Source organism: Podarcis raffonei, chromosome 9, assembly GCF_027172205.1.
Source record: "Podarcis raffonei isolate rPodRaf1 chromosome 9, rPodRaf1.pri, whole genome shotgun sequence".
In the NCBI taxonomy this organism is placed as follows: domain Eukaryota; kingdom Metazoa; phylum Chordata; class Lepidosauria; order Squamata; family Lacertidae; genus Podarcis; species Podarcis raffonei.
In genome coordinates, this window is record NC_070610.1 from 77,409,582 (window position 1) to 77,533,024 (window position 123,443).

Genomic DNA, 123,443 nt, shown 5'->3' on the forward strand with positions numbered 1-123,443 from the left:
ATGCTAGAGAAATGGGAGGGCCCAAAGGCAACCATCAGGTCAAGGGTCAAGTGCAGCTATGGAGAGGAGGAGACATCTACAGCTGTTCTTGGAAGACAAAGAAAACTCAGACAACTAAAGAGGAGGCAAAATATGGGAGGAGGAACGATGGCATTTGCTGCCCTTTCTGGCATTCAAAAGAATATATATATCTGGCACTGGGTTTAAGCAAGCAGCTGTGCCATCCTTTAATAACCTGTCACGGGGAGAAAAAGAAAGACTCTGCAATGCAATTGTATGGCAACCAACCTGCAAATTATATCTGCAGGCTCTTCAGAGACCCATGGTTTCTTTTTGTGTAACCTTTCAATTTGGCTCTGGGGATGCTGAGATTCCTCTTCCTAAGGCCAGCTTCGGAAAGCAAAGCACAAGAAACTTCTGCTCGTGATAATTCCCTCCAGCAGCAGCTCTAAGCACACTTAACAGGGAAATGAATAAAGGCCACTGGACACAACAGGACATGTTGTTGTTTAGTCGTGTCCGACTCTTCACGACCCCATGGACCAGAGCACGCCAGGCACTCCTGTCTTCATTCCTAGGTAAATATGTGCACACTTAGTGTTTTACTCTAGCTCAGTCGATAGAGCATAAGACTTAGTCTCAGGGGTTGGGTTCAAATCCCATGTTGGGCAAAAGATCTCTGCATTGCAGAGGGGTTGGACTAGATCACCCTTGTGGTCCCTTCCAACTCTACAATGCTATGATTCTATGATCAAGTCTCTCTCTCTCTCTCTCTCTCTCTCTCTCTCTCTCTCTCTCTCTCTCTCACACACACACACACACACACAAACATGCTTGATGTACATTTTCAACAAAGCATGTGACCCACCTTCCACCTCAAAATTAGAATGACACAGGTGGGACAGTCAGCATAATCCTGCAGCGTGGAGTTCTTATGGTTACTGTTCCAGCCAGGCAGCTATACTCTCCTTCAAGTTATTCAATTCCACCTCCCACCCCGCTCCAGCCTGTTTTCCCATTGTTACCCTTAATAGCCAGTCAAAATTCAATGATCATTAGTTTGGTGATTTCCCCCTCCTTTGGATTCCTTCCCCTCTTTCTTTTGTGTGTGTGTCTGGTTTTGCAAACCTTGGGGTTTACCCATGACTGCCCATACCTCCTCCTGTGCCTGGAGCAAGGCACCATATTGGCTACATGGGCAATGACCCTCACACCCTGAATGCTAGTAAGAGAGGGAATGGTGATTGATTTGTCCTGTGAAAGCCTACCGGTAATTCATCTTGGCACAGATGATATCTTTAAAGGTAACATGTGAACGATGCACCCTTAAGTCAAGCAGTAAGCTGTGCAAATGAAGATTTGCTTCATAGGGACATCTCAGAGAAGGGGCCACTCATCAGGGCATCCAGCTTCTGAAAAACGTTCACAAACTGGAACACTTACTTCTGAGTTTGCAGCTTTGGGAGATGATTTGTTCGGCTACTTAGCCGTTCGAGAACCAAGGTTCCACTGTATTCATAATAGCAGTGTTGGCAGCACCCTGGCTCTGAATAACAGTTTCTGGGAATCACAAGTGGGGAAGAGTTTTCTTAGAATCATAGAGTTGGAAGGGACCCCCAATGGCCTGTAGGCATCTGGGGGTCAAAAGGCCAGCTGGCTAGCCCCCAGCTGGATCGTCTCCTTCTCAGCTGTGCCGCTGCGAAGATCCATCGACCTCTGGCTCTTACATAAATCAGTGACTCAAGCCTCCCAGACTTGGGCACACTATACGTAGCAGTGTAAACCGCACAAACAGAAGAGGCTGAGGCTTGTGGATACATACTATGAACTACGGATTTATTAAACATAAATCAAGACAAAGAAATATGTCGTCTCTCCTTGCCGTCTCCTCGGAGAGCGAATCAAAACAAAAGCAATACAGTGGAAGTTCCACTTATGCCAGCAAACTGTGCTGGAATGTAAACAGACATGTGACACGTAACAATCCCATGTCTGCAACTAAAGGTGGAATGGAATCTTCCAACACGGCCATCTAATCAAACCCCCTACAATGCAGGAATCTCGACTCAAGCATCCCTGACAGATGACCATCCAACCTCTGCCTAAAAACCTCCAAGGAAGGAGAGTCCACCACCTCCTAAGGGAGTCCATTCCACTGTCCAACAGTCATAAAATTCTTCCTGGTGTTCAGTCAGAATCTCTTATAACTTGAATCCATTGGTTCGGGTTCTACCCTCTCTGAAGCAGGAGAAAACACGCTTCCTCCATCTTCCATGAAACAGCCCTTTAGATACTTGAAAATGGTTATCATATCTCCTCTCTTGCACTCTGGCCCTGTTTTTGGGCTTCCCAGAAGCGTCTTGCTGGCCACTGTAAGAATAAAAAGCTGTACCAGATGAGATGCTGGACTTTTCTGATGTTCTTAAATTTCATTTATTTATTTCTTGCATTTTGTATCTTACCTTTTTCTCCAAGGAGCTCAAGGTGTTGTACATGGTTCTGCCCCTGCTGATTTGAACCCCACAACAACCCTGGAAGGGATTTTGTTTGTTTGTTTAATTAAAGAAAATGTTCTGCTGCAAACAGTCAGCTCAGCCTTTGCTATAACCCATAGGAAGTGATGTAATCAAAGCTGGGTGTGACTTACTTGAAAATTAGAAACGTTGGGCTCAGCTCAGCTTGCAGCACCGCCAGGGAGAGTGTGGGAGAAAGTAGACTCATAGCTTTTCATTACTTTCCTTATTTCTTATTGTTTTTTAAAATGTTTTTATAAAAGATTTTCTTGAATTACAAAAGTATATACAGCGTCTCTGTTTTCCTTTCACAGAATTTTTTCTACAAATCCGTTATATTTGATGTGAGACACTAATGTTATAAACAAGCTCAGGTGGATTCTACCAGATCCAGCTTTTATCCAAAGCCCTTGGGAAAGCAAAGTCTCTCTCTCTCTTTCTCTCCGAGAGAAATTGCTTCACTCACAGCCCGTGTCGGTTCCAGCTGCTTCACCTTTCCAACTTTAACTTCACCACACTGCACAATATTGATACCTGCTAATAGAACTTCTGTGTCTCTCCAGTCTCTGCAAGTTTAGCTTCTAATAAAACACTTCTGGCAGGGGATCTGACAGAGGATGACTAACAGGGGCTGGTCTCCGATATTGATTCAGCACTTTCCCTTGTGTTAGGGTTTCTTTTTTCCTCCAAGGGTTGTCAGATGGCTGCTCCCTGTTCACATAATTTATCCTCATTTGTCACCCTCTGTTTCTTTTATTGTCTTCCAAAGTGGCTCAAATCAATCCACAGGAGGGAGTGAAAGGCCCAGCCTTGCATCAGCCTTACAAAATAAAAAGATGAAGAGGCGTGCAATGAAATGAGAGCAGAGGGAAAAGGTGGAGGTGGAAGATCACTTCTGCTTTTCTTTTGGACCACACCAGCGTGTCGGAGAGGGAGGTCTTATCGTGTAGGCAGCCCAGGATCACTTCGGTGCTGCTAACACAGTGGTTTGACTTCACCCCCCAAGGCATACTCCATTGTCGCTCAAGATGCCAACCACAAACAAGATGGGTGGAGCTGTTGCCTCTCTTTGTCTCACTTTCCATTATCCCTTGGAGGCAGTGGACAGGAGATGATTTTTGCAGATATTGTGCAGCAGGAAGCCATTGAATTCATAAAAGCAGACTCCTCTGGGAATAAAGATTGTACAGACCCATAATTATAATTCAAAGCTTTACAAACCAGAATTTCTTCAAAACAGGTGCAAAAACAATGATACATTAAAATAGTGCCATAAAGCATACGCTTATCCAAACATAGGTTCTTCTTTTTAAATATGTTACATAATTATGATCAGAGCAAAGAAATCAAAGCTCTCTCCCATTAGCCTGCATCCAGCCTAAGGCTATGTAGCTCCTGGAGAAGCTTCATCATCACATCCTTCTCTCACTGTGCCTGGGAACAAATGGCTAAGGCAACTCCCCTACAAAATGGAGATTTGTAATTGAATGCCTTAATCATGTGATCTAAGGTTAAACACTCATGTGACAGAGAATGTCAACAATTATCAACTCAGTTAGAAGCTTACAGAGCTCTCTTCCAACTTAGTATACGCCAATGGAATTTTCCAATGTTAAACCCTTCAGCAACATAAATACAGGTATTCTCCATTTCAGTGTGCAATTAAACAATTATACTCAACAGTGATGCCTTTGAATGGGAGCTAAGCTTGCCACCTGTTCAAAAGCACCAGCACCACCCACTGTTGAGATGCATCAGGGGACCAGCTGGGGAGCAGGTGAATGATGGCGTGGCCTGGCTGAGCCGGTGAAGGGCTCCTCGAAGGTTCTGGGACCACTGTGCCTGTGCCTGACTCAGTGGCGGGGGAACCCTCTCCGGCACCCAGAGCTGAGGGGCAGGGTGAACCGCCTGGTGGCGCATGCGCAATGTCTGTACGGACTGCGCACATGCAGCATCCCATATGGAGTGCACATGTGTGGCAGCCTGTGTGGAGAGCGCACAAGAGCAGCAGCCTGTACAGTCACCGTGCAAGAGGCAGCCCGTATGGACGCCTGTATAGATGCTGCACGAGAGCGGCAGCCTGTATGGTCGCCGCACTAGCGGCACCCATACTGACTGCGCACGCCCTCATCCGCTCTACAGCTGGGGGGAGGCAGGGGCCATCTTGTCACACCCCCCCAGAGTGGCATCCAGGGTAACCCGCCCCCTCCGCCCCCCAATTCTGGCCCGACTTGCTTAACTGCTGGCACCAACCCTGCAACTAGCTTGGAGGCTAATCATTATGACTTGCTTGCGGCATGGTTGTGTGAATATGAGGGTTTCCTTGCTTGCTTCTTTTCCTCTCACACTGCAAGCTGCAACCCGTGCCATCACAGTTCCTGGCCAGCCCAGAGGCAGCACCAATCGATTTTCAACTTCCTGGATTTTTGGGCTGGACATGGTATGGAAGTCTCTTTCCTTAAGCTGGTCCCCTGCCTCACATTGTCTTAGAGGCTGAGCCAGCCTTGACAGCTTGTGCTGTCTAATCATAATTCATTTTGCAACATTCAATCAACGGAATGTTTTTTTTTAAAAAAAAAAGAGTGAAAGAGAGAGGTTTCTGAGCCATTGAATAATTGTCTGCTCCTCTCTCCAGCATAATTTGAATACGAGCATGTGTAGAAGCATGCAAATGCAGGCTGGTTTGAAAGCTTATTTGTGATGGCCTGGGATTTGGACTCAGAGGCTGAACCCGAGGAATCCCAGCCTGCACAGGAATCCCCGCCTCCAGAACCAGCTGAGCCGGGGCTGGGGCCTGAGCCTGAGGGGTCTTCACCTGTGCTGGATCCTCAGGTGCAGGCACCAGCTGAGTCTGCTCTGGCCCCTGAGGTGATGGAGGACCCATTGCCTGCAGGTGCTCCACTCTCAGCCCCGTCAGGGGAAGCTGAGGTTGCCTCTGGGTCCAGTAACCCTCCAGCCTCTCCTGAGCTGCAGAGGCTCAGGGCAGAGAGGCGGAGGGAACTAAGTTCCTGCAGGAGGAGTGCTCGCCTCCAGGCCAGGAGAGGCGAGTCACCTGTAGACCGGGGCTGCCCTATGCCTCGGGGCAGATAAAAGCCATCAGCCCCAGTCCCAGGTTGCGGGAGCAACGTTGTTGCTAGCCTGTTCCTGCCTGCACCCTGTCCTGCTCTTCTGCCAGAGTTCCTGACCCCACCTGACTCCCCGCCTTGGACCCAGCTACAGCTTTGACGGACAGCCTCCATACCGCACCCTCGACCTCGGACTGGACTCGGACCTCGCCTCTCAGTTAGCCCCTGGGACCAGCACAGTATTGCATGCTGCACTTGGTAAAGCGCTGAACCATTGATTGGCAGCAGTGATGCCATGTCCACCTGCCCACCCATTTCCATGTTGTTGCAAAGGAGGCAGCAGTCAGGAGGAAGAGCCCCAAGGAAGGAGGCCAACCAGACACATGTTCAGTAAATGCCATGGCTGAGCTCAAATGTCACAAGCACCCAGGGAGACTCCTGCTGGATTCCTTCCAGCCCACTGGTCTTCAGCCAGTGGGTCCCAAAGTGTGTGGTATCACCCCTTGGGGGGCAGTGGGATAACCTAGCAGGGGCAAATGCTAATTTATATGCATTGCTACACATTTAGAAATGATCATTATCCTATAAATAGAAATACAGTACATAGAATTATAGAATCATAGAATCATAGAGTTGGAAGAGACCACAAGGGCCATCGAGTCCAACCCCCTGCCAAGCAGGAAACACCATCAGAGCACTCCTGACATATGGTTGTCAAGCCTCTGCTTAAAGACCTCCAAAGAAGGAGACTCCACCACACTCCTTGGCAGCAAATTCCACTGTCGAACAGCTCTTACTGTCAGGAAGTTCTTCCTAATGTTTAGGTGGAATCTTCTTTCTTGTAGTTTGGATCCATTGCTCCGTGTCCACTTCTCTGGAGCAGCAGAAAACAACCTTTCTCCCTCCTCTATGTAACATCCTTTTATATATTTGAACATGGCTATCATATCACCCCTTAACCTCCTCTTCTCCAGGCTAAACATGCCCAGCTCCCTTAGCCGTTCCTCATAAGGCATCGTTTCCAGGCCTTTGACCATTTTGGTTGCCCTCCTCTGGACACGTTCCAGTTTGTCAGTGTCCTTCTTGAACTGTGGTGCCCAGAACTGGACACAGTACTCCAGGTGAGGTCTGACCAGAGCCGAATACAGTGGCACTATTACTTCCCTTGATCTAGATGCTATACTCCTATTGATGCAGCCCAGAATTGCATTGGCTTTTTTAGCTGCCGTGTCACACTGTTGGCTCATGTCTAGTCTGTGGTCAACCAAGACTCCTAGATCCTTTTCACATGTAGTGCTCTCAAGCCAGGTGTCACCCATCTTGTATTTGTGCCTTTCATTTTTTTTGCCCAAGTGCAAAACATCTTGCTACAGTGCAGAAGATTGTGACCTAGTGGCTCAGATTGTTGCTTTAGTCATCACTGTCGATGGGGAACCACAGAACTCATCAAATAGAGGACTGTCCTCCACAAAGTCACACACATTAGCCATGATGGCTATCTCTTCTTTTCAGGATTACTCAAGGTGAAAGGGCCTCTAAGTACCAGAAGCTGGGAGAATAACTGCAGAGGCAGGTTTGCCATTGACTTTGTGAGCTCCTTGTGGGCTTCTGGCAGGTATCTGCCTGTCCCCTGTTGGAAACAGGATGCTGGTCTAAATTACAGATGGAAGGATATGATAGTTTTGGTTCCCCCCGTTTCTAACTTTTCCACCCTCAAATCTGACCCTCTACATTTCTGCAGCAATCTGCAAATTTCTCTTAGAAAAACAATTCATCTGCATTTTAGTGCGAACCTCTCGTAATAAACACATTTTTGCGTGCGGGTTTGACTAACGTACACATTTTTGAATGCCCTTTCTCCTAACGTGTACTTTTGTGACTATTGGTTGGAGAATTGCATAGAACATTTCAGGTAACTGCAAGTTTCTAAGGATGCTTGTGCTTTGGATCTCATATTGTTTCAGAAAATGTGAAATTGGTAAATTTATCTTTAAATTAGAACTGAATTTAATTTCTGCCCCATCCTTAGTCTAGAGGTACCCTAATTTGAAGGTCTCTTCTTTCCTCTTATGTGACCTCCCCCCCATTTCTTCTCCTTCCCATCCTCAACTGCCCGTACCTCTGCTAAAAACCAGAATGTACTGAAATGTCCCCAATTCCCAACCAATATGCACAGCCTCCTTTATAACCATGCTCATTAATTTATTCTGTTCTGCAGAGAATTCTCATCTGGGAGCTAGCTGCCAACCCAGTGCTAGAAGCTGAGCTCTCTTCAATATTACTATTGCTGTGTGTTATTACCACATGCTTCCTCAAAGAGGACCGCTTTGCCCTGCTTCTCTGTACCAAGTTTCAGTTTTAACTGCAGCATGCCACGGGTGAAAGCGTGTGGCCCCGGGCAGGTAGCAGTCACAACAAGAGTCCTGCATGTTGCTGAGCAAGGGGCCAGACAGACCCAGAGGAGGAGTCCACCTTTTCCACGCAGCCTTTGCCTGCTTGGGAGGGATCCAGAATGAGAGGCTAGAGGGGAAGGATGGAGCTACTGGTCAGATTCAGCAACATCTTAACTGGATTAAGGCAATCGAGAGGACTCTGCTGTGTTCTCATTTTGTGTTAATAAAGAGCTAATTGCATTCCATGCCTGCTGTGTGTGTGCCTGCCCTGTGGTTGACCTGGCTTGTTGACATCTCCTTGACACAGTGGAAGCACCCCATAATTCCTCCAAGGAAATAATTCCGGCATTGATCCTTTCTTCTTCTTCTTCTTCTTCTTCTTCTTCTTCTTCTTCTTCTTCTTCTTCTTCTTCTTCTTCTTCTTCTTCCTCCTCCTCCTCTTCCTCTTCCTCTTCCTCTTCTTATTCTCCACCCTGGTCTTGTGGGGTAATGTATGTTGAGCAATGATTTGGCCCAAACTCATGCAGGGAGCTTTATGGCTGAGTGGGGATTTGAACCGAGTTCCAAATCTATCCACTGCACCATGCAGACCCTCACTGCTCCTGGACCATTGCTTTATGGCAGGAGTGGAGAACCTATGGTGGTCTGGGTGGACTTCAAAACCCACCACAAAACTCACCTCTCCCTTTTGCCTGCCCTTCCTGGGTGCAGCATCTCAAGAGGGCAGTTTATAGCCTCCCACCTAATAGTCTTCCAATCACCTCCCCAGCATTCAGAACTGCTCTGTCCTGAAATTGCCAGCTCAGCTGGGCCAGTTGGGGCTTTGCTCCAATCCAGCAGGGCTCTTCTTACACCTCTCCCTTCTCCCTGCCTCAGCTGGGTGTTGTTGTTTTTAAAACCTCTGCAGCATGTTTGTTTTGACAGGAGAGCTCCTTTCCTGGCAAAGCCAAAGTCTTGGATGCTTCACTGGATTCCTGACTCTGGCTGTCTTAAAGAGAACGATGTTTACACCTTCACAGAGGAAGGGACATTTTTTCCAGCCTGTGTTTCATGTAGAGAAAGAAGGGGGAGGTTTGGGGTGGGAGAGACAACTGCTTGCATCTTCCCCATTGGTATATATTTTTTTTAAAAACCCAAATGTCTCTTTAAGAAGCTGCAAGTTTAAGTGAAGAATCCCACCCTCCCTCTGCTTAACCCCTTTTCTCACAGTCACTATCTGCCTCTGTATTGCCTCACCTTATTTTTCATAGAGCAGGGGCCCGAAACTACGGTCCATGGGCCAGATCCGGCCTGCCAGGGTCCTGAACCCAACACTCCCAGCAGGGGGGAACGGCAAAGCGGTGGTGAAGCGATCTGACTGAACGCAACAAAAGCATTCGTCAACAACTCCATGCCTGGCCTAATCATACTCTCTGCAGCCACATTGCATGCTGGAATTCGTAGTTTCCTGCTAAGACAGAGGGGTGTCTTGGCGTCTCTCCCTCCCTCCTCCTGCGTTCCAAGCATTCCACAGAACTTTGCTCTTGACCCTTTCGCCTTCCCATAGTTGCCCGCTCCACACTAAGGCAGAGACACCAGTCGGCTATGGTACCCTTTGGCTCCAGACTCTTTGTTCCACCCGCCTTGTCATAGGTGCAGCCCCGCCGCTTAGTCCTCAGAGCCTCCTCGGCCCATGGGCGCCTCCTGTGGAGAGGCAGGGACCGTGTAGTGCCTGGGTCGCCCATGGGCCGAGGAGGCTCTGAGGACTAAGTTGCGCGGCTGCAGGAGGCAGTTCGAGAGTGCTTGCCTCCACGCAGAGTGGGATCCCATGGGCTGGAGGCAAAGGCCCGGGCGAAGCTGCAGAGAATGGGCAGCCTCTCCCGACAAGCAGCTAGCTCTTGCAACAGGAGGAGGAGGAGGTGAAAGAGAAGAAGAAGAAGAGTTTGGATCTGATATCCCGCTTTATCACTACCTGAAGGAGTCTCAAAGCGGCTAATATTCTCCTTTCCCTTCTTCCCCCACAACAAACACTCTGTGAGGTGAGTGGGGCTGAGAGACTTCAGAGAAGTGTGACTGGCCCAAGGTCACCCAGCAGCTGCATGTGGAGGAGCGGAGACGCGAACCCGGTTCACCAGATTGCGAGTCTACCTCTCTTAACCACTACACCACATGGGACCTGCCTTATACCAAGCCAGACCATTGCTCAGTATTGCCTACCCTGGCTGGCAGCAGCACTCCAGTGTTTCATGCAGGGGGCTCTCCCAACGCCATCTGGGGATGCCAGGGGTTGAATTTGGGACTGCCACTGAGTTATTATTATTATTATTATTATTATTATTATTATTATTATTAATTGAATTTATATACCACCCTATACTCGGAGGCCTCAGGGCGGTTCACAGAACAAAATCAAAATCTAAAACCACAATATATATAATCAAAATAAAAAGAACAACCCAATAACATCTCCCCCCCCCCAAAAAAAAAATCAACCAAAAGCTTGGCTATAATGGAACATTTTTGCCTGGCGCCTAAAGGTGAATAATGAAGGTGACCTTTTTTTGAAACTATAGTCCAGCCCCCAGCAGTGTCTGAGGGACAGTGAACTGGCCCCCTGTTTAAAAAGTTTGAGGACGCCCTGCCACAGAGTCATAGAATGGTACAGTTGGAAGGTACCCCAATCCCAATCCCCTGCCATGCCATGCAGGAATGTCAACTAAAGCATCCATGACAGATGGCCATCCACCCTCTGCTTAAACATTTCAAAGGAAGGAGTGTCCACAACCTCCTGATGGTGTTTCCCCACTGTTGTACAGTTCTTACTGCCAGAAAAACCTTCCTGATGTTCAGGAGGAATCTCTTTCCTTGTAACTTGAAGCCATTGGATTGAGTCCCAGCCTCCAGAGCGCTCCCTCCTCCATATGACAGCCCTTAAGATATTTGAAGATGGCTATGATACCTCCTCTCTGTCTCCTCTTTCCCAGGCTAAACATACCCAGCTCTTTCAACCGTTCCTCATAAGGCTTGGTTTCCAGACCCTTGATCATCTTGGTTGTCCTCATCTGCACACGTTCCAGCTTGTCAACATCCTTCTTTCACCTGCAGGGAGGAAATACAGTTATCTCCCAGATGCCTTTGCACTTATGGATAGACTTCCCAAAACTGCTTTTCTACCTGCACAGGAAAGAACATGCACACAGGTGTATTTTCCCCCACAGGGAAGAAAGCTGCTGGAGTGCACAATTTATTTTATTCTTAGAACTTGAGAACATGACAACCCGCTGGAACAGGCCAATGGCCCATCTAGTCCAGCCCATGTTCTCACAGTGGACAACTAGATGCCTGTGGGAAGCCTGCAAGCTGGACATGAACGCAATAGCACCTTGCTCACCTGACAGAGCATAGCCAACATGACTAGTAGTCACTGATAGCCTTGTCCTCCATGATTTTGTCTAATCCTCCTACCTGCCTTTTCTCTTAAAAGTCCCAAATGCTAGACTTCCTTAATAAGTATGGTAAGAATTCACCGCTACACCACCTTGTTTGTTACCAAGGTAACAAACCCAGGTGAGAAACAACCACCTTTTGAATAAACCACAGAACCAAGGAAACTATTTCCAAGTCCAGCATCCAGATTTAAGGACCCAGCATTTATTATTGCGATAGAACAGAGCTGACTCAACTCAATGTGCCAGTTGAGAAGGTCTGCCCCAAGGCACTACAGAATAAAAGCTTATATAGTTTCAAACACCGCAAACAAATAATAATAATAATAATAATAATAATAATAATAATAAATTTTTGTTTATATCCTGCCCTCCCCAGCCAAAGCCGGGCTCAGAGCGGCTAGTAACAGTAAAATGATACAACATTCTAAAATCATTTCATTATAAAATCAGTTCAAATTAGATCAATGGCAACCATTGGGCTAGAGTTCTGTGAAGATTGCCAAAGGAGGGGGTCAGACTGTGCCTTGGCCAAAGGCCTGGTGGAAAAGCTCTGTCTTGCAGGCCCTGCGGAAAGATGTCAATTCCCGCAGGGCCCTAGTCTCTTGTGACAGAACGTTCCACCAAGTCGGGGCCACAGCCGAAAAAGCCCTGGCTCTGGTTGAGGCCAGCCTAACCTCTCTGTGGAAAAAAGTCATCAAACACCTTCACATACGTCAGGAAAGGTTACAGGTCATGAGAAGTAAAACACGCATGGCTCCATACTGGTATCTTTGTCACAGCATCATGTTGGAGTGGCCCCAATTTGCCTAGGCCATTTGACCATTTTAGGTCTCAGATGTCCGGCGTTACCTTGGCAACCTAATTTTCAGTGAGAAGGAGGAACATCATCATAAAAACCCTCTTCCTGGGTCTCAGATAGCTTCAAGGATAGCTAGTTTACACTCTGGTGCTAAAACATCTGGCGATTTGTACCACTTTCAGGGGTAGACAAGGAGAAATGGAATGCAGCGTAGGAGGGTAAAGGTAAAGGGACCCCTGACCATTAGGTCCAGTCGTGACCGACTCTGGGGTTGCGCGCTCATCTCGCTCTATAGGCCGAGGGAGCTGGCGTTTGTCCACAGTCAGCTTCCAGGTCATGTGGCCAGCATGACTACGCCGCTTCTGGCAAACCAGAGCAGCACATGGAAACACCGTTTACTTTCCCGCCGGAGCGGTACCTATTTATCTACTTGCACTTTGACGTGCTTTCGAACTGCTAGGTTGGCAGGAGCAGGGACTGAGCAACGGGAGCTCACCCTGTCGTGGGGATTCAAACCGCCGACCTTCTGATTGGCAAGTCCTAGGCTCTGTGGTTTAACCCACAGCACCACCCGCGTCCCAGCGTAGGAGGGAGAGACTGGCAAATGCAGAGCACACAACAATCAAGCTTAAGTTTCAACGCAATTAAAGCGAAACACTGAAACATTTTTAAAATATAAAATATATACACCTGGGGTCTCTAGTTCTTATATCATAAGAGAATAGCTCCATCCCCTTTGATCATTTGGGCTGTCCTTTTTCTAAACCTTTCTCCAAACTTTTGAAATGCTTTTCTATTTTATTTAGAGAAACAAAACAAACCACAGTCAATGCCAGAACAGGATACAGATTCTTTTGTTCCCTGACAACCTATGGAATATGTACTGTATAGCCCCCTGAACATTTATAGAATATTGCTTCCCTGCCCAAGAATAATGGGAGCTGTATTTTACTCCACACAGGGCTACAATCTATAGTACCCTCAACAAACTACAGTTCCCAGGAGCCTTGGGGGAAGTCATGTATTTACATGCATGGTATGTATGCAGCCTAAGATAAATACAAGATGGGTGGCTGATCACCTGCTCTCGGTGGGGTCACACTTCCTCTGAAGGAGCAGGTTCGTAGCTTGGGGGTCCTCCTGGATCCTTTGCTGTCGCTCGAGACTCAGGTGGCCTGTGGCCCGGAGTGCCTTCCATCAGCTTCGGCGGGTGGCCCAGTTAAGCCCCTATCAGGACAGGGATAGCCTAACTACTGTTGTCTATGCTCTGGTAACCTCAAGGTTAGATTACTGCAATGCGTTATACATAGGGCTGCCTCTTAAGATGGTTCAGAAACTTCAGCTAGTGCAGAATTCAGTGGCCAGGTTGCTCACCAGAGCAAGACAGTTTGAGTATATTACACTGATCCTGGTTCGACTGCACTGGCTACCAATTAGTTTCCAGACCCAATTCATGAAGCCTTAGTTTAGCATTACCCGGAGGTCCAGCGGTCCGCCAACCCCGTGGCCAGAGGGGAAAAACAATTCCAGAGACTTCTTGGTCGGAGAAAAGAGATTTATTGCAATCTGTGCACAGAGGTGGCCAGTGGGATCGTTCCCAAAAGACTGGCCCATAGATACAAATAAACAAGCATCTTTATACCTGAGAGTCTGCCCATCTCTTCCCACCTCTTCAAATTCTCTTCAAATCAGCTGGCAAGGTTAAGCTTATTTCCTTATATGGCATATGGCTATCTGGCTAGCTAAGCCCACCTCCTTCCCTTGTTCGTGTGTTCCTCTCTTGCGTTACTGCAGCAGAGAGCATGTGCAGAAAGCAGTTCCTGGCTTGCAGAGCTCAAGCAATTACAAACAGGAAGCAGCTCCTGGCTTGCAGAGCTAAAGCAATTGTGGGTTTTTTGCTAACTGCTTAACCACAACTGCAGAAATTAACTTGGGCACAGATGATGTTGAGTTTAACCCTTTCATTCAAAGTGCTGGTTTTGACTTATAAAGCCTTAAACGGCTCAGGACGGCAATACCTCAAGGACTGCCTCTTTCCATCTGAACCTAACCGGACCCTGAGATTATCTTCTGAGGCCCTTCTTTGTGTGCCTCCTCCTCAAGAGGTCTGGAGGGTGGCAACACGAGAACAGGGCCTTCTCTGCAGTGACTCCCCATCTATGGAATGCTCTCCCCAGTGAAGTTCGCCTGGCACCTTCATTATACACTTTTATCTGCTAGGCAAAAATGTTCCTTTTTAATCTGGCCTTTGGTTGACCTGATCGACATCCTATAGCCTTTTAAAATGTGGCTCTTTTTTTGGGGGGAGGGTGTTATTGGGTTATTGTTTTCATTTTATATATTATGATCTTTTCTGTGAACCGCCCTGAGACCTCCGGCTATAGGGCAGTATATAAGTTCAGTAAATAAATAAATAAATCAAGGGGCAGGAAAACACCAAACGCGAATAAGTGCGAACATGTTGGGGTGAAAAATCTTAACTGCATAACTGCACGTGGGGTCTGCAGAGGTGGCAAGGGACCAGGATTGGGACCTTGGGATGTGGTGGATAGCTCAATGAAGATGTGCAGAAGCTGGGGGTGGGGAGGTGAATTCCATGCTAGGAATCATTGGGAAAGGAACTGAAAATAAAAGTGACAATAATACAGTGCCATTAAACAAACCTATGGTATTTATTTATTTAGTTATACAAAATTCTATACCGCTTTATATTTCAAAGAAATATATTAATATGCTGTAAACCGCTTTGAATCAATAAAACATAAATAAGTGAGTGTGGGCCCTGCGCCCTAGGCCAGGTGGAAAGGGCCTTGCAGGGAGCGGCCTTCATGCCCCACAGCCGGGCGATGTTCCTCCGGCCTCATGAGGAGCCTCTTCAGTGGGGCTGGTGAGTGTGGGCCTGCCCCATGGCCAGGTGGAAAGGGCCTTGCAGGGAGCGGCCTTCATGCCCCACAGCCGGGCGATGTTCCTCCTGCCTCATGAGGAGCCTCTTCAGTGGGGCTGGTGAGTGTGGGCCTGCCCCATGGCCAGGTGGAAAGGGCCTTGCAGGGAGCGGCCTTCATGCCCCACAGCCGGGCGATGTTCCTCCGGCCTCATGAGGAGCCTCTTCAGTGGGGCTGGTGAGTGTGGGCCTGCCCCATGGCCAGGTGGAAAGGGCCTTGCAGGGAGCGGCCTTCATGCCCCACAGCTGGGCGATGTTCCTCCGGCCTCATGAGGAGCCTCTTCAGTGGGGCTGGTGAGTGTGGGCCTGCCCCATGGCCAGGTGGAAAGGGCCTTGCAGGGAGCGGCCTTCATGCCCCACAGCCGGGCGATGTTCCTCCGGCCTCATGAGGAGCCTCTTCAGTGGGGCTGGTGAGTGTGGGCCTGCCCCATGGCCAGGTGGAAAGGGCCTTGCAGGGAGCGGCCTTCATGCCTCACAGCCGGGCGATGTTCCTCCGGCCTCATGAGGAGCCTCTTCAGTGGGGCTGGTGAGTGTGGGCCTGCCCCATGGCCAGGTGGAAAGGGCCTTGCAGGGAGCGGCCTTCATGCCCCACAGCCGGGCGATGTTCCTCAGGCCTCATGAGGAGCCTCTTCAGTGGGGCTGGTGAGTGTGGGCCTCACCCCCTAGGCCAGGTGGAAAGGGCCTTGCAGGGAGCGGCCTTCATGCCCCACAGCCGGGCGATGTTCCTCCGGCCTCATGAGGAGCCTCTTCAGTGGGGCTGGTGAGTCTCTGCCCTGCCCCATGGCCAGGTGGAAAGGGCCTTGCAGGGAGCGGCCTTCATGCCTCACAGCCGGGTGATATTCCTCTGGCCTCATGAGGAGCCTCTTCAGTGGGGCTGGTGAGTGTGGGCCTCACCCCATAGGCCAGGTGGAAAGGGCCTTGCAGGGAGCGGCCTTCATGCCCCACAGCCGGGCGATGTTCCTCAGGCCTCATGAGGAGCCTCTTCAGTGGGGCTGGTGAATGTGGGCCTCGCCCCCTAGGCCAGGTGGAAAGGGCCTTGCAGGGAGCGGCCTTCATGCCCCACAGCCGGGCGATGTTCCTCCGGCCTCATGAGGAGCCTCTTCAGTGGGGCTGGTGAGTGTGGGCCTCACACCCTAGGCCAGGTGGAAAGGGCCTTGCAGGGAGCGGCCTTCATGCCCCACAGCCGGGCGATGTTCCTCAGGCCTCATGAGGAGCCTCTTCAGTGGGGCTGGTGAGTGTGGGCCCTGCCCCCTAGGCCAGGTGGAAAGGGCCTTGCAGGGAGCGGCCTTCATGCCCCACAGCCGGGCGATGTTCCTCCGGCCTCATGAGGAGCCTCTTCAGTGGGTCTGGTGAGTGTGGGCCCTGCCCCCTAGGCCAGGTGGAAATGGCCTTGCAGGGAGCGGCCTTCATGCCTCATAGCCGGGCAATGTTCCTCCAGCCTCATGAGGAGCCTCTTCAGTGGGGCTGGTGAGTGTGGGCCTCACACCCTAGGCCAGGTGGAAAGGGCCTTGCAGGGAGCGGTCTTCATGCCCCACAGCCAGGTGATGTTCCTCCGGCCTCATGAGGAGCCTCTTCAGTGGGGCTGGTGAGTGTGGGCCCTGCCCCATAGGCCAGGTGGAAAGGGCCTTGCAGGGAGCGGCCTTCATGCCTCATAGCCGGGCAATGTTCCTCCGGCCTCATGAGGAGCCTCTTCAGTGGGGCTGGTGAGTGTGGGCCTCACACCCTAGGCCAGGTGGAAAGGGCCTTGCAGGGAGTGGCCTTCACGCCCCACAGCCAGGTGATGTTCCTCCAGCCTCATGAGGAGCCTCTTCAGTGGGGCTGGTGAGTGTGGGCCCAGCCCCCTAGGCCAGGTGGAAAGGGCCTTGCAGAGGGCAGCCTTCATGCCCCACAGCTGGACAACAGTGGTACCTCGGGTTACGAACGCTTCAACTTATGTTTTTTTCAGGTTACGAACAATTGTAACCCTGAAGTAAGTTGTCTGAGCTCTCAGAGGCCTCGCCGCTGCCTGGAGCCAAACCCGGACATCCGCGGGGCCTACAGAGCTCTCTGAGGCCTCCACGAATTTCCCAGAGCCAAGCCGATTGTGATTGTGGAAGAGGACCCTGAGCCCCCATCCAAACAATGACTATCATCAGTGCAGGTAAGAAAAAAAATCTCATTTTCATTTTGTACTGTTTTATTGATTTCATTTCATGGATCAATGGCCTTGTTAGAAAGTTAAATTCATGTAAAACTGCTGTTTTAGGGGTTGCTTTTCATCGCCTGGTTCCTTTTTGTGTGGCTTTGTCGGTTTTTTGACTGTGACTTGTTCTTCATTTTATGGGACTGACTTGTGACTTTGCTTTTCTGACTGTGGCTTGTGACTTCATGTTTGTGACTTGCTTTTGTGACTGTGTGGAACCCAGTTCAGCTACTGGTTGATTGTGTGACTTCAGAAATGGATAAATGCCCCCAAACCAAACTGTCTATCATCAGTGCACGTAAGAAAAGAAATAAATGTTAATTTTTTTCATCTAAAATATCGTCTTATTTATTTTATAGTGCAGTACATTGATTATTGCCTTCATTTTATGGATCAATGGTCTCGTTAGACAGTAAAATTTGTGTTAAATTGCTGTTTTAGGGAGTATTTTTCATCGTCTGGAATGGATCAATCCACTTTCCATTACTTTCAATGGGAAAGTAAGCTTCAGGTTAAGAACGCTTCAGGTTAGACCAGGTGGAGCGGCCTTCACACTCACAGCCGGAGGATGTTCCTTCAGACTCATGAGGAGCCTCTTTTATAGGGCTGGGTGAGTGTGGGCCCTGCCCCAGGGCCAGGTGGAAATGGCCTTGCAGAGAGTGGCCTTCACGCTCCACAGCTGGACAATGTTCCTCTGGCCTCATGAGGAGCCTCTTCAGCATAGCTGTCAACGTTTCCCTTTTTTAAAGGGAAATTCACTTATTCCAAATAGGATTCCTCGCAAGAAAGGGGGAAAGTTGACAGCTGTGCTCTTCAGTGGGGCTGGTGAGCCCAGCCCCCTAGGCCAGGTGGAAAGGGCCTTGTAGGGATGATGATGATGATGATGATGATGATGATGATAATTTATTATTTATACCCACCCATCTGGCTGGGTTTCCCCAGCCACTCTGGGCGGCTTGCAACAGAACACTAAAATGCAATAACTTATTAAACATTAAAAGCTTCCCTAAAGAGGGCTGCCTTCAGATGTCTTCTAATAGTTTGGTAGTTATTTTTCTCTTTGACATTTGTTGGTGGATGTCAGGGGAGAGTTAGAAGTTTTCAGTTTATCAGAGGGAGAAAGCATTCCCCAAGGGGGGAAGGAGAGCAGTGAATCTAATAGAAGGGAGCAAGAGGAACAACAGGGAGGGACCGGCTGTTCACAGGAAAGGCAAGGGTTCAGTTCTAGCTCAGATTTGGAGGAGGGGAGATACAGGCCAGCTCTAGCCAGGAGGCTAGAAAAAAGAGCGGGAAAACGAAGGGAAAGGCGCCTTCGCCGTTTTGAGGGTGGCTGGTCATGGAGAAGCAGAGCTCAGAAGGTATCTGAAAGAAGTGACTCTGAGGAATAATAGTTAAGAACTGTTTATAAGATTATTTTGTTAATACACAATAAAAAGTTATAAAAGAACAAGAAGCGTTTGTGTGGTGATCTGAAGAGGACAACGACCAGTCCTGACAGGGGGGCGTTCCACAGGGCGGGTACCAACACCGAGAAGGCCCTCTGTCTGGTGGCCTTCACACTAACAGTCGGGCGATGTTCCTCCGGCCTCATGAGGAGCCTCTTCAGTGGGGCTGGTGAGTGTGGGCCCAGCCCCCTAGGCCAGGTGGAAAGGGCCTTGCAGGGAGCGGCCTTCACGCCCCACAGCCAGACTACAGTGGTACCTCGGGTTACAAACGTTTTTTCGGGTTACAAACAATTGTAACCCAGAAATAAGTTGTCTGAGCTCACGGAGGCCTTGCCGCTGCCTGGAGCCAAACCTGGACATCCACAGGGCCTACAGAGCTCTCGGAGGCCTCCGCGAATTTCCCAGAGCCAAGCTGGTTGTGATTGTGGAAGAGGACCCTGAGCCCCCATCCAAACAATGACTATCATCAGCGCAGGTAAGAAAAAAAATCACATTTTCATTTTGTACTGTTTTATTGATTTCATTTTATGGATCAGTGGCCTTGTTAGATAATAAAATTCATGTAAAATTGCTGTCTTAGGGGTCGCTTTTCATTGTCCGGTTCCTTTTTGCGTTTTGGTTTGTGTGGCTTTGTCGGTTTTTTGACTGTGACTTGTTCTTCATTTTATGGGACTGACTTGTGACTTTGCTTTTGTGACTGTGGCTTGTGTCTTCATTTTTGTGACTTGCTTTTGTGACTGCGTGGAACCCAGTTCAGCTACTGGTTGATTGTGTGACTTCAGAAATGGATAAAAGCCCCCCATCCAAACTGACTATCATCAGTGCACGTAAGAAAAGAAATAAATGTTAATTTTTAAAATCTAAAATACTGTCTTATTTATTTTATAGTGCAGTACATTGCTTATTGCCTTCATTTTATGGATCAATGGTCTTGTTAAACAGTAAAATTCGTGTTAAATTGCTGTTTTAGGGAATGTTTTTCATTATCTGGAATGGATCAATCCACTTTCCATTACTTTCAGTGGGAAAGTCCGCTTCAGGTTAAGAATGCTTCATGTTAAGAATGGACTTCCGGAACCAATTAAGTACTTAACCTGAGGTACCACTGTGTGTTCCTCCGGCCTCATGAGGATCCTCTTCAGTGGGGCTGGTGAGTGTGGGCCTCGCCCCCTAGGTCAGATGGAAAGGGCCTTGCAGGGAGCAGCCTTCACACCCCACAGCCAGGCAATGTTCCTCCGGCCTCATGAGGAGCCTCTTCAGTGGGGCTGGTGAGTGTGGGCCCAGCCCCCTAGGCCAGGTGGAAAGCCAACAAAAGGATCCAGGGCATGGAGGCACTCAGTTCTGAACTTCACTGTTCATCACTAGGAAGAAAAGAGAGCAGACAAGCCATATAATTATGCAGGTGCTATTTCAAAGGCAGCAATTTCTCCCATGGTTACGTCCCTCCCACTTTCTCCAGAAGGCTAATTCACAGGTTGAAACCTCAGCTGGACAAGGTTAAAAAATGCCAAGATAAAATGCTCACATCCTCATGACCCCAAATGATTTTCTATATGGTGACAAACTTGTGCTGAGCTGAGGCCACTTCTTTTCCTGCAGGGCTGCTGGCTTTCTCATGTTTAAAATATTGAGTGGAATTAAGAACAATACAATTACACAAATATTACTCTGAACTTTGGCTAATCTTCACCAATTCTTCATCTATTCTGATGAACATGAACTCTTAATTTTTGCAGAGGGTCCTTTTATTTAATTACTCCGCAAAACAGTGGTTCTTTAAATTAAAGCTGTCAGTGTTTGTCATATCACAAATTTGAAAGAGATTTTTTAAAAATTTAATTTTGAGAATTTGTTACTCACCAGAGCGGCTTTCATTGTTGCCATCTGTCTGTCTTGAGGCAATGGAGTGCGCCTCCAAATGGCTGCATTAGAAGCACCAAAGTGACCTCCCTGGGACGTGGGCAATGTGTCTGGAGGCTGGTGCCCAAGCAACAAGACTCCCCTCTCAACCTTGCTGATGTGGTTGAAAGGAATGGAAAGCAATACATTTGGCTCCAACTTGGCCGCAGTAGTTGCCAGATGGAGGTGTGCAAGGCGCCATCCAACTGTCTTAGGGATTCCACTCCAGATTTGTGTAGGGTTTACTCCTGAGCCTTTTCTTTTCCCAAATATATCACTCAAGACAGTGGAGGTTTAGGATCAGAGTTGTCCTTCTCTCAGATGGGCTCCCTTCCCGGGTGTACGAGCCCCATCTGCACCTCACTTCCCTCTACAGCACATGCAGAAACCACCATCTTAATCATAGGACCGACTACTGGTCTGGTCTGCTCAGTCCACCAGAGCCTGTCTTTGCATGCAGAATAAGTGCCTAACTCACCGAGGGTTTGAGACCCATCGGTTAACCTCACCCAGTTTAGGGAGTCAGTCAGACCCATTCCTGGAGTCTGGCTGTTGTTGCATGCCCACAGTTTCTAGAAGCCACAGGTGAAGTGCAGGGTGCAGGGTGGGGACCAAAGGGGGACAAACAGAAGGAGCACAATGTGTCCCCCACCAGAGGTACTACCCTCCCCTAACATCCCATACACCCCAGTGGGTTACATAAAGGTAAGGTAAAGGTACCCCTGCCCGTACGGGCCAGTCTTGACAGACTCTAGGTTTGTGCGCCCATCTCACTCAAGAGGCCGGGGGCCAGCGCTGTCCGGAGACACTTCCGGGTCACGTGGCCATCGTGACATCGCTGCTCTGGCGAGCCAGAGCCGCACACGGAAACGCCGTTTACCTTCCCGCCAGTAAGCGGTCCCTATTTATCTACTTGCACCCGGGGGTGCTTTCGAACTGCTAGGTTGGCAGGCGCTGGGACCGAGCAACGGGAGCGCACCCCGCCGCGGGGATTCGAACCGCCGACCTTTCGATCGGCAAGCCCTAGGCACTGAGGCTTTTACCCACAGCGCCACCCGTGGGCTACATAGAATCAGCCAAAGCAGGACCGTTCCTGCTCACGAGCTTGCTATCTAAATGCAAATCAGCAAATCCACAACACACAAAGGGAAAGGGACTGGGAAGGAAGAGGGGGAAATCAAACTCGGGCACTAATTCTTAAACAATTGTTCTTATAATGACCAGCTGGCACACAGTACAGAGTAAGGAGGTGCCTGACGGAATGAGCTTTGCTTCCTAATTTCTCCAAGAGAGACAGTCTGATAAAATGGCTGATCCCAGGAGACCCAAAGAGAGAATCCATGGAGGCAGGGGGACAAAGCACAACTCTAGAGGGGAAGCCCCCTTACTTGTTGCACCCACACTACAGAGCTGGGAAGCAAGCACTGAAGGGAAAACCTCACGTAGCACTGTGGCAATGTGTGCTGTTGGTGGGAAAGTTAGATGACAGTGAGTTTGGGAGCCATGGGGACTGAGCCCAGACAAGGAAGTGGGTGCCAAGGGAGCTAAATTTCATACACTGAATCAAAAAATAGTCAGGTGTTTGACTGCTATTGCCAATGAACCTCTGCTTGCTTGTTTCTTTCCAATTCTGCCTGATGGTTTCACAACTCTGTTCTTCGATGGAGGAGGAGGCATGGAACTTTGTGGCAGATGAGTGGCAGGAAGGGGGAAGCGGAGACAGCCCTCAGTTCCCCAAAGCTGGCAACAGCCGTCCTCATTATCTATCAGCACCCACCTGCCTTCTCCATAATTACATGCCCTCAGAGAAGCCAGGCAGGGAGACATTTGCATTCTGCAGGTCTCCTTCCAATGTAACTTGACCCATCCATTCTCTGCCTCAAGTCTATGGTGTTTGTATTAATTACAGATTGCACTCCCAATGTTGCATTGGGTAGATCTTTTCTGAGTCGTTTGATTTTGGCATGAAAATTAGTTCCTATATGTTTAGTTCCCGTTATCCCTTTCTACTTTTGTTTTATTTGGCATCTGTTATTACACCTAGCTATCCTATAAGTAAATATATGTAAATTTTTAAAGAAACATTTCCAGGGCGCTAGTAAAGCTTTTAAAGTGTGCTATAAGCAATTAGAATAAGTTATACCTAGTCTTGGTTGAGCTTTGAGGCTCTTAGATGGTTTCCCTGTGTCTTATCATCCTTCAAGGAAAGGGTTGTGGCTCACCAGTGGAGCACAATTGCTTCCCATCTTTTTTTTAAAGAAATAATCAGATAGCAGGAAATCACTGGGGAGAGCTCTCTCTGCCTGGAGAGCCTCTGCCTTAGGGTTCCCCTACTTTCTGGATTTGCTGATCCTGATTTGCTTACACAATCCTGATTTGCTTACACAAAGCTTATGTGTTGTGAATTTTCTACTGGGTTAAGTAGTATATAAAGCCCTTAACAACTTCAGGCACGTGCCTGAAGCTGGTAATACAGTGGTGCCTTGCAAGACGAAATTAATTCGTTCCGCGAGTTTTGTCGTCTCGCGATTTTTTCCGTCTTGCGAAGCACGGTGTCGGGAAAGTTTTGGAAAAGCTTCAAAAATCACCAAAGTCTTTAAAAACCTCAAAAAAGGCTACCAAACTGCGTTCTATGAGTTGCTCCTCGAAGTCAAGTCGCAACTGTATTAACGGTGTTAAGAAAAAGGAAACAAACTTGCAAGACGTTTCCGTCTTGCGAAGCAAGCCCATAGGGAAAATCGTCTTGCGAAGCAGCTCAAAAAACAAAAAACCCTTTCGTCTAGCGAGTTTTTTGTCTTGTGAGGCATTCGTCTTGCGAGGTTCCACTGTACTAGAAATTCAAGTATTTTGCCTGCATAGCTTTTACTGCTAACTGTTGCTGTGAACCAATGCATGAAGTAAGTAAATCTGATTCTTTGGTAAGTGGGATGAGAAAGGGGAAGTCAGCTTACTTTGTTAGCTGGACTTGCTCAAAAGAAAGTTTTGTAGCCTAATTCCTATACTTTTAATTTAGCTGCCAAAGAAGGGATTTTGAAGCTCTGTTAAACAAACACATGGAGGTGCATGGAGGGATAAATCACTCAATTAATATATCCTCTCCTACCTATCAAAATCATCCCACACTAACCCTGTAACCGTTCTTCAGCCAATGTCACTCAGTGACATGATTGGCAAGTGGGCGGGATTGGGGGGAAATGACCTCACGGCTCAAACTGGGGCTCCTAGCCAGAGACTTCGCACCCCTGGCATGGATGATGGCTGGTTCAATGGTCTCATTAGGTATAACTCCTTGGAGTTGCAGGGGTGTGGCATCTGGGTCTACTCTTCAGGGTTTACTGGCTCTGGGTCTTTGCCAGAGGAAAAGTCATTGAGGATTGGATCTGAGCCACTGTGGCATAGTGGTTAATGTATCAGGCTAGGACCTGGGAAACCAGATTTCAAATACCTGCTCAGCCATGGAGGTCATTGGGTGAACTGGGGGCCAGTCACTTACTCTAACCTACCTCACAGGGAAGAGGAAATGGGGGAAGAGCACTATGCTAGCCACCCTCAGCTCCTTAGAGCAAAAGTGAGATACAAATGCAATTAATAATGCATAATACAACAGTTGTGCAGGGGAGCTCATGAGTCTCATATTCTCACTCAGCCCCAAACTAGGTCTGACACACAGTCTTTTCTATCTTTCCCCACTGGAAAAGTATTTTTTTATTTTCAGACTAAGAACAGCCTTGGGAGGATGTGAGTTTATGTGGCTAAATGGTGGGAGCCTGTAATGGCTTTGTAATTGTCCTTCTTGAGATCATTTTTTACTGAAGGTGTGGGGACTCATTGAGAAGAGAGAGGAGGAGGAGGAGGAGGAGGAGGAGGAGGAGGAGGAGGAGGAGGAGGAAGGAGGCAAGGAATTAACCGTCCCCCCCTCCGGCTGCATTCCACTCAATATTGCCCACCCCAGTCACAGTCTCCAAGTTCTCCACTGCTTAGTCCAGTTTCCAGAGTCTTTGAAAGGCCAGTGTTAATGTCAAGTCATGTGGCATTGACTAGATGATATCATGAGCAAAGTAAAGTATGGCTGAATGAGGAGCTATTGTTTTCTGTGAGGGAAGATCTATGTGCTTTTATTTATTTCTTGAATTTATATACTGCTATGTACCCAGAGGTATCGGGGCGGTTCACAGAACAAAATCAAAATATAAAACCACAATGTATATAATCAAAATAAAAACAACAACCCAATAACACCCTCCCAAAAAGAACCACATTTTTAAAAGGCATAGGATGTCAATCAGATCAACCAATCAGATCAAGTCCAACCCCTTGCAATGCAGGAATCTTATTGCCCATGGTGGGGCTTGAACCCATGGCCCTGAGATTAAGAGTCTCATGCTCTACCGACTGAGCTGTTCAATTAATTTACATTCAGGTATTTAGTGAGACATAAGAAAATAGAAAGAGCCTGACTGGATCTTGCTAAGGGCTCAGCCCTCAGTCTAGTATTTTGGTTCCCATGGTAGCCCGTTGGATGCCTCTGGGAAGCCTATTAGAGGAGTGTAAAGACAATAGCCTTCCCCTGTTGTTTTCTTCCACCCCCACCACTCTGATCATGGAGGTTCCATAAAGCCAAACAAGTAGCCATCGATAGACCCAATTCTGCGCCCTCTTCAAAGTTGTCTAAGCCAGTGACAACTTATGATGGCCTTCCTTGGCACGGGCCAACTCAGAGGGAGCGACTCTGATCTGGCAAGAGTCCCCCCTCTAGGCTGATGTGACATGAAGTGTACTCAGTAAATAAGCTGATTTATTTATATATTCATATTTAATTCTATACTCTATTTGTACTCGTTTGTCGTCATGCTGGTGACTTCACATGCTCCAGGATGAGGGAAGCATCAGAGACAGACAGGAAGCAGGGCAAGTGAGCAGAGCATCCAGTGAGCAAGGCGGGCTTGTGACTGTTGGGCAAGGAAGAGGGGTGATGGGGAGAGGTGAGCACCTTACTGTTGTTGTTACTTCCATAAGACTCCAGGCCTAGCCCATGAGTAGGGCTGTAAGAAGGCAGCAATTTCCATCCTAACCTGTGTCCTTCGCAATCAGTACTATTTCCTTTCTGCTGCAGTTCAGCTTCTACCAAATGCTATGTTATTAAACTCACTGTCTGCAATTTAGTTTAAGTTTCTTAACTTATTCAACTTGGAAGACTATTTACATAACTTGTGTTCATTTCAGTATCAAAACAGTGGAAAAGGGTAATTTGTTATGTGTCATTTGAGGGGTAAAACAATAATTATATGAAAGAATGCATATCACGTTCATTTGACCAATTTCCGTTCCCAAATCCTGACCACAGATGAGCATACAAACTTCAGCAATTTCTGCTTTCCCCCCAGTTTTTGCTGGAATTATCCAACATGAGGCACATTTCCCAATGTGGCTCTTTTCATTTCCTTTCTCTCAGATTTTTTGCTTCCATCCCCCAATGATGGGTAGGCAAAACACTGAATTCTGCTGCCACTCTAGAGCTGGTAAAGGCAACTCTCTCTCTCTCTCTCTCTCTCTTCCATCAAATAATTGCAAATCAGAATGACGTTGCCGCTTTCTCCAAAAGAACCTGAGAGCTTAACTGGCTCTTGATCTAGGATGAAAAATCCATCAGTCATATTAAATAGGGAGCTCACGGCCCCTTTTTCCTGGCTGAACATTTGCAGGAGATGAAAACTGCTGTGACCCTCAGGAGAAGGGACTTGGGAAAGCCCATAGAAGACATGGGGAAACTGCTGGGGGAGCTGCCCTGCTTGATGCTGGCCTGTTAGCCTGCTCCTATGTGTGAGGTCATGTGTGGATTCTGAGGCTCTGCCACGCAAGCTTGGAGTTTGGAACGGTTGTGTGCACAAAGCATCTGCCACCTTGACTGTGGGATATTTAAAATGCTGTCAAACCAACAATTCGTCTTTTGGAGATAGGCACATGATAGGAGCTGAAGCTTGCAGAGTTTTCTTGTAAGTTTGCTAGAGAGAACTCTGTGAAAGGCATTCCCACTGGGCCCTGACAGGCAGAGGGCATAGCTATATATATTATCTTCCCTGCCTGGGTGCATCCTCTCTTTTTTCCTCTGTTCTTCATCTCTTCATCACCAAGCCAGAAATGTGAGAACATCTGCTAAGTCTGAACTACATGCTCAGACTACATCTTATGCTAGAATTAAGCATGCCTTAATGGATTGCCATTTTCAGCTTGCCTGAACAAAGCTGCTGTATCTGTTGCTCTTCATCAAGTATTCAAAGTGAGTAAATGTGTGTGTGTTTGTTTGTTTTACATTTTTACAAGACTGTTTGTGTGGTTGTTATTTTAAGAGGGAGAAAAGGGGGAAAACACCAGGAGAATCCATTCTGCCTTAAAGCAGCCTGGATTACTTAAACTAAAAGACTAAAACTAACGTATTTAAGCTTCCCTTTTAAGGAATGACACTCTGCTGAACTCAAAATGTGAGGAAGGAAGGATAATATCTAACAAATATATCCTCTCCTAGCATCTATTCACATCCCAAAGTGGATGACCTTGGCTTCCGTCACTCCTCTATAAAACCCAATTGACAGCAATCTGTCCCACTACAGCACAACCAACAGGGCAGGGCAGGGCATGGCTTTGATGATGGAAGTGGTTGTGTTTCCTCAGTACCTCCCATCAAGAGACAAAGTCAACAGACTACCATCTGAGAGGGAACAAATCTGTTTACAGGCTCTGGTACCATCTTTGTGCCTTCCAACAGAAGTATGAACTGGGACTGATGCAGAAATCATACAAGTTACTTATAAGAGACACATGTTGATTAATGTGTTCTGATACAGATTGCCTTGTTTTACAAAAGAGGTAAAGGGATCAATGCTGTATACATCCCAAAAACATTGCTTTCTCCAACCACAAACCCTTTCCAGGTAATAAAATGTTCTGAGATATTCACCTCACTCATTGTCCTCAGAATGATCAGAGATCGCCTGAGATTTAGTTAATAAAGAAAATGTAGGGAATAAGAGGCAAGCTTAACATGGTCATTAAATGAACTATGGGTGTAACGTTGACATTTTTATATAGGGAGACTATGACACAGAGCCACAGAGCCTAGGACTTGCCGATCAGAAGGTCTGCGGTTCGAATCCCCATGACGGAGTGAGCTCCCGTTGCTCGGTCCCTGCTCCTGCCAACCTAGCAGTTCGAAAGCACATCAAAGTGCAAGTAGATAAATAGGTACCGCTCCGGCGGGAAGGTAAACGGCATTTCCGTGCGCTGTTCTGGTTCGCCAGAAGCAGCTTAGTCATGCTGGCCACATGACCTGGAAAAACTGTCTGCGGACCAACGCCGGCTCCATCGGCCAGTAAAGCGAGATGAGCGCCGCAACCCCAGAGTTGGTCACGACTGGACCTAATGGTCAGGGGTCCCTTTACCTTTACCTTTTTATGACACTCTTGGGACACGGGTGGCGCTGTGGGTTAAACCACAGAGCCTAGGGCTTGCCAATCAGAAAGTTGGCGGTTCGGATCCCCACGATGGGGTGAGCTCCCGTTGCTCGGTCCCAGATCCTGCCAACCTAGCAGTTCAAAAGCATGTCAAAGTGCAAGTAGATAAATAGGTACCGCTCCGGCAGGAAGGTAAACGGCATTTCCGTGTGCTGCTCTGGTTCACCAGAAGCGACTTATTCATGCTGGCCACATGACCCGGAAGCTGTACGCCGGCTCCATCGGACAGTAAAGTGAGATGAGCGCTGCAACCCCAGAGTTGTCCACGACTGGACCTAATGGTCAGGGGTCCCTTTACCTTTACCTTTATGACACTCTTATGACACCAGAGTAGCTTTAGCTGTACCCATGCTGAGTTGTAACAAATAAGCTATGTATCAAAAGGAACATGACATTTTACGGCATTCTCTTTATTGTAACAGTGAAGATGGAGTTAATTAATCCCCCAGGGGGGGATCCTCTGGTAATGATTTCTTTATCATTCCGGGGACTTCCTCGTAAGGCTCACCTTCGAAATCAAGCCTGTAATAGAGAGAAAATTAACTATTGCATCACACTAACCCCAAATTCCATTATTTCCCTGGAATCTGGACATAAACATCTCCTCTTGTATACTATCAATAATTGTACACTTCACCTATCAAATGTAGATGTATTTGCACCTGAACCTCACTGTTTTGCACCCCTTAGCTATGTAACCGGAAATCTATGACATATTTTACCTACCAAACTGAAAGGTATAAAAACTGCACTCACCTGGAGATGGGGTTTTCTTGCTTTGCTATTTCGGAACCCTGTTGCAACTGTAATAAGGGATCATAGCTTACAGCTGCCTTGCTTTTCCTTACCTTTGGTTGCCAGTTTCCCGGTTTTCTGACCACATTCCGAACAGAGCAGATCTTTAGTATGAAAGCTCGATCATTATACAAATGCCCTGATGTAAGTGGGTACAGTAGGCTTGCAACTAATGCTATTGCAGCTTTGCATGGGTGGTGAGAAAATACTGTATTTTTCTGTGTGTAAGATGCCCCCATGTATGAGATGACCCTTATTTTTTTTTTAAACCTGAAATTAAGTTGTTTAGCTTTTTTGGGGCGCAGGGGAAGTCACTTTCATCAATTGCTCACCCGCCTGCCTGCTACTGCTGATTGCTTGCCATAGCCATTGCCAATCTCACACCTTGCTGCAGCCACCAATTGTTTGCCTGCTCACCACCACCAACAGCCCACTTGTTGCAGCTGCCAATTGCCTGCCTGCCTGCCTCGCCACAGCTGCCAATCGCCTGCTCAATTGCTGCAGCCACAGCCAATCGTCAGCAGGCCTTGCTGTAGCCACCAATCACCCGCCCAATTGCCACTGTCAATCTCCTGCTTGCTGCTGCCATTAATCGCATATCCCCCCTCTTCATTCACTATCCGTGTATAAGACGACACCCAATTTTTGCAAAAAGCATTGTCTTATACATGGAAAAATATGGTAAATCAATAAATAAAGGGAGACACGGGGAAATAGATGAAAGGGGCCATCCAAGATCTTACATAACCTCCGCTCTTTGGCGATCAAGTAAGATGGTCTTACATGAATACTGTCAGTATTAGCCAAGTAAGATGGTCTTACATGAATACTGTCTTAATAGTGTGTCTGTAGGTGACTGTGGAAGCCAATTCTGGATCCACACGTCCTTCCACAGTGGGGACATAGGTTTCCAGGAGGGAGTTGATCACAGTGAGGATTTGCCAAGCGTGCCTTCCTCTTAGCACGTTTCTCCCTTTCATCCTGAGTTTGTGTGTCTTCAAAGTCCATGACACCTTTGGTAAAGGCTGTTCTCCGGTTGGAGCACTCGCAGGCCAGTGTTTCCCTGTCCTTATACTGCATTTTTTTAGATTTGCCTTGAGAGTTTCTTCAAACCTCTTTTGTTGTCCACTGGCATTTCACTTTACATTCTTAAGTTGATGATCCTTGTGGTCCCTTCCCACTCTACAATTCTAGGATTCTAAGCTCATTTCACTGCAGTAAGTGTGCTTTGGAATGCAGCCCCCATCCAGCTTACAGTAGAAAAATCTTAGGATCAGACAGTAAAGTGTATTTTCTCCTATGTATAAATTTGGAAATACTGCCATCTAATGGCTCACAGGATTATTGCACTGTCACAACTAGGAAAAAAAAACCCTTTTACTGTATAAGGCCTCTTTGGTGCTTGCAGTGCACTGTCACCCTTCAACGGAGTTGGATTTAGGGCAGTGCAAGGGGTGGGATAGCACTTGACACGGAGCCCAGGAGGCCACCTTCTCAAACCCCAGTAAGTGCTTGCCCTGCTATGGGAAGGAGGTATGAAGACTCTTGACAGGTTCCTAAAGTCCTCCTCACTCACTGGATCCTCACCTTGTCATGGTGAGAGGGCTTGCGTGTTCCCATGAACCTTGTGAGGGAAGCCGTCGGGAATCTTGTACTCCCAGCAGGGTCACCCAAGACAGTAATGTCAAAGGGGAGGAGCTAGACAAAGAATGATCCAAGAAGTCCTCAATGGCAGAACAGGAGGATGATAACAAGCGGTATGTTACAATGGCTGTGAAGGAGAATGAAGGCTGCAGCAGATAAGAATCTACTAGCATCGTGACTACTCATGCCATTGGAACAGGGCCTTACTGCGAAGACGGTGTGTTGGTCAGTGTGCACTGATCTACAAACATAAAACAAATTCACTCACAGGCATCTTCCCAAAACCCCAAAGTCCCATGGCGATCGGCAAATGGTAACGGAAACAGGATCGTGAAATCTGGAAGCTGCTAGTCATGAACCGGCACATGGGCGGTGGATACAGATTCAGTCGTTCTGACTCAAGGAACAAGGCAGTTGAGCAGCTCGGCAGCTGTATCCGTGTCTGAACAGCCCTTTTTAGGATCCACTCTGCTCACCCCAAAAAGGTGGAGGGCTAGAAAAGGTGCCCTGAACATAGTCTGCCTCCCTTTTTCCCTGACTGTATTACCGCACCCAGTGGGGTCACCACCCAGCAGTTGTAAAAGACAATTGAACTTTGGAACATGGAATATACAGACTTCGTCGGATAAGACAGATAACAAGCGTCCTGAACGCAGAACTGCCATCATTGCAAGAGAGCTGCAACGTATTAACATTGATATTGCAGCGCTTCAAGAGACTCGGGCAGGCAAAGGACAACTGAAAGAAGAAAAAGGAGGCTACACATTCTTCTGGAAAAGTCTATCTGAACAAGAACATTGATACATGGGGTAGGATTCACTATCAAAAACGATCTTTTGAAGCTCCTGTCAAAAGTCCCTATTAATGAACGACTCTCAATCCTTCAAATAAAGCTCACCACAAAACCAACAGGCTACTATTATAAGCGCTTATGCACCAACACTGGATGCCAATGAAGACATTAAAGAACATTTTTACTCTCAGCTGGATACCGTCCTATCAGAGACACCTAAGGAAGATAAAATTATCCTCCTGGGTGATTTTAATGCATGAGTTGGGAGAGATTTTGATCTGTGGCCTGGGACTATTGGAAAAGAAGGAATTGGCAACAGCAACCAGAACAGAGTCTTACGTTTGACTAGATGCGCCGCGCATAACCTTGTTATTACCAACACACACTTTCAACAGAAAATAAATTTAAAACATCATGGAGGCATCCTTGGTCAAACCATTGACACCTCTTAGATGTCGGAAATCAAGCCTTTATCAGGAGAAATTGGCAACTCTCCCAGGCACCCGGCTTGGTCTCCTGTTGACCTCCCTGGCTGCATTCCCCAGCAAGATCCAGGCTAGCTTTCGATAGGCGATTCTTCCCAAACGTGAGAAGAACTCACCCACTCCCTCCTGCTCCCCTGGCAGGGAAAGGAGATAGACAGAAACGTATTTACATGCTTTTATTTCTGTCTTTGCAGCATTACAGAAAACATGTCTGCTCACTTCAAACTCCAACAATCAAGTGACAAAGACTTCCTGCACTTCCTGTACATACACAAGAGGAAGAGCTCATATTACACTCTGAGCAAATTCCGGTGCATTGCCCTGTGAACTGACTGTCCCACTGTTTCCCACGACAGTCCCAACATTCCCATCATGTGATGTTTTCAAGCTAGCAGTTTGCAGCTGCATTGCTTCTATATCGTAACATTAGACTATGTTATTGTCTGTGCTAAAGATCGCCGTGATGTGCTCTGTACCAGAGCTATGACGAGTGCTGCCAACTGCTGGACAGATCACCGACTAATACGCTCCACGGTGGCTATCAAGATTATACCTCAACGCAGGCTTCAAAGAAGAAAACCAAGGCGCAAAATGAACACTCAAGCCCTTCAAGATCCCATTAAGTGGGATTGCTTCCAAATGACTCTGAAGGACCATCTCCTTTCAGAATTCCCTGGTAACATTCAGGAACACTGGACCAAGCTAAAAACATCCATTATTGTAGCCTGTGAACAAACTATTGATACCAAACCAAGAAACACCAAGACTGGTTTGATGAGAATGACAGTGAGATTGAGCGCATGATTGACAAGAAAAGGAAGATCTTTCAGATCTGTCAAAGAGATAGAAACTAAGGAAAAAACCTATGCCAACGCTAAGGGTGAGGTTCAAAGAAGAACCAGAGAACTAAAAAACACCTGGTGGATAAAAAAAGCTCAAGAGATCTAGCACTTAGCTGACATTCATGATGCACAAAGTTTCTTTCAAGCCACAAAGATCATCACGGCATATGCCGCCTATGCTCAGCAGACTGTATCACACTTCTAAAAGATAAAGAAGCTATTGCACTGCGCTGGAAAGAACATTACCAACACTCTTTAACCGTAACTCCCCCGTAGCTGCTGAGGTCCTCTGACAAATTCCACAAAAAGAAGTTAGAGATGAACTTGCAGTATCTCCAAATCTGGGAGAGTTGTGTCCAGCTATTAAGCAAATGAAAAACAACAAAGCAAGTGGACCTGATGGGATACCTGCTGAAATCTTCAAAGTGGGCAGAATCGAACTTACACAACAACTTCACAATCTCATCTGGGAAAGAGAAGAGATCCCAGCAGACTTTAGGGTTGCCAAAATTATCAATCTCTTTAAAAAAGGTGGCAGACCTGATTGTGGAAACTATTGAGGCATCTCTATTAGCTGTGGCTGGCAAAATTCTTGCAAGGATCTTAGCAAACCGTGTGTTAACAATATCCGAGGGGACCCTTCCTGAATCCCAAAATGGTATTCGGCCTTCTAGGGTGACAGTGGACGTGATTTTCATCGCTCGACAGCTTCAAGAAAAATGAAGAGAGCAAAACCAACCCCTGCATATGCCGTTTATTGACCTGACTAAGGCTTTCAACACTGTAAATTGTAATGCCCTGCGGACTGTCCTTCTGAAAATTGGCTGCCCAAATAAATTTGTAAACATCATTCGGCTCCTCCATGATAATATGACAGCAACTATCACAGATAACAATGGCTCTCAAAGTGAACTATTCACAGTGGGATCTGGTGTTAAACAGGGTTGTCTTATTGCCCCAACTCTGCTCATTATTTTCATTGCCATGATCCTACACTTTGTGGAAGGGAAACTCCCTACCGGAGTAGAAATCATATATCAAACAGATGGAAAGCTCTTCAATCTGAGCAGGCGGAAAGCAAAGAGTTAGGTTACTGTAAATTCCGTCATAGAGCTTCAGTATGCTGATGACTCCTATTTGCATTGTTTCTCTCCCCCAACATACTATCTCGATTGAACTATACACATTTTCGCACACATAATTTCACCCATACATCTCCACATATGCAATAACACTTTCCCAGTATGTGCATATGCAGCACGCACATACACACACAAAACCCATGTAGAATCTTCACCTATAGTGGTGTGCATAGATGTAACCACTCTTTCTCCCTATATCCATTTGGGTAAAGTGTCATGTGCAAAGCCGCCCTGCATTAAGAAAAAAACATGCCCTTCCTCTCTCTCTTACCGTGACTTACTACACTTTGATCTTCCTTCCTCCTATTTACTCCTATAACTGCATTGTACATTGTGTTGTTGTCGTTTAGTTGTGTCCGACTCTTCATGATCCCCTGGACCAGAGCTCACCAGGCACTCCTCTCTTCCACTGCCTCCCACAGTTTGGTCAAGCTCATGCTGGTAGCTTCGAGAACACTATCCAACCATCTTGTCCTCTGTCGTCCTCTTCTCCTTGTGCCCTCCATCTTTCCCAACATCAGGGTCTTTTCCAGGGAGTCTTCTCTTCTCATGAAGTGGCCGAAGTATTGGAGCCTCAGCTTCATGATCTGTCCTTCCAGCGAGCACTCAGGGCTGATTTCCTTCAGAATGGAGAGGTTTGATCTTCTTGCAGTCCATGGGACTCTCAAGAGTCTCCTCCAGCACCAGAATTCAAAAGCATCCATTCTTCGGCGATCAGCCTTCTTGATGGTCCAGCTCTCACTTCCATACATCACTACTGGGAAAACCATGACTTTAACTATACGGACCTTTGTTGGCAAGGTGATGTCTCTGCTTTTTAAGATGCTGTCTAGGTTTGTCATCGCTTTTCTCCCAAGGAGCAGGCGTCTTTTAATTTCGTGACTGCTGTCACCATCTGCAGTGATCATGGAGCCCAAGAAAGTCAAATCTCTCACTGCCTCCATTTCTTCCCCTTCTATTTGCCAGGAGGTGATGGGCCCAGTGGCCATGATCTTCGTTTTTTTGATGTTGAGCTTCAGACCATATTTGGCGCTCTCCTCTTTCACCCTCATTAAAAGGTTCTTTAATTCCTCCTCACTTTCTGCCAAGGTTGTGTCATCTGCATATCTAAGGTTGTTGATATTTCTTCTGGCAATCTTAATTCCAGCTTGGGATTCATCCAGCCCAGCCTTTCGCATGATGAATTCTGCATATAAGTTAAATAAGCAGGGAGACAATATACAGCCTTGTCGTACTCCTTTCCCAATTCAGCTGGAATATCATCACTTCCACTGGCCTTGTTATTTGCAGCGTTTTCTAAGGCCCATTTGACTTAACTCTCCAGGATGTCTGGCTCAAGGTTAAATAAGTTAAATAAGCAGGGAGACAATATACAGCCTTGTAGTACTCCTTTCCTAATTTTGAACCAATCAGTTGTTCCATATCCAGTTCTAACTGTAGCTTCTTGTCCCACATAGAGATTTCTCAGGAGACAGATGAGGTGATCAGGCACTCCCATTTCTTTAAGAACTTGCCATAGTTTGCTGTGGTCGACACAGTCAAAGGCTTTTGCATCGTCAATGAAGCAGAAGTAGATGTCTTTCTGGAACTCTCTAGCTTTCTCCATAATCCAGTGCGTGTTTACAATTTGGTCTCTGGTTCCTCTGCCTCTTCTAAATCCAGCTTGCACTTCTGGGAGTTCTCGATCCACATACTGCTTGAGCCTTCCTTGTAGAATTTTAAGCATAACCTTGCTAGCGTGTGAAATGAGTGCAATTGTGTGGTAGTTGGAGCATTCTTTGGCACTGCCCTTCTTTGGGACTGGGATGTAGAATGATCTTCTCCAATCTTAGACTGATCTTCTCCAATCTTCTGGCCACTGCTGAGTTTTCCAAATTTGCTGGCATATTGAGTGTAGCACCTTAACAGCATCATCTTTTAAAATTTTAAATAGTTCAGCTGGAATATCATCACTTCCACTGGCCTTGTTATTAGCAGTGCTTTCTAAGGCCCATTTGACTTCACTCTCCAGGATGTCTGGCTCAAGGTTAGCAACCACACTACCTTCTGTTAACCACACTATCTTCTGCTTCTGTTAGGTCCTTACCATTTTTGTCCTTTATTATGGTAATCTTTGTACGAAATGTTCCTTTCAAATCTCCAATTTTCTTGAACAGATCTCTGGTTTTTCCCATTCTATTGTTTTCGTCTATTTCTTTGTATTGCTTGTTTAAGAAGGCCTTCTTGTCTCCTTGCTATTTTTTTGAAATCTGCATGTCACTATCTCCCTTGCATTTTGCTTGCCTTCTCTCCCCCGCTATTTGTAATGCCTCGTTGGACAGCCACTTTGCTTTCTTGCATTTCCTTTTAATTGGGATGGTTTTCGTTGCTGCCTCCTGTACAATGTTACGAGCCTCCATCCATAGTTCTTTAGGCACTCTGTCCACCAAATCTCAATCCTTAAACCTGTTCCTCACTTCCACTGTGTATTCATAAGGGATTTGATTTCGATTGTACCTTACCGGCCCAGTGGTTTTTCCTACTTTCTTCAGTTTAAGCCTGAATTTTGCTATAAGAAGCTGATGATCTGAGCCACAGTCAGCTCCAGGTCTTGTTTTTGCTGACTGTATAGAGCTTTTCCATCTTTGGCTGCAGAGAATATAATCAATCTGATTTCGATGCTGCCCATCTGGTGATGTCCCTGTGTAGAGTCGTCTCTTGCGTTGTTGGAAAAGAGTGTTTGTGATGACCAGCTTGTTCTCTTGGCAGAACTCTATTAGCCTTTGCCCTGCTTCGTTTTGAACTCCAAGGCCAAACTTGCCAGTTGTTCCTTTTATCTCTTGATTCCCTACTTTAGCATTCCAATCCCCTATAATGAGAAGATGGGACGCAGGTGGCGCTGTGGGTAAAACCTCAGCGCCTAGGATTTGCCGATCACATGGTCGGCGGTTCGAATCCCCGCGGCGGGGTGAGCTCCCGTCGTTCGGTCCCAGCGCCTGCCAACCTAGCAGTTCGAAAGCACCCCCGGGTGCAAGTAGATAAATAGGGACCGCTTACCAGCGGGAAGGTAAACGGCATTCCGTGTGCTGCGCTGGCTCGCCAGATGCAGCTTGTCACGCTGGCCACGTGACCCGGAAATGTCTGCGGACAGTGCTGGCTCCCGGCCTCTAGAGTGAGATGAGCGCACAACCCTAGAGTCTGGCAAGACTGGCCCGTACGGGCAGGGGTACCTTTACCTTTTATAATGAGAAGAACATCCTTCTTTGGTGTCATTTCTATAAGGTGTTGTAAATCTTCATGGAATTGGTCAATTTCAGTTTCTTTAGCACCAGTAGTTGGTGCATAAACTTGGATTACTGTGATGTTAAAAGGTCTGCCTTGGATTCGTATCGAGATCATTCTATCATTTTTGAGATTGCATCCCAGTACAGCTTTCGCCACTCTTTTGTTGACTATGAGGGCCACTCCATTTCTTTTACGGGATTCTTGCCCACAGTAGTAGATATGATGGTCATCCGAACTGAATTCACCCATTCCTGTCCATTTTAGTTCACTGATGCCCAGGATGTCAATATTTATTCTTGCCATCTCATTTTAGACCACATCCAATTTACCAAGGTTCATGGTTCTTACATTCCAGGTTCCTATGCAATATTTTTCTTTACAGCATTGGACTTTCCTTTCGCTACCAGGCATATCCGCAACTGAGCGACCTTTCGGCTTTGGCCCAGCCACTTCATCAGCTCTAAATCTATCTGTACTTGTCCTCCGCTCTTCCTCAGTAGCATGTTGGACGCCTTCTGACCTGAGGGGCTCATCTTCCAGTGTCATAAGTTTCATATGCCTGTTGTCTTTGTCCATGGAGTTTTCTTGGCAGGGATACTGGAGTGGCTTGCTGGTTCCTGCTCCAGGTGGATCATGTTTGGTCAAAACTCTCCACTATGACCTGTCCAACTTGGGTTGCCCTGCACAGCATAGCTCATAGATTCTCTGAGTCATTCAAGCCCCTTTGCCACGGCAAGGCAGTGATCCATGAATGGGAGTATATTGTGAGCATTTTCAAAAGAAAAGCTTTGAGTTCATTTGCAAATGGACGTGCTCCTATCCTTCACCTCCTTTTAATGGGAGGAGCTCAAGCTTTCTGAAACATGATTTAAAAGGCAAATACATAAAAACTGCACTCAGTTTGACCTCATTAAGCCTTGTGGCCAGAGAGAACAATTTTAACGCCACAATGAAACAATTCCCTTGGGAATCCTGGTTCCAATACTATCAGTTGTTTGAGACCTATAAAAGTGACAAACGAAAAGGCTTTGCGCCAGAAAGCTCTAAATTTGAATCTGATTTGGTGAATTCTAAATCCAAAACCCTGTCCAAAATGTACCGACTCCTCCTTGGCTGGGAAGTCAAGGAGGAGGAGGTCAAAGCGGCAATGATATATACAGTATATGTGTATATAAGTTATATATATGCATTAATGGGAAAACTTGTGGAAGGTGAACTGGAAATTCACAGCTTGCTATACCCTGAGATAGAACTTCCAGAAAATGTTTCATGTGTGGTATCTGACACCCTGGAAGCTCTCTAAAATGTACAAAAATGTCTCCAGCACGTGGTGGAGATGTAAAGAGGAAATGGGCACAATTTTTCATGTGTGGTAGCGGTGCAGGAAAATAGAGAGGTTCTGAGAGGACATTTATTCAGAGCTTAAAAGAATGCTAAATATAGCTTTTTAAAAAACAACAACAACAACCCGGTAGCCTTCCTACTGGGGATCATAGATCTGGATATTCCCAAAAATGTTAGCGAGATCTTCCTTTATGCCACTGTTGCCGCCAGGATGCTTTTTGCATCAGATTGGAAAAATGACAATGTTCCTTCTAGGACAGAATGGATTCAAAAACAGGTTGAATACTCGGAGTTGAATAATTGGAAAAAATAAAAAATAAACCAAAACATGTATTGATTTCTAAGTGGGAAGTAGTTAAAATATATTTGAAAAATAATTGTTGCAGTCTAAACTCTGTTGTAGGGGATGCGGGTGGCGCTGTGCGTTAAACCACAGAGCCTAGGACTTGGCGATCAGAAGGTCGGCGGTTCGAATTCCCGTGATGGGGTGAGCTCCCGTTGCTCAGTCCCAGCTCCTGCCAACCTAGCAGTTCGAAAGCATGTCGAGTAGTGCAAGGAAGGTAAAAGGTGTTTCCGTGCACTGCTCTGGTTCGCCAGAAGCGGCTTAGTCCTGCCGGCCACATGACCCGGAAGCTGTACACCGGCTCCCACGGACAATAAAACGAGATGAGCACCGCAACCCCAGAGTCGTCCAGGACTGAACCTAATGTTCAGGTGTCCCTTTACCTTTTTAAACTCTGTTGTAGCATTCAAATAAAATCTGTAGTAGTTGGTAGTAAGAATCAAGACCACAGATAATTAAATATTTATTTATACTTTATTTATATTTTTGACAAGTTTTGGCAAGAAGTTAATAATGAATATGTGAAATATGGAGTAGATGGGAAGTTGTATGTAAAGAAAGATGATATTCTTTATTCTGCTTATTAGATTTCCCCCTTTTTTCTATTAGTTGATTTGTTGTGTACTTTTGTATGAATGGATGATGAAGACTGTTTCTTTTGTTTCTTTCAGTTAAGCTAATACAATTTTAAAAAGAAAATAAACATACATGGGCTATTACTGAATTCTTCCACACTTTATTTCACTGCCCAACTAAGCCTTTGCAGGTGTAAAACAATGGCTCTTTTCCAGCCTCGGAATAGCAGGATTGACAAGGTGGTATAGAGTGCAGATTATCAATTATTTCATCCACTTTTTAATAGGTTTCCTTTTGCAGACGCACCGTTTTAGGCCGTGGCACAAAACATCATGCCAACAGTCATAAATATTGTCACAGCCCCTTGTGATGATGACACAGTTGTTCGAATCTGGTTTTGCAGGACCTTTATTTCTTGGACGATGACTATCCCAGTAGCTGAAAAGGAGAGGAGAAACTACTCAGTCTGAATACTTATTTTATTGTGTACCTCTTAGAATCAAATACTTGCCAATCCTCCACACACTTATTCATTATTTTTGCAGTAACCCAGAGGAGTAACATTCAGAGGAGAATTCTCTTTTGGTCTAGAGCACTCCCCTGCCTCTCTGCCCTACCCTGTAGTCAGAGCTTACACACTTTCTGCACTACCACCAACACCAGATGAGTCTCATTTTATTCCCCGTATCAAGAAGTTTTTAATGATTGCTTTTTTATGTTTTGATATATGCTGTGAGCTGCCCAGAGTGGTTGGGGGAAACTAGCAGATGGGTGGGGTATTATTATTATGTCTGATTGGAAGGCAAATCATGTGCTAGCCTGCAGAAACACGTACATCCAGCCAGCACTTATTGCGCTTTCCTCAGGAAAATAAGGGGGGAAATATTCTTGCAGGCAAACCCTATAAATTAATAAATGGTAGGATTTTGATTAATTGGTTCTCTCATCAAAGAGTACTCACCCCACACTTGGGTCTTGGCTTCCAGGATTCCCAACACTCAGAGTGTGGGCTGCCTTTGCACTCTGATTGAAGCAGGGGTGTCCAAACATTTTTCAAAGAGGGCCAGATTTGATGAAATGAACGTGCGTGAGGACCGACCAAAGTTGTTGTCTTTTTTTTGGGATTGAAGTTGTTTACCTTTTTTAAGGATTTTACCCGAGAAAATAAACTGCTGCATGGGCCGTATTAAACTAACCGGCGGGCTGGATTAGGCCCCTGGGCCTGACTTTGGACATGCCTGGTAAAGCACCAGAGAAGCTTGAAAAGCAATTGCTTTGGTGCACCCCAGGTCCCTTCCCTCTGGAGTGCTGGAGGAAGTGGAAGGGTGGTGGCAGCAATGGCCAGAGAGTGAATCCCACTGGTTGCCCTCCAGGGTTGTTGTGTTGCAGCTGGGCAACAAAGCTGGTTTGAGAGGCTCATTTAATCACACCTTTCCTGGCTGTGGATTTTGTTCTCTTCTATTTTAACCATGTGCAATTGTTTTTGTATTTTGTAAACTACTTTGAAGCTCTCTGGAAACGAATTGGTCTATAAATTAAACCATCGTAAAGAACAATATAAACACAGAAACATCTTGGCTCTCTTCAAATACTTATTGGTTATGAAAGTTCCCAGATGAGGAGGAGTTTGGACTTACAGTTTATCCAGGCGAAAGCCCTTTTGATAGCAGCGCCAATCTGAGCCTACCATGTTAATTCCAATAAAATAATCGGTCGGTCTGGGCTTCACTATGGATACAGCAAAGGCCTACATCACAGAACAGAAGAAAGTCTAGATAAGGGGGAAATGAAGGAGCAAAAATGCCTAGGTCTTGGTCTCATTGAGGAGCAGGAAACTTTAGCTGGCAGAAATACAATGGGCAGATTGATCACCAGAACAAGCTGGTTTGCGCATGTACCACCAATCAGGGCACAACTGCACTGGCTGGTGATTAGTAGTCCAAATCGAAGTGCTGGTGTTGACCTATAAAGCTTTACATGGCTCTGGAGCCAATACCTTAAGGATTGCCTCTCCCCTTAGGAACCCACCATACCCCGTGCTTGTCATCTGAGGCCCTCCGCAATGTCCCAGAGAGGTGAGAAGGATTGCAAAAAGAGAAGGGGCCTTTCCTGTGGTGGTTCCCAATTATGGAATGTTCATCCCAGAGAGGCTTCCCTAGCGCCATCATTACATGCCTTTAGGCATCAGGCAAAACCATTCCTCTTTCCCCAGGCTATAAAGTAATCTATAGCCTGTAAAAGTGTGGGGGAGAGGACTGTTATTATGATGATTGTTTTATTATTAACAACCTGTCTGTTAGCATGCTTTTTTATTACCTCATGGCAGAGTGGGGATTCAAATCCCGGTTTCCCAGGTCTCATGTCTGTCCCTTATCAGTCTCTACAACTACGGCAGATGCTGAAATCTATCCCCAAAGTCACACTCCTCCATTGTCCCTGAAGAATTTATTGCATGATCTGCTCACCTGCTCCTCATCACTTTCAACACATAACAATTTTGTTTCGTATTTCATCCTTTCGCAGTATTGTATGCACTGTTTCCAAGTCCTTGGGGTGGCAATGAAGTCAAATATATATAGGGCTCCATGCCAAACAATCCATTCCTCACGTAACCTGTGGTGAATGTCACCTTTGAGCAATGCCCAGAATGTGAGAGGAATAAAATGAGAGACAGGATAAGTGAGGTTGTAGTAGAAGCCAGCTTGTAGGACTCTGCAGAGTTTAAAACACTGATATTAGGGGGAACCTTGGGAGCACCTTGGGTGGGGGAACCACCCCCACTGAAGAAAATCTAGCATTGTCCTCAAGGACCCACTAGGACCCACTGGCTATGCACTTAAAGGATAAAGTTGCTCAACTTCAGAGTGCATTTGTTTCTCCAAATGTTGCATCTCCAGTTGAAGAAGCCAGTGGCTCTATAGAAGATGTTTAGTGGGATCAGTTTCACCTTATGCAATTTGCTGAGATTGCAGCAATGCATCCAACCCCATGGCCCCTCAACTCCAATCACTCCTAGCTTATCAAATCTATCGGAGGGGGCTGACTGGTTGGGTCCAGATTGTGGTTAATGCTTTGCTACATGAGCGGGTGGTCCTTGTGGCATTGAAAGAAGCAGTGGTGTGACCACTCCTAAAGAAAGCAGCTCTGGCCCCTTTGGATTAGAACAGCTATGGGCCGTTGCCAATGTTCCCTTTTGGGGGAAGGTAGAGGAGAGGGCCATGGTAGATGCCCCAATGGCTAGAAGTGGCTTTTACCAGCTGCAGCTGGTTCAACAGGTCTGGTCATTCCTGAACCATGATTCCTTGCCACAACAGTTCATACTTTGCTCAGTTCAAGACTGGATTAATGCAGAATGCTCTATTTGAGGCTTCCCTCGTGCTTGACCTGCAGTTGGTGCTGAATGCTGCAGCATGATTGCTGACAGGAGTGAGGCCTTGTCAGCATATAACTTCTTTGCTCAGGGATCTGCGCATAACTTATTTGGTCTGAGAAGTACCATTCATTTCCTTCCCTCTTTCTCTTTTTGCACCCATTAAAAATTCACTAGCCAGCTTTCTAACAGATTTGGGTCAACAGCCCAAAGTACCAGACACAGACTGAAAGGTGCAAGGGAGCTCCACCAGGTCTCCTGTGAAATTCGACCTTGCTGTAGCCAATTCCTTCTAGACAGTTTTAGAACTGTTTTTGAGTGCAGAACAGTTTTAGAACTGTTTTTGAGTGCTTAGCATGGAAAGGAGGACATGTGGGGACTGGTCATTGAGTCATGAGTCATGAGTCAAGTTCAGTATTTGGCCCTCAGGACAAATGCCTCAACAGACATGCTAATGCACCAGCTTGTTCCTAAAAGTACTATGGGATTAACCAGACATCCGTAATAATAATAATAATAATAATAATAATAATAATAATAATAATAATAATATTATTTATACTCCGCCCATCTGGCTAGGTTTCCACTGTAATGGAGCTGTTGCTCTCATAGGCTCAACAACATGGCCTTTTGACTGTGTCCATACTATTTAAAATCCTGTACCTGATAGAGAACTTGTACATAGTACACAGATAACTTGTGACCTTCCCTATGTTGCTGGTTCACAGCTTGAGACCGTCACCCTGCAATTTCACAGGGAAGAGCCCTAGTGGGCCAGAGCTAGTATGCTCATCCCTACAGCCCTCTGCGCGTGTGCTCACTTAAAACACCTGAAGAGAGCTACCCATTCTCTGTTTCCAGCTGTGCTAATCTGACTGATATTTCAAAACGGGATTGGCACCAGAATTGTGCCATTCTAGCCTCTAATGGAAAAGAGAAGTCCATCCCAATGGTTCTGAAATCGCCTATTGCCTCAAAGGTTCTGGCACCTTGACCTTGACCAATAAAAGTGGTTTCTGAGTAACTTACTAATAGCCTGCTGTAGTTCACTGATTTTCTTTTTCTCTTCGGATATTGCTGCAGATATATTCTCAGCTTTCTTGAATTTTGTGATATCTAAGATTGTGGCAACAATTGAAGTCAGGAGGAATCTCAAACAGCCATGTAAAGATACTGAACAGCCATGTTTCTCAAAATCTAATATTTACTTTTCATATATAGGAACCTAGGAAGTTGCCTTATACAGAATCAGACCATTCATTAATCTAGATGAGAATTGTCTATGCTGACTAGCAATGGCTCTCCAGGACTTCTGAAAGAGGTCATTCCCACCTCTGCCTGGAGATGCTGAAAATTGAACCCGGGGTGTTTTTTAACACAACAACAACAATGGCATTTGCACGTCCACTCAGCTGCAGTCCTTTCCTGGAGCTTCTGGATAGCTCAGTCAGTAGAGCATGAGACTCTTAATCTCAGGGTTGTGGATTTGACCCCCCCCCCATTGGGTGAAAGATTCTTGCACTGCATAGGGTTGAGCTAGAAGACCCTTGTGATCCCTTCCAACTCTGCAACTCCAAAACGTAGGTTAATCAGCCTCGTATAACCAACATGTTTAACTCTAAATAATGCATTAAGGTGTTCAAGCCATAGAGTATGCTGCCCTGCTAGACTCAGCTACATTGGGAAGAAATAGGTAATCAAGCCTATTGTTTTTCCCCAGGCTACTTGAGAAGCTCAGTATGTGATGAGGTTTGATCTGGTTGCTCAAGCTCAAGCTCTTGACTTCCTGTACCAATACTCTAGGAAATTCCTCCACATTGTTGCTAAGCTACGTTTTCCTGGTTTGATCTGATTGCTCAAGCTCAGCCCCATGCTCCTCATGAGCCACTCTTGAGTTCCTGTACCAATACTCTAGGATATTCCTCCACATTGTTGCTAAGCTAAGTTTTCCTGCTGTGCACCTTTTCTGAAGCACATGGCTCTGACCTTTGAAGAGTTTGTAAGCAAAGCATTCTTTAACTTACCAAGTGTGTGTTCTTGTTTGCTGGGGGAAGAGGGAAACTTTGGAAGTCACTTGGAAGAGCCTATTTTAAAGGTCTAGCAGGCTATACTTTCATGCTGACATTTGCTGCATATTTTGTGAGTGTAAATCTCTGCTGGGTTCTCTCACCAATGGGCACTTGCCCCAAACTTGGATCTTGGAATTCAGGAATTTTCTTTCTTATATCAATATATTTTTCCACCAACACGGCACACACACACACATACACACACTCATACACACACACACACACACACCATCCTTATGGAGGAGTTGAGAATAGAATGAGCTTGAGGCAACCCACCCATTCCTCTTCGACTTCCCTGAACTGAGTAATGAGAAGAAATGGTGGGCTGTGGAAGGAGCTCCTGCGCAGACAAAAAGTAACATATGACTTACCATCTGCCTCAAAAAGATCCGGAAAGGTGTCTTCTACCATTTGCAGAATCTTTGTCGTTCCTTCTTCAAATATGGCTCTCCTTTGCACTTCCTTAACATCTAAAGGTGATGATGGGGAAAGTTGTTCAACGCATGTGGGAGAATAGCTTTGCTTCCCCCAGCACCCCTTTGGAAGGGATTAAGTTGCAGTTGGAATGAGACTTCTGTCGTATAAGTTCCAATATGTAATGCACTTCCAAAAATTCGTAAAGGAAGAATTTCTCCTCTAGGAAGGTCCATTTTCAAGCCTCAAGATCTAATTTAGAGTCCTTAGCCCAATATCTTCATAGATAGATAGATAGATAGATAGATAGATAGATAGATAGATATAGGAATGAGTGTGTGTGTGTGTATTCTGAATTGCAAAGGTGCCTGGCCCTTACAGGAGATGGACATGATGGCTACCTCATCTTGACAAGGAGATCGAGACCTAGAATCCCCTCCTCCCTCCACCTGACACTTGACAGAGGTGTTGTCCAGGACGTCTGTGGGTACTCCAGCCTCTCGATACCCTTGGGAGTTGAAGAAAGCATTTCAGCCTTGGGAAGCTCTCCTTCCCCCAGAGGTGAAGCAACCTGCTCTGGTACTCGGAGCGGCACTTGTCCCAGGGGGTGTGGTGTGCCACCCACGGGGGACGTGGTGTGTGTCCCAGAGGTCATGGCACGCGTCCCGGGGGCATGGAATGCCGCCCGTAGGGGTGGCGTGCTTCCTGGGGGGATGCATACCACTGGGGTCAGTGCACAGTGAGTAGGGCGCGCCCCGGGAGACACTGCTGATTGGGGGTCGGCATTTTGCCCCCCCTTTTGAAATGACACCCAGTGCAGCCGCCCCACCACCACCATGGAACGCCCCTGCCTCCCCCTGACAATCTCTTTCAGTAGCAGGATAGCTGCCGCCAGGTGGGCTTGGCTTGGCTGACCAGGGTTGGGTCTACCCCACTCTCACAGTCCAGATTTGTCAAGAAAGTAACAGCTGAACGCACATATTTACGCTGGGCCATGAACATTAGGAAGGTTTTCTACAGGCTCCCAAGAGCAACAGTCTGGCCCCCAACCTGCTTCATCCGTGAGGTAGTGTAGCTGCTTTGGGTACTTCTCAGATTTGAGGACCCTAGGCTGCAACAGATGGTAGAGGTTGCAGTGTGCTCATCCAAGGAAGGGGTTAATCGCCTGAGTACAAAGGAGCAAGGCACATTCCAAAAGAACTCCCAGAAGAACCAGTTGGGAAATGGGTGGTGCTGTGGTCTAAGCCACTGAGCCTAGGGCCTGCTGATTGGAAGGTCGCCGGTTCGAATCCCTGTGACGGGGTGAGCTCCGATTGCTCAGTCCAAGCTCCTGCCAACCTAGCAGTTTGAAAGCATGCAGTGCAAGTCGATAAATAGGGACCACTGCAGCGGAAAGGTAAACAGCGTTTCCGTGCGCTGCTCTGCTTTTGCCAGAAGAGGCTTAATCATGCTGGCCACATGACCAAGAAAAACTGTCTGTGGACAAATGTCGGCTGCCTCAGCCAGTAAAGTGGGATGAGTGCCGCAACCCCAGAGTCGTATGTGACTGGCCTTAACTGTCTGGAGTCCTTTGCCTTTTTTAAACAAACCAGTTAAAAGTCTCTGAGCATTTCTTCAGGGACAACCCTACGGTGCCACTGATTTCAATGGGAGAGAGTACATTAAATGTTTATCTCACCAACTGAAATCAGCAGGTGAAAGGGCTTAGTGGAGACCAGAACCTATCCTTTCCTTTTAAAGGTCTCCGCTGAAATGAAGCAAGCAAGAGTGAATTGTAATTCTGCCCATTACCCTTTTATATTTTCATAGAAGACTGGAACTTACACAGATAGGTCAGCATTATTGCCCCTATAACGGAGCCCATCACAAGCACTGCGCCAACATACAGAGAATATGCAGATTCGAAGAACTTTTTCACTTTTTCCTGCAAAGGTGTTAGTTCTCCTTGATGGACAGGAAGAGAGAAAATTCTGCTTTAGCCATCAACAAACAACATCCCAGTGCCACCCTAGTCAAGAAATTTCCCATAATCTCTGGCAACCCATCTAAATCAACATATGGCAGTCAGCTTCCTAAACCCATGGTGGGGGGTTGCTCCACTGTGAAAAGCCAGGGCCCAGACCCTTGGAAAGTAAAGTGGATGAAGGAATCTGGCATGGAAGTATTGCTTCTTGAAGATACTTTTCTGCCCATGTTCCCAGTCTGGAGGCCTCAGGAACATGAAGAGACATCACCCGGGACCAGACGTACCTTGGTCTGACCCAGCAAGCTCTTGCTATGTTCTCATAGAATAATAGACAAAGGCGGAAGGGACTACGAGGGTCATCTAGTCCAAGCCCCTGCAATGCATGAATCTTTCCCCAATGTGGGTCTCAAACCCATGACCCTGAGATTAAGTGTCCCACTCTGCCCCCTAAGCATAATGTTCTTATAGTGGAAGGTAGAGCTGAGAAGAGACTTCACGTCGAAACCTTTGATCCTCAACTATGTTCTCACAGAATCATAGGTTTGTAGAGGCATAATGGACCACGAGGGTCATCCAGTCCAACACCCTGCAATGCATGAATCTCTTCCCAGTGTGGGGCTCAAACCCATCACCCTGAGATTAAGTGCCCCACTCTAACCACGAAGCTGAATGTTCTTGTAGCAAAAGGTAGAGCTGAGAAGAGACTTCATGTCAAGACCTTTGATCCTCAACTAGCAGAGTGTCTGTTACCCCGGCCTGGAACAAGGACACAGCATACTCATGGGGAGATTGGGGTTGTGGAGTTCCATCTGGCTGCCCTCCATCTAGTAAGTGGAAGGGGCTGCCGCAGTGGATGGGTTGTAGTGAGGGCGAGGGCCTATCAAGGAGAGCTTTCATTTCAAGCTGGGGCTTTCACTGCCAGCAGCAGATGGTGGACACAAGCTCAAGTTCATTGCTCCTCAGTTGGACTTGGTGGATGCCCTGGTCCTATAGAAAATGCTTGTCCTCACTCTGGTCTTCCCCATCATAACTTTCCTTTACTGTTCCTTCTTCCTCCATGTTCTAATGAGCATACAGACCTGGTGTTGCGGCCTTGTCTCCTGCGGGTGGTTCAGCTTTCTCTGGCTTCTTATCTATATAAAGACAGCATGAGTATAGTAATGTTATATGATGAGATGAGATGAGATGATCAACATAAAAATAAACATCAAGCAACAGCCCGAAATAGCTCAGCTAAGTCAAGTGTCTACAGTACAATGTACTGGAGGGAACATATCTAGTCAGCAGATCTCTGTGTTCCTGTGAAGAGAAAATAGTAACCAAAGGGACTTACCTGGTGGCTTTTTAGGAGCCATTGAACTGGTTTCTTATTTTATTCGCAACCTGTGGGAGTATAAAGTAGACAGTGAAGTCAGTGAAGTCAATGCCTTACTTAAAAGCAGAGTCACAATGGGCAATTCATAGGCAGTGTTGCCATGGAGACCCTCTCCCAGTTAATATAATTGTTAGAGGGAGTTACTGTAACAATGCACTTACCTGCATTTCTTAACCCTCTGATCTACCTCTCTACAATCCCACTATAGAACTCTGCAGGCATCTTTTAAAGTGCTGTGTGGTTCACAATAACACAATACATTTGTTAGTCTTTAAGTTGCCAAAATAATAATGTATTGTTTTTGCTGCAGAAAGACTAATAAGGCAACTCTGAAGATGTTCTTATACTGCTAATTCCTTCATACTTGACCTTGATTGTTTAAAGCAGTTAAGCAATCACTGTTTCACTGTGTGTGTGTGTGTGTGTGTGTGTGTGTGTGTGTGTGTGTGTATGAGAGAGAGAGAGAGAGAGAGAGAGAGAGAGAGAGTATATATGTACTTTGCTTGTTGAACTTAATTCATTCCGGGAGTCTGTTCGACTCCAGGAACCATTTGAAAACCAAGGTACGGCTTTCAATTGGCTGCAGGAGCGTCCTATCTGCCATTGGAAGCCACGGAAGCCGTGTCGGAAGTTTGGCATCCCAAAAATGTTCGCAAACTGGAACACTTCCGGGTTTGTGGTGTTTGGGAGCCAATTTGTTTGGGAGCCAAGCTGTTCGACAACCAAGGTACCGCTGTAATGTACATTATAAAGGCTTGAGGAATGTACATTATAAAAAAGCTTGAGGAAATGATTTAGGAGCAGATATAGTATAAATAGTTTTGTTTGAGTAACCTTCCCTCTATCTTAGGGAAAGGTAAAGGGACCCCTGACCATTAGGTCCAGTTATGACCGACTCTGGGGTTTGCTGCACTCATCTCGCTTTATTGGCCGAGAGAGCCAGCGTACAGCTTCCGGGTCATGTGCCAAGCATGACTAAGCCGCTTCTGGCGAACCAGAGCAGCGCACGGAAATGCCGTTTAACTTCCCGCCAGAGCAGTATCTACCGTATTTTTCGCCCCATAGTACGCACCACCCTATAGGACGCACCTTGTTTTTTTTTTGGGGGGGGGAAATAAAGAAAAAAAATTTCCCCAAGGCACGGGGCTGGCGCGGGGGAAGCCCGAGCTTCCCCCGACCCCAGCCCCCAGAACAGCCTGCTATCCGCAAGCCTAGGGAGCCACGCCGGTCTCCCCAGGCTTGCGGAGAGCTGCGCGAAGCCCGGGCGCGCTCTTAAGCGCGCCCGAGGCTTCGGAAAGCAGGCAGCTCTGCGCAACCTTTGGGAGCCTGGCGCTGGGCTCCCTAGGGTTGCGCAGAGCTGCGGGAAGCCCGGTAGGGCAGGCAGCTCTGCGCAACCCTCCGGAGCCCGGCGTGGCTTGGTGCTGAGCTCCTGAGGGTTGCACAGAGCTGCGCGGAGGCCGGGAGCGCAGGCAGCTCTGTGCAACCTTCCGGAGCCCAGCGCGGCTTCCCGCTGGGCTCCCGAGGGTTGCGCATAGCTTCCTGAAGCCTGGAGAGCGAGAGGGGTCGGTGCGCACCGACCCCTCTCGCTCTCCAGGCTTCAGCGAAAGCCTGTATTCGCCCAATAGGACGCACACACATTTCCCCTTCATTTTTGGAGGGGAAAAAGTGCATCCTATAGGGTGAAAAATACAGTATTTATCTGCTTGCACTTTGACATGCTTTTGAACTGCTGGATTGTGTTCAAATGCTATGGCAGCTTCTTCAGTTTTGCCGAAAGTTGTTGAGCTTTTTGAGCAAAAATGCAAAAAAGAAAATAAAAAGAAAAAACAGCTGTTTTGTCTTTTTATTGAGGGGGTAGAAATGGCAAAAACGGCACTTCCAACATAGGCTGCCATACACCCAGATTTCCCTGGACATTTGTCTGATTTTACGCCCGGTCACTTCTGTCAGCTGCAGTATTCCGTATATGTCCGGGTAACCCTATGGCAATCCTAAGCTAACTTCACAGCATGAACTTTGGCTCAACTCTAGATAGCATGAGATAGCTGCATAAGTTTGCATGAGACTTCCTGAAATGGTTTACTTCCAAACTACAAAGGTCAGGTTCATGTGCTTTTCCACAAGCATGGGCATTAAAATACGGGGTTAGTCACAAAGTAGTAAAAGTTCCTGAATTATTGATACCGGAATTCAAGAGTGGCTTGTGAGAACCATGTGGCATGAGCTGGAGCAACCACCTCCAACCTCTTCACACACTGAGCTTCTCAGTAGGCTGGGGTGGGGGGACTGTAGGCTTGATTACCCATTTCATCCCATGGTAAAGTAAGTGGACATAAGTAAGCCTGGCTGGACAAATTAGCTATGGTATTAGCCCATTTATGCATTAGAGTTAAGAACGTTGGTTAAGAATTAAGAGTTAAGAATGTTGGCAGGAGTGCCTGGCGTGCTCTGGTCAATGGGGTCACGAAGAGTCGGACACGACTAAATGACTAAACAACAACAATGCAGAATTCTTTTAAAATTCAAATCTACTAACTTGGGGGACCATCCCGCCATATTCCATGATAAGACCTTCAATGTATTGTTGGCGACAATTGTATTATTGACCTGCAGAATTCCTTATTGGAGTTATAACCTCATAGTCAAACAAGACTTGAACTTCATGTTTTCCCCAGAGGTTTGCATGGCATTGGGTGCTAAAAACTCTATTGAACTGTTCATTAAAGAATCATTATATCAATCCAGTTCTACAGTTTGATTTAATTCCCTACCTTTGTCCACAAACACAGACCTGCCTCCAATTAAAGGGTTAAAAACTCCTTTTAAGTAGTTGGAATTTGGCTTGTTGATTTCAGGTCAGCGAGGCCTAATTCTTCCGGATTAAGAAATTTTCTTTGGAGTCATTCAAGAGAAGTTATAGAATAAAGCCACTTCCGACATCAGGAGGAGGTAGTGTTGAGGGCTTCCAGCCCCCGCGCAATCAGGGGAATCCTCGGGCCACATCATCCCCTGAGCCCATTAACCTAAAACAATGGCGTCATGAGTCTTTATTTATACTGGGGGGAGGCGGGAACTCGGCACGCAACTTGAAGGGACAGTACAGTTATATTCTCTGATAAGAGGGTGTTCCTTACTGATTTGGTTATCTTTATTTATAGAGAGGAGTTTCTCCACCTCATCCCTTTGTTTAGCTGTGATGGTTAGACGTTATTTCCATAAATTGATCCGTGATTGCACAGAGGTACCTCAGGTTACATACACTTCAGGTTACAAACGCTTCAGGTTACAGACTCCGCTAACCCAGAAATAGTACCTTGGGATAAGAACTTTGCTTTGGGATGAGAACAGAAATCGTGCTTACATGGCGCAGCAGCAGCAGGAGGCCCCATTAGCTAAAGTTAAGAACAGTTTCAGGTTGAGAACGGACCTCTGGAATGAATTAAGTACTTAACCCGAGGTACCACTGTATTGGCTTTCTCTGGAGGCCAAAGTTGAATAAGGGTGTCTCGTGAGGAAGTCATTTTGCTAATGATGTCTTCCTGTGACTGGTAAGGGAGGGCTAAAAAAAAGCGTTTGAAGGTCTCTTTTCATCGAAGGCAAGGGAATCGTCAAACTCATTTATTGAATGGTGTACTTCTTGGTTTAGACTGGGCTGTTTCCCTCCGTCATCTATCCACTTGATAGCGGAACATTGTGAGTCGTGTGTAGGTGGTGTCTTCCTTTCTGGTTTTGATGTCTGTTGTTTATAGTAGAGTGGCAAGGATTCTTGGGTCCCAGTCAGATCTATGAGGTTTTCATCACTGTTTGGTTTTTCGGAGAATGTTTGTTTTTGCACTCAACTTCCATATCACCAAGAAGAGAGGCCACTGGCACCTGGTTTTCAAAAAATCTTATAATTTCTTGTTGGAAATCAAGCCTATATCGGGAGAAACTGGCAACTCTCCCAGGCACCCGGCTTGGTCTCCGGTTGACCTCCCTGGCTGCATTCCCCAGCAAGATCCAGGCTAGGTCTCGATAGGCGATTCTTCCCAGCATGGGAAGAGCACACCCCCTCCCTCCTGCTCCCCCGGCAGGGAAAGGAGATAGACAGAAACATATTTACATGCTTTTATTTCTGTCTTTGCAGCATTACAGAAAACGTGTCTGTACTCTTCAGACTCCAGCAATCAAGTGACAAATACTTCCTGTGCATACGCAAGAGGAAGGTCTCAAATTACACTCTGAGCAAATTCCGGTGCATTGCCCTGTGAACTGACTGTCCCACTGTTTCCCACAGACAGTCCCAACATTCCCATCACGTGATGTTTTCAAGCTAGCAGTTTGCAGCTGCGTTGCATCCATATCGTAACATTTCTAGCCTGTCTTTTATGAGAAATTCCCAGATTTTATAAATAGTTGGCTAGATCTGGGCCCCTAAAGGTAATCACTGCCTGTGCCCTAAAGCTGTCATATTATATATATTCTTTAGACAATATCCTCGGACCTCATTGCTCCTGGTAAGGTCTTATTTCAAATAAGCAGGAGATGTGTTATACGTTCTGCCTGGGTGAGGAGGCCTTTTGGTTTTGGATAATTTGCAATAACTAGTTTTTGTGGAATCATCACCCTTTTTCCTGATGAAAATTACGCTGGGTCTCTGAGTAATTAGTTATTAGATTCAATTTTGTGGATAGCGTCCTCTCTGTTTCCTTTGTTCCCAAGCGCTTTCCCTCCTGGAGTCGGGGCAACAACAACTGAGGTGTATCTTTTATTTTCCTCTGTCAGATTTCCTCTGGCATTTGCTGTGGTTTGGCGACATTGGTGCTGTCTTCTTTGTTTCCCCTTTATCCCTATGAGCTTTTAATATAGGCTTATTTGTATCCCGGGTGGAATCCGTTGGTATCAAGTTGTAACTGATTTTTTACTTGCACGGTGCGTTTTCTTCTGCTTCTTTAAATTTTTAATATTTTTAGTTTTCTTCAGTGCTTTAGATTATTTCTTATACAGTCCTTTGGTGACTTCTTTAGCATTTGCCTTTGTCATTTCAGTAATTGCCGGCTGGGTTTGCCTAGATATCCTTTCAATATCTTTTGACTCTGAAGCTCTCTCTTGAATTGGAAAGTTTTCCACAAATGTTGTAAGCGGCGCGTTGCTTACTTTAACGAAGTTTTCAATGAGAGTTAATTCTAGGCAGACCATATGAAGCTGATCCTGGAGTTCAGTGTCTCTCTCCTCTGTTTGTGTACATTTAGAAATGGGTGGGCTTCTACTAAGCTTAAAAGAATGCCTCTGTATAAGCTTGTCGTTTTGCCCCCGTTTATTTCTCAGTTTTGCCTTGTTTATGTTCTCTGCCAAGGCCAATTCTAGGACCAAATTAATCAAAGAACTTGTATTCCCAAGTTCTTGCATGTCCCCTTGCTCGACTCTTTTTTCTGTCCTGAAGGAAAAACTGTGTGATTTTACTTTGTCTTCTCCAAGGTTCAGGAGAGCCACTTGTAAAATTTGGCAGAATTTCCAGAGCTTTACAAGCCCTCCTTTTATACACCACATTGGTCAGCCACTTGGGGAATGGAGCAAAAAGCTGAAATCTTAAGCTTACACAGAGTCCCACAAGAAGTTACATCCATCAAAGCGGAGAGGGGTTAATTGTTCCTTTTCTTCCTCACCTTATCAGTAAAACACTGACTCTCTCTCGGTGTTTTTCTCAGCCCAGCACTACTCCTATCCCAGCAGTCTCCCCAACAGTCTCTCAGCTGGGTTTTCTCATCCGGTAACTTGCAATTACAGTTGTACCTCAGTTTTTGAACAGCTTAGTTCACGAAGAACTTGGAATTCGAACGCCGCAAGCTTGGAAGTAGGTGTTCCAGTTTGCGAACTTTTTTTGTAATCCGAATGGGCTCTGTTCTGAGTGTTGCACTTCCGTTTTGAGTGCCACACTTCCATTGCCCACTTGCTTACCTCCCGGCCCTGCCTTCCCTCACTCAGTGCTGGGGCCGCAGGCAACACCCAGAACCAGAGGAGGAGGTAGATGTTGCTGCTGCAGGAGCAGCAGCAGCAGCAGCAGCAGCGGAGGGACCGGTGTGTGTGTGTGTGTGTGTGTGTGACATCCCTTGCCTGCTCACTTGCCGCCTGGCCCGGCCTTTCTTCACTCAGCGCTGGGGCTGGGGTGGCTGCTGGTGATACCCAGAATCTGAGGAGGGGGTGGTTGATGCTGCAGAGGTGTTGTGGAGGACGGACCCAGCGCCGGGTGGTAGTGGTGGCATCCCTTGTCCACTCGTTTGCCGCCCAGCGCTGGGTCCCTCTGCCACCTTCGTCACCTTATCATACCACAAGCAGGTATGACTTCCGTATTGATTTCCATATCCTTCCACATCTAATCCAATTCCCTTAACCAAATCAGACTGAGAATCCACCTCTTTCTTTAACATCCATTAATTTAAATTTAATCCTCGGTCTTTCCCCCTACCAGATAAATTTTGATAACTCTTTTTGCCATTGTTTGAAGCAGCTCATATTACAGTGGTACCTCAGGTTACATATGCTTCAGGTTACATACGCTTCAGGTTACAGACTCCGCTAACCCAGAAATATTACCTCGGGTTAAGAACTTTGCTTCAGAATGAGAACAGAAGTCGTGCTCTGGCGGCGCGACAACAGCGGGAGGCCCCATTAGCTAAAGTGGTGCTTCAGGTTAAGAACAGTGTGAGGTTAAGTACGGAGCTCTGGAACGAATTAAGTACTTAACCTGAGGTACCACTGTACATTTCACTAGTATTGTCTGAAACAGAAATGACATATTAGGAAAGATATTCATTTTTACCACCAAAATCATTCCCATTAGAGGAAATTTCATTCTACTCCATCTCTCCATATCTTCTTTATTCTTACTCCACATAATGATATAATTGCTTTGGATCAGATTAGCATTGTTATTTGTTATCCCCAAACAGTACCCAGATATTTTACCTGGCGAGAGGCAGTGTGGTGTAGTGGTTAAGAGAAGTGGACTCGTAATCTGGGGAACCGGGTTTGCGTCTCCGCTCCTCCACATGCAGCTGCTGGGTGACCTTGGACTAGTCACACTTCTCAGAAGTCTCTCAGCCCCACTCACCTCACAGAGTGTTTGTTGTGGGGGAGGAAGGGAAAGGAGAATGTTAGCTGCTTTGAGACTCCTTAAGGGGAGTGAAAGGCGGGATATCAAATCCAAACTCCTCCCCTTCTTCTTCTTCTTCTTCTTCTTCTTCTTCTTCTTCTACCTTCTTCTTCATTTTAATACTTTTTTGCAGTTTCTCTTTCCCTTGCCAGTCTATTTTTTTTTGGGTGTCATCTTAGTTTTATTCTTGTATCGCAATACTGCTTCATTATTTCCAATACCTTAACCACAAGGTCCACCAGGTTTTCCAAGAACAACAGCGCATCATCTGCAAATGCCTTCAGTTTATAAGAATGGGAACCCACTTGAAGGCCTTGTATATTACTATTACCTTGTATATTACACAGACCGGAAGATAGCAGTATCCCCAAGGAAGAGCACTATGGACTCCTGTCTCTGCTAATTAGATTTGGGACAACTGGACTCTGTGAGCAAAAAAAAACAAAAAAAAAACACTTCACTTATTGGGAAAATATTTGCTTTGTCATTGTGTACAGCTCATCAGGCCCTGGAGATTTGAATTCATTCAAAGTAGCTACTGTAGGTGTTCCCTTGCCACTTCTTTCCCTTTCTTGGGGCCCAGTTCCTTCCTTCCATTGTTCATTCAATTCTCTCCAGACTAAGCACTGTTTTCCTTTCGTGTGAAGACAGAGGCACAGGAGGTTGCATGCTACAGTGTGTGTGGCAGGAGAGGGTAGGAAGTGTGGCAGGAAGATTCAAGGACAATCAAAGAAACATTTCAGCATTTGAGTGTAGTATAGTCAAGTATTGTATTGTATTCACCTTTCCAGTGTATTCTAACCAATTTTATGCATATATCTTTTTCCTGCTGACACTACTGCAGTGATATTACAACAGGTGTCAAAGATAGGAAGAGGCACCCAGACACACAGCAGCTGCTGCTGACAGCGAACACCTGATGCTCTACACAAAGAAGCGCCTGCTTGATCGTGGCACCCACAGAGATCAGCAGAGCTCTTTCTTGGCATTTCCTGGCAGTTGGCCACTGAGTGTTAGTTTTGTTCTGACTGCTGTGGTGGCTGAAATTTAGATGACTATTTGGATGGTTTAGCTGTTGTTAGTTATTCAGTCTAATGATTTCATCAAATTCATAAATGTATGAATGAACAAAATGTGCATTAATTTTTAAATAAATAAATACATGACAAAAGTTCAACTTCTGTCCCCTGGGTGATAGAAAAGCTTTTCTACCCTAAAAGCTTCAGGAAAGAGGGCTGTGATTCTGTTAGATAAACATTGATCTAATATCAGGGGAGTCTTTTCCTTGTAACATATCAATAATCAAAAGGACAAACTAGAAACCAGATCTATCTGTTCTTACATTGCTAGGGAGATACACACTGTTAATCTATTGAAACATACACAGGGTATGACTGAATTCTTCCACACTTTATTTCAGTACCCAACTAAGCCTTTGCAGGTGTAAAACAATGACTCTTTTCCAGCCTCAGAATAGCAGGATTGACAAGGTGGCAAAGAGTGCAGATTTCCAGTCATTTCATCCACTTTTCAATAGGCTTCCTTTTGCAGATGCACCGTTTTAGGTCGTGGCAATAAACATCACGCCAACAACTATACATATGCTCACAGCCCCTTCTGATGATGACACAGTTGGTTGTATCTGGTTTTGCAGGACCTTTATTTGCTGGAAGATTATAACCCCAGTAGCTGAAAAGGAGAGGAGAAACTACTCAGTCTGAATACTTACTTTATTCTGTACCTACTAAAATGAAGTGCTTGCCTATCCTCCACACACTTATTCATTATTTTTGCAGTAACCCAGAGGAGTAACATTCAGAGGAGAATTCTCTTTTGGTCTAGAGCACTCCCCTACCTCTCTGCCCTACCCTGTAGTCAGAGCTTACATACTTTCTGCTCTACCACCAACACCAGATGAGTCTCATTTTATTCCCCATATTGCAAAGTTTTTAATGATTGAATTTTTTAATGCTTTGATATATGTTGTGAACTGCCCAGAGTGGTTGGGGGAAACTAGCAGATGGGCGGGGTATTATTATTATTATTATTTGATTGGAAGGCAAATCATGTGCTAGCCTGCAGAAACACGTACATCCAGCCAGCACTTATTGTGCTTTCCTTAGGAAAATAAGGGGGGAAATATTCCTATAGGCAAACCCTATACATTAATAAATGGTAGGATTTTGATTATTTGAAGTGTTGAAGGGAAGATTGCAGGCCAGTGGAAAAATACAGGCTAAATGTCCTTTCCAAGGCAGTGCCTCACATGTGACAAAGTTGCACGGTGTGATGGCCTGGGACTCGGGCTCGGACTCGGAACCAGAGGAGTCTCAATCTGCACCGGATCCTTTGCCTCAGGCGGCATCTGAACCTAGTCTGGGGCCTGATTCTGAAGAGCCCCAGTCTGCACAGGTTCCCCTGCAACAAGCACCAGCTGGGTCGAGTCAGGGGCCTGAGCCTGCCCTGGCTCCAGATGCAGGGATGACCTCGTTGCCTTCAGCTGGGCCATCACTCACAGCTGCTCCACTACCAGTTGGGTCAGGGGAGGCTGAGGTGGCCCCTGGGTCTAGTAACCCACCAGTGTCTCCCGAGATGCAGAGACTGAGGACTGAGAGAAGGAGAGGCCTTCGGGCGAGACAGGGAGGTGAGTCACTGGGGGATCAGGACCGGCTGTTACCCTGACAAAGATAAAAGGCTGTTGGACCCCGCCCCAGGTTGTGGGAGCAACATTGCTGTTTGCTAGAACCTGCCTGAGACCCTGTGCCTGACCTTGCCTGGTTTCCTGCCTCGTGTCCTGCCTTGGCCTGTCAGACTGATTCGGGACCGGACCTGGACCGCGTTGCTCGGGTTACCCCCGGGCCCAGCACACACAGCTTACAGAGAGGGCAATCCTAATACACTCCTTTTGCAAGAGGACAGTCCTAATCAGGTCCACCAAGCAATTTGATAGTAACATTTTCCAGTCTTTGTCTTTTGTCCATTCAGAGAACAAAGCAGGAGAAGACAGAGAGGGAACAGGGGTTGTGGGAGGGGTGTCTACCATTGGCAAGTGCCACAGTTCAGTAGCAGAGCATCTGATTTGAAAGCAGAAAGTCATTTTATGACTTACTAAATGTGTGCTCTATGTTTGTGCTAGGGAAGTTGGGAAGAACCTTTGAAAGTGGGATACTCTGGAGTTCACTGGGAAGGGGACATTTTTCAGGGTTTACAGCTGACATTTCCAGTTTTCTTTGTTGCATCTTTTGCTGTCTTAAATCTCTGCTGGGGTTCTCTCATCAAAGAGTACTCACCCCACACTTGGGTCTTGGCTTCCAGGATTCCCAGCACACAGAGTGTGGGCTGCCTTTGCTCTCTGATTAAAGCATCAGAGAAGCTTGAAAAGCAATTGCTTTGGTGCACCCCAGGTCCCTTCCCTCTGGAGTGCTGGAGGAAGTGGAAGGGTGGTGGCAGCAATGGCCAGAGAATAAATTCCACTGGTTGCCCTCCAGGGTTGTTGTGTTGCAGCTGGGCAACAAAGCTGGTTTGAGAGGCTCATTTAATCACACCTTTCCTGCCCGTGCATTTTGTACTTTTTGATTTTAACCATGTGCATTTTTTAAAATGTTTTGTAAACCACTTTGAAGCTCTCTGGAAACTAATTGGAATTTAAATTTATTTATTTTTTAAATATTTATTACTTTTACAACAATTTAAACACTACAAAGAAAAAACAAAAAAGACAAAAAAAATAATACAGTACAGTACAAAAGAAACTAACAAAACACAACAAAAACAATTTAAAAACACATCAAAAAGAAAAAAAAGAGAGAGAAAAAAAGTTTCTATATCTTATCTTCCTTTCACCTATTTCCACGACCTCCTCACACCTCCCCTTTTGTATTCCACTTCTATTAATCATTTCGGCAATTCCTTTCCATCTTCCCCTGTTTTCTATCCTATAATTATCTTAACACATTTTAACCTTATTTTTCCTTTAATATTCTATTAATCTATTTATATTTAATTCCTTATAACATTTCTACTAAAGCCATATCACTTCATTCCAACATTCTTCTAGCATTCATTAATTTTACAATGTTTCTGTAGATAATCTTTAAACTTCTTCCAGTCTTCTTCCACCGACTCTTCTCCCTGATTTTGCCAGTCATTTCGGCTAGTTCCATATAGTCCATCAACTTCATCTGCCATTCTTCCCTGGTGGGTAAATCTTGTGTCTTCCAGTACTTCGCGATGAGTATCCTTGCTGCTGTTGTTGCATACATAAAAAAAGTTCTATCCTTCTTTGGCACCAATTGGCCGACCATGCCCAGAAGAAAGGCCTCTGGTTTCTTCAGGAAGGTATATTTAAATACCTTTTTCATTTCGTTATAAATCATCTCCCAGAATGTCTTTGTGGAGTTTGGAACTGACAGGGTTAAAACTCCGTGGTGTCCTGTATCTGGGAGGAGCTTGACGCAGAGAAGTGCGTCACAGTGTGTGTCTGCATTCAGATTTGCTTTCGCTTCTGACTGAGACACAGCTCAAGCCTCAGAGGCTGCGTGTGTGCTTTTGGAGAAAGCACGGAGAGATGTTGGAAAGTTCTGATGGTTTTATTGCTTTGTAAATAAACGCTCCTAGAGATAAGAACCGAACTGTCTCTGGACTTGATTTATCCCTCATCTCACACGGACGCAGGATCGCTGCTACTCTGCTCTCCTGCCAGGTCAGCTCCCAAGCAGAGCCACGCAGGGAAGCCTGACTGGACGCAGGATTTATTTTTCCGCAAAGTCTTAATCCTTGGGCATGTCCACCAAAGGTGAAAGAATGTACCTTCAGTCTCATTACATTTCCAACATTTATTATCGGGCAAATGGTAAATTTTTTCAAGCTTAACTGGTGTCATATACCACCTGTAAATCATTTTCATTAAATTTTCTCTTAGGGCATTACATGCCGTGAATTTCATACCTGTGGTCCATAACTGTTCCCAGTCAGCCATCATTATGTTATGTCCAACATCTTGTGCCCATTTAATCATAGCTGATTTCACCGTTTCATCCTGAGTGTTCCATTTCAACAGCAAGTTATACAATCTTGACAAATTCTTAGTTTTTGGATCTTAACAATTCTGTTTCCAATTTTGATTTTTCCACCTGGAAACCAACTTTTTTGTCCAATTTATATGCCTCCATTATTTGGTAATAATGGAGCCAATCTCGCACTTTGTTTTTCAATTTTTCAAAGCTTTGCAATTTTATTCTGTCTCCATCTTGTTCCAGAATTTCCCAATATTTCGGCCATTTGGCCTCCATATTGAGTTTTTTCTGTGCCTTAGCTTCCATTGGTGACACTAATTGGAATTTAAATTAAATCATCATAATAAATAACAATATAATCACATATATATCTTGGCTCTCTTCAAATACTACTTGCTTATGAAAGTTCCCAGGTGATGAGGAATCTAGACTTACAGTTTCTTGATTCTAAACGATCTATCATAGCAATGCCATTCTGAGCCTACCATGGAAACTCCAATAAAATAATCGGTCGGTTTGTTCTTCACTCTGGATACAGCAAAGGCCTACAACACAGAAAAAAAGAAATTCTAGTTTTCCTCTTAAAACTTTCCACATAATGCCCCTTCCCCAGGAAGACAAAGTAGACTATATATTGTTCTGTGTGTAGCAGTAGCTCACAGTGGCAGGATTTATCATAAACTACAGTATACACATCCGTTCAAATACCTGAATGCAGCCACCTTGACTCAAACATGGGGAGCTCACTACATGACTGGAAACTCTGCAAAGTCAGTGTGTGTTTATGGGGGAAAAACCTCCACCAAGGGCGGAGACTGCAAGCACAATGATGTGTCTTTTTCTTCTCTGTGTTGCTGTGAGGCTCGCTCTTGTATGATAGGGCTGCCATAAGTTTGAATTTTCCCAGACATTACCAGGATTTCAAAGGTAGAATAGAGATCCCATGGGGAATTTCTAAAATGTGGCGCAATGTCCTGGATCTTAGGCAAGTCAACTGAAAAAAAATCACCATTGTTTTTTACATTTTTTGTAGCTGAAACAATGGCTGCTACATTGGGAGACCTTGTTCTCATAAAACCTTAAAATCTGCCAGCTGGTGTTCAGGCGAATCCAGGTTAAGAGGGGCAAAGGGTGCTTTTGTGGATGCAAATGTTTATGAGATTCCTTTGGGGAAAACATCTATCCCTTTGGGATGTCATTTTCTTCCCTCGAGAAAAGCAAGAAAAAAATGGAGGGGTGAGTATGTTTATATCTTTTCGGTCCTTTTCAGGAGGTCTGAAAAGAATGGGGAAGGCCAATAAGAATGATAAGGGGGAAATGAAGGAGCAAAAATGCCTAGGCCTTGGTCTCACTGAGGAGCAGAAAACTTCAGCTGGTGAAAAATGCAATGGCCAGATTGATGACCAGAACAAGTTCCCCTTAGGAACCCACCATACCCTGGGCCTCTCTCTCTCTCTCTCTCTCTCTCTCTCTCTCTTATTATTATTGAAGATTTTATTAGGCAAACAGATTCTTAAAATACATGCAATACTAACAAAATAACATTCACTATGTTATAAAGATGATAAAGAATATAAACATAAAAAGAAAAGAATGGAAAAGAACAGAAGAAAGAAAAAACAAAGAGAAAGAAGAATGGAAGTGTGCATAAAGGCAAAGACATAATGATATCCACTGTTTGAATCAGCAAAGAAAAGAAACTTCCAACCATAGCCAGTGTACTAATTTACAATTAAACTATTATTTACACAGCTGTGTGAAGTTGTTTTTCGTTAACTTAAGTTAACTTTATCTAACAAATACTTTATATTACATGGCTCATTCAATAGCTGCCAGAAAGCATCTGAGGCCTTTCTCAATGTCCCCCATCCCAGAAAAGTTAGGAGGATTGCAAAAAGAGAAGGAGCCTTTTTTGTGGTGGCTCCCCACTTATGGAATGTTCTTCCCAGAGAGGCTTCCCTTGTGCCTTCATAACATGCCTTTAACACTGTAAATTGTAATGCCCTGCGGACTGTCCTTCTGAAAATTGGCTGCCCAAATAAATTTGTAAACATCATTCGGCTCCTCCATGATAATATGACAGCAACTATCACAGATAACAATGGCTCTCAAAGTGAACTATTCACAGTGGGATCTGGTGTTAAACAGGGTTGTCTTATTGCCCCAACTCTGCTCATTATTTTCATTGCCATGATCCTACACTTTGTGGAAGGGAAACTCCCCACCGGAGTAGAAATCATATATCAAACAGATGGAAAGCTCTTCAATCTGAGCAGGCGGAAAGCAAAGAGTTAGGTTACTGTAAATTCCGTCATAGAGCTTCAGTATGCTGATGACTCCTATTTGCATTGTTTCTCTCCCCCAACATACTACCTCGATTGAACTATACACATTTTCGCACACATAATTTCACCCATACATCTCCACATATGCAATAACACTTTCCCAGTATGTGAATATGCAGCACGCACATACACACACAAAACCCATGTAGAATCTTCACCTATAGTGGTGTGCATAGATGTAACCACTCTTTCTCCCTAGATCCATTTGGGTAAAGTGTCATGTGCAAAGCCGCCCTGCATTAAGAAAAAAACATGCCCTTCCTCTCTCTCTTACCGTGACTTACTACACTTTGATCTTCCTTCCTCCTATTTACTCCTATAACTGCATTGTACATTGTGTTGTTGTCGTTTAGTTGTGTCCGACTCTTCATGATCCCCTGGACCAGAGCTCACCAGGCACTCCTCTCTTCCACTGCCTCCCACAGTTTGGTCAAGCTCATGCTGGTAGCTTTGAGAACACAGTCCAACCATCTCGTCCTCTGTCGTCCTCTTCTCCTTGTGCCCTCCATCTTTCCCAATATCAGGGTCTTTTCCAGGGAGTCTTCTCTTCTCATGAAGTGGCCGAAGTATTGGAGCCTCAGCTTCACGATCTATCCTTCCAGCGAGCACTCAGGGCTGATTTCCTTCAGAATGGAGAGGTTTGATCCTGCAGTCCATGGGACTCTCAAGAGTCTCCTCCAGCACCATAATTCAAAAGCATCAATTCTTCGGCGATCAGCCTTCTTGATGGTCCAGCTCTCACTTCCATACATCACTACTGCCTCCATTTCTTCCCCTTCTATTTGCCAGGAGGTGATGAGCCCAGTGGCCATGATCTTCGTTTTTTTGATGTTGAGCTTCAGACCATATTTGGTGCTCTCCTCTTTCACCCCCATTAAAAGGTTCTTTAATTCCTCCTCACTTTCTGCCAAGGTTGTGTCATCTGCATATCTAAGGTTGTTGATATTTCTTCTGGCAATCTTAATTCCAGCTTGGGATTCATCCAGCCCAGCCTTTCGCATGATGAATTCTGCATATAAGTTAAATAAGCAGGGAGACAATATACAGCCTTGTCGTACTCCTTTCCCAATTCAGCTGGAATATCATCACTTCCACTGGCCTTGTTATTTGCAGCGTTTTCTAAGGCCCATTTGACTTAACTCTCCAGGATGTCTGGCTCAAGGTTAAATAAGTTAAATAAGCAGGGAGACAATATACAGCCTTGTAGTACTCCTTTCCTAATTTTGAACCAATCAGTTGTTCCATATCCAGTTCTAACTGTAGCTTCTTGTCCCACATAGAGATTTCTCAGGAGACAGATGAGGTGATCAGGCACTCCCATTTCTTTAAGAACTTGCCATAGTTTGCTGTGGTCGACACAGTCAAAGGCTTTTGCATAGTCAATGAAGCAGAAGTAGATGTCTTTCTGGAACTCTCTAGCTTTCTCCGTAATCCAGTGCATGTTTACAATTTGGTCTCTGGTTCCTCTTCCCCTTCAAAATCCAGCTTGCACTTAAGGGAGTTCTTGGTCCACATACTGCTTAAGCCTGCCTTGTAGAATTTTAAGCATAACCTTGCTAGCGTGTGAAATGAGTGCAATTGTGCAGTAGTTGGAGCATTCTTTGGCACTGCCCTTCTTTGGGATGGCCACTGCTGACTTTTCCAAATTTGCTGGCATATTGAGTGTAGCACCTTAACAGCACCATCTTTTAAAATTTTAAATAGTTCAGCTGGAATATCATCACTTCCACTGGCCTTGTTATTAGCAGTGCTTTCTAAGGCCCATTTGACTTAACTCTCCAGGATGTCTGGCTCAAGGTTAGCAACCACTCTACCTGGGATGTACGAGACATCCATATCCTTCTGGTATAATTCCTCTGTGTATTCTTGCCACCTCTTCTTGATGTCTTCTGCTTCTGTTAGGTCCTTTCCTTTTTTGTCCTTTATTATGGTAATCTTTGTACGAAATGTTCCTTTCAAATCTCCAATTTTCTTGAACAGATCTCTGGTTTTTCCCATTCTATTGTTTTCGTCTATTTCTTTGTATTGCTTGTTTAAGAAGGCCTTCTTGTCTCTCCTTGCTATTCTTTGGAAATCTGCATTCAATTTCCTGTATCTTTCACTATCTCCCTTGCATTTTGCTTGCCTTCTCTCCCCCGCTATTTGTAATGCCTCGTTGGACAGCCACTTTGCTTTCTTGCATTTCCTTTTAATTGGGATGGTTTTCGTTGCTGCCTCCTGTACAATGTTACGAGCCTCCATCCATAGTTCTTTAGGCACTCTGTCCACCAAATCTCAATCCTTAAACCTGTTCCTCACTTCCACTGTGTATTCATAAGGGATTTGATTTCGATTGTACCTTACCGGCCCAGTGGTTTTTCCTACTTTCTTCAGTTTAAGCCTGAATTTTGCTATAAGAAGCTGATGATCTGAGCCACAGTCAGCTCCAGGTCTTGTTTTTGCTGACTGTATAGAGCTTTTCCATCTTTGGCTGCAGCGAATATAATCAATCTGATTTCGATGCTGCCCATCTGGTGATGTCCCTGTGTAGAGTCGTCTCTTGCGTTGTTGGAAAAGAGTGTTTGTGATGACCAGCTTGTTCTCTTGGCAGAACTCTATTAGCCTTTGTCCTGCTTCGTTTTGAATTCCAAGGCCAAACTTGCCAGTTGTTCCTTTTATCTCTTGATTCCTTACTTTAGCATTCCAATCCCCTATAATGAGAAGATGGGACGCGGGTGGCGCTGTGGGTAAAACCTCAGTGCCTAGGATTTGCCGATCGTATGGTCGGCGGTTTGAATCCCCGCGGCGGGGTGAGCTCCCGTCATTCGGTCCCAGCGCCTGCCAACCTAGCAGTTCGAAAGCACCCCCGGGTGCAAGTAGATAAATAGGGACTGTTGGGGTCAATGACGTCCAGGGGTCCGGCACACTTCTCTTGCGCAGCTCTGGTCTTCCCCCCTGGGACCTTTGACTCAGCAGAGCGTAAAACACAGCGGAACAGAAGCTTGAACGTTCTTCGTGCGAAGGCAATAACTCAGGCTGAAACGCAGCAGTCTCCTTATCTTAAAGTCTTTATTCCTTAGCAAAACACAACATCTATAAATCTTCTGGCGACAGTTCGCCCATGTTGCTTGCTCTCTCAACGGAGCTAACACGCACACTGAAAGAACACAGTAAACCACTCCCTTCAGTGTTCTAAGCCCGCCCTCAGAATGTGAGGCGTCATCACTCAGAACTCTTAACCCTGTAAGTTCTGAGCCTCTCCTAACACCCCCTCTCGAATCACGTTCTGAGAGGACCTCTGAGTGTTCAACATCTTCCCCATTGCCTTCCGCCCCTTCCTGGCATCGTTGTTAGGCACCTGTTGAACCTCACAAACCTTAGGTTCGCACTGTGCGAAACCAACCCACGCATTTGTGACCTGAAACCTCTCAGGTGGAATTCCCTTTGTAGCCCGCGAAGACCGCCTGGGCACAAACTGGGGTGCTCCTTTTGACCCACTGGGGCCAGCATGTGCGTCTTCCTCATCAGAGGACTCCCCCTCTGACTTGACACGTCTGTGAGCTTTCTCCTTTGTTGTCAGAGAAAAAGCCCAGGAGTTCCTAGTAAAATCATCGATCAAAATCAGCAGATGTCTGGCTTTGCCCAGACTTGGCTGAGGCATAGGCCCAAACAGGTCTGCGTGCACAAGCTCAAAAGGCTTTGTGGTTACCCTCTCCACTCTGGGATGACTACATCCCTTGCTCTTGGCTTTTCTACAAGCCCTGCAATTCAAAGGTTGACCACATTCTTTTACCCTGCAACCTTTGGTGCACTCTGATAACATCTGAACGTCCTCACAGGACCCATGTGACATTCTCTTGTGCCACACGCAAGCACATGAAACATGAGTGTTCCCCACTCCCTTTTCCTCCAGTGGAGTTTCCAAAACAAAGAGATTGTTCTGATTTTTTGCAACACTTATGAGCTGCTTTCCATCTCTGGAAATTGTGCAAACATTTTTTTCAAAACTCACTGAATATCCCTCCTGTAAAAGGCACGGTACAGATAGCAGGCAATGTTTTATCTCAGGGAGAACATAAACCTTCAATTCAGCCTGTAAGAAAGAGACAAACATGTTAGAAACATGGGTTATACGTCCCTGTGAACCTGTAGCAAATTTAACTGTTTTCTCAGTTGAAACAGCCTTGCAGTTCCACATTTGTCCATCAGGTGGCGCTGTTACCAAATGGGCATTCGCAGCCGAGTCAACAACCCAACGTAGGACTCTCCCCCCTCCGGAGTTGTCCTTCTTTGTTGCCTTAGCAACTGACTTCCTGCTGCCCCCGACCTTGGGGCTCTCGTTGCAGGTGGTGTTCTCCAACATAGCCATCGACGCAGTCAGCTGATAAGCTTTCTCACGCCTGCTCCCTTTGCAGGCCCAGTTGCCATGGAAACCCGGCTGGTTCCCATGGGAAGCGACCTTGGAAACGTCCTGCCCTGGCTCCCTTGCTCTCTGTGGGCAGCTGCGACGCAGATGGTCAGCCGAAGCACAAACAAAACATCGCCTAGTGGAAAACTTTGCAAACTTGCCTTTGGTCTTCTCTGCCCCCCCAACCTCTCCAGCAGCACTCCTCCTCGAGGCTTTTCTGCCGTTGGGAAAATGGCTTTTGGCTTCTGCTGTGGTTTCTCTGCAAACCCCCTCCAGCTCCTGCCAAACAGCCTGGGCACTCTCAAGACCCTTGGAATGGCTTGCATCCCCACTCTCTGGTGCAAAGCTCTTCTCTTCTCCCAGCTGTTCTCCAGCACGCAGCTCACGTATTGGGGCATTCCGGCAGCCCTCCAACACAGTCCCAGCCCCCTCTGGGCCTTCTGGGCGTCCCTGGCTTGGTGCTTCCTCAGAGCAATTCTCAGCCCCCTCTGGCCTGGCTCCCACTGTCTTCTTCAGTGCCTGCCTTCTCCCGGCCCAGGGCTTGCTCCCGTCCACCTTATCAAAAGGAATTGACGACTCCTGGCTGTCTGCCATCTCTCCCCCGGGGCTCAGCCTACTCACGATACAGTAGCACCTCCCGGTCCGGCAGATCCTTCCCAGCGAGCTCCGTTCGCTCTAGCTGGCTCCAGCTACTCCTTAGCTGGCCTTTGGCTGCTGGCCTCTCACACGCACGAACGTTGCTTATCTTTATTGCTGACCTCCATAACCTGTTGGGGTCAATGACGTCCAGGGGTCCGGCACACTTCTCTTGCGCAGCTCTGGTCTTCCCCCCTGGGACCTTTGACTCAGCAGAGCGTAAAACACAGCGGAACAGAAGCTTGAACGTTCTTCGTGCGAAGGCAATAACTCAGGCTGAAACGCAGCAGTCTCCTTATCTTAAAGTCTTTATTCCTTAGCAAAACACAACATCTATAAATCTCCTGGCGACAGTTCGCCCATGTTGCTTGCTCTCTCAACGGAGCTAACACGCACACTGAAAGAACACAGTAAACCACTCCCTTCAGTGTTCTAAGCCCGCCCTCAGAATGTGAGGCGTCATCACTCAGAACTCTTAACCCTGTAAGTTCTGAGCCTCTCCTAACAGGGACCACTTACCAGCGGGAAGGTAAACGGTGTTTCCGTGTGCTGCGCTGGCTCGCCAGATGCAGCTTGTCACGCTGGCCACGTGACCCGGAAGTGTCTGCGGACAGCGCTGGCTCCCAGCCTCTAGAGTGAGATGAGCGCACAACCCTAGAGTCTGGCAAGACTGGCCCATACGGGCAGGGGTACTTTTACCTTTTATAATGAGAAGAACATCCTTCTTTGGTGTCATTTCTATAAGGTGTTGTAAATCTTCATAGAATTGGTCAATTTCAGTTTCTTCAGCACCAGTAGTTGGTGCATAAACTTGGATTACTGTGATGTTAAAAGGTCTGCCTTGGATTCGTATCGAGATCATTCTATCATTTTTGAGATTGCATCCCAGTACAGCTTTCGCCACTCTTTTGTTGACTATGAGGGCCACTCCATTTCTTTTACGGGATTCTTGCCCACAGTAGTAGATATGATGGTCATCCGAACTGAATTCACCCATTCCCGTCCATTTTAGTTCACTGATGCCCAGGATGTCAATATTTATTCTTGCCATCTCATTTTAGACCACATCCAACTTACCAAGGTTCATGGTTCTTACATTCCAGGTTCCTATGCAATATTTTTCTTTACAGCATTGGACTTTCCTTTCGCTACCAGGCATATCCGCAACTGAGCGACCTTTCGGCTTTGGCCCAGCCACTTCATCAGCTCTAAATCTATCTGTACTTGTCCTCCGCTCTTCCTCAGTAGCATGTTGGACGCCTTCTGACCTGAGGGGCTCATCTTCCAGTGTCATAAGTTTCATATGCCTGTTGTCTTTGTCCATGGAGTTTTCTTGGCAGGGATACTGGAGTGGCTTGCTGGTTCCTGCTCCAGGTGGATCATGATTGGTCAAAACTCTCCACTATGACCTGTCCAACTTGGGTTGCCCTGCACAGCATAGCTCATAGATTCTCTGAGTCATTCAAGCCCCTTTGCCACGGCAAGGCAGTGATCCATGAATGGGAGTATTGTATTGAACTTTATTACGGCCATTGGCCCATCACACGACAGTTTCCCATACCAACATAATGTACTTAAAGCTCCAAATTTAAAACCGCTAAAACTTACAAAAAACAGACAAGAACCAAAGCAAAACAAAAACAACAGACCAACATCATACATTACAATAAATCTGTAACATAAACATCGCCCTCTACTCATAAATTAGTAGAAGACATCAATGGTGATATCACCTAATTACATCCTAAAACATGGATCATAGTTTAGAGGGATTATCCGAGCCGCACAGGAGTCCGTTTCTCTTCTTTAGGGATAGAACGCTGATCAAGAATCTGGCAACCATGAGTGATCTTAGGGGGTCATCATCATTTAATAGATATCTCAGTTTGGCTTCATTCGTATCATCGGCAATTCCCTTTAGATATTGAGCAAGAAACTTGCTCCTGGCCGATGAGTGAAATGCACAATCAAAAATTATGTGATGCAACGATTCCGGTGCCCCACAATTACAATCACATAAGAGCGATATCTGTCCATTGGAGAATCTATTTCTCAGCACGTTCGATGGGAAGGTGTTGAATCTTGCCTTTATAAAGGCATATCTATGAGCCGAAGAAGTTAAGGAACTCAAATAGTTTGGGAGCCTTAAGAGGGGTAATAAACCAAGATTTAGAGGTGAGCAGGTACCATTGCCCAAGACCATTTTCTGCTGCAAGTCCATCTCCTCTAGTTTACAGGTTACTGTTCTTTTAGCTGGAACTATATCCTGCTCTAGTAATTTGGATGGGGAGATTCCCATTGCCGTAATTTTCAGTTGTAAATTTTTTACCCATGGGCTCTGGAAATCGTCTCTCCACATGCATTGTATCAAGTACAAGTTTGGGAGATTGTGCCACAGAGATAACCAGTGACAAAGTATGTGCTTCCACAGAGCGTTTTCCAGGGATACAATATTAAGTTCCATGCATAGCGCTGTATTACTTACACAGTTGGGCAGTTTCATTATCCCTCTTAAAAACTGATTTTGAATAACCTCTAGGTGGGATAAGTTGACAAAAGTCCCCCAAATTGAGATGGCATAAGCAATTGTCGGGATCACCTTGGCCTTGAAGACTTTCAACGCCGATGGGATATGAAGGGCCCCATCGGTGAAGAAAAATCGCAAGATCGCCAAGGAGATAGCTTTGGCTCTATTTGTAACATAGGCTACATGGGCCTTCCATCTAAGGTTATGCTGTAACCAAACTCCCAAGTATTGGAATCTATAGACTTGTTCGATGACTCTCCCATCAATTCTCCAATTATGGAGTTTCCGGCTCTTTGAGAAAATTAGAATTTTAGATTTCTCATAATTAATTGTAAGGGAATTTGCGTTACAATATGATCCAAAAATTTTTAAGGCCCTCATAAGACCTACTCTAGAAAAAGAAAGGATGACTGCGTCATCCGCATATAGTAACAAAGGGCAGCGATAAAGTGCTAGGCGGGGTGCATGAATCCTTTCTTGAGCCTCTATTAGGGGAGTCCTCATGTCGCTTATGAACAAATTAAACAGGAATGGAGCCAATATACAACCCTGTCGGACACCTCTGTTAATGGGAATTGAATTGGTGAGATCACCCTCCGGGGTGAGTCTCACTCTAGCCGCTGAGTTCTCATGGAGTTTGATTATTAGCCAGAGAAGCCTTCTGTCGATGCCCCAGCGGGTGAGTTTTTCCCAGAGGATGCTCCTGGAGATACTATCGAATGCTGCCTTTAGGTCAATGAATGCCACACAGAGTTGGCCACCCTTTGGGGTGGAATATTTCCAGGCAAGATGCTGTAAAATTAGAATATGATTTATTGTTGACTGTTTTGGGCGGAATCCAGCTTGTTCGGGCCCAATTAATTTTTTCTCTTCGGCCCATTGAATAAGTCTGTTCAACAGGAAGCGGGCATACAGTTTCCCCACTATTGAGAGCAGACTGATATTTCTGTAATTCCCCGGGTCATCTGGTGAGCCCTTTTTGTGGATTGGAACGATAACAGCGTCCTTCCATACTTCCGGAATCATTCCAGAGTTGTTCACGGCATCGAAGATGGTTGCCAGGGCTTTGGCCCACCAGTCCGCGTGGTATTTTATAGCTTCAGCCGGGATCAGGTCTGGTCCAGGCGCTTTCCCTGTTTTAAGTTTAACGATCAAGTCATGGGTGTCTTCCGGATCGGTGGGGGGCCAGAGAGGAAGCTGATCTTGAGATTCATCTCTTGTGTTAACAATACAGTCAGTTGTGGCAAAGTAGTTTTTTAAGTAAGATTCCCAAACCGGGGCAGGAATAATAGTTAAAGGGTATCTTTTAGTTCTTTTATTTACCAGGAGCCAAAATTGTCTGGAGTTCCGTGATGATGAGGCTTCTATGATTGCCCGCCATTGATTCACTTGCCATTCCTGTCTGGCTCCCTTTTGAATTTGCTTATAGGCCGATTTTGCTTGGAAATATTCTTTTGGCAGGACCGTTGCTCCGGAGGCTTTATACTCTTTATATATGTTACCAAGAAGTTGTCTAGCCTGTTTACAAGCACTATTGAACCACAGTGCACCTATCTTCCTTTGTGTTTGATTTATTTTATGCGTCGGGACAGAGAAAAAGGACGTTAGATCTGCCGACAGGTTCGAGAATAGTCTTAGAGTTTGATCATAATCATAATAATCCTCGATTAAGCCTGAGTATGCTTGTTTTAGTCGTTGTTGGAAATATGCTGAATATTTTTGGGCCTGTAGTTCGGACCATTTTATACTTTTGATTTGCAATGCTGAGTTCGTAATCAAATGTGTTGGGTGTCTATCTCCATCTGGGGTCCAGTCTATAATCATTGTGGCGACCAACGGTAGGTGGTCGCTCAGTTGAATATTTTCAACTTTAAAGTGGGAAAATTTGGGGAATATGTCATGAGATACTAACATATAATCCAGGACACTGTTTGCAGAGGAGCTTATGTGTGTAAACTCACCCGGTACGTCAGGCGGGCAGTTCCCGTTTAGAATCACTAAGTTTAGACGTAGTACCAATTGGTAAAGAAGGGTTCCTGCTTCATTTACCCTTTTGTCTTTGGAAAGTCTTTGATTATGGAGGGAGAGGTCATTAATGAATTCTGGGGTTATCCACCATTTGGCTTTGATTAAGGACTCCCAGTTTGTTGCAATGCGAGCATTGAAGTCCCCTGCTATAACATTGGGTATATTGGGGTATTTGGAGTGACAAAGAGTAAGATGTTCCTCCAAGATTCCCCATTTATTGTATAAGTCTGCAATGTTGCCTCCAGGAGGAAGATAAACATTTGTTATAACAAGTTCAAAGTTTTCCCCCGTAATCAGGGCTGTAATTGCAAAGGTGGAAGCATTTACAAGCGTGAGTTTTGCCTGTATTTTCAAGGAAACTGCTATAACTAATCCTCCACTAGGCCGGCCTCCTTTAGTGGACGGGCATGCCGGTAATGATGTAACATCAAAACCATTAATATCTACTCTCCCCTCTTCCCATGTTTCCTGCAGGAGAATTACTTGGTGTGAGTTTATTAGTTTTACAAGGTCCGGGTCAGATTTTTTCCCCTTCCAGCCTGCTATGTTCCAGCTTAAAAGGGAGAACGGGAGAGGATTTGACTGAAGTTTGGGTAGTCACAGTGGAGAAGGGGGGAACGCTGATCTTGGTGGGTTGTCAAATTTAAAGAAGTCAGTAATTTTCCTTTGCCTAATAGTAGATGACTTCTCTCCTTTTGGCACAGGTGTGCTTCTTGAGCTATTTGTAATTATACTCTGCTCGCCCGATCCTATAGGGGTAGTGTCCTGGTTTGGTCTAGTCTCCTCTCTGAAATCCCTTATTTTATCAGAGAGCTTATCACCTAGGGGAGCAGAGATTAAGTCAGTACAAGTTTTAACTATTATTGGATTTTCCTTCCGTGGGTATATCATCTTATTTATGTGGCCCAAGGGGTCTTCTGTCCAGTCCATATCGGTAGCAGATTGAACTTCTAAATCATCAGCTAGAGATTCACCGTCCGATAATGATGACTCCAGGTCAGGCATTGAGGAATGTGTCGAAATTTTGTTTACATTTTGCTGTTCTTTAGCAGGTATAACCATTCCAGCGGGTGCAGGAAGAGCTGGTTCCAGATTAACTAATAGGGGTGGCGAGACGATTGTCTGTATCGTTGCCTTGGATTTTATGGACCTATTTTGAGGCTGTGGGCTAAATTTGAGAAGGTCCACTGAGCCTCCAATGGCCCTGTTGGTTTGAATTTCTTTGTTTCCTATTTTGCTTTTGGCCTGAGACATCTTCTCCCTTAACTTGTCTAATTTATTTATTATTTTTTCTTTTTCTTGTGACTGTAATTCGTCAAATGAATTCATAAGGGCGCTTTCATCAATGGATATTCTGGAACCACCCAAGTTCGTTCCTGGTTGTGGACTGCAGGCAATCTCCTCCGTTCTCTGCGGGGAAAGCAACATCTCTTTGTCTGACGATTTTGTAGAGCTTGTTTCTGAATCTAATATCTCTTTCTCTTTTTCCACAAGTAGTGGTTTTACTATGTTGTCCGCAAAAACCCTTGTGGGTATGATTTTTGTTTTTATAAATTTCCATTTTTGTCTTATTATTAATAAGGGTAGTCTCAGCGAACGGAAGGCTAAAATAACTTTGTAAGAGCCATATGATTGAGTTAGCGGAAGTAAAGCATGAAGATCAATATGAACTATGCTTATTCTCAGGATTTTACTTAGGGCAATTTTAGCTCCTTCCAAGCTTGACCAGTCCCATATCTCAGACCTTATCGTTAGGCATATCTTCTTAGGTTGCAATGTTAGATTTTGCTTACACATGAGATCGTTTAGTTTGTATTTTCCCATCCCCTTTGCCCCAGAGTTTGGTGGGGGTATCACTGGAGGTCCCCTCTGGTAGTTAATTTTGAGGGCAATTTTGGCATCCATATCCATCACTTTTTCCGTTAGCTTGGAAATTGAGCACGTCAGAAAGTCTATCTTTTAAAATATACAGTCCAGTGTCCTAATGACTAGTTGTAAATGGGAGGACTCATTTCCCAGCTGGTTTTCTTTATCCCGGATCTTTTTCCCCTCCACATCGGGCCCGCCCTTGATGGGAGTGCTCATTAGATTACAAGTGTGTAAGGTGGTATTTTGGGACTTGGGAATGTTATTAGCTACATCCAAGTCACTTAGTGGAAGAAATCTATTGTATGTAGTAACTGCTGCTTGAAAATTTGACTGGTCTGTTCTTTCTTTCGCTTGTAGCTTAGGGCTAGGGAGAAGCAGTAATTCCTCTGCTTCTCTGAGGCGTTTCCTCTTGCCCATAGCTACAGTAGATATGAGCTAAATAGTGTAAATAATACAGGAGAGAAGAAGGGGACTTCCTACCACAGTCAATGATTTAGCTATACAGCTGAGTATTTAACTCCAGGGATTTCTCCGCAGTTCGTTGAAGAGCTATAATAAGAGTCAAATTCCGATAAAGATTTACCCCTGTTGAGGGCTCAAGTAGATCATCTCAGCTCAGCCCTCTTCACGATCAATTGTTCGAGGGAAGGGCTCTCAATTTGAATCTTTATCCAGTCCCCCATCCCTCCCCTATTCGGTCTCCGGGAAAAGTGCAGGCAGGCTTTACTTGGAACAGAAGCTCTCACCGCTTTGTGAACTTCCAGGCTTTTGTTTGATTGATTTAAACTTCAGTCTCCTCTCTCTTCACCCCTCTCTGCCGAAAACTTCTTCTTCACCTCTCGGAGTGTAATTACAGCAACCCAAGCCTCGCAGCCTCGCAGCTTTCCACTCTCGCCGCTTTCTTTCAGCCTCAGGTGGTCGTGAGACTGTGGAGAGACCTGGCGAGCGAGTGACGGGCGGACAGGGCAGCGTCAAGGCTGCTGCTGCTCTAGGCAAGTAATTAAAACCAATTTGTTGAGCTCCTTTGCCGTGGGAGTCGCAGGCTTTCAAGATTAATGGTGTCGTCTATTGTTCCTTATCTGCAAAGCGCTGACTCATTCGGCACTTTCTCTGCTCACAGCTCAACATTCTTCTGCTCTCAAGCTCCAAGTTAAAAGAAACAGTTGTGATTAAGAAAAATAAAATACTTGGTCTAAAGCAAGTTAAAACGAGATAAAATCAATTAAAACTCAGTTAAAATTTATGGAGCTCTGGAGCTGACTGCCTAGCCTGCCGCCATCTTGACCGGAACTCCGTTGTTGGGTGAATGGGAGTATATTGTGAGCATTTTCAAAAGAAAAGCTTTGAGTTCATTTGCAAATGGACGTGCTCCTATCCTTCGCCTCCTTTTAATGGGAGGAGCTCAAGCTTTCTGAAACATGATTTAAAAGGCAAATACATAAAAACCGCACTCAGTTTGACCTCATTAAGCCTTGTGGCCAGAGAGAACAATTTTAACGCCACAATGAAACAATTCCCTTGGGAATCCTGAGTGGTTCCAATACTATCAGTTGGAAAGCTCTTCAATCTGAGCAGGCGGAAAGCAAAGAGTTAGGTTACTGTAAATTCCGTCATAGAGCTTCAGTATGCTGATGACTCCTATTTGCATTGTTTCTCTCCCCCAACATACTATCTCGATTGAACTATACACATTTTCGCACACATAATTTCACCCATACATCTCCACATATGCAATAACACTTTCCCAGTATGTGCATATGCAGCACGCACATACACACACAAAACCCATGTAGAATCTTCACCTATAGTGGTGTGCATAGATGTAACCACTCTTTCTCCCTAGATCCATTTGGGTAAAGTGTCATGTGCAAAGCCGCCCTGCATTAAGAAAAAAACATGCCCTTCCTCTCTCTCTTACCGTGACTTACTACACTTTGATCTTCCTTCCTCCTATTTACTCCTATAACTGCATTGTACATTGTGTTGTTGTCGTTTAGTTGTGTCCGACTCTTCATGATCCCCTGGACCAGAGCTCACCAGGCACTCCTCTCTTCCACTGCCTCCCACAGTTTGGTCAAGCTCATGCTGGTAGCTTCGAGAACACTATCCAACCATCTTGTCCTCTGTCGTCCTCTTCTCCTTGTGCCCTCCATCTTTCCCAACATCAGGGTCTTTTCCAGGGAGTCTTCTCTTCTCATGAAGTGGCCGAAGTATTGGAGCCTCAGCTTCATGATCTGTCCTTCCAGCGAGCACTCAGGGCTGATTTCCTTCAGAATGGAGAGGTTTGATCTTCTTGCAGTCCATGGGACTCTCAAGAGTCTCCTCCAGCACCAGAATTCAAAAGCATCCATTCTTCGGCGATCAGCCTTCTTGATGGTCCAGCTCTCACTTCCATACATCACTACTGGGAAAACCATGACTTTAACTATACGGACCTTTGTTGGCAAGGTGATGTCTCTGCTTTTTAAGATGCTGTCTAGGTTTGTCATCGCTTTTCTCCCAAGGAGCAGGCGTCTTTTAATTTCGTGACGGTTGTCACCATCTGCAGTGATCATGGAGCCCAAGAAAGTCAAATCTCTCACTGCCTCCATTTCTTCCCCTTCTATTTGCCAGGAGGTGATGGGCCCAGTGGCCATGATCTTCGTTTTTTTGATGTTGAGCTTCAGACCATATTTGGCGCTCTCCTCTTTCACCCTCATTAAAAGGTTCTTTAATTCCTCCTCACTTTCTGCCAAGGTTGTGTCATCTGCATATCTAAGGTTGTTGATATTTCTTCTGGCAATCTTAATTCCAGCTTGGGATTCATCCAGCCCAGCCTTTCGCATGATGAATTCTGCATATAAGTTAAATAAGCAGGGAGACAATATACAGCCTTGTCGTACTCCTTTCCCAATTCAGCTGGAATATCATCACTTCCACTGGCCTTGTTATTTGCAGCGTTTTCTAAGGCCCATTTGACTTAACTCTCCAGGATGTCTGGCTCAAGGTTAAATAAGTTAAATAAGCAGGGAGACAATATACAGCCTTGTAGTACTCCTTTCCTAATTTTGAACCAATCAGTTGTTCCATATCCAGTTCTAACTGTAGCTTCTTGTCCCACATAGAGATTTCTCAGGAGACAGATGAGGTGATCAGGCACTCCCATTTCTTTAAGAACTTGCCATAGTTTGCTGTGGTCGACACAGTCAAAGGCTTTTGCATCGTCAATGAAGCAGAAGTAGATGTCTTTCTGGAACTCTCTAGCTTTCTCCATAATCCAGTGCGTGTTTACAATTTGGTCTCTGGTTCCTCTGCCTCTTCTAAATCCAGCTTGCACTTCTGGGAGTTCTCGATCCACATACTGCTTGAGCCTTCCTTGTAGAATTTTAAGCATAACCTTGCTAGCGTGTGAAATGAGTGCAATTGTGTGGTAGTTGGAGCATTCTTTGGCACTGCCCTTCTTTGGGACTGGGATGTAGAATGATCTTCTCCAATCTTAGACTGATCTTCTCCAATCTTCTGGCCACTGCTGAGTTTTCCAAATTTGCTGGCATATTGAGTGTAGCACCTTAACAGCATCATCTTTTAAAATTTTAAATAGTTCAGCTGGAATATCATCACTTCCACTGGCCTTGTTATTAGCAGTGCTTTCTAAGGCCCATTTGACTTCACTCTCCAGGATGTCTGGCTCAAGGTTAGCAACCACACTACCTTCTGTTAACCACACTATCTTCTGCTTCTGTTAGGTCCTTACCATTTTTGTCCTTTATTATGGTAATCTTTGTACGAAATGTTCCTTTCAAATCTCCAATTTTCTTGAACAGATCTCTGGTTTTTCCCATTCTATTGTTTTCGTCTATTTCTTTGTATTGCTTGTTTAAGAAGGCCTTCTTGTCTCCTTGCTATTTTTTTGAAATCTGCATGTCACTATCTCCCTTGCATTTTGCTTGCCTTCTCTCCCCCGCTATTTGTAATGCCTCGTTGGACAGCCACTTTGCTTTCTTGCATTTCCTTTTAATTGGGATGGTTTTCGTTGCTGCCTCCTGTACAATGTTACGAGCCTCCATCCATAGTTCTTTAGGCACTCTGTCCACCAAATCTCAATCCTTAAACCTGTTCCTCACTTCCACTGTGTATTCATAAGGGATTTGATTTCGATTGTACCTTACCGGCCCAGTGGTTTTTCCTACTTTCTTCAGTTTAAGCCTGAATTTTGCTATAAGAAGCTGATGATCTGAGCCACAGTCAGCTCCAGGTCTTGTTTTTGCTGACTGTATAGAGCTTTTCCATCTTTGGCTGCAGAGAATATAATCAATCTGATTTCGATGCTGCCCATCTGGTGATGTCCCTGTGTAGAGTCGTCTCTTGCGTTGTTGGAAAAGAGTGTTTGTGATGACCAGCTTGTTCTCTTGGCAGAACTCTATTAGCCTTTGCCCTGCTTCGTTTTGAACTCCAAGGCCAAACTTGCCAGTTGTTCCTTTTATCTCTTGATTCCCTACTTTAGCATTCCAATCCCCTATAATGAGAAGATGGGACGCAGGTGGCGCTGTGGGTAAAACCTCAGCGCCTAGGATTTGCCGATCACATGGTCGGCGGTTCGAATCCCCGCGGCGGGGTGAGCTCCCGTCGTTCGGTCCCAGCGCCTGCCAACCTAGCAGTTCGAAAGCACCCCCGGGTGCAAGTAGATAAATAGGGACCGCTTACCAGCGGGAAGGTAAACGGCATTCCGTGTGCTGCGCTGGCTCGCCAGATGCAGCTTGTCACGCTGGCCACGTGACCCGGAAATGTCTGCGGACAGTGCTGGCTCCCGGCCTCTAGAGTGAGATGAGCGCACAACCCTAGAGTCTGGCAAGACTGGCCCGTACGGGCAGGGGTACCTTTACCTTTTATAATGAGAAGAACATCCTTCTTTGGTGTCATTTCTATAAGGTGTTGTAAATCTTCATGGAATTGGTCAATTTCAGTTTCTTTAGCACCAGTAGTTGGTGCATAAACTTGGATTACTGTGATGTTAAAAGGTCTGCCTTGGATTCGTATCGAGATCATTCTATCATTTTTGAGATTGCATCCCAGTACAGCTTTCGCCACTCTTTTGTTGACTATGAGGGCCACTCCATTTCTTTTACGGGATTCTTGCCCACAGTAGTAGATATGATGGTCATCCGAACTGAATTCACCCATTCCTGTCCATTTTAGTTCACTGATGCCCAGGATGTCAATATTTATTCTTGCCATCTCATTTTAGACCACATCCAATTTACCAAGGTTCATGGTTCTTACATTCCAGGTTCCTATGCAATATTTTTCTTTACAGCATTGGACTTTCCTTTCGCTACCAGGCATATCCGCAACTGAGCGACCTTTCGGCTTTGGCCCAGCCACTTCATCAGCTCTAAATCTATCTGTACTTGTCCTCCGCTCTTCCTCAGTAGCATGTTGGACGCCTTCTGACCTGAGGGGCTCATCTTCCAGTGTCATAAGTTTCATATGCCTGTTGTCTTTGTCCATGGAGTTTTCTTGGCAGGGATACTGGAGTGGCTTGCTGGTTCCTGCTCCAGGTGGATCATGTTTGGTCAAAACTCTCCACTATGACCTGTCCAACTTGGGTTGCCCTGCACAGCATAGCTCATAGATTCTCTGAGTCATTCAAGCCCCTTTGCCACGGCAAGGCAGTGATCCATGAATGGGAGTATATTGTGAGCATTTTCAAAAGAAAAGCTTTGAGTTCATTTGCAAATGGACGTGCTCCTATCCTTCACCTCCTTTTAATGGGAGGAGCTCAAGCTTTCTGAAACATGATTTAAAAGGCAAATACATAAAAACTGCACTCAGTTTGACCTCATTAAGCCTTGTGGCCAGAGAGAACAATTTTAACGCCACAATGAAACAATTCCCTTGGGAATCCTGGTTCCAATACTATCAGTTGTTTGAGACCTATAAAAGTGACAAACGAAAAGGCTTTGCGCCAGAAAGCTCTAAATTTGAATCTGATTTGGTGAATTCTAAATCCAAAACCCTGTCCAAAATGTACCGACTCCTCCTTGGCTGGGAAGTCAAGGAGGAGGAGGTCAAAGCGGCAATGATATATACAGTATATGTGTATATAAGTTATATATATGCATTAATGGGAAAACTTGTGGAAGGTGAACTGGAAATTCACAGCTTGCTATACCCTGAGATAGAACTTCCAGAAAATGTTTCATGTGTGGTATCTGACACCCTGGAAGCTCTCTAAAATGTACAAAAATGTCTCCAGCACGTGGTGGAGATGTAAAGAGGAAATGGGCACAATTTTTCATGTGTGGTAGCGGTGCAGGAAAATAGAGAGGTTCTGAGAGGACATTTATTCAGAGCTTAAAAGAATGCTAAATATAGCTTTTTAAAAAACAACAACAACAACCCGGTAGCCTTCCTACTGGGGATCATAGATCTGGATATTCCCAAAAATGTTAGCGAGATCTTCCTTTATGCCACTGTTGCCGCCAGGATGCTTTTTGCATCAGATTGGAAAAATGACAATGTTCCTTCTAGGACAGAATGGATTCAAAAACAGGTTGAATACTCGGAGTTGAATAATTGGAAAAAATAAAAAATAAACCAAAACATGTATTGATTTCTAAGTGGGAAGTAGTTAAAATATATTTGAAAAATAATTGTTGCAGTCTAAACTCTGTTGTAGGGGATGCGGGTGGCGCTGTGCGTTAAACCACAGAGCCTAGGACTTGGCGATCAGAAGGTCGGCGGTTCGAATTCCCGTGATGGGGTGAGCTCCCGTTGCTCAGTCCCAGCTCCTGCCAACCTAGCAGTTCGAAAGCATGTCGAGTAGTGCAAGGAAGGTAAAAGGTGTTTCCGTGCACTGCTCTGGTTCGCCAGAAGCGGCTTAGTCCTGCCGGCCACATGACCCGGAAGCTGTACACCGGCTCCCACGGACAATAAAACGAGATGAGCACCGCAACCCCAGAGTCGTCCAGGACTGAACCTAATGTTCAGGTGTCCCTTTACCTTTTTAAACTCTGTTGTAGCATTCAAATAAAATCTGTAGTAGTTGGTAGTAAGAATCAAGACCACAGATAATTAAATATTTATTTATACTTTATTTATATTTTTGACAAGTTTTGGCAAGAAGTTAATAATGAATATGTGAAATATGGAGTAGATGGGAAGTTGTATGTAAAGAAAGATGATATTCTTTATTCTGCTTATTAGATTTCCCCCTTTTTTCTATTAGTTGATTTGTTGTGTACTTTTGTATGAATGGATGATGAAGACTGTTTCTTTTGTTTCTTTCAGTTAAGCTAATACAATTTTAAAAAGAAAATAAACATACATGGGCTATTACTGAATTCTTCCACACTTTATTTCACTGCCCAACTAAGCCTTTGCAGGTGTAAAACAATGGCTCTTTTCCAGCCTCGGAATAGCAGGATTGACAAGGTGGTATAGAGTGCAGATTATCAATTATTTCATCCACTTTTTAATAGGTTTCCTTTTGCAGACGCACCGTTTTAGGCCGTGGCACAAAACATCATGCCAACAGTCATAAATATTGTCACAGCCCCTTGTGATGATGACACAGTTGTTCGAATCTGGTTTTGCAGGACCTTTATTTCTTGGACGATGACTATCCCAGTAGCTGAAAAGGAGAGGAGAAACTACTCAGTCTGAATACTTATTTTATTGTGTACCTCTTAGAATCAAATACTTGCCAATCCTCCACACACTTATTCATTATTTTTGCAGTAACCCAGAGGAGTAACATTCAGAGGAGAATTCTCTTTTGGTCTAGAGCACTCCCCTGCCTCTCTGCCCTACCCTGTAGTCAGAGCTTACACACTTTCTGCACTACCACCAACACCAGATGAGTCTCATTTTATTCCCCGTATCAAGAAGTTTTTAATGATTGCTTTTTTATGTTTTGATATATGCTGTGAGCTGCCCAGAGTGGTTGGGGGAAACTAGCAGATGGGTGGGGTATTATTATTATGTCTGATTGGAAGGCAAATCATGTGCTAGCCTGCAGAAACACGTACATCCAGCCAGCACTTATTGCGCTTTCCTCAGGAAAATAAGGGGGGAAATATTCTTGCAGGCAAACCCTATAAATTAATAAATGGTAGGATTTTGATTAATTGGTTCTCTCATCAAAGAGTACTCACCCCACACTTGGGTCTTGGCTTCCAGGATTCCCAACACTCAGAGTGTGGGCTGCCTTTGCACTCTGATTGAAGCAGGGGTGTCCAAACATTTTTCAAAGAGGGCCAGATTTGATGAAATGAACGTGCGTGAGGACCGACCAAAGTTGTTGTCTTTTTTTTTGGATTGAAGTTGTTTACCTTTTTAAAGGATTTTACCCGAGAAAATAAACTGCTGCATGGGCCGTATTAAACTAACCGGCGGGCTGGATTAGGCCCCTGGGCCTGACTTTGGACATGCCTGGTAAAGCACCAGAGAAGCTTGAAAAGCAATTGCTTTGGTGCACCCCAGGTCCCTTCCCTCTGGAGTGCTGGAGGAAGTGGAAGGGTGGTGGCAGCAATGGCCAGAGAGTGAATCCCACTGGTTGCCCTCCAGGGTTGTTGTGTTGCAACTGGGCAACAAAGGTGGTTTGAGAGGCTCATTTAATCACACCTTTCCTGGCTGTGGATTTTGTTCTCTTCTATTTTAACCATGTGCAATTGTTTTTGTATTTTGTAAACCACTTTGAAGCTCTCTGGAAACGAATTGGTCTATAAATTAAACCATCGTAAAGAACAATATAAACACAGAAACATCTTGGCTCTCTTCAAATACTTATTGGTTATGAAAGTTCCCAGATGAGGAGGAGTTTGGACTTACAGTTTATCCAGGCGAAAGCCCTTTTGATAGCAGCGCCAATCTGAGCCTACCATGTTAATTCCAATAAAATAATCGGTCGGTCTGGGCTTCACTATGGATACAGCAAAGGCCTACATCACAGAACAGAAGAAAGTCTAGATAAGGGGGAAATGAAGGAGCAAAAATGCCTAGGTCTTGGTCTCATTGAGGAGCAGGAAACTTTAGCTGGCAGAAATACAATGGGCAGATTGATCACCAGAACAAGCTGGTTTGCGCATGTACCACCAATCAGGGCACAACTGCACTGGCTGGTGATTAGTAGTCCAAATCGAAGTGCTGGTGTTGACCTATAAAGCTTTACATGGCTCAGGAGCCAATACCTTAAGGATTGCCTCTCCCCTTAGGAACCCACCATACCCCGTGCTTGTCATCTGAGGCCCTCCGCAATGTCCCAGAGAGGTGAGAAGGATTGCAAAAAGAGAAGGGGCCTTTCCTGTGGTGGTTCCCAATTATGGAATGTTCATCCCAGAGAGGCTTCCCTAGCGCCATCATTACATGCCTTTAGGCATCAGGCAAAACCATTCCTCTTTCCCCAGGCTATAAAGTAATCTATAGCCTGTAAAAGTGTGGGGGAGAGGACTGTTATTATGATGATTGTTTTATTATTAATAACCTGTCTGTTAGCATGCTTTTTTATTACTTCATGGCAGAGTGGGGATTCAAATCCCGGTTTCCCAGGTCTCATGTCTGTCCCTTATCAGTCTCTACAACTACGGCAGATGCTGAAATCTATCCCCAAAGTCACACTCCTCCATTGTCCCTGAAGAATTTATTGCATGATCTGCTCACCTGCTCCTCATCACTTTCAACACATAACAATTTTGTTTCGTATTTCATCCTTTCGCAGTATTGTATGCACTGTTTCCAAGTCCTTGGGGTGGCAATGAAGTCAAATATATATAGGGCTCCATGCCAAACAATCCATTCCTCACGTAACCTGTGGTGAATGTCACCTTTGAGCAATGCCCAGAATGTGAGAGGAATAAAATGAGAGACAGGATAAGTGAGGTTGTAGTAGAAGCCAGCTTGTAGGACTCTGCAGAGTTTAAAACACTGATATTAGGGGGAACCTTGGGAGCACCTTGGGTGGGGGAACCACCCCCACTGAAGAAAATCTAGCATTGTCCTCAAGGACCCACTAGGACCCACTGGCTATGCACTTAAAGGATAAAGTTGCTCACCTTCAGAGTGCATTTGTTTCTCCAAATGTTGCATCTCCAGTTGAAGAAGCCAGTGGCTCTATAGAGGATGTTTAGTGGGATCAGTTTCACCTTATGCAATTTGCTGAGATTGCAGCAATGCATCCAACCCCATGGCCCCTCAACTCCAATCACTCCTAGCTTATCAAATCTATCGGAGGGGGCTGACTGGTTGGGTCCAGATTGTGGTTAATGCTTTGCTACATGAGCGGGTGGTCCTTGTGGCATTGAAAGAAGCAGTGGTGTGACCACTCCTAAAGAAAGCAGCTCTGGCCCCTTTGGATTAGAACAGCTATGGGCCGTTGCCAATGTTCCCTTTTGGGGGAAGGTAGAGGAGAGGGCCATGGTAGATGCCCCAATGGCTAGAAGTGGCTTTTACCAGCTGCAGCTGGTTCAACAGGTCTGGTCATTCCTGAACCATGATTCCTTGCCACAACAGTTCATACTTTGCTCAGTTCAAGACTGGATTAATGCAGAATGCTCTATTTGAGGCTTCCCTCGTGCTTGACCTGCAGTTGGTGCTGAATGCTACAGCATGATTGCTGACAGGAGTGAGGCCTTGTCAGCATATAACTTCTTTGCTCAGGGATCTGCGCATAACTTATTTGGTCTGAGAAGTACCATTCATTTCCTTCCCTCTTTCTCTTTTTGCACCCATTAAAAATTCACTAGCCAGCTTTCTAACAGATTTGGGTCAACAGCCCAAAGTACCAGACACAGACTGAAAGGTGCAAGGGAGCTCCACCAGGTCTCCTGTGAAATTCAACCTTGCTGTAGCCAATTCCTTCTAGACAGTTTTAGAACTGTTTTTGAGTGCAGAGCATATACCAAAAAACCTAGAACGACCCACCATTTGAACAGTAGGAAAGAAAATATAGGAAACAAAAGCTGTAGTACTGACATGATGGGAAAGAAAATTCTTTTTTCTTACTTCACAGGCTCAGGATGAATTCCCTTAGCATGGAAAGGAGGACATGTGGGGACTGGTCATTGAGTCATGAGTCAAGTTTAGTATTTGGCCCTCAGGACAAATGCCTCAACAGACATGCTAATGCAACAGCTTGTTCCTAAAAGTACTATGGGATTAACCAGACATCCGTAGTAATAATAATGATAATGATAATGATAATGATGATGATGATGATGATAATAATAATAATAATAATAATAATAATAATAATATTTATACCCCGCCCATCTGGCTAGGTTTCCACTGTAATGGAGCTGTTGCTCTCATAGGCTCAACAACATGGCCTTTTGACTGTGTCCATACTATTTAAAATCCTGTACCTGATAGAGAACTTGTACATAGTACACAGATAACTTGTGACCTTTCCTATGTTGCTGGTTCGCAGCTTGAGACCGTCAGCCTGCAATTTCACAGGGAAGAGCCCTAGTGGGCCAGAGCTAGTATGCTCATCCCTACAGCCCTCTGCGCGTGTGCTCACTTAAAACACCTGAAGAGAGCTACCCATTCTCTGTTTCCAGCTGTGCTAATCTGACTGATATTTCAAAACGGGATTGGCACCAGAATTGTGCCATTCTAGCCTGTAATGGAAAAGAGAAGTCCATCCCAATGGTTCTGAAATCGCCTATTGCCTCAAAGGTTCTGGCACCTTGACCAATAAAAGTGGTTTCTGAGTAACTTACTAATAGCCTGCTGTAGTTCACTGATTTTCTTTTTCTCTTCGGATATTGCTGCAGATATATTCTCAGCTTTCTTGAATTTTGTGATATCTAAGAGAGTTGCAACAATTGAAGTCGGGAGGAATCTCAAACAGCCATGTAAAGATACTGAACAGCCATGTTTCTCAAAATCTAATATTTACTTTTCATATATAGGAACCTAGGAAGTTGCCTTATACAGAATCAGACCATTCATTAATCTAGATGAGAATTGTCTATGCTGACTAGCAATGGCTCTCCAGGACTTCTGAAAGAGGTCATTCCCACCTCTGCCTGGAGATGCTGAAAATTGAACCCGGGGTGTTTTTTAACACAACAACAATGGCATTTGCACGTCCACTCAGCTGCAGTCCTTTCCTGGAGCTTCTGGACAGCTCAGTCAGTAGAGCATGAGACTCTTAATCTCAGGGTTGTGGATTTGAACCCCCCCCCCCATTGGGTGAAAGATTCTTGCACTGCATAGGGTTGAGCTAGAAGACCCTTGTGATCCCTTCCAACTCTGCAACTCCAAAACGTAGGTTAATCAGCCTCGTATAACCAACATGTTTAAATAATGCATTAAAGTGTTCAAGCCATAGAGTATGCTGCCCTGCTAGACTCAGCTACATTGGGAAGAAATAGGTAATCAAGCCTATTGTTTTTCCCCAGGCTACTTGAGAAGCTCAGTATGTGATGAGGTTTGATCTGGTTGCTCAAGCTCAAGCTCTTGACTTCCTCTACCAATACTCTAGGAAATTCCTCCACATTGTTGCTAAGCTACGTTTTCCTGGTTTGATCTGATTGCTCAAGCTCAGCCCCATGCTCCTCATGAGCCACTCTTGAGTTCCTGCACCAATACTCTAGGATATTCCTCCACATTGTTGCTAAGCTAAGTTTTCCTGCCGTGCACCTTTTCTGAAGCACATGGCTCTGACCTTTGAAGAGTTTGTAAGCAAAGCATTCTTTAACTTACCAAGTGTGTGTTCTTGTTTGCTGGGGGAAGAGGGAAACTTTGGAAGTCACTTGGAAGAGCCTATTTTAAAGGTCTAGCAGGCGATACTTTCATGCTGACATTTGCTGCATATTTTGTGAGTGTAAATCTCTGCTGGGTTCTCTCACCAATGGGCACTTGCCCCAAACTTGGATCTTGGAATTCAGGAATTTTCTTTCTTATATCAATATATTTTTCCACCAACACGGCACACACACACACACACACACACTCATACACACACACACACACACACACCATCCTTATGGAGGAGTTGAGAATAGAATGAGCTTGAGGCAACCCACCCATTCCTCTTCGACTTCCCTGAACTGAGTAATGAGAAGAAATGGTGGGCTGTGGAAGGAGCTCCTGCGCAGACAAAAAGTAACATATGACTTACCATCTGCCTCAAAAAGATCCGGAAAGGTGTCTTCTACCATTTGCAGAATCTTTGTCGTTCCTTCTTCAAATATGGCTCTCCTTTGCACTTCCTTAACATCTAAAGGTGATGATGGGGAAAGTTGTTCAACGCATGTGGGAGAATAGCTTTGCTTCCCCCAGCACCCCTTTGGAAGGGATTAAGTTGCAGTTGGAATGAGACTTCTGTCGTATAAGTTCCAATATGTAATGCACTTCCAAAAATTCGTAAAGGAAGAATTTCTCCTCTAGGAAGGTCCATTTTCAAGCCTCAAGATCTAATTTAGAGTCCTTAGCCCAATATCTTCATAGATAGATAGATAGATAGATAGATAGATAGATAGATAGATAGATATAGGAATGAGTGTGTGTGTGTGTGTGTGTATTCTGAATTGCAAAGGTGCCTGGCCCTTACAGGAGATGGACATGATGGCTACCTCATCTTGACAAGGAGATCGAGACCTAGAATCCCCTCCTCCCTCCACCTGACACTTGACAGAGGTGTTCTCCAGGACGTCTGTGGGTACTCCAGCCTCTCGATACCCTTGGGAGTTGAAGAAAGCATTTCAGCCTTGGGAAGCTCTCCTTCCCCCAGAGGTGAAGCAACCTGCTCTGGTACTCGGAGCGGCACTTGTCCCAGGGGGTGTGGTGTGCCACCCACGGGGGACGTGGTGTGTGTCCCAGAGGTCATGGCACGCGTCCCGGGGGCATGGAATGCCGCCCGTAGGGGTGGCGTGCTTCCTGGGGGGATGCATACCACTGGGGTCAGTGCACAGTGAGTAGGGCGCGCCCCGGGAGACACTGCTGATTGGGGGTCGGCATTTTGCCCCCCCCTTTTGGAATGACACCCAGTGCAGCCGCCCCACCACCACCATGGAACGCCCCTGCCTCCCCCTGACAATCTCTTTCAGTAGCAGGATAGCTGCCGCCAGGTGGGCTTGGCTTGGCTGACCAGGGTTGGGTCTACCCCACTCTCACAGTCCAGATTTGTCAAGAAAGTAACAGCTGAACGCACATATTTACGCTGGGCCATGAACATTAGGAAGATTTTCTACAGGCTCCCAAGAGCAACAGTCTGGCCCCCAACCTGCTTCATCCGTGAGGTAGTGTAGCTGCTTTGGGTACTTCTACGATTTGAGGACCCTAGGCTGCAACAGATGGTAGAGGTTGCAGTGTGCTCATCCAAGGAAGGGGTTAATCACCTGAGTACAAAGGAGCAAGGCACATTCCAAAAGAACTCCCAGAAGAACCAGTTGGGAAATGGGTGGTGCTGTGGTCTAAGCCACTGAGCCTAGGGCCTGCTGATTGGAAGGTCGCCGGTTCGAATCCCTGTGACGGGGTGAGCTCCGATTGCTCAGTCCAAGCTCCTGCCAACCTAGCAGTTTGAAAGCATGCAGTGCAAGTCGATAAATAGGGACCACTGCAGCGGGAAGGTAAACAGCGTTTCCGTGCGCTGCTCTGCTTTTGCCAGAAGAGGCTTAATCATGCTGGCCACATGACCAAGAAAAACTGTCTGTGGACAAATGTCGGCTGCCTCGGCCAGTAAAGTGGGATGAGTGCCGCAACCCCAGAGTCGTATGTGACTGGCCTTAACTGTCTGGAGTCCTTTGCCTTTTTTAAACAAACCAGTTAAAAGTCTCTGAGCATTTCTTCAGGGACAACCCTAGGGTGCCACTGGTTTCAATGGGAGAGAGTACATTAAATGTTTATCTCACCAACTGAAATCAGCAGGTGAAAGGGCTTAGTGGAGACCAGAACCTATCCTTTCCTTTTAAAGGTCTCCGCTGAAATGAAGCAAGCAAGAGTGAATTGTAATTCTGCCCATTACCCTTTTATATTTTCCTAGAAGACTGGAACTTACACAGATAGGTCAGCATTGCTGCCGCTATAATGGAGCCCATCAGAAGCACTGTGCCAACATACAGAGAATATGCAGATTCGAAGAACTTTTTCACTTTTTCCTGCAAAGGTGTTAGTTCTCCTTGATGGACAGGAAGAGAGAAAATTCTGCTTTAGCCATCAACAGACAACATCCCAGTGCCACCCCAGTCAAGAAATTTCCCATAATCTCTGGCAACCCATCTAGATCAACATATGGCAGTCAGCTTCCTAAACCCATGGTGGGGGGTTGCTCCACTGTGAAAAGCCAGGGCCCAGACCCTTGGAAGGTAAAGTGGATGAAGGAATCTGGCATGGAAGTATTGCTTCTTGAAGATACTTTTCTGCCCATGTTCCCAGTCTGGAGGCCTCAGGAGCATGAAGAGACATCACCCGGGACCAGACGTCTGACCCAGCAAGCTCTTGCTATGTTCTCATAGAATAATAGATGAAGGCGGAAGGGACTACGAGGGTCATCTAGTCCAAGCCCCTGCAATGCATGAATCTTTCCCCAATGTGGGGCTCAAACCCATGACCCTGAGATTAAGTGTCCCACTCTGCCCACTAAGCATCATGTTCTTATAGTGAAAGGTAGAGCTGAGATGAGACTTCACATCGAGAAGTTGATCCTCAACTAGCAGAGTGGATTGGACACCCTCAATGTGTCTGTTACCCCGGCCTGGAACAAGGACACAGCATACTCATGGGAAGATTGAGGTTGTGGAGTTCCATCTGGCTGCCCTCCATCTAGTAAGTGGAAGGGGCTGCCGCAGTGGATGGGTTGTAGTGAGGGCGAGGGCCTATCAAGGAGAGCTTTCATTTCAAGCTGGGGCTTTCACTGCCAGCAGCAGATGGTGGACACAAGCTCAAGTTCATTGCTCCTCAGTTGGACTTGGTGGATGCCCTGGTCCTATAGAAAATGCTTGTCCTCACTCTGGTCTTCCCCATCATAACTTTCCTTTACTGTTCCTTCTTCCTCCATGTTCTAATGAGCATACAGACCTGGTGTTGCGGCCTTGTCTCCTGCGGGTGGTTCAGCTTTCTCTGGCTTCTTATCTATATAAAGACAGCATGAGTATAGTAATGTTATATGATGAGATGAGATGAGATGATCAACATAAAAATAAACATCAAGCAACAGCCCGAAATAGCTCAGCTAAGTCAAGTGTCTACAGTACAATGTACTGGAGGGAACATATCAAGTCAGCAGATCTCTGTGTTCCTGTGAAGAGAAAATAGTAACCAAAGGGACTTACCTGGTGGCTTTTTAGGAGCCATTGAACTGGTTTCTTATTTTATTCGCAACCTGTGGGAGTATAAAGTAGACAGTGAAGTCAGTGAAGTCAATGCCTTACTTAAAAGCAGAGTCACAATGGGCAATTCATAGGCAGTGTTGCCATGGAGACCCTCTCCCAGTTAATATAATTGTTAGAGGGAGTTACTGTAACAATGCACTTACCTGCATTTCTTAACCCTCTGATCTACCTCTCTACAATCCCACTATAGAACTCTGCAGGCATCTTTTAAAGTGCTGTGTGGTTCACAATAACACAATACATTTGTTAGTCTTTAAGTTGCCAAAATAATAATGTATTGTTTTTGCTGCAGAAAGACTAATAAGGCAACTCTGAAGATGTTCTTATACTGCTAATTCCTTCATACTTGACCTTGATTGTTTAAAGCAGTTAAGCAATCACTGTTTCACTGTGTGTGTGTGTGTGTGTGTGTGTGTGTGTGTGTGTGTATGAGAGAGAGAGAGAGAGAGAGAGAGAGAGAGAGAGAGAGTATATATGTACTTTGCTTGTTGAACTTAATTCATTCCGGGAGTCTGTTCGACTCCAGGAACCATTTGAAAACCAAGGTACGGCTTTCAATTGGCTGCAGGAGCGTCCTATCTGCCATTGGAAGCCACGGAAGCCGTGTCGGAAGTTTGGCATCCCAAAAATGTTCGCAAACTGGAACACTTCCGGGTTTGTGGTGTTTGGGAGCCAATTTGTTTGGGAGCCAAGCTGTTCGACAACCAAGGTACCGCTGTAATGTACATTATAAAGGCTTGAGGAATGTACATTATAAAAAAGCTTGAGGAAATGATTTAGGAGCAGATATAGTATAAATAGTTTTGTTTGAGTAACCTTCCCTCTATCTTAGGGAAAGGTAAAGGGACCCCTGACCATTAGGTCCAGTTATGACCGACTCTGGGGTTTGCTGCACTCATCTCGCTTTATTGGCCGAGAGAGCCAGCGTACAGCTTCCGGGTCATGTGCCAAGCATGACTAAGCCGCTTCTGGCGAACCAGAGCAGCGCACGGAAATGCCGTTTAACTTCCCGCCAGAGCAGTATCTACCGTATTTTTCGCCCCATAGGACGCACCACCCTATAGGACGCACCTTGGTTTTTTTTGGGGGGGGGGGGAAATAAAGAAAAAAAAATTCCCCAAGGCACAGGGCTGGTGCAGGGGAAGCCCGAGCTTCCCCCGACCCCAGCCCCCAGAACAGCCTGCTATCCGCAAGCCTAGGGAGCCACGCCGGTCTCCCCAGGCTTGCGGAGAGCTGCACAAAGCCCGGGCGCGCTCTTAAGCGCGCCCGAGGCTTCGGAAAGCAGGCAGCTCTGCGCAACCTTTGGGAGCCTGGCGCTGGGCTCCCTAGGGTTGCGCAGAGCTGCGGGAAGCCCGGTAGAGCAGGCAGCTCTGCGCAACCCTCCGGAGCCCGGCGTGGCTTGGTGCTGAGCTCCTGAGGGTTGCACAGAGCTGCGCGGAGGCCGGGAGCGCAGGCAGCTCTGTGCAACCTTCCGGAGCCCAGCGCGGCTTCCCGCTGGGCTCCCGAGGGTTACGCATAGCTTCCTGAAGCCTGGAGAGCGAGAGGGGTCGGTGCGCACCGACCCCTCTCGCTCTCCAGGCTTCAGCGAAAGCCTGTATTCGCCCAATAGGACGCACACACATTTCCCCTTCATTTTTGGAGGGGAAAAAGTGCATCCTATAGGGTGAAAAATACAGTATTTATCTGCTTGCACTTTGACATGCTTTTGAACTGCTGGATTGTGTTCAAATGCTATGGCAGCTTCTTCAGTTTTGCCGAAAGTTGTTGAGCTTTTTGAGCAAAAATGCAAAAAAGAAAATAAAAAGAAAAAACAGCTGTTTTGTCTTTTTATTGAGGGGGTAGAAATGGCAAAAACGGCACTTCCAACATAGGCTGCCATACACCCAGATTTCCCTGGACATTTGTCTGATTTTACGCCCGGTCACTTCTGTCAGCTGCAGTATTCCGTATATGTCCGGGTAACCCTATGGCAATCCTAAGCTAACTTCACAGCATGAACTTTGGCTCAACTCTAGATAGCATGAGATAGCTGCATAAGTTTGCATGAGACTTCCTGAAATGGTTTACTTCCAAACTACAAAGGTCAGGTTCATGTGCTTTTCCACAAGCATGGGCATTAAAACACGGGGTTAGTCACAAAGTAGTAAAAGTTCCTGAATTATTGATACCGGAATTCAAGAGTGGCTTGTGAGAACCATGTGGCATGAGCTGGAGCAACCACCTCCAACCTCTTCACACACTGAGCTTCTCAGTAGGCTGGGGTGGGGGGACTGTAGGCTTGATTACCCATTTCATCCCATGGTAAAGTAAGTGGACATAAGTAAGCCTGGCCGGACAAATTAGCTATGGTATTAGCCCATTTATGCATTAGAGTTAAGAATGTTGGTTAAGAATTAAGAGTTAAGAATGTTGGCAGGAGTGCCTGGCGTGCTCTGGTCAATGGGGTCACGAAGAGTCGGACACGACTAAACGACTAAACAACAACAATGCAGAATTCTTTTAAAATTCAAATCTACTAACTTGGGGGACCATCCCGCCATATTCCATGATAAGACCTTCAATGTATTGTTGGCGACAATTGTATTATTGACCTGCAGAATTCCTTATTGGAGTTATAACCTCATAGTCAAACAAGACTTGAACTTCATGTTTTCCCCAGAGGTTTGCATGGCATTGGGTGCTAAAAACTCTATTGAACTGTTCATTAAAGAATCATTATATCAATCCAGTTCTACAGTTTGATTTAATTCCCTACCTTTGTCCACAAACACAGACCCGCCTCCAATTAAAGGGTTAAAAACTCCTTTTGAGTAGTTGGAATTTGTCTTGTTGATTTCAGGTCAGCGAGGCCTAATTCTTCCGGATTAAGAAATTTTCTTTGGAGTCATTCAAGAGAAGTTATAGAATAAAGCCACTTCCGACATCAGGAGGAGGTAGTGTTGAGGGCTTCCAGCCCCCGCGCAATCAGGGGAATCCTCGGGCCACGTCATCCCCTGAGCCCATTAACCTAAAACAATGGCGTCATGAGTCTTTATTTATACTGGGGGGAGGCGGGAACTCGGCACGCAACTTGAAGGGACAGTACAGTTATATTCTCTGATAAGAGGGTGTTCCTTACTGATTTGGTTATCTTTATTTATAGAGGGGAGTTTCTCCACCTCATCCCTTTGTTTAGCTGTGATGGTTAGACGTTATTTCCATAAATTGATCCGTGATTGTACAGAGGTACCTCAGGTTACATACACTTCAGGTTACAAACGCTTCAGGTTACAGACTCCGCTAACCCAGAAATAGTACCTTGGGTTAAGAACTTTGCTTCGGGATGAGAACAGAAATTGTGCTTACATGGCGCAGCAGCAGCAGGAGGCCCCATTAGCTAAAGTTAAGAACAGTTTCAGGTTGAAAACGGACCTCTGGAACGAATTAAGTACTTAACCCGAGGTACCACTGTATTGGCTTTCTCTGGAGGCCAAAGTTGAATAAGGGTGTCTCGTAAGGAAGTCATTTTGCTAATGATGTCTTCCTGTGACCGGTAAGGGAGGGCTAAAAAAAAGCGTTTGAAGGTCTCTTTTCATCGAAGGCAAGGGAATCGTCAAACTCATTTATTGAATGGTGTACTTCTTGGTTTAGACTGGGCTGTTTCCCTCCGTCATCTATCCACTTGATAGCGGAACATTGTGAGTCGTGTGTAGGTGGTGTCTTCCTTTCTGGTTTTGATGTCTGTTGTTTATAGTAGAGTGGCAAGGATTCTTGGGTCCCAGTCAGATCTATGAGGTTTTCATCACTGTTTGGTTTTTCGGAGAATGTTTGTTTTTGCACTCAACTTCCATATCACCAAGAAGAGAGGCCACTGGCACCTGGTTTTCAAAAAATCTTATAATTTCTTGTTGGAAATCAAGCCTATATTGGGAGAAACTGGCAACTCTCCCAGGCACCCGGCTTGGTCTCCGGTTGACCTCCCTGGCTGCATTCCCCAGCAAGATCCAGGCTAGGTCTCGATAGGCGATTCTTCCCAGCATGGGAAGAGCACACCCACTCCCCTGGCAGGGAAAGGAGATAGACAGAAACATATTTACATGCTTTTATTTCTGTCTTTGCAGCATTACAGAAAACGTGTCTGTACTCTTCAGACTCCAGCAATCAAGTGACAAATACTTCCTGTGCATACGCAAGAGGAAGGTCTCAAATTACACTCTGAGCAAATTCCGGTGCATTGCCCTGTGAACTGACTGTCCCACTGTTTCCCACAGATAGTCCCAACATTCCCATCACGTGATGTTTTCAAGCTAGCAGTTTGCAGCTGCGTTGCATCCATATCGTAACATTTCTAGCCTGTCTTTTATGAAAAACTCCCAGATTTTATAAATAGTTGGCTAGATCTGGGCCCCTAAAGGTAATCACTGCCTGTGCCCTAAAGCTGTCATATTATATATATTCTTTAGACAATATCCTCGGACCTCATTGCTCCTGGTAAGGTCTTATTTCAAATAAGCAGGAGATGTGTTATACGTTCTGCCTGGGTGAGGAGGCCTTTTGGTTTTGGATAATTTGCAATAACTAGTTTTTGTGGAATCATCACCCTTTTTCCTGATGAAAATTACGTTATTAGATTCAATTTTGTGGATAGTGTCCTCTCTGTTTCCTTTGTTCCCAAGCGCTTTCCCTCCTGGAGTCGGGGCAACAACAACTGAGGTGTATCTTTTATTTTCCTCTGTCAGATTTTCTCTGGCATTTGCTGTGGTTTGGCGACATTGGTGCTGTCTTCTTTGTTTCCCCTTTTTCCCTATGAGCTTTTAATATAGGCTTATTTGTATCCCGGGTGGAATCCGTTGGTATCAAGTTGTAACTGATTTTTTACTTGCACGGTGCGTTTTCTTCTGCTTCTTTAAATTTTTAATATTTTTAGTTTTCTTCAGTGCTTTAGATTATTTCTTATACAGTCCTTTGGTGACTTCTTTAGCATTTGCCTTTGTCATTTCAGTAATTGCCGGCTGGGTTTGCCTAGATATCCTTTCAATATCTTTTGACTCTGAAGCTCTCTCTTGAATTGGAAAGTTTTCCACAAATGTTGTAAGCGGCGCATTGCTTACTTTAACGAAGTTTTCAATGAGAGTTAATTCTAGGCAGACCATATGAAGCTGATCCTGGAGTTCAGTGTCTCTCTCCTCTGTTTGTGTACATTTAGAAATGGGTGGGCTTCTACTAAGCTTAAAAGAATGCCTCTGTATAAGCTTGTCGTTTTGCCCCCGTTTATTTCTCAGTTTTGCCTTGTTTATGTTCTCTGCCAAGGCCAATTCTAGGACCAAATTAATCAAAGAACTTGTATTCCCAAGTTCTTGCATGTCCCCTTGCTCGACTCTTTTTTCTGTCCTGAAGGAAAAACTGTGTGATTTTACTTTGTCTTCTCCAAGGTTCAGGAGAGCTACTTGTAAAATTTGGCAGAATTCCCAGAGCTTTACAAGCCCTCCTTTTATACACCACATTGGTCAGCCACTTGGGGAGAGAATGGAGCAAAAGCTGAAATCTTAAGCTTACACAGAGTCCCACAAGAAGTTACATCCATCAAAGCGGAGAGGGGTTAATTGTTCCTTTTCTTCCTCACCTTATCAGTAAAACACTGACTCTCTCTCGGTGTTTTTCTCAGCCCAGCACTACTCCTATCCCAGCAGTCTCCCCAACAGTCTCTCAGCTGGGTTTTCTCATCCGGTAACTTGCAATTACAGTTGTACCTCAGTTTTTGAACAGCTTAGTTCACGAAGAACTTGGAATTCGAACGCCGCAAGCTTGGAAGTAGGTGTTCCAGTTTGTGAACTTTTTTTGTAATCCGAATGGGCTCTGTTCTGAGTGTTGCACTTCCGTTTTGAGTGCCACACTTCCATTGCCCACTTGCTTACCTCCCGGCCCTGCCTTCCCTCACTCAGTGCTGGGGCCGCAGGCAACACCCAGAACCAGAGGAGGAGGTAGATGTTGCTGCAGCAGCAGCAGCAGCGGAGGGACCGGTGTGTGTGTGTGTGACATCCCTTGCCTGCTCACTTGCCGCCTGGCCCGGCCTTTCTTCACTCAGCGCTGGGGCTGGGGTGGCTGCTGGTGATACCCAGAATCTGAGGAGGGGGTGGTTGATGCTGCAGAGGTGTTGTGGAGGACGGACCCAGCGCCGGGTGGTAGTGGTGGCATCCCTTGTCCACTCGTTTGCCGCCCAGCGCTGGGTCCCTCTGCCACCTTCGTCACCTTATCATACCACAAGCAGGTATGGCTTCTGTATTGATTTCCATATCCTTCCAAATCTAATCCAATTCCCTTAACCAAATCAGACTGAGAATCCACCTCTTTCTTTAACATCCATTAATTTAAATTTAATCCTCGGTCTTTCCCCCTACCAGATAAATTTTGATAACTCTTTTTGCCATTGTTTGAAGCAGCTCATATTACAGTGGTACCTCAGGTTACATACGCTTCAGGTTACAGACTCCGCTAACCCAGAAATATTACCTCGGGTTAAGAACTTTGCTTCAGGATGAGAACAGAAGTCGTGCTCTGGCGGCGCGACAACAGCGGGAGGCCCCATTAGCTAAAGTGGTGCTTCAGGTTAAGAACAGTGTGAGGTTAAGTACGGAGCTCTGGAACGAATTAAGTACTTAACCTGAGGTACCACTGTACATTTCACTAGTATTGTCTGAAACAGAAATGACATATTAGGAAAGATATTCATTTTTACCACCAAAATCATTCCCATTAGAGGAAATTTCATTCTACTCCATCTCTCCATATCTTTATTCTTACTCCACATAATGATATAATTGCTTTGGATCAGATTAGCATTGTTATTTGTTATCCCCAAACAGTACCCAGATATTTTACCTGGCGAGAGGCAGTGTGGTGTAGTGGTTAAGAGAAGTGGACTCGTAATCTGGGGAACCAGGTTTGCGTCTCCGCTCCTCCACATGCAGCTGCTGGGTGACCTTGGACTAGTCACACTTCTCAGAAGTCTCTCAGCCCCACTCACCTCACAGAGTGTTTGTTGTGGGGGAGGAAGGGAAAGGAGAATGTTAGCTGCTTTGGGACTCCTTAAGGGGAGTGAAAGGCGGGATATCAAATCCAAACTACTACTTCTTCTTCTTCTTCTTCTTCTTCTTCTTCTTCTTCTTCTTCTTCTTCTTCTTCTTCTTCTTCATTTTAATACTTTTTTGCAGTTTCTCTTTCCCTTGCCAGTCTATTTTTTTGGGGGGTGTCATCTTAGTTTTATTCTTGTATCGCAATACTGCTTCATTATTTCCAATACCTTAACCACAAGGTCCACCAGGTTTTCCAAGAACAACAGCGCATCATCAGCAAATGCCTTCAGTTTATAAGAATGGGAACCCACTTGAAGGCCTTGTATATTACTATTACCTTGTATATTACACAGACCGGAAGATAGCAGTATCCCCAAGGAAGAGCACTATGGACTCCTGTCTCTGCTAATTAGATTTGGGACAACTGGACTCTGTGAGCAAAAAAAACAAAAACAACTTCACTTATTGGGAAAATATTTGCTTTGTCATTGTGTACAGCTCATCAGGCCCTGGAGATTTGAATTCATTCAAAGTAGCTACTGTAGGTGTTCCCTTGCCACTTCTTTCCCTTTCTTGGGGCCCAGTTCCTTCCTTCCATTGTTCATTCAATTCTCTCCAGACTAAGCACTGTTTTCCTTTCGTGTGAAGACAGAGGCACAGGAGGTTGCATGCTACAGTGTGTGTGTGGCAGGAGAGGGTAGGAAGTGTGGCAGGAAGATTCAAGGACAATCAAAGAAACATTTCCACATTTGAGTGTAGTATAGTCAAGTATTGTATTGTATTCACCTTTCCAGTGTATTCTAGCCAATTTCATGCATATATCTTTTTCCTGCTGACACTACTGCAGTGATATTACAACAGGTGTCAAAGATAGGAAGAGGCACCCAGACACACAGTAGCTGCTGCTGACAGCGAACACCTGATGCTCTACACAAAGAAGCGCCTGCTTGATCGTGGCACCCACAGAGATCAGCAGAGCTCTTTCTTGGCATTTCCTGGCAGTTGGCCACTGAGTGTTAGTTTTGTTCTGACTGCTGTGGTGGCTGAAATTTAGATGACTATTTGGATGGTTTAGCTGTTGTTAGTTATTCAGTCTAATGATTTCATCAAATTCATAAATGTATGAATGAACAAAATGTGCATTAATTTTTAAATAAATACATGACAAAAGTTCAACTTCTGTCCCCTGGGTGATAGAAAAGCTTTTCTACCCTAAAAGCTTCAGGAAAGAGGGCTGTGATTCTGTTAGATAAACATTGATCTAATATCACAGGAGTCTTTTCCTTGTAACATATCAATAATCAAAAGGACAAACTAGAAACCAGATCTATCTGTTCTTACATTGCTAGGGAGATACACACTGTTAATCTATTGAAACATACACAGGGTATGACTGAATTCTTCCACACTTTATTTCAGTACCCAACTAAGCCTTTGCAGGTGTAAATCAATGACTCTTTTCCAGCCTCAGAATAGCAGGATTGACAAGGTGGCAAAGAGTGCAGATTTCCAGTCATTTCATCCACTTTTCAATAGGCTTCCTTTTGCAGATGCACCGTTTTAGGTCGTGGCAATAAACATCACGCCAACAACTATACACATGCTCACAGCCCCTTCTGATGATGACACAGTTGGTTGTATCTGGTTTTGCAGGACCTTTATTTGCTGGAAGATTATAACCCCAGTAGCTGAAAAGGAGAGGAGAAACTACTCAGTCTGAATACTTACTTTATTCTGTACCTACTAAAATGAAGTGCTTGCCTATCCTCCACACACTTATTCATTATTTTTGCAGTAACCCAAAGGAGTAACATTCAGAGGAGAATTCTCTTTTGGTCTAGTGGACTCCCCTACCTCTCTGCCCTACCCTGTAGTCAGAGCTTACATACTTTCTGCTCTACCACCAACACCAGATGAGTCTCATTTTATTCCCCATATTGCAAAGTTTTTAATGATTGAATTTTTTAATGCTTTGATATATGTTGTGAACTGCCCAGAGTGGTTGGGGGAAACTAGCAGATGGGCGGGGTATTATTATTATTATTATTTGATTGGAAGGCAAATCATGTGCTAGCCTGCAGAAACACGTACATCCAGCCAGCACTTATTGTGCTTTCCTTTGGAAAATAAGGGGGGAAATATTCCTATAGGCAAACCCTATACATTAATAAATGGTAGGATTTTGATTATTTGAAGTGTTGAAGGGAAGATTGCAGGCCAGTGGAAAAATACAGGCTAAATGTCCTTTCCAAGGCAGTGCCTCACCTGTGAGAAAGTTGCACGGTGTGATGGCCTGGGACTCGGGCTCGGACTCGGAACCAGAGGAGTCTCAATCCGCACCGGATCCTTTGCCTCAGGCGGCATCTGAACCTAGTCTGGGGCCTGATTCTGAAGAGCCCCAGTCTGCACAGGTTCCCCTGCAACAAGCACCAGCTGGGCCGAGTCAGGGGCCTGAGCCTGCCCTGGCTCCAGATGCAGGGATGACCTCGTTGCCTTCAGCTGGGCCATCACTCACAGCTGCTCCACTACCAGTTGGGTCAGGGGAGGCTGAGGTGGCCCCTGGGTCTAGTAACCCACCAGTGTCTCCCGAGATGCAGAGACTGAGGACTGAGAGAAGGAGAGGCCTTCGGGCGAGACAGGGAGGTGAGTCACCGGGGGATCAGGACCGGCTGTTACCCTGACAAAGATAAAAGGCTGTTGGACCCCGCCCCAGGTTGTGGGAGCAACATTGCTGTTTGCTAGAACCTGCCTGAGACCCTGTGCCTGACCTTGCCTGGTTTCCTGCCTCGTGTCCTGCCTTGGCCTGTCAGACTGATTCGGGACCGGACCTGGACCGCGTTGCTCGGGTTACCCCCGGGCCCAGCACACACAGCTTACAGAGAGGGCAATCCTAATACACTCCTTTTGCAAGAGGACAGTCCTAATCAGGTCCACCAAGCAATTTGATAGTAACATTTTCCAGTCTTTGTCTTTTGTCCGTTCAGAGAACAAAGCAGGAGAAGACAGAGAGGGAACAGGGGTTGTGGGAGGGGTGTCTACCATTGGCAAGTGCCACAGTTCAGTAGCAGAGCATCTGATTTGAAAGCAGAAAGTCATTTTATGACTTACTAAATGTGTGCTCTATGTTTGTGCTAGGGAAGTTGGGAAGAACCTTTGAAAGTGGGATACTCTGGAGTTCACTGGGAAGGGGACATTTTTCAGGGTTTACAGCTGACATTTCCAGTTTTCTTTGTTGCATCTTTTGCTGTCTTAAATCTCTGCTGGGGTTCTCTCATCAAAGAGTACTCACCCCACACTTGGGTCTTGGCTTCCAGGATTCCCAGCACACAGAGTGTGGGCTGCCTTTGCTCTCTGATTAAAGCATCAGAGAAGCTTGAAAAGCAATTGCTTTGGTGCACCCCAGGTCCCTTCCCTCTGGAGTGCTGGAGGAAGTGGAAGGGTGGTGGCAGCAATGGCCAGAGAATAAATTCCACTGGTTGCCCTCCAGGGTTGTTGTGTTGCAGCTGGGCAACAAAGCTGGTTTGAGAGGCTCATTTAATCACACCTTTCCTGCCCGTGCATTTTGTACTTTTTGATTTTAACCATGTGCATTTTTTAAAATGTTTTGTAAACCACTTTGAAGCTCTCTGGAAACTAATTGGAATTTAAATTTATTTATTTTTTAAATATTTATTACTTTTACAACAATTTAAACACTACAAAGAAAAAACAAAAAAGACAAAAAAATAATACAGTACAGTACAAAAGAAACTAACAAAACACAACAAAAACAATTTAAAAACACATCAAAAAGAAAAAAAGAAAAAAAGAGAGAGAAAAAAAGTTTCTATATCTTATCTTCCTTTCACCTATTTCCACGACCTCCTCACACCTCCCCTTTTGTATTCCACTTCTATTAATCATTTCGGCAATTCCTTTCCATCTTCCCCTGTTTTCTATCCTATAATTATCTTAACACATTTTAACCTTATTTTTCCTTTAATATTCTATTAATCTATTTATATTTAATTCCTTATAACATTTCTACTAAAGCCATATCACTTCATTCCAACATTCTTCTTGTTGGCTGTTTGCAGTTTAGTAGCGCAGAGAGCTTGCTGGGGAGACCATGCATTAAAAAATAAAGGACTCAAAAATAACTTAAACTAGGTTTTAATAAGAAAAACAAAAACTCCTTTTACACTAAGTACATTAACAACCAAACCAGACCCAACCACCAACCCATCCCCCAGGGTAATGGGAGAGCTAGGTGCTGCTCCTTATATACTACACCCAAATGCTGACACACCTTAATCAAATACAACTCAGCAGCACCTGCTATGCTTCACAGCTGTAAAGCTGGGTCTCGTTATCTTACTCTGGCCCTTGCTCTGGCCCCTTAAAGACATACACATCGGGTGGAACAATGATGAACCTTTACATTTAAAGAAACCATTCAACATTTCCCCTGCGGTTCATCATTGTGGAACAAAAACATAAAGCATACTTTGTACATGTCTTTCATGTGTAACCTTTGGAAGTGCTTTAGTAAAAATGTCCGCAATTTGATTGTCACCTGGAACATATTCAAATACAATCATTTTGTCAGCAATTAGTTTCTTTACAAACTGTAAACGTAACCTTAAGACTCTAGTGCGCTGCGTATTGGTCTCTGAACACAGGATAGCAAGTCCACTCTGGGAATCAAGGTAAACTTTTACTGGTAGTGTTACTTGCATCTGTAGGTCTGCAAATACTTGCAGATACCATTCTACATCACGAGTGGCCTGAACGCATGCACATAATTCACTCTCTGTTGTGGAGAGACAAATAATGGTTTGTGTCTGGGACTTCCATTCAAATGGACAACCGTTATAACAAAACACCATACCAGACACACCCCTGCAATTATTTTGTTCCACTGCATGAGATGCATCGCAGAAAATTTCAAAACCTTTGTCAATACATGTTGTAAACTGCAACCTATAATGTTTGGTGTGTTTAAGGTACATTACCACTCTCTTAAGAGCAGAGAAAAACATTGCATAGTGGACTCTTCCACATTGTGATGCATCTTTTAACAAAAGCTTAACTGTTTCGTATTTTACACTTGGTGAATAACACAAATCATAATCTTCGCCTGGAATTTGTTGAAAACCCCTAGCAACTAGTCTTGCTTTGTACCTTACAACTTCATTTTTGTCATTCATTTTAACTCTATGAACCCATTTTGAATCAATAAGTCTCATATCTGGGGTTTGTGGTACAAGAGACCAAGTGTTATGCTCTTTTAAAGAAGCTATCTCAGAGTTCATAGCTTTATACCAATTTGCAGCTTGTTGCTTAGGTAATTTCTGAACATCATTGTAGCTTTTTGGCTCAAAAACTGCCTTATTGGCATACACAGTATTAAAATGTTCATCTGCAAAACGTTGTGGCTTCTGTCTCTTTCTATCTGAACGTCTCAGTCCGGAAGGAGAGTCAGACTCCTCAGACTTAGTAGGACTAAGTGAACTACTAGTTTCAGGTTGTAAATCATTGTCAGATTGAAGAGATGCCTGTAGGCTAAGCTCACGGTCAGAAAACTCAAGAGAATCTAACCTCCCCTCAGGTGCCTGTGACTTTAAATCATCAAACAAATTATCAGATTCAACAGGCTTTTTGTCTTTTCCCATTAATTCAGAAGCACCATTCCTCCTGCTGCTGCTGCTTCTTCCTCTTCTTCCTCAATATTATCTATACTGTTAGTATCTTGGAAAACAGCAACGCCGTTCCAATTTACAATTTGTATCATGCTTCTGGTAATATGAAATTTGCCAGTTGCTGGTATGTAAATTCTGTACGCCCCCTGCTGGTAGCCCATTAATTTTCCCTGGACACTACGTTCACCCAATTTCTGCTTAGCGGGATAATGCATAATTACATCTGAACCCCAAATGCGTAGGTATTTCAGATTAGGGCGTTTTTTAAACAGCTTCTCATAGGGGGTGACATCTAAACCAGAATGATAACTGCGATTTCTAACATAACAAAACGCATTAAGCGCTTCAGCCCAAAAGTCTTTGGGCAGATTAGCATCGTGCAGATACGTTTTAACCCCTGCCTGTAGGTCACGCTGCACAACTTCAACAAGCCCATTTTGCCAGGGACTTCGGGGGCAAGATAACTCATGAGTAGTCCCCTGCGCTTCCAGGAATTTCTCAAAATCCTCAGAAACAAATTCCCCACCCCGGTCAGAAAACAGGTTCTTAATTGGTTTGTTAAAGTGCGTTTTTACCCAGTTGCAAAAAACTTTGTACTTCTCAAATGCTTGGGACTTCTCAGCTATTGCATAAGTCCAACAATATCTACTATACTGGTCTATCAGAGTAAGCCAGTACTTAGAACCTCCTAATGATGGTGGGAGTGGCCCAACTAAGTCACAATGTACACGCTCAAATGGCTCAGTTACTTTCCTATCTGAGCATCTACCCTTGCGTGCAACCTTAATCTTATTCTTGCAACAGGATAGACATTGCATAAAGAATTTACATGGTTTTAAGTTGAGGCCATTAACAATATTCTTTGTCTTAATTACATCAGCAAAATTCAGGTGTCCCAGAATTCTGTGTGCCTCATGGACACACCCGGAATGTGGCCTTACATTCCTCAACCCCTGGCTTGACTGTGCTGCTCTGCAGTTTATAGGCAATTGTGAGTAGGTGCGAAAATACAGTCTATATAAACCATCAGATTCCCGGGCATATAATAGACGTTTGTTCCCATCGAAAAACTCACACATTGACTTTAAGAAACGCACAGTTATGCCTTGACGAGCAAAACACCTTACTGATAATAAATTGTCCACTGACGGGCAGTAAATGCAGTTCACTATCGTAATGTTTAAAGAGTCAAGTTTAACAGTACCCCTGCCAAGCGACTGCAAGACTTGTGAATTGGCTAGATGTACATTACCAATTTCCTCTTCGAAAGAAATAAACAAGCTCCGATCATTGCAAACGTGCTGAGATGCTCCTGAGTCCACAACAAAAGACTTCCACTTGGCACGTTTAAGTCTTTTACGATCTGTTGTCCTAGCATGGAAAACTCGCGGCTCGTTTCTGTCTCTACTATACGATGTCGGCTGCTGGGCTGACAACCGTGACTGATGAACAGAAACAGGCTTGGGAGTACTTTGCTTTCTTTTGGATCTGCAGTCCTTTGCAAAATGTCCTTGCTTATTGCAGAACCAACAACGCTTGGCAGCTTTAAATACAGTTGTATCACCACAAGTTTGCATATGGCGTTCCTCATTACTTCTGGAAATAGGAGTGCTTATGGCACAAGCCTCCCTTCTGTCCAACTCGCCCATTAATCTTGCCGTCACCCCTTCCACAGTTAATTGTGCTGGTGGAACGGCAGATATCTGGCTAGCTATACCATCGAAGTCCTCATTAAGGGAACAAAGAATGATAAAAACATACTGAATATCAGGTATGTCCATGTCCCTTCGAATTAATTCGCCGCGTATTGCCTCCAGACGTCTCAAGTGTGCTGCCAAATCACCACCAGGCTGCAACTTCGTCTGGTACAACTGCTTGAAAAACGTCAATGCAGATGCTGACTCTTTTCTAACATGCACTGCTGCAAGACTGTCCCACATTTCTTTGGCAGTTTTCTTATTTCTTATATAGACTACTTGCTGGTCGCTGACTGCCAAATTAATTATCGCCCTGGCTTTTGCATCTCCTTTTGACCAAGCATTAGTTACAGGGTCAGGAGGGTCATCAGTTACATAGGTCCATACTTCTCTAGAGGTCAAAAGCGCCTCCACCCGAAAAGACCATAAACTATAGTTCTCATCTGTTAGCTGTGGGAAGACCAGAGCCTTCTCAGCTTCAGGAACCCGGTCAACCATTCTGGAACTCTTCCAGACCCACAGAACTACGCTAACAGGAGAAGGAGTTTTCAAACCTTTCTCAGAGTCCAAAAATATGCAGTCATCCACTCAGCAGCTGGGCCCATAACCAAAGATGTTGGCTGTTTGCAGTTTAGTAGCGCAGAGAGCTTGCTGGGGAGACCATGCATTAAAAAATAAAGGACTCAAAAATAACTTAAACTAGGTTTTAATAAGAAAAACAAAAACTCCTTTTACACTAAGTACATTAACAACCAAACCAGACCCAACCACCAACCCATCCCCCAGGGTAATGGGAGAGCTAGGTGCTGCTCCTTATATACTACACCCAAATGCTGACACACCTTAATCAAATACAACTCAGCAGCACCTGCTATGCTTCACAGCTGTAAAGCTGGGTCTCGTTATCTTACTCTGGCCCTTGCTCTGGCCCCTTAAAGACATACACATCGGGTGGAACAATGATGAACCTTTACATTTAAAGAAACCATTCAACACTTCTAGCATTCATTAATTTTACAATGTTTCTGTAGATAATCTTTAAACTTCTTCCAGTCTTCTTCCACCGACTCTTCTCCCTGATTTTGCCAGTCATTTCGGCTAGTTCCATATAGTCCATCAACTTCATCTGCCATTCTTCCCTGGTGGGTAAATCTTGTGTCTTCCAGTACTTCGTGATGAGTATCCTTGCTGCTGTTGTTGCATACATAAAAAAAGTTCTATCCTTCTTTGGCACCAATTGGCCGACCATGCCCAGAAGAAAGGCCTCTGGTTTCTTCAGGAAGGTATATTTAAATACCTTTTTCATTTCGTTATAAATCATCTCCCAGAATGTCTTTGTGGAGTTTGGAACTGACAGGGTTAAAACTCTGTGGTGTCCTGTATCTGGGAGGAGCTTGACGCAGAGAAGTGCGTCACAGTGTGTGTCTGCATTCAGACTTGCTTTTGCTTCTGACTGAGACACAGCTCAAGCCTCAGAGGCTGCGTGTGTGCTTTTGGAGAAAGCACGGAGAGATGTTGGAAAGTTCTGATGGTTTTATTGCTTTGTAAATAAACGCTCCTAGAGATAAGAACCGAACTGTCTCTGGACTTGATTTATCCCTCATCTCACACGGACGCAGGACCGCTGCTACTCTGCTCTCCTGCCAGGTCAGCTCCCAAGCAGAGCCACGCAGGGAAGCCTGACTGGACGCAGGATTTATTTTTCCGCAAAGTCTTAATCCTTGGGCATGTCCACCAAAGGTGAAAGAATGTACCTTCAGTCTCATTACATTTCCAACATTTATTATCGGGCAAATGGTAAATTTTTTCAAGCTTAACTGGTGTCATGTACCACCTGTAAATCATTTTCATTAAATTTTCTCTTAGGGCATTACATGCCGTGAATTTCATACCTGTGGTCCATAACTGTTCCCAGTCAGCCATCATTATGTTATGTCCAACATCTTGTGCCCATTTAATCATAGCTGATTTCACCGTTTCATCCTGAGTGTTCCATTTCAACAGCAAGTTATACATTCTTGACAAATTCTTAGTTTTTGGATCTTAACAATTCTGTTTCCAATTTTGATTTTTCCACCTGGAAACCAACTTTTTTGTCCAATTTATATGCCTCCATTATTTGGTAATAATGGAGCCAATCTCGCACTTTGTTTTTCAATTTTTCAAAGCTTTGCAATTTTATTCTGTCTCCATCTTGTTCCAGAATTTCCCAATATTTCGGCCATTTGGCCTCCATATTGAGTTTTTTCTGTGCCTTAGCTTCCATTGGTGACACTAATTGGAATTTAAATTAAATCATCATAATAAATAACAATATAATCACATATATATCTTGGCTCTCTTCAAATACTACTTGCTTATGAAAGTTCCCAGGTGATGAGGAATCTAGACTTACAGTTTCTTGATTCTAAACGATCTATCATAGCAATGCCATTCTGAGCCTACCATGGAAACTCCAATAAAATAATCGGTCGGTTTGTTCTTCACTCTGGATACAGCAAAGGCCTACAACACAGAAAAAAAGAAATTCTAGTTTTCCTCTTAAAACTTTCCACATAATGCCCCTTCCCCAGGAAGACAAAGTAGACTATATATTGTTCTGTGTGTAGCTCACAGTGGCAGGATTTATCATAAACTACAGTATACACATCCGTTCAAATACCTGAATGCAGCCACCTTGACTCAAACATGGGGAGCTCACTACATGACTGGAAACTCTGCAAAGTCAGTGTGTGTTTATGAGGAAAAAACCTCCACCAAGGGCGGAGACTGCAAGCACAATGATGTGTCTTTTTCTTCTCTGTGTTGCTGTGAGGCTCGCTCTTGTATGATAGGGCTGCCATAAGTTTGAATTTTCCCAGACATTACCAGGATTTCAAAGGTAGAATAGAGATCCCATGGGGAAATTCTGAAATGTGGCGCAATGTCCTGGATCTTAGGCAAGTCAACTGAAAAAAAATCACCATTGTTTTTTACATTTTTTGTAGCTGAAACAATGGCTGCTACATTGGGAGACCTTGTTCTCATAAAACCTTAAAATCTGCCAGCTGGTGTTCAGGTGAATCCAGGTTAAGAGGGGCAAAGGGTGCTTTTGTGGATGCAAATGTTTATGAGATTCCTTTGGGGAAAACATCTATCCCTTTGGGATGTCATTTTCTTCCCTCGAGAAAAGCAAGAAAAAAATGGAGGGGTGAGTATGTTTATATCTTTTCGGTCCTTTTCAGGAGGTCTGAAAAGAATGGGGAAGGCCAATAAGAATGATAAGGGGGAAATGAAGGAGCAAAAATGCCTAGGCCTTGGTCTCACTGAGGAGCAGAAAACTTCAGCTGGTGAAAAATGCAATGGCCAGATTGATGACCAGAACAAGTTCCCCTTAGGAACCCACCATACCCTGGGCCTCTCTCTCTCTCTCTCTCTCTTATTATTATTGAAGATTTTATTAGGCAAACAGATTCTTAAAATACATGCAATACTAACAAAATAACATTCACTATGTTATAAAGATGATAAAGAATATAAACATAAAAAGAAAAGAATGGAAAAGAACAGAAGAAAGAAAAAACAAAGAGAAAGAAGAATGGAAGTGTGCATAAAGGCAAAGACATAATGATATCCACTGTTTGAATCAGCAAAGAAAAGAAACTTCCGACCATAGCCAGTGTACTAATTTACAATTAAACTATTATTTACACAGCTGTGTGAAGTTGTTTTTCGTTAACTTAAGTTAACTTTATCTAACAAATACTTTATATTGCATGGCTCATTCAATAGCTGCCAGAAAGCATCTGAGGCCTTTCTCAATGTCCCCCATCTCAGAAAAGTTAGGAGGATTGCAAAAAGAGAAGGGGCCTTTTTTGTGGTGGCTCCCCAATTATGGAATGTTCTTCCCGGAGAGGCTTCCCTTGTGCCTTCATTACATGCCTTTAAGCAAAGGGCAAACCATTCCACTTAATTAATCTATGGCCTGTAAAAGTGTGGGGGAGAGGACTGTTATTATGATCATTATTTTATTATCAGGCTGTCAGTTAGTATGCTTTTTTATTACAGTGGTACCTCGGGTTAAGCACTTAATTCGTTCCGGAGGTCTGTACTTAACCTGAAACTATTCTTAACATGAAGCACCACCTTAGCTAATGGGGCCTCCTGCTGCCGCCGCGCCGCCGGAGCACGATTTCTGTTCTCATCCTGAAGCAAAGTTCTTAACCTGAAGCACTATTTCTGGGTTAGCAGAGTCTGTAACCTGAAACGTATGTAATGTGAAGCGTATGTAACCCGAGGTACCACTGTACTATATAAGCTTTTGTTCTGTAGTGCCTCTGGGCAGACCTTTTCAACTGGCACGTTGAGTTGAGCGAGGTACCACTGTATTTCATTGTGTTTCTATCTCTGATATTCTATAATGTGTTCTTAATGTTGTACACCACCCTGGGCTCTTTTGATAAAGGAATATTTTGATAAATGAAATAAATGAAATAAATAAATAAATAAATAAATAAATAAATAAATAAATAAATAAATAAATACTAATACTAATATGCCACCTTTTCCTCCAAAGGAGCTCAAGGTACTGCATGACCTTCTCCTCTCCCCATTTGTCCTTACGACAGTCCCGTGGCGTAAGTTAGGATGAAAGGCAGTCCTGACCAGTAAGCTTCATGGCAGAGTGGGGATTCAAATCATTATTCCTGGTTTCTCCATACAATTGTATTGTGAACTTGAGTACTTGAAAAGAGGTTTCTGACTCTTGCTCATAGAGCAGAGGAGCAGGAAGCCATGATGTTCCCACTTACACATGATGACAAGTTACCCAGAGGATCAGGATGGAGCAGCACCCTGCTGTGATGGGTCAATCCTACCTCTTATATATGATATGTATATATAATGCCAGAGCTGCAGCAAAACATGTCTGTCCCTTATCAGTCTCTACAACCACAGCAGACGCTGAAATACCCCCAAAGTCACACTCCTTCATTGTCTCTTAAGAATTTATTGCATGATCTGCTCACCTCCTCCTCATCACTTTCAACACATAACAAATTTGTATTGTATTTCATGCTGTTGCAGAGTTGTATGCACTGTTTCCAAGTCCTTGGGGTGGCAATGAAGTCAAATGTATATAGGGCTCCATGCCAAACAATCCATTCCTCATCTAACTTGCGGTGAATGTCATCTTTGAGCAATGCCCAGAATGTGAGAGGAATAAAAAGAGAGAAAGGACAAGTGAGGTTGTAGTAGAAGCCAGCTTGTAGGACTCTGCAGCGTTTAAAACACTGATATTAGGGGGAACCTTGGGAGCACCTTGGGTGGGGGAACCACCCCCACTGAAGAAAATCTAGCATTGTCCTCAAAGACCCACTGGCTACACACTTAAAGGATAAAGTTTTCGACTTCAGAGTGCATTTGTTTTCCCAAATGTTGCATTTCCTGTTGAAGAACCCAGTGGCTCTATAGAGGATGTTTAGTGGGATCAGTTTCACCTTATGCAATTAGCTGACATGGCAGCAATGTATCCAACCCCATGGCCCCTCAACTCCAATCCCTCCTGGCTTATCAAATCTATCAGAGGGGGCTGACTGGTTGGGTCCAGATTGTGGTTAATGCTTTGCTGCATGAAGGTGTGGTCCCTGCTGCATTGAAAGAAGCAGTGGTGTGACCACTCCTAAAGAAAGCAACTCTGGACCCTCTGGATTGGAACAGGTGTGGGCCGTTGCCAATATCCCCTTTTGGGGGAAGGTACAGGAGAGGGTCACTAGCCAGCCTTCTACCAGATTTGGGTCAACAGCCCAAAGTACCAGACATAGACTGAAAGGTGCAAGGGAGCTCCACCAGGTCTCCTGTGAAATTCGACCTTGTTGTAGCAAATTCCTTCCAGACAGTTTCAGAACTGTTTTTGAGTACAGAGTAATATACCAAAAAAACTAGAACGACCCACCATTTGAACAGTGGGAAAGAAAAGATAGGAAACAAAAGCTGTACTACTGACGTGACGGGAAAGAAAATACTTTTTTCCTATTTCACAGGCTCCTCTGTCCTTCCGCAGGATGAATTCCCTTAGCATAGAAAGGAGGACATGTGGGGACTGGTCATTGATTCATGAGTCAGGCACAGTATTTGGCCTGCAGGACAAGTGCCTCAACAGACAACTGTGTCCTCCAAATCAGCCTCCTGATTTCATCATGCTCATACACCCGCTTGTTCCTCAAAGGACTATGGGATTAACCAGACATCCGTAATACTAATACTAATACTAATTCTAATTTATTTATACCCCACCCATCTGGCTAGGTTTCCACTGAAATGGAGCTTTACCCAGAAAGGCTCAACAACATGGCTTCTTTGACTGTGTCCATATTATTGATAATCCTGTACCTAATAGAGAATTTGTACATAGTACACAGATAACTTGTGACCTTTCCTATGTTGCTGGTTCGCAGCTTGAGACCGTCAGCCTGCAATTTCACAGGGAAGAGCCCTAGTGGGCCAGAGCTAGTATGCTCATCCCTACAGCCCTCTGCACATGTGCTCACTTAAAACACCTGAAGAGAGCTACCCATCCAGGAGCACTAATCTCACTGATATTTCAGAATGGGATTGGGACCAGAATGTGCCATTCTAGCCTGTAATGGAAAAGAGAAGTCCATCCCAATGGTTCTGAATTCGCCTATTGCCTCAAAGGTTCTGGCACCTTGACCTTGACCGATAAAAGTGGTTTCTGAGTAACTTACTAATAGCCTGCTGTAGTTCACTGATTTTCTTTCTCTCTTCGGCTATTGCCATAGATACATTCTCAGCTTTCTTGAATTTTGTGATATCTAAGAGAGTTGCAACAATTGAATTTGGGAAGAATCTCAAACAGCCATGTAAAGATATTGAACAGCCATGTTTCTCAAAATCTAAAATTTACCTTTCATATATAGGAACCTAGGAAGTTGCCTTATACAGAATCAGACCATTCATTAATCTAGATGAGAATTGTCTATGCTGACTAGCAATGGCTCTCCAGGGCTTCTGAAAGAGGTCATTCCCACCTCTGCCTGGAGATGCTGAAAATTGAACCTGGGGCCTTTTTTAACAGAACAACAACAATGGCATTTGCACGTCCACTCAGCTGCAGTCCTTTCCTGGAGCTTCTGGGTAGCTCAGTCAGTAGAGCATGAGACTCTTAATCTCAGGGTTGTGGATTTGAACCCTCCCCCCATTGGGTGAAAGATTCTTGCACTGCATAGGGTTGAGCTAGAAGACCCTTGTGATCCCTTCCAACTCTGCAACTCCAAAACGTAGGTTAATCAGCCTCGTATAACCAACATGTTTAACTCTAAATAATGCATTAAGGTGTTCAAGCCATAGAGTATGCTGCCCTGCTAGACTCAGCTACATTGGGAAGAAATAGGTAATCAAGCCTATTGTTTTTCCCCAGGCTACTTGAGAAGCTCAGTATGTGATGAGGTTTGATCTGGTTGCTCAAGCTCAAGCTCTTGACTTCCTGTACCAATACTCTAGGAAATTCCTCCACATTGTTGCTAAGCTACGTTTTCCTGGTTTGATCTGATTGCTCAAGCTCAGCCCCATGCTCCTCATGAGCCACTCTTGAGTTCCTGTACCAATACTCTAGGAAATTCCTCCACATTGTTGCTAAGCTAAGTTTTCCTGCCGTGCACCTTTTCTGAAGCACATGGCTCTGACCTTTGAAGAGTTTGTAAGCAAATCATTCTTTAACTTACCAAGTGTGTGTTCTTGTTTGCTGGGGGAAGAGGGAAACTTTGGAAGTCACTTGGAAGAGCCTATTTTAAAGGTCTAGCAGGCTATACTTTCATGCTGACATTTGCTGCATATTTTGTGAGTGTAAATCTCTGCTGGGTTCTCTCACCAATGGGTACTTGCCCCAAACTTGGATCTTGGAATTCAGGAATTTTCTTTCTTATATCAATATATATATTTTCCACCAACACACCACACACACCATGCTTATGGAGAAGTTAAGAATAGAATGAACTTGGGGACTTCCGGGTTAGCGCCATCAGCTAATGGCGGATTCCCTCCGAGCTCCGGAGGGAATCGGCTCCGCAGGATCCGGGTCTTGCCGCTGCGGCGACGCGGGGACCCTCAGAAATCACAGGCGCTGAAGCCTGTGAACTTGGTGACTCGGCGGGCACCATTTGCGCCCCCCCGACCCGCGAAGGAGCCTTTTTAAAGGCTTCGGAACGGGGGACGGGGTGAGCGGCGCGGTGCTGAGAGTCGACTGCTTCTCCTGCGGAGTGAAGACGCATGCCATGGTCGGAGAGCACTGACTTCTTCTTGTGAACAATTGGACTCTAAAAGTAACAACCCGTGAGTAATACGGAAATTGGATTTGTAAAGAAAAATTTTTTTTTGAATTAGGCACGATCGGGGAAGGCGCAAACAGGAAGTCCGTCTCCCCGTCTTATAAATAATCTAAAGCAAGGACTAGCTAACTAAGGTCAAGAGAATTTCTTCTTCTTTATTGGGTAAAAGACATTAATTTCACGATTTGGCAGTATAATTAATTTCACTGGAGGATAAGAGCTAATTTTGAGAGCTGAAGTGCCACCCCCCCGGACCCGGGAGTGATCCGCGAGAGAGCCTGTTGAGGAGATATAGAAGAGTTTGACAGCTGTCAAATTAGCTGTCAAGAAGGAAAAAGAGAACTTTGTTTCTGCTATCTCTGCTGGATATATTTGCTACAATTTGGTTATATTTTGTTGAAAACAAGGAAGAACTGATACAAACTAACTTGATTTTTGGATTTGAACTGGAAGGAAGATAAAGTAACCAAAATCCCTCTAGAGGGGATTTTGGGACATTACAAGAATGGCTGAAGGAGGAAAAATTCAAGCTAAATTGGACAGAGTGTTTCTTCTCTTGGGAAAGTTACAAGGCCAAATTGATGTTTTGGCTACAAATGTTGCAACTCTGGACTTAACAGTAAACAAATTCATTGAATTTGATAAGTACTTGACTCATGAAGAGAAACTTGAAAGATTTGAGAGTGTGGAGAAAGAGATATATGTTGTTTCTGAGGAAAAGGAAGGAGGAGATGTTGCAGATGACGAAGGAGAGCCAGAGGCCTGACATGATGGCTACAAAGGAAAATAACTACTGGATGATGAAAATCTGTTTTGAATTGAAGATTGAAGAATGGAGAGATCTCCTTATGTGGAGATCTGAAGACCTATGGATTACAAATTTGATTAAGGTGGAAGTTGGAGCTTTCGGGACATTTGGACTTAAAAGGAGTAAGAAACAAGATTCGGGCTCCACTTTTAAGTATGGAGGTCTGGCTGGAAGAAATATGGACCCTATCGGGACAGAGCTTCTCCGAGATCTGGTGTTTAATATTAAGGACTACCAAAAAAACCGGCAGAGAGGAATTGAGAGAGAATTAAGAGCCTCGGACGTGAGGTCTCCAGGCTGATAGTAGACTAAGACTGATGGACATTTGTTGGGGATTGAAACCGGGAAAGGGTGGGGTGGGGTTTGGGAATCCAAAGGGTGCAGAATAATAATCTGTCTTTTTTATTTTGTTTTGTTATTAGTATGAAAATTGGGGAATTCGTGGAAGGGAATTTGGGTCGACTTTAGAAAAAAGTTTTAAGAATGAGCACTGATGTTTAAATACTGATGTTTACAAGTTAAAATTGGTTTTTTCAAAAAATTAATTAAATATAAAAAGGTCAAAAATTGGGGACAAGAACTTGTTGAATTAACAATTTGAATTGGAATATAAGAAGGGGAGGTGTGGGGAAGTCAGGGAAATATGTTATTGAAAATAAGGATTGTAAACTTTATGTGTTTTTAACTTTTTTGTTTTTTCTTTTTGGATTTTTTAATGTATAAAGGTGGAAAAACTCAATAAATATCTTTTTTTAAAAAAAATAAGAATAGAATGAACTTGAGGCAACCCAGCCATTCCTCTTTGACTTCTCTCAACTGAGCAATGAGTAGAAATCACATTTGGTGGGCCACGGAAGGAGCTCCTGAGCAGACAAAAAGTAACATATGACTTACCATCTGCCTGAAAAAGATCTGGATAGTTGACTTCTACCATTTTTAGAATCTTTGTCGTTCCTTCTTCAAATATGGCTCTCCTTCGCGCTTCCTTAATATCTAAAGGTGATGATGGGGAAAGTTGTTCAACGCATGTGGGAGAATAGCTTTTCTTCCCCCAGCACCCCTTTGGAAGGGATTAAGTTGCATTTGCAATGTGACTTCTGTGGTATAAGTTCCAGTTTACACTGTACTCCCCAAAATTTGTAAAGGTAAAATTTCTCCACCAGGAAGACCCATTTTTCAGCCTCAAGATTTTGTTTAGAGTCCTTAGCCCAATATCTTCATTATATATCTCATTTCCCATGCAGGTCTTTAGGGAATTGCTTAGAAAACAGAAGCAGCAGGAAGTCGTAGGGATACAATACTATGTGAGTTTCCTGGGGAAAGAATTTCCGAGTAGAGAAGCCTTTACTGCTATGGCCGCTCATGGTAGGGGCTTTTGAGGGAAAAGAATTTGTGAGGACATTTTCCCCATCAGGTTCATGTAGAAGAAAGTGATGTAGGAAAGGAAGGGCGAGCCTTTTTGACCCAGCAGGCCAGATCCATCTCTCTTTCCAACCCCACGGGCTAACTTTGAAAGGTGGTTGGTTGGGACAACTCACTTGTAAATCATCTGATGCTATAATGACATGAGTGGTTGAACACCTGTCAAAGTTGTTAATGAGCTGAATACTGGGGAGAAATGTGTGGTGAAGGTGATCATCCCAGGAGTTATGGAGTACAATAAAACCCTCGCTGATGACCGAAGAAGGCCCCAATGTCTTTTTTGAGAGCAGTAATGTTTTTTCTGTGTGGAATGTATGAGAAGCAGAAATACTGACAAAGCCTTAGTTGAGCTAAGAACGTGCATCAGTGTGTAGAGGCACAAGATTTGTTACTCCATGTGGCCAGCAATGCTGAGTGACCTCTGTGAATCTCCTGATAAGGCTTGGAATCATATTAACCCCCTGAAACACTGCAAAAGTGTTTTGTGCAGGTGATTACTCCATGACCTGCCATTTGTGAACTTTTCTGTGCTTGTTTACCCCCACACATTTTGTACAGCTCTGATCACTTTCTTCCCAGGGGAAGTTCAGGTCATTTCCATTTCCCAGATTCATTTCCTGTTTGGATTTTCTGCTGCTGTGTTCAAAACAAATCTTTCCAAACAGATCTTAGCCTTTTGAATTCTGTGGGGGTCATCTCCCACTTAGTGGGAGAACCCCTCTTTAAGAACCCCATTTTCAAAATACTGCTGTGCATTGTTTTGAAGGCACCTGACCACAAACATGTATACTCAATTCACACACACCCTTGACCTGCCCCACATAATTATTATTATTAATTATTATTTACTTATTGCTCTCATGGTATCTTGTATATCCTTGTTGCCATGAGATCTCGCAAGTTCATCCCAGAGCCCAGTAAGCAAGTCTGAGAACATAAAGGTCTTTCTGTGCGAAGAAAACCTGGTACTTGAAAGCTCTCTGCCTTGAGAACAATTATTTGTGGGGTTTCAATCAAGTGGTGTTTGACCACATAACGTTGGTAATAATATTTATTAAGTTTTCCATTTTAATAATCCAATAAGAATAACAGTAAAATATTTCAAATTACAATACAATCAAAAAAGGCTAAATATATTGCCAAATTATATATCTTTGGGTGACTTCCCATGCTCTGAATTTTGTGGAGTGCTAATCTAATATCACATTGCATTTCTTAATTAGTCAATAAACCATTCCAATGTTAATCCTTCACTTAATTTTCATTTATGTTTACAACCACTGGTCTGTTCAAACTTTCGTCTTCATAGTTCTGTGTGAAATATTTTCCCTTGTTGTTATCCACATTCCAGCAATTCCATTTTCAATTTCTGCCAGCAGGAGCCATAATACACCACATCCCAGACAAAAACATACCATTAGCTCCTGGCAGCCATCCGGAAATCCCCTCTATAGTCTTGCATCATCTCCCAACATGCTGGTACCTCTGCAAAAACAAAGTAGCTCCAGTCCAGAATTTTTTCCTTTCTTCCACTGAGGGAACAGCACTAGTGTTCTTTCAAACCCACTTACATATTTCAAACTGTTGCCTTTCGGGGGAGGTTTACCAGGTAAAACTGCAAATACATATTGTAAAGGAGAATTGGGGGTTGCTTGTGCGTAAAGGGTGCTGCAGCTCTAGACAACATTGCCTGGCTAAACCTTTCCCTGGCTGGACAGCCCTTTCTCCATGGCTGTGTCAGTCGCTGGCAGGATCCGTCAGTGGGCGTTTTCTGAACTTCTTCCAGCATAAAAATTCTTTCACCCCAAGTCTCCGCCTAGCCTCTCTGCGCGGAAGTCTCCTGCGCAGAGTGGGCGTGCCCAACGGAGGTCCTGGGCTCTCCCTGCTGCTCTCTGTGGAAGAGTCTCGGAGCCCTCCCTCCGCAGTCTCCTCTTGCTTCCTGGTGTCCCTCCTAGTTCCTTTCTCAAAGGAAGTTTGCTCTCTCTCCCTGCTGGTCCCTTCTCCTGCATCGTTAGGGAGCCTTACCTCCACTCTAAGCTCCGATGGCAGTTCCCTGACACATATATATCAAAAGAGAATAAAAAAGGCTCACCTCCCCCTAGGGCTATACAATTAATCCATCAATTAATTCAACAAGTGAGTCAGTCCTTTGTACTGTTGTTCCTGCTCCTCAGCGACCTTTAGTTTCATTTCTGCTCACGGCGATATTTTAACTGCATCGTTGTCCCACATTAATCCCGGGCAGATATCCAGAACTCTCCTCTTGGTCTCCTTCCAGCTGTTGATGAGGTAATGCCTCCACACTAAAACGATCGCTCCATCAGGAATTCCTTTCATCTTTCCCTTAATGATCATTGCCAGAATCATAGTCAAAATATCATACAGTCCGTTTCGCAATTAAGATAGTGTCCACTTACATATTTGAAGCCATTGTGTTTTGGTGACGACAAGAAATCTTTCCCCAGATCAAATCCTTCTCAGTAGCTGATTAAATTTGCAAATTATTTTATCTCCACTGGTTCAGGACATGCCTGTTAGTTAAGTCTGAATTTTTATATTAAAAAAAGGTGTCCTCTGCCCCTGGTGCTGTCTTTGGAGAGTTGCCACAACCATGCCGTGTACACCCAGCACCCCTTGCTCCCTCTTCCTTCTGGATGGGCAGCAGGTATTGGACAATCTGCGGGTGGAGTGCCCCCGACCCGGGGTTGGGGGGATTGGGAGGATAATTACTCCCATATTATCCTCTATTACCAGCACAGAAGGGCTGTGGTGTAATTGGCACAGCTGATTGCCATGGCAGACAAACAGGAAGTGCTTGACCACATAACATTGAAACTGCATTAGTTAATTGTGCCCAAGATGTGATTGTACTGTACCAGCAAAGCCACTTTCAGCCCAGCTCTGAATTCCCATGAGATCTTGTGAGAGCATCCTGGAGCCCCTTAAGCAATTCTGAGAGTTTAAAAGCTCTTTTTGTGCCAGGAAAACCAGGTGGTTTCATTTTTTTGCCAATTAATTTTTATAAATTTTCCAATTTTTTAACAGGTTAACAACAAATTAATTCAAATTAAACACACACACACACACAGGACTTTCTGCCCTGCTTTAGAGATGCTTCTTTGCTCCTTCGCTGCTCACAGTAAAGTGCTTTAAAAAAATTTAAAATTCTAATACTTTCCCATCCATTCTCTATTTCAACCAGCTGTGCATGTTCAAATCCTGCTTAGACTTTTATTGAACTATTTCCCCAATTGATCAAACAGAATTGCTCTTCCTTTATCAATCAATACAGCTTGTTCATCATGCCTTTATGCCTTCATGACATTTTAATTGATAATAATAATGATGTGATCCGCTTTAGCCCTAGCATTCTATTCAAGTTTTACAATCCTCACAAACATTGGGGGAAATCTCCTGATCGACCTTGTTATGTAGTTTCTCTTTCACAAAACAGACCTACACTCTCTACTTTCCCCGGCTTAATGCATTCTGCTCCCATCATTCACTCCTTGGTATGCAGTCCACTAACCCCAACAAACCTTGATCGTATCCTAGGGTTGCCGTATTTCAAAAAGTGGATTTATTTATTTTTTGTCAAAGCTCTTGGGCTACATACACATACACACACAATTGTGATTGTGAGCTATTTTTAAGGAAATACACCAACACCCACACTTCAGACAAGAGCTTCGTGCACCCAGATTTTCCTGGACAATTTAGCAATTTCCACCTGGACACTGTTTCCGATGGCCAAATCCCAGCTATGTTGGGGAAATTCTGGATGTATGGCAACCCTGTTTTATCTATTCTCTAGTCCCCATTAACCCTGTCCGTGCCAAATGCTGGAGGGAGAATGAACTTTATACCTGTGAAACGTACAAATCGCTTCTACCCTTCATATTGCCTGATTCATTTTTGCTTACAAACTACCTCCAATTTTTAATATAGCAACTACATAAAACTCAGAACCGCTTCTTCCTCTCTCTCCAATTAGGTGTTGAAAAACATTATTCTCCCACACCAAGCACCCAAGAGCCTCCAGTTCTGTTATACAGCTCTCTTTAAGGAAAAACAGTCTTTGACAGGGTCTCTTCTCTTTAATCTGCTGGCATCTGTTTGTCCCCCATGGCACTGCCCATATCCAATACTGAAGACGGAGGCAAGAATGGAACTTGTACTTGTGAATCTTTACCATGTTATAATACATTCCCCCACCAGCCCAGCCCAGCCCCACCCCATTATGCTGCCAAAACCATTACCACCACCTTTTGTCCTTTGTCTCGCCAGACTCAGTCTCCTTTTTCTTTGCATACCCACAGCTTAATGTTCATGACTGCTTCTCCCTCTCTGCCTGGGTGCTTTAATTAACAAAGATAGCATCCTTATTCCACACAGATGGTTTATCACACTCGACTGTATACCCAGTTATAATCCATCTGCTCCTTTGCACATTCTTATCCACAGGTCAGGGGTAGGTATGCAGAAGTCCCTCGTAATCCTTTGCAATAACACAACTCCACTCATTCCCTTTAATTGAGCAACTTGGCGAATGCATCCAACATAGTTAATTTGAGTTTTAAACCCTTTCTTCTGGAATCCTTAGAATTCCAATGCTCAAGTGTGGGGGAGCAGCTCCCTTGCAATTAAAACGACTTGAAACATTGTCTGCCCCTTCCTTCTTGAACGGGCTCGTCTTCGCAGGGATGACATCTTTATGAAAGGGGAATCTGAAGCGTAACACAGTTGTAGAATGAGGCTGTCTTTGTTAAACTCCTTCCATTCAGTGGCAATCCATGTTTTAATTCTTGCCATAAGCAGTCCTTATGCAATTTGTCTCAGACGTTCTGCTGCCAAGAATCTCAAGGTTGCCCATCGGAGTCCGTTTCGCAAAAGAGGAGATCATATTTCCAAAGTCCTGTCTCTTCCTCCCCTCCATTCATTCCAAACCACAGTCAATGTTGCCAACCAGGAGAGATTCCCCTACTAAACCATTTGCAGTTTTCCCTGAGAGATCCTCCTGCTCTCCACAACCAGTCCTTCTTCAGCACTGCAAGTTGTAAATCTTTATAGCCTCCTCACTCCACAGTGCAAGTTGTAAACTGCATCAAGTCAATTAGAGGCGGGTTCTTCTCCCAGCAAACTCCCCTCCTTCGCAGTCTCAATGCAGTTCACAAAGCAGTTCAAATCTTCACACACCCAGTTTTAGCTCACAGAATTCCAGCCTCATAAATCTCCTTTAACAAACCTTACTTGAAGTGTCTTGAAGAGAGGGTAGATTTTAAACCTTGGAGACATATATACTAGTAAAAACAAAATAATACCTCTCTCTCTTATCCATTTTCTACTATGACAGGAATTTTCAACTGAGCCTTGTTCCTTCCATTTCATCTTCTACAGAGCACTCCTTCAGTTTTCAATCCAATATTCCGAATTGCAAAGGTGCCTGGTCCTTACAGCGGATGGACACGAAGGCTTCCTCATCTTGACAAGGAGATCCAGACCCAGAGTCCCCTCCCCCATCCACCTGACACTTGGAAGAGGGTCTGTGGGTACTCCAGCCTCCTGATACCCTTGGGAGTTGAAGAAAGCATTCCAGCCTTGAGAAGCTCTCCTTCCCCTTGCCTGAGTCTCTCTCACTAGCAGGAGAGCAGAAAAGGAAACCAATTATATGTGGGATTTCAACCATCTGCCCAAGGTGGATCATACTGTACCTGCAAAGCCACTTCCAGCCCCGACTTTACCTGCCCCACAGGTGAAGTCATATGAGATCAGCTATGGGGCAGGTGGGCTTAGCTTGGCTGACCAGGGTCGAGTTTACCCCACTCTCACAGTCCAGATTTGTCAAGAAAGCAACAGCTGAATGCACATATTTACGCTGGGCCATGAACATTAGGAAGGTTTTCTACAGGCTCCCAAGAGCAACAGTCTGGCCCCCAACCTGCTTCATCCGTGAGGTAGTGTAGCTGCTTTGGGTACTTCTCAGATTTGAGGACCCTAGGCCGCAACAGATGGTAGAGGTTGCAGTGTGCTCATCCAAGGAAGGGGTTAATCGCCTGAGTACAAAGGAGCAAGGCACATTCCAGAAGAACTCCCAGGGGGAGGGACAGAACTTTCAGGAGACAAACCCAGCACAGATAAAGCTAGCAAATCTCCCGTTCCTTTACTGTGCTATAGACAGAGACCTGAAAGAAAGTGTGGCTATGAATTTCAGATGAGAATGCTTCCTCTCTTCCAACGAAGGAGAAAGGAACAGGGGAATGGGAAATAGGATGGAAGGCTACGAATGTGGGCCCAGGAATTTATGTTGCCTTACAAACCAGTTAAAAGTCTTACATGTTTATCTCACCAACTGAAATCAGCAGGTGAAAGGGCTTAGTGGAGACCAGAACCTATCCTTTCCTTTTAAAGGTCTCCGCTGAAATGAAGCAAGCAAGAGTGAATTGTAATTCTGCCCATTACCCTTTTATATTTTCCTAGAAGACTGGAACTTACACAGATAGGTCAGCATTGCTGCCGCTATAATGGAGCCCATCAGAAGCACTGTGCCAACATACAGGGAATATGAAGATTCGAAGAACCTTTTCACTTTTTCCTGCAAAGGTGTTGGTTCTCCTTGATGGACAGGAAGAGAGAAAATTCTGCTTTAGCCATGAACAGACAACATCCCAGTGCCACCCCAGTCAAGAAATTTCCCATAATCTCTGGCAACCCATCTAGATCAACATATGGCAGTCAGCTTCCTAAACCCATGGTGGGGGGTTGCTCCACTGTGAAAAGCCAGGGCCCAGACCCTTGGAAGGTAAAGTGGATGAAGGAATCTGGCATGGAAGTATTGCTTCTTGAAGATACTTTTCTGCCCATGTTCCCAGTCTGGAGGCCTCAGGAGCATGAAGAGACATCACCCGGGACTAGAAGGACCCGGGCCTGGTCTAACCCAGCAAGCTTTTGCTATGTTCTCATAGAATAATAGACGAAGGCAGAAGGGACTACGAGGGTCATCTAGTCCAACCCCCTGCAATGCATGAATCTTTCCCGAATGTGGGTCTCAAACCCATGACCCTGAGATTAAGTGCCCCACTCTAACCACGAAGCTGAATGTTCTTGTAGCAAAAGGTAGAGCTGAGAAGAGACTTCATGTCAAGACCTTTGATCCTCAACTAGCAGAGTGTCTGTTACCCCTGGAACAAGGACACAGTATACTCATGGGAAGATTGGGGTTGTGGAGTTCCGTCTGGCTGCCCTCCATCAAGTAAGTGGAAGGGGCTGCCGCAGTGGATGGTTTGTAGTGAGGACAAGGGCCAATCAAGGACAGCTTTCAGTTCAAGCTGGGACTGTTCACTGCCAGCAGCAGATGGTGGACACAATCTCAAGTTCATTGCTCCTCAGTTGGACTTGGTGAATCCCCTGGACATATAGAAAATGCTTGTCCTCACTCTGGTCCACCCCATCATAACTTTCCTTTACTGTTCCTTCCTCCTCCATGTGCTAATGAGCATACAGACCTGGTGCTTTTCTTGCTCGTTTTGCTGTTCTTTTTTTAGCTTTCACTAGCTTCATACCTATATAAAGACAGCATGAGTATAGTAACATGATGTGATATATGATATGA

The 123,443-nt window shown here is 45.0% G+C and overlaps 3 protein-coding genes across 4 annotated transcripts; all 3 read right to left on the reverse strand.

Moving 5' to 3' along the window:
* Window positions 1–39,545: 39,545 nt before the first annotated feature.
* Window positions 39,546–47,221, reverse strand: LOC128420544 (uncharacterized). The gene is made up of 6 exons (XM_053402139.1): window positions 47,079–47,221; window positions 45,212–45,310; window positions 43,801–43,887; window positions 41,867–42,030; window positions 41,039–41,148; window positions 39,546–39,839 (listed from the first exon to the last, which is right to left on the reverse strand). The coding sequence occupies exons 1-6, from the start codon at window positions 47,116–47,118 to the stop codon at window positions 39,665–39,667; spliced, it is 675 nt and encodes a 224-aa protein (XP_053258114.1). The 5' UTR covers window positions 47,119–47,221; the 3' UTR covers window positions 39,546–39,664.
* Window positions 47,222–57,122: 9,901 nt separating this feature from the next.
* LOC128420545 (uncharacterized) lies at window positions 57,123–89,881 on the reverse strand. 2 transcript variants are annotated; one of them, XM_053402141.1, is made up of 6 exons: window positions 89,518–89,881; window positions 87,640–87,738; window positions 86,234–86,320; window positions 84,174–84,337; window positions 61,178–61,287; window positions 57,123–57,416 (listed from the first exon to the last, which is right to left on the reverse strand). In XM_053402141.1, exons 1-6 carry the CDS (start codon window positions 89,555–89,557, stop codon window positions 57,242–57,244), a joined length of 675 nt encoding a protein of 224 aa, XP_053258116.1. In that variant the 5' UTR covers window positions 89,558–89,881; the 3' UTR covers window positions 57,123–57,241. The 2 variants fall into 2 exon arrangements, with proteins under 2 accessions (XP_053258116.1, XP_053258115.1); XM_053402140.1 differs by lacking the exons at window positions 57,123–57,416; window positions 61,178–61,287 and adding exons at window positions 81,853–82,146; window positions 83,346–83,455 and having other exon boundaries at window positions 89,518–89,637.
* A 10,586-nt stretch (window positions 89,882–100,467) lies between these two features.
* LOC128420632 (uncharacterized) lies at window positions 100,468–121,345 on the reverse strand. The gene is made up of 7 exons (XM_053402311.1): window positions 121,119–121,345; window positions 120,094–121,083; window positions 115,307–115,405; window positions 112,006–112,092; window positions 110,287–110,450; window positions 107,676–107,785; window positions 100,468–100,579 (listed from the first exon to the last, which is right to left on the reverse strand). The coding sequence occupies exons 2-7, from the start codon at window positions 120,143–120,145 to the stop codon at window positions 100,468–100,470; spliced, it is 624 nt and encodes a 207-aa protein (XP_053258286.1). The 5' UTR covers window positions 120,146–121,083; window positions 121,119–121,345.
* Between the last annotated feature and the right edge of the window lie 2,098 nt (window positions 121,346–123,443).

Coding starts and splice junctions, on each gene's coding strand:
- LOC128420544 (XM_053402139.1), bottom strand. CDS start 47,118: ATGGGCTCCGTTATAGGGGCAATAATGCTGACCTATCTGT. Junction 42,031..43,800: donor TGAACTACAGCAGGCTATTA/GTAAGTTACTCA, acceptor CATTGCTCAAAG/GTGACATTCACCACAGGTTA. Junction 39,840..41,038: donor GGCTTTCGCCTGGATAAACT/GTAAGTCCAAAC, acceptor TCTCCTTTTCAG/CTACTGGGATAGTCATCGTC.
- LOC128420545 (XM_053402141.1), bottom strand. CDS start 89,557: ATGGGCTCCATTATAGCGGCAGCAATGCTGACCTATCTGT. Junction 84,338..86,233: donor TGAACTACAGCAGGCTATTA/GTAAGTTACTCA, acceptor CATTGCTCAAAG/GTGACATTCACCACAGGTTA. Junction 57,417..61,177: donor TCGTTTAGAATCAAGAAACT/GTAAGTCTAGAT, acceptor TCTCCTTTTCAG/CTACTGGGGTTATAATCTTC.
- LOC128420632 (XM_053402311.1), bottom strand. CDS start 120,145: ATGCAAAGAAAAAGGAGACTGAGTCTGGCGAGACAAAGGACAAAAGGT. Junction 115,406..120,093: donor ACAAAGGACAAAAGGTGGTG/GTAATGGTTTTG, acceptor CATCACCTTTAG/ATATTAAGGAAGCGCGAAGG. Junction 112,093..115,306: donor AGATCTTTTTCAGGCAGATG/GTAAGTCATATG, acceptor CAACTCTCTTAG/ATATCACAAAATTCAAGAAA.